Source organism: Stegodyphus dumicola, chromosome 2 (genome assembly GCF_044657685.1).
Source record: "Stegodyphus dumicola isolate Sdum_Otavi_A_Nest chromosome 2, ASM4465768v1".
NCBI classification, from domain to species: Eukaryota; Metazoa; Arthropoda; class Arachnida; order Araneae; family Eresidae; genus Stegodyphus; species Stegodyphus dumicola.
The window spans coordinates 276644887-276789065 of NC_140769.1; the positions used below are offsets into that span (position 1 = coordinate 276644887).

General features: G+C 32.0%; 2 protein-coding genes across 5 annotated transcripts in view; both read left to right on the forward strand.

Annotated features, from left to right (window-relative positions):
• The first annotated feature begins 5188 nt into the window (after window positions 1-5188).
• On the forward strand, window positions 5189-101086 carry Dlg5 (MAGUK family member discs large 5). 3 transcript variants are annotated; one of them, XM_035364813.2, is made up of 26 exons: window positions 5189-5565; window positions 13217-13365; window positions 14235-14319; window positions 18977-19128; window positions 22196-22363; window positions 24978-25301; window positions 29336-29578; window positions 31423-31747; window positions 33520-33736; window positions 36549-36684; window positions 38679-38806; window positions 38889-38991; window positions 42915-43091; window positions 45685-45874; window positions 47356-49258; window positions 57408-57570; window positions 58565-58667; window positions 60352-60529; window positions 62876-63077; window positions 64043-64145; window positions 74178-74391; window positions 77083-77327; window positions 80828-81057; window positions 86677-86786; window positions 86881-86990; window positions 91080-101086. In XM_035364813.2, the coding sequence occupies exons 1-26, from the start codon at window positions 5280-5282 to the stop codon at window positions 91181-91183; spliced, it is 6348 nt and encodes a 2115-aa protein (XP_035220704.2). In that variant the 5' UTR covers window positions 5189-5279; the 3' UTR covers window positions 91184-101086. The 3 variants fall into 3 exon arrangements, with proteins under 3 accessions (XP_035220704.2, XP_085668311.1, XP_085668312.1); XM_085812185.1 differs by having other exon boundaries at window positions 38694-38806; XM_085812186.1 differs by having other exon boundaries at window positions 5423-5843.
• A 36108-nt stretch (window positions 101087-137194) lies between these two features.
• Window positions 137195-144179, forward strand: part of LOC118193687 (uncharacterized) — a 22264-nt gene continuing 15279 nt past the window's right edge. Inside the window, exons 1-2 of one of the 2 annotated variants that reach the window (XM_035364815.2) lie at window positions 137195-137887; window positions 143281-143455. In XM_035364815.2, coding sequence (XP_035220706.1) covers window positions 137374-137887; window positions 143281-143455 — 689 coding nt within the window. In that variant the 5' untranslated portion in view covers window positions 137195-137373. The remainder of the gene's footprint in view (window positions 137888-143280; window positions 143456-144179) is intronic. The other variant, XM_035364814.2, reaches the window with a different exon arrangement.

Consider the following 144179-nt stretch of genomic DNA (forward strand, 5'->3'; position numbering starts at 1 on the left):
TACGTTTGTTTAATTTTTCTATTTGTTTAAATAATTTATCCTCAAGAGACTGATCGACTGTGCGAGAAACGGCACAAGTCCCTGGGGTTGGATTTACTTCTAAAATTCTGTCGGCAATTTCTGCAGCTTTATCTACAGTTAAATTGGAAACCGCTGCCAAAATAGACTGAACAGTCGAAGGCAAACGTTGAAGGAATAATTCTAACATTAAGTTATCAGGAACATTTAAAGATTCTGCTCGACGTTTCATATTTCTAAGCAAATCGGAAGGTTTTCGAGAACCTAATTCTTCTCCAGATAATAATTGGCGAATTTCTTGCTGAGAAGATTCTCCTGCACGATTTATTAACTCAGTTTTAAGCTTTGCATATGGATCAATAGGGTCTGGTTTCATAAGTAAATCCCGTACTAGTGATGCGATATCTGGAGGAAGATGAGAAACTACATAATTATATTTAGTAATGGATTCTGTGATAGGTTTGGGGGTGGCAAGAGCAAAAGTACTTTCACACATAATAAACCATAAAGATGGGTCTGATCGGTTATAAACCGGAATTTGGACGGCATGAACATCAGACATTGTGCAAGGTTTTTAAGCCAAAATAAAAGGAAAAATTTAACTAAAGAAAATGAAATTAAATGATAAGTAGAAAACAGAATTATAAAATGATCTATAATTACTACTCATCTGTGATCCGGAGGACGAAAACCGATGTAATCCATTACTTCTGGTTTGGAGATCTTGAGTGATGGCTTGTAGTCAAAACCGAAAGTGCTTGAGAACTGTTCATACGATTTAACACAGTCCAGGTTACCATTATGGAAATTTCCAGTTATGTTTTTACCACCAATCCTCAAATTCCATATCACAGATTATGTTCTTACTGCATTAATATAAATATTAACAAGACGTAGTGCACAATAAAAATTAAACTTTATTTAGGAACATCGCGCATACTACCCGACAGCCTGCCTGTTTCGCTCTGCTCGCTACTCGTAAGAAATTTCTCCTCTAGGGTTGCCACACTTATCGGAGGGCGCAAGGCGCGCTCCTTATCGCCATCACCACAAGACTTTTATAAAGCGAATTGTCCAAGCGTCGACCTGTAACATTCCTTGGACAATGGGATAAAATACCTCTTTTAATACTAAAAAAAAAAAAAGGCTTTATTGTCTTCGAAATTATGGTGTGCAAAGAAAGTGAAGAATAAGGGTTATCAAATGGATCATTTAAAACACAAAACTATTTCTGTAAATACAGTTAAATATTTCTGTAAATACAATGAAAATAGTCTAAAAGAATGTGTGAATAGCCTTTATAGAATAGTATGAAAAGCAGGTATTAATAATGTTGGTGAATTTAGTGATGATATTTGAGTATATTTTTAGTTGCATCCAGTTCTCTTGCTCTCGTAACATTTTGTCTGCTAAAAGGCTGACAATGTTATTAGGAGCAATGAATTTTAGCATTTTATTTTCAGAAAGGAATTTCAATCATATTAAATCAGAATCTATACCAGGGGTAGCCAAACTTCATGGCGAGAGGAGCCGCATGGTAGATTTTATGAAAGCTCGAGAGCCGCAAATCCGTATTTTTATCTTTTCAAAAATAATAAGACAGATTTTTTTAATAGAAATAAACTTTTAAAGTAAATTATTGAGAATTTCGCATTTTTATATGTGATTAACATGGTTACATGATTATTCGAGAATGAATTTGTTTTCTTATGCAAATGTGCCTGTTAGATTATTTTCCCACACAATTAACATGGGGGCTAACATAGATATCATATCTAGCTTAATTAATTCGTTAAATACTGAATAAATTATGAGTAAAATTTTGATTTTTCTGCGGGTATTCGAATTCTTTAATCTCAGGAATATACAGAAAGATTTTAAATTCCAAACATCTAATTTTAAATTTTTTTCATCATTATAATGTTTTGAATCCTAACCTAAGAAATCATTGAAAATTTTAACTTAAAACTTTGGAATGACTAATTTTACTCATATCCAGCATAGAAAAATTCACTAAAAAATGAACGTGATTGCAATGGTATCTGAATCATCATTATATTTTATGATGGACAGTGTAACATCCAGCGAAATCTACCAGAATTTTTAAGTAACCAGTATACTGCGCATTGTTGAAAATTCTCGAAAGTATCTGTCAAATCGTCCTGGTAATTCTAGAAAGAGATAACGTATTGCTGATAAACCTAGCACTTCAGTGGAAAAAGAGATAATGGTACAAAAATAAAACAAGCATGTAACTACTGTAATGAATTCGTTTCACAAATGCAGATATAATATGAAAGTTTAACAAATTTCTGGGGAAGTGAACAGATCTTCGATATCGAGGCATTTATGATACGACAGACGGCTACATAATCGTCTAGTTCCTGAAGCCAAAGAATATGTATTGTTAAGAAGGAAAGCTCCGCAACAGCAGGAGTGGCTCCCTTCGAACGAAACGGGAAACAGCTGCGCATGCGTAAAATATCTGTCGTCAAAAAGCGCCAAAGCTCGAAGCTGATGTCGAAGTACGAACAGGTTCGACGGTCACGTTTATCAAGATCAAGAGTTTAAAGCTGTGGGACTCCATTTTTCCCCTTCATTTTGACGGATATAAAATCAGACATCAAACGTTCTTTGCTGAAGCCTTGCCAAACAGATCTACTACTCAGTCATAGCGGACGTGAAAGTCTGTCGACTTCAGGTCTCGAAGACCCTAGGCTAAGAAGCTTACAACTTACAAAGTCGTTCGAGGGCAGGAGAGACGTTTCTAAAGAAGATGATTGTTGGAGTAGCTAATTCATAATAATAATGCCCCTCTCAAATAATTATTTGCTTCAAGACCACCAGAAGCATTTGAAGCTCACATTCGGCCTGCCTCTCAACTTCAGTTTTCACGAGGCCGACAGGAAATTTTTCCAATTTTTCACTTATCGATGGAATCAAAAAGAACCCCCTACGTATGGCAAATGAGTCGCATATTTGTTTTCACCAGACTTTCCAGACACTTCACTGGTGACTCAGCCGTAATGTGAAGACGCAACCTTCTGAGTGTCTGAAAAGTAGGAATATGCTACACACTTCTCTGACTCCTATAAGATTAACATTTATTTACATTTATTCATATCGAATTTCACAAAAGAGAAAATGAGTCATAGTTTTGATTTCACGGTGACTTAATACCACCACTCTGAGAAAGGAAAAATCACTCGCGAAGAATTTCACATGATGTTGCCACAGTATCCACTATCCTTCCTACCATAGTGGAGGCCACGTAGCCGGAGAATCCATCCAGGATCAGATGGTTTTGTCTGTACGGCTAAAATAAAGACTTCTTATATCGTGTTCCAATGCTCTTTACATAAGTTGATTCTTTTATCTAGGTTATTAAGAATCCAATTCTTGAGGGTGGAAATGAATGTGAAGTGCCTCATGGGAGCTGTAGCTGAGAATAAGGTGCCGACTGGGACTGGGAGTGGTGTTGCGGGTGATTCCGGGTTATATGGTTAAGCTGCTAGCTGTTACTACTTAAGAACCATGCTGTTGTTACTCTATTGCTACGGTTTCAGGAAGCCCAGTGAAGATGTACTGTAGGTCACACGGAGTTGCGGAACTCCCCTTTGTTACGTAACAATAATTTATTGTTCAGTTAATAAACGGTCTGTTTGCTTTTACAGTCTCATTCCATGGATTAATTTCTTTCTAGGTTAAACGATGCGACCAAGTTATGTGATTTTTCGGTATGGGATAAGAATCTGTAATTCTTCTTCAGTTAATATACAGTCAAAAGGCGTTAATTCGGGCACCCATAATCCGGAATGATCTATAATCCGAACATCAAAGCTAAAATCTTTCTGCGCATGCGCCGCGTTTACGCATGCTCATAGGCGTTTTACGAGTGCGCGCAAGACATTTACGACTGCGCATATGCGTCTGCGCAAGCGCAGAATACGTTTTCGCGTGCGCGTTTAATGTATAACGGACGGTATAAGCTAAAATTATCTAATTATCTATTTCAGTCAATGTTGATAATTGCGTTGTTCCTTAATCTTCGAATTGGATCCGGCTTATTATTTTTTGCAGACTGTAAGAGCAATTTTATAAAAGTAAGCTTGAACTTTCGATTATGTCAAATAGAATTTCCGATGCTGGAGCTCCGAAAGGATCTAGAAAACGAAAGTATGTTTCGATGTCCATCAAACAAAAAACGAATTGCTACAAAAAAGGGATAAAGGTATATCCTTTGTTTATCTAACCGTTCCGAAATCTGTTTATCAATTTCACGCTGCTCTGCGCGGGGGGGGGGCGCAATGAACTGGAAGTTGATCTGTCAGCAATATCGTTATCTTCAGGGCAAATGTTTTTATTTTATTCGGCTTATAATTCCTTACTAAATGTAGTATTTAATTTCGATGTACTCCGTCTTTGATATGATTTAAATCAAATTCCTCGTCATTATAAATATCACGAATACCCATCAAATAGTTTTCTGGTTGCAATTTTCTAATTTCGGCTATGCGTAAGATACGCATGCGCGCGTTGAAAGAAATGTTTAATAAAGTAAACAAATAAATATTAAGCTTCTTTTTTTGTAAATTTTGATACCTTTTAGATCATAATTGCTCATTATTTTATAAATTACGGTTTCCTATTTTTAATTTTATAATTTCTGCATGCCATCTTACCAGATTTAAAGTGATGATCTATAATCCGGAAAAATATATAATCCGGAATCTCCGAAGTCCCGACGAGTCCGGATTAAAGACTTATGACTGTACTTCCTTTACCATTCTTGATCGAATACTTTACACATTAACGTTACTCTTAATATTTCTCTTCTGCACAAAAACTGAGTAAAACCTGAAGACTGAAGTTTTTAAAAACGTCTCATTTTAAAATAAAAATTCTTCAAAAATCCTCCGTTAATTTTTGAAGTAATGCTTTTTATGACCTTGCTCTTTTAAAGGCTATTGAAGTTGTTGCCAAACTCTGAATTTTTTTTTAAAAATTAATAAATTCTTTTCCTAGAATTATGTTCTTGTTATGCCTGTTTATCAATTGATATCAATTATTATTCATATTTTTAAAGAAATATTAATTTTTCATTTCACATCAGAAGTAGCTCACTTTTTGAGTTTTGATTGTACGTCATTGAACTCTGCTGTGACTAATACAAGATGGCGGCTGTCAGCGGAGGCATCGAGGCAAAAGTAGTGTGTGAAATTGCATTGTTTTCCAAATTGTTACCGTAGTACTTAAATGGAATGGACGAGGAACACAAAGAACTCTTGAAATTTCACAGAACTCGATTTCTCCAATGTGTAGACATTGATCGTTTGATTCCACTTTTACAATCCAATGGTGTATTGAGCAATGATGACGTGACCGACCTCAGGAAATACAGTAGTTCTGGAGCGAAGGCTGAAAAACTCTTGGATTTATTACCTTCTAAGGGATCCCAGGCTTTTCAGGCCTTCTGTTTAGCCCTCGAAACAACATACCCTCATTTATTAACCGTAATGTTTTTGAGTGGCAATAAAAAAATGAGTGGTAAGTGCATGGGTAGCTAGTCGTGTGTATATTATGATTGATGCTGTCATGTTTATTTTGACCTGAAATTACGAATTACATGCACAGGAACCTTGAAATTTTGAATGATACGTTAAAATTAATATGTGCCTTCAAGTGTGAATAGCTTACTTGAAGAAATTGACTGAAGGTTATCACTATTAGAGCTTAATCCCATTTTCAGTTTTCGTAAGAGCAGCATTTGTTTACCTCTGGTAGTGTTATGAGCGAATGTCGCTCCTATTCTCAAGTTTTAAACTGTAAGTCGGTAACGATGATATTTTCCTTTAATAGTTGAACTTTATTGTACTTTTTCGTGATTACTGTATATCCGCAAAACTGAGATATGCAATTTTTCAGGTTTATATTTCTTTATGCAGATTACTGCCAGATTTAAAATTACAAGAAACTGCATAACTTTTTTGCATGAAATAGTGCAATAATAGTATTAATAAATTTTAGGCTTAAACTCCAAAATTGCCAAAAACATAATAATCACACATATTTAATATTGTTTCATTGTGTCAAAATGGTGAGTCTTTTTATTAAGTAATACATATTATAGTACAAAACAAGTTTCACTTTAAATTAAAATTGCTAATAATCAGGAGTAGATAATATAGAAAATTTCCATTTTTGCTGTGGAAAACTGCAAATTGTGCAGTACTAATATCTTAATATTTTGGAAAGGATACTGCTTTGGATTATAGATTCTGCAGAGTCTTTCTGTTTACTTGGAATTAATACAAAATATTTGGAAAAGAGTGACATTTTCATTTGGATTATAGATTCTGCAGAGTCTTTCTGTTTACTTGGAATGAATATAAAATATTTGGAAAAGAGTGACATGTTCATTTGGATTATTGATGACGCTTCACAGAGTTCTTTTATGATTTAGTTTTAAAACATCTGAAATTCAGTTTTGGTAACTTTACAAATCATTAAATCAACTAATTATGAATCTGTATCTGAATAAAAGAAAAATCTGCATATCTTTCTAGAATAAAATATAACTCTTTTGAATTCATCCCTGATCAGTGTTTATGATACACAAATTATTGCATTTTAATACATACAGTAATAAAATTAGAACTATTGAATTTACACAACAGATTTTTTCTTTAAAATTGTATGGGCATATTGAGTTTCTCATTCATATATATTCTGTGCACTAATGTGAAAGTCAGTCTGTCTTACAATATTATGTTTTTTAGTTACATTATCTCAAATTCTTTAGTGATCAGTATTCACACATGAGAATCTTAATGTTGGTGTTATGCACACGAAAGCCACAAATTTACTGTTAGTTTTCCATTTGCACACTATTTGACTTAACATGTTTGAAACAATCTACTTAAATTGCAAATATAGTCAACTCTCGATTTGATGGGCATGACCCTACACTTAATCCATGGGCAGCTAATATAAGGTATCTCTCTTGCTTTCGTGCTGCCAGCACACTCGTCACATATTCGAGAGATCCGAGTCCCGGTAAAGGCATTGCTCATTTTTCATGTCTCTTACTTCGAAATAAACTGATGTCTCTGCAGTAGTACCTGAATTAAAAAAGATGGTGGATATAAATTAGATGATTCTTCACCACCAGAATTTGGTGATTGGGTCCACTAATCCCCAGTTGCCCTTTAAAAGGGATTCCTGCCTTAGCATGCCTTCGTGGTGTAATGGTCAGCACACTCGGTGGCATTTGAGAGTCCCGGCGAGGGCACTGCTCATGTTTCATGTCTCCTGCTTCGAAATAAACTAATGTCTCCAAAAATTAAATTAGTATTTAAGATAAAAAGGCAGTGTTGATAACAGAAGATTAAACATATTGTAAATTAAGATACAAAGTTATAACTGTGGCATCACTTGTCACCTCTGATTTTATCCTCTATATTTTTTCCTCCATTATATATTTGTCCCACCCATGGCTGAGTGTTTAAAATCACCGAGTGCTGGAAATTTGACCTGGGTTTGATGTCGGATGAATGGGCTGATTGCATGGTTAGTTCTCATTGTTTTTGCCATGTGTAACACGAATATGAAAATTTCTCCTCCGGGAAGGCATTCTATTTCCTAAGTTTTATGTGCTTTTGTTTGTGCCATATTCAAATAACTTAACTTATTTGTATTTCCCATACACAGTTTTATAATTTGTGATTGTATTTTTTGCATTGTTCCTCAACAAGCAAGTTTAATTTTTTTGCAGACAGTCCATTTAATCCACCTCTGATTAATCAAGAGTTGACTATACTTCATTTCCATTTTGCTGTTTAAACAGCATCATTCTTGTAAACTTTAGTTTAGTTATATATTTTCGGTAGTTAAATATTAGATGATGGTTACAAAAAATATAATAATTAAGGTATATACATAATAAAAAGTATGTAAAGAATGACATAAATAAGACCATCATAAATCTGACATTCAATTAAAATAACATATTTGTAATCCTGCGTATTTATTACACAGAATCTTTGGTATCAGGTATTGAAATTTAATTCTTATGGTCTACAGGATTTCTACTGAAGAATTTTAAAAATGAAATTTTTTATGAGATTTTGAATTGTGGATTCCTTAATTTTTAAGAAGTGGAAAACTTATTCATCATTTTAAAAAGTTAGAATATACATTTCTTCCCCTCCCCATTCAAAAAATAACAAACAATATTGCTGTAAATTTATTGAAGTTCTCCCTTAACAACTGAATTATCCTTCTGTTCATAGTTCTTTTTTTTAGAAAATTATATATAAAAGCAGACCCAGCTCCATTATTTCTGGCTCTTAAGTTGATCAATACAATTGGCATCTCATATAAATTAAACATATTAATAATACAAAATATGCTTTTGTTTAGTTGTCACTTGTGAAAACAGCTTGGTTGTTGATTCCCTTCAAAAACTGCTGCGCTATACCGGGTGAATCTGAACAAGTGGGTAAAACTTTAGGGGTAATAGAAGGCACCTATACAAACAATATTCATAATTAGAATGTAAACAGTGAGCCGCTAGGTGATATTATAAAGAAATGGTATAAAAATCGGTCTACGCAACCAACGACATTTTCTAAGGTTGATTGCCGAGAGTTATACGAACCACGAAATTTCCACAGAGACGGATTAGTAAAGGTGGTCCAATAACTTGGCCAGCAATATCATCAGATCTCTCGTGTTTGGACTTTTTCTTGAAGGGTCATATGAAAAGCCTAATCTACGATTGCTCCATTGAAGCCAATATGGATCTAGTCACCAGGATCGCCGTTGTTGCCGCCGATGTTCGGGAAATGACTGGTGTGTTCGCAAATGCACGTCAATCCCTACCACGCAAGTGGGAAGCCTGCATTACTGCTGGCGAGGTTTTTTTCAGCATGTTCTGTTAATAAAATGTTTTCTGAAGTATCTCCTCTCAGTCTTGCGTTAATTCTTTAAATGTGACCGTAGAAAACTACCCTTTAACTTCTCTACGTTCTATGACTAATATTATTCGTATAGCCGCCTTCTATCACCCCCTAAAGTTTTCCCCCACTTGTTCAGATTCATCCTGTATAACTGCCTATGTCACTTATACATGGAGCTAGCCGTGAATAAGAGCTGTAAGCTATTACATTGATTTGCTCTAGTAGCTTGACCATTTTACATCTGAGCATGCCAGACAACGGTCAGTAATTTTTTCAGAATGTTCTCATATTAGCATGTCCCTGTGAATCTCTAAGAATCTATTTATTTATGTTTACTCCATTATCTATATGTTGTTAAGGCTGAGATAATTATCGTCGTACAAATCAAAAATGTATTTCAAATGCCTTTTACATGCACACATCATGAGTTGAATCATGAGTTTAAAATGTCATATTCGAGTATTCTTAATGTCACGTTATTGGACTATTGAGTAGTTACACTAGTTTGCCTCAGAACTATCTGTTAAGCAGTAAGCCAAATAAGAATGGAAAAAAAATTGCCTGTGAAGAAATTACTTAACTTATCAGATTAGACCTAATCAGACTATAATAAAACAAAGTTTTTCCAATTAAAAAGCTTCTTAAATATTAAGTGATAAACATCTTGAGGTGTTTCATGCAAAAATATAATGTTTAGAAAAAAGATAATTTTTAGAAAATTATCTGTAAGATGTAGGATTTTTTAAACTTAATTAAGAATTGTAAAGACTTGATTTTACTGCTAAATGGAATTATATTACTAGTATCCATATAGTTCTAACTAAAAATTTAAAAAAAAAAAAAATATTCCTCTATGTGTCCCATCTTTATTGACACAGTAAGTTATTTTCCCATGTGTAACATTTTATATGAGCCAGTTCCCTTTAGAAAACCTTTCATGAAGGCATCCTTTCCCTTAGGCAGTTAACCTTCACATGCTTTGTTGCAATCATCCAGATCAAACTGTTATTGGCAAAACCAGAAGTTAACAGTTGGTTTAAAGCTAATTTAACCGAATAATTAAGAGTTTTTTCCCCCAATGGCAGATTGTGAACAATTACAAATGTAACCCAGTCCATTAATCTATACAAGGCCGAATGTGGTGGTTTCTTTATTATGAAGGCACCTAATAGGTGGGCCACCATCGCCTTACCTATGATGTGACGGAAGTTACAACCATGCCTTCTCCGGGATTCGAACCCAGGCCCTTCGGCATCACAGTGAACTTCCCTGACCACTGTACCGACTGGACGACAATTAAGAGTTTGTTATTATCAGAAGAATGGAAATTGATATAATGAAAAAAACTTAGGGAAAATATGCAGTCACTTTCATGAGTATATTACATAAAGTATGATACAAAAATATTTTTTATACATGAGCACAAATTCCCCAAAACATGAGATATTTAACAAAAAATGTGTAAGATGGAAATAAATATGTTTTAGATCTTAAAAATTAAGCAAATCAACTTTATGATTCTAAAAATGAATCTATCATCAATTATTATTTTTAAGAAGGGGTTGAAGTCAGTTATTTAATTAGCAATGTAAAGTAATTGGAATTTTAGTTAAAAATTATGGCCAGTTCTGTTTAATGTGTCATTTGTTACACAATAGCCCACTTAATGACATCACTACCAATGATGTGTGAAAAATTTAAAGCTTGATTGGAGATTGGGGTCACAGTACCTACCCAGAGTGACATGATGTCTTGGAGCTTTGTCTTTGAGAAATTGCTCTAGTCTAATGGTTATAGTATGTTATTCTAAAATCCAGTTTTGAGATGCTGATTATTTTTAATACTTAATATGTCAGATATATAATAATTTTTAATTTAATTATCCTTTATGTATGCATTTCTGCGCATTAAATTCAAAATGTCATTTTCTCTAAATTTTGAAATATATATCGTTATATAGAATATATTATATATTTGTATTTTATCATTGTACTACTATTTAATGCATTCCTTCATTCTATTAAATATGTAATTTCCTGTATTCTAAATAATTAATTTTGCAGTTGTGTTATTTTAGCTTTTATCTGTTTTCTTATTACACACGTTTCTGTATTTATACATAATAGTGATTAATAATTTAGTAGATGCGAAAAAGATGTGGAATATATATCAATAAAATATGAAATAACAATATATAATTATAATGTTTAATATGTATTTGTTTAGACAAACTTTATGATATTCAGTATCAGGCTTGTTAAAAATAGAATAAAGTGTTAAGAAGTGGTGATAATTTTAAAATGTTTTTCAGATACATATTAGCATGTGAAATAATTACATTTTGTGGTGTGGTTAAGTGGTGATAATTTTAAAATGTTTTTCAGATATATTAAATGTGAAATAATTACTTTTTCTCATAATTAATTTTTTGTGATTATATCAGATAACATCATATTTTTTGGAGCAATAATTAGTTTATTAACCTGAGTGGCAGTACTGCCTTCATCTTATGTGATTTTTTTGTTGTTTAGTGTATATTATCTTTTTAATTAAGAGGTTTAGTTTCTTATTTTCTTTAATGGTCATAATATAATCCTAATAAATGAAAACAGAGACCAAAATAAATAATTACTTAAATTTAAAAACAAATCTTCTTCATAGTCTTTCATAAGCAGATCCAAATAGCCATGCCACACAGAGGGTTAGTAATAATTTACAAATACAAACTGTTAATACTTTAAAAGAAAATATTCTTCTTGTGTTTAAGGATGAAAAACAAATCATTGTATAGTATAAAAAATGTTTTCTTATATCTTTACATTCTAGAACTCTAGTATACATTTACCTAATTCTTTGAACACAGCTGCATGCCACACAAATTTTAAATTGAAACTAAATCTAAAGTGGGAAAAAATGTGTTTCAGTCTGTAATGAAGCTGCAAACTGGAAAATTAAAATTTGATACTTCATGTAGTATCCCTTTGACCATGAAACTGTCACCAAATTGCACAATTTAGTATCAGTTATGGAAGTGGGAAATAACAACACACTTAAAACATCTGTGCTTTCATTTGATGTAACTGCGGTTGATTCTTAATAAGTCATGTATCGTTCGTATGAATAGCAATAAAACTGTTATTGCTGTATATCAGGATTTCTCAACCAGAGGGGAAGGTCAAGCTTTTATTTAACCATTAAGTATTTAGTTTTAGTTCGTGAATATAAAAACCTATTTTTATTCAAGTTTTGCTACTTATTAGCATTTTCTTGTGTAATTTATAAAACACTTAAAAAATTATCTAAATAAATGTATATGTATTTTGCAAGTTCGGGAAAGGGAAAGAGAGAAATAATTAACTAGCAATGATGAAAGGAGCACATGGGACAAAAAAGTTTGAAAAAGTGCATAGATGTAAATAAATTCATTAAAATCTGAGACCTGCCTTCTACAGAATAGTAAGCTAATGAATTATTTTTAAGTTATAAGATCCTGCCATTAAAAAAAAATATGTTAGTGGACACAATATGGTCATTTGCATATGGCTGACAAAACAATGATAGACTGAAACAGTTACCTGCAGGAAGTTTGTACTCGTGATGTTCTGAACAGAGCTTCCGATAAAATCAGAGAGTGAGAGCATAATAAAATATTAGAAACTGAAGAAAGCCTTTTTCTGAAAAGCAAAAACAAAGGCTTTTGAATAATGTTTGTTTGTTAATGTTGATAACACAGAGGCATCACTTAGATCAGAATTCCATAGGAATGATTAGCGCAACTTTGCTTTGATCTTCACCAACTTTCATGGTCAATGGGATAATATGAAAGTACTTATTTTGGGTAAAGTGCAGAATCACCCACTTCTTTGTTTGGCACTTTTTACAAGAGTAAGAAGAATTGGATTTTTGTCAATTTTCTTTGACTTTTTAAATAAAAATAGGTCTATGTGTACATGGATAAAGTCAAGGGGGTGCGCAATGCCATTTTTGTGCATTTCTGGAATGTTTTTTTAAGTGAAAATAGGTCGATGGGCACATGGATACAGAGTTTGTACAATTCTTAAAAATGTGCCAAGCAGTGGGCGATTCTGCACTTTCCCCCTTATTTTTTGCATTTACAATAACTAATGAAAGTTAGTGTTGTATTGAAAAAAAAAAAAAAAAAAAAGTATTTAATTAGTATTTAATCTACAAATATTATCAGGAAAATGAATTTTAATTCTTTAAAAAATTTTTTTAAGGAATGAATGATGACATTTTACGCAGCAGTCCCTCCTCAGCACCTCAGTCACTGTGTTCTCATCCAGAAGTTGATCTCTCTCAAAGCATATTAAAATCTGATCTCCATGTTAATAGTGATAGGGACGGCTGGCGCAGAAATCACCAAAAGGTTCGTATGTAATGTTAAATTTATGCAATAAACACTACTATTTAAAAGATGGAAAAAATATATTTTTGGGTGCCCCTTGACAAAAACTGGCAATTTTTGGCAGTACATGGATACCGAGTTTGTGCAGTTCTTTGACTTGTTATTTTCGATTTGTGTAGCGGTGATTTTTGCGTCAAAAATTGCAGCTGCACTAATCCAAAATAACAAGTCAAAGAATTGCACAGACTCATCCATGTACACATCAACCTATTTTCACTTTAAAAAAAAAAAAACCTCAGAATTGCACAAACTTGGCATTGCGCACTCTCTTGACTTTGTCCATGTACACATCGATCTAATTTTACTTAAAAAGTCAAAGGAGCAGCTAACGAAAAATATATAATCTCAATGAACTACATTTTAAATCAAACAACTAAATAATATAAAAAAGAAAATTCATCTTAGCACTACACAAAGAAAATAACCATGTACCTTATTTAGAAATTTCCCTGTCTTAAGTCAAACAAAATTTCTTAACAGCATCCAAAATCTTCCTAAAATTGTCTGAACTAGAATCGGTTAGATTAGACTGAATTAGTCTCATTTAGAGTTAAAATACATATATTAGAACAGTGCTGTGTATAAATCTAATAAATATCCTAAGTTGCGCTTTCAAGATATGAAAAACACAAGTTGAATTTCGTCAATCAGCCCAGTAGAACAGGAGATATAGAAATGTCCCTCCTCTTTTTTTTGTGCAGTGTACATATGTAAATACATATTTTATTCATCTTCAGAAAAGCCGATTCCTCTCTTATCAGTATTGAAGTCTAGTAAAGCACTGGAATGTTATGTTTATGGTTACTAATTTTAAGCATTTCTTTCTTTAGTCAGATAGAGATACATCGTACCGTAGATTAACAACCAGTGGTGACAGTATGATTTCTTCCCTAAGTACCTTAAGCAAAAATCATGGTAAGTGGAAGTTTTGTTCGTTTGTAATGTAAAATGCTTTCTTAAAAATGAAAGCAAGAGTGTTATTTAAAACAAACATTCCTCATAAAATTATTCCAGTGAATGCTTGTAATGTTACAGATATTTTATTATTTCTCATGCCACTTGATTGATGTTATTTCTTCTAACCAACAATAGACACAATTTAATGTGGACAAAAAAGAAATTTTTGATCCATGTAACCAATTTCCAGCATGGGTGTTCTGACATTATTTAATTGTGCATTGCTGTGTAAGGTCACTGTAAAGTTTCATTTCATAATTGTTTTCATGAAGCCTGATGCATGGTAGAATTCCCTTTTTGTGTGATGCCAGTTGAAATGCCAACCATTTGAAAAGGGCATTTGAGTAATACAGTCAAAAGACTTTAATCCAGACTCGTCAGGACTTCGGTGATTCCATATTATATATCATCAGTTTAAATCTGGTAAGATGGCTTGCAGAAATTATAAAATTAAAAATATTAAACCGCAATTTATGAAATAAAGAGGAATTATGATCTAAAGGGTATCAAAATTTACAAAAAAGCTTAATATTTATTTGTTTACTTTATTAAACATTTCTTTCAACGCGAGCAAGCGTAAAGCATACATTACACATAGTTGAAATTAGAAAATTGCAACCAGAAAACTATTTGATGTGTATTCGTGATATTTATAATGACGAGGAATTTGATTTAAATCATATCAAAGACAGAGTATATCGAGATGAAATGCTACATTTAGTAAGGAATTATAAGCCGAATAATATAAAACCATCTGCCCTTAAGATAAGGATAGTGCTGACAGATCAACTTCCAGTTCATTGCGCGCTGCGATGTTTCTCCTCTCCGCAGAGCAGCGTGAAATTGATAGCCAGATTTCGGAATGGTTAGAGAAACAACGATTATGCCTTTATCCATTTTTTGCAGCAATTCCACTTTTTGTTTGAGGGACATCGAAACATGCTTTCGCTTTGTAGATCCCTTGGCAGCTCTAGAATCGGAAATTCTTTTTGACATAATCGAAGGTTCAAGCTTACTTTTATAAAATTGCTTTAACAGTCTGCAAAAAATAATAAGCTGGATCCAGTTAGAAGATTAAGGAACAATGCAATCTGCAACATTAACTGAAATAGATAATTAGATAGTTTTAGCTTACCTCCGTTCGTTATACGTTAAACGTGCATGCAAAAATGATATGCATTTAGGCATGCTCAGAAAGTTTGTATCTTTGAGGTCTGGATTTTGGGGGGGCAAGGAAGTTTTTCAATAGCATGAACTGGATATTACTTATAATTTTGCACAAGAAACAAAGGATTGAAAAAAAATAAAAGTACTCTCACGTTATCTGCCCATGGTGGCTTTTTTTGGCCAACTTAACATGTGAAAAACAATAGCCATTTCAGCAGCATACTGAAAATTGCATAAAACAGCAACGGATTAACTAGATTAAAAATGCAAGAAATGTCTATAAAGAAATGGCAAACTTTGCAGAAGACAAATATCTGTTACAAAACAGTCAAAATTTCATAAAAACAGCAACAGATTAATTAAAATGAATATGCGGCAAACATCCATAATAAAGCATTTAACTTTCTGTCTTTTTCAGTCATCTGTCCATGTGCATAGCACCTTGTTTTAACTTTAAAAAATAAAAAAAGAGAGAGAGAGAGAGCTGCAGAATTCTTTGCAGAGCAAACAGACACTGTTCTCCATGTACACATTGACCTCTTTCAACTTGGGGGGGGGGGGGAGAATTGCACAAATTAACTTCATGGAGTGCACATTAGTGCAGGTCTACTAATAGGCAAAACACCATATTTTTGAAAAGAATGTAAAACGTTTTCATTCAATAGTAGGCAAACAGTGGCATTACGTTTTATTACAAAGTAAAAACCCAGTAATCACAACATACAGACATCACGAACAGGAGCCTTGAATTAAAAAAATGCACTGATTATTACTACCGCTACTGAGATAGATGGCGGCATTATGCACTAACATTGTGCATTAGACTGTTCAGTCTGTCTTTTCACATGCAGTGATCTTCAGAGCCCTCAAGATCATTAGATATCTCTACTGTGGTACTTTTGATTAAGTTTGATCAAGTAATTTTTGATTAAGAAACTCAACGATTTTAAAGTGAGCAATGGCAACACCATATGGGGGGAAATATTTTTATTCCCAGCGCGTGAGACTGATTCTAAAGATATGCTCTTTTAAATATTTTGTGATATTGCTGTTGAATTGAATTTTATGGTTTAAGTGCAAAGAACATGATATTTAATAAGCAAAGATAGCACACAAAATGTTAGAAAAAATGCCGTGAATCTTCGGATTATGGTAACTTGACGGAACTTTGCCGACCAACCCTGCTACAGCAACCTGCTAGTTTTTCTTATGGACTATGGACGCCATTTTGTTTTCACGAAGTAAAGGTGTTTTTGTTTTGTTTTTTTTTTTTTTTTTTTACTCAGCATTTTTTCCTACAATCTGCTAGCCAAATTACGCTTATGCTAAAACTTTTATGGAACAAAAGTGCTTAATCATGATGAAGATTAGGTGCGAAATTGAGAGAAAGTGTAGAATCGCCCTCTGCTTGCCGCGTTTTTAAGCATTGCATATACATGGTATCCATGTACACGTTCGACCTATTTTCACTTAAAAAACATCCTAGAATTGCACAAAAATGGCATTGCGCACACTCTTGACTTTATCCATGTACACATCAATCTATTTTCACTTAAAAAGTCAAAGAAAATTGACAAAAATCCAATTCTTCTTACTCTTGTAAAAAGTGCCAAACAAATAAGTGGGCGATTCTGCACTTTAGCAGCGAAATTGTTTCTAAGTGCTTATTAGCTAAATGGAATTTTCCGAAAAATGTCACATTACATGTCTCATGATCGCTCATTTCTCTGAGACAAAATAATCTGTGATTCGAACTCTGTTCTTCTCAGATTATTGCTAAAGTCCTAGCTAGTAACCTTTATCGCCTTACCAAAATGTCGCCAAACTATCTGTTACCGTATTCCAAAGATTAGCCGAAAATGCTCCTTTGTGCATATCATAAAATCTGAAAGCTTTCAGATTTTTTAAATTTTATTTATTTATTTTATATAGTCCCTGATATTTTGAATCATGCAAAGTAAAGATATAATACGAGGGTAAGGTGAAAAGTTCTCATCCTGACCCAGAGATGGCACTCCAATCAACAAAAATTCATACTTTCCGCCTGGGTGCACGTGTCATTTGTTTGTATGACCATTTTCAACTTGTTCTCTCAAGTAGTATCTTTACATGAATTTTCGCAGTAGACATCTTGCATGTTATTCATTAAAATGGATAAACTTGAATATCAGGTGATCATAAAATTCATTTTGGATGGATTAATCTCTTAGAAAAATTCATCCAAAGTTGACCAAAATTTACAGAGACTTTCCTCCTTCCATGTCAAACGTTAAAAAGTGGGGAGCTGAATTTAAACCTGGTCGCTCATTCCTCGAAGATGACTCGCATGAAAGATGGTCAAAATCCGCAACCACACCGGAGACCGTCGAAAAAGTGCATGATCTAGTGTTGGACAATAAGCGAGAGAAGGTGAATGAGATAGCTGAAGTTATGGGGATATCGGAAGAAGGTCGCCAAACATCTTGCATAAAGAATTAGGGATGCGAAAGTTCTGTACAAGATGAGTGCCACATTTGCTGATGCCAATCAAAAGCAAATGCTCAAATGATTTTTGCAGTAATTTTTGGACGGATTCAGCAGAGATTCAGTCGATTTTGTGCAGCAATTTGTCGCCATGGATGAGACATGGGTCCACCACTACATGCCAGAAATGGAACAACGGTCCAAGCAGTGGGTGAAAGCTGGTGGTTCAGCGCCAAAGAAAGCACAGTCGATCGCATCGCCAGAAGGGTCATAGCCAGTGTGGTTTGGGATGCGAAAGCGATCCTGTTAATTGAATTCCTTGCAAAGGGCAGAACAATTGCAGGTGAATATTAGTTCAACTTTCTTTATCAGCTAGATTGTCAAAGAGAAGTGGCCTGGCATGAAGAAGAAAAAAATCATCTTTCACCAGGACAACACAGCTGTGCACAAGGGTGCACTAACAAAAGGAAAACTGCGGCTTTTGGGGTATGGATTGCTCGGCCATCCTCCCTATTCTCATAATTTGGCAGCCTTCCATCTCTTTCCAAAGAAATTTGTTTCTGGGAAGAGCTTCGCATCCAATGAAGGAGTTGAAAGGGTTGTTGTAGATGAATATTTTCATAACCTTTCAGGCTGTCACATAATGGTGTTGGAGTTATGCTGGACCAAGTGTGTTCAAGTCAAGGGAGTTTATGTAGAAAAATAATATAATTTTTTAACTGAAAGTTGCAATCGTTTGTTGTCAGGTGGAGAACTTTTCACCTTACCCTTGTAGCTGTTCTGAATTGTGGTCTTAGTATTAATTTGTTCCTTTTCTTCTTAATGTAATGAGAAAGTTTTTGTATTTACAGATATTGACTTCCATATAAAGTAAGAGCAGTGTTTCTTTAAAATTTTTGTTAAAAGAATTTTCTCTTTCTATGCGAGCTTGCTTTAATCATACTTTTGTTTTCAGAAAATTTATTTTGTTCTCCTTATCTTATAGGTGTGAGTACTAGTGATCATTCTTTAAATTCTAACCGTGACTATGACACAGTTCATCAGATGAATGATTCACATCATAGATATACTACGAATGATTTTTTACATAAGCAGGATTCATCATTGAGAGATTCTGACTTCTACCATACAAAAAAGGTAAAAAAATTTTGTTTTCCAATTATTATTATATACTGGCAATGTATTACTGTTGCTTGGTTTTTGTGACCGGAATCAATATATGTGCTTTTGAGCTGATATGTAATATATTGTGAAATAATGAGCCATTGTATTTAGAACATTTTATTCACGAAATGAAAATTAGTAACATCTGTAAAATTAATTTTTTAAATTGCTATTTTAACAGAAATGGTTTTTACTTATGTTTCCTGTTATAGAACAATTTGATGGGAAAAATTTTCTAAACCTTAGAAATATCTAAGTTATTTTAGTGAATAAAGAACTAAAAAATTGGCACACTTTAAACACTTGGCAGTTCTTTGAAAACAGTAACACTTTTAACCCTTTTCTTGCCCCTTGATATTTTTGGCAACTTTTATCACGTCAAGAATGGCACCAAAAAGCAATGTTTCCGAGATGGTTACCATTCAGAGCAATGCTGAAAATGCATGTTATGAAAGCAACAAAGGCACTCACCTGGTGTGTTCTTGGCTTATGGTTTATTGTCAGCATTGAGTGACTGCTGCATTTACATAATGTAAATCCTATAGTCCCACAACTGATCCTCCTCCTGATCCCAATACTGGCAATGCTGCATAAACTCCTCAAAATAGAAATGCAAAATGTTATCCGACCATTGTCGAATTCTCTGCGTGCAAAACTACTCTAAATCAGAGTTTCTTAAACTGTGGGTCGTGACCTCAATTTGGATCACAGGACCTGCAGTAGGGATCGCCAAAAATTTTAATAAACTAAATTACAAACAATTCAGAAAATAATAACAACAGAAATTCATTGTAAAAAAACAATGAACATAACATTCTACAAAATAAAAACAGTAAAATAAAATGCACTTACCGTAATACATTCCTGAATAAAATTTTGCCAGTCACACAACGTCTGAACAAAAGTGCCACGATTTTGCTCTTTCTGAGATTCAAAATTTCGGAAATAACGATAAAAACTTTCTCCAAAGTTAACAAACTACACGAAAACCACAATCCAAATATTAAAATCCGCTGACAGCCACATACTTTACCAGCAAACATTTGACTGCAAATCCACACAAGAACTATCAGAAACCCCCTTCTTCGTCGAGTTCTCATAGCAGCTCCGCATTTTAGACTCCATTTTAAAAGTCCCACAGAAATTCCAAAAATATACTTTGATCCTCATAAACACATCCGTGAACAAAAGACTCGTGAACAACTCCAACATCATACCTCTTAATACTAAATTTACTTTCCATACAATCTAAAATACGTGACTGAAATCTTGCCACCACGTCTATCATTACAACATAGGCCATTTCAAAACACACAGGGCATGAACCAACGAGCAATTAAACCACTCCAGCAAAAGATTTTTCAACGTCAACAGGGTTGCCATGCAACACGCAATCACACCAAAAACCAGTGCAGAACACATATTACCACATTTGGTGATATTAGGGCGCATATAAGAGTAGAGCTATAGTTTTATACAAGTATACACTTGTATGTAGTGTTTTTTGTGTTATTTTTATATGCAAAACTCTGAAATGAACTTTTATTATAGCTTTAATTAATCATTTCAATATGAGCAAGATATTTCAAGATTTCTTTTGAGTACTTATATTATTCTGTAATTATATTTATCTGTTTCTCTTTTTTTAGCAAATTATATTGAGGTCACCTAAACTAGAATTTTGATTTCACTATAACTGCTGACTCTTTAAATTTGGATAGATTAAATTTCTTCTATGCTTTTTTATTTAGTAATGGAGGTCACTGTTGTCAAACTGGATAAGGCCACAAAATGTTGGTAGTCATGCATTTTTACAATTCTTTGTTTTGTCATTAATTTATCTCGTTTTGGTTGTGCTAACTAAAAAATCATAATTTGAAATTTCTTGTGTTAACCATTCTTCAACCACTTCTTTTATAAACTACAGCTCATTATTATTGTCATAAATAAACCAATGCCAATAATAGAATAAAGTTAGAAAGATGATTTTGCAAGCATTTAGGTGCTTCTTAGAATGGTGTATTTATATTTTAAAGTTTTCAAATAATTGTTAAATTTTTAAACTTTTTATGTCTTTGTGTGCTAAATGATGTTAAAAAGAAAAAAGGGAAAATTTGAAGGGATGGAAAGAAGTCGTGATTATGAGGAAACAATCATAGTATTTGTTTTGCAATTCAATACCATATAATAATAAATTTCTGTGTGTTATATGAGAAAATTAGTAACTGTGTGTTTTTTCTTCTGGTATCGCTATCTTCAGTGTTATCTCTTTCTGATAAAAAAAAGGAAAAATGTTTTTATTACCTTAAAGTATAGAATGAAAGATGGAAAATAGTTTATAAACACAATAATTCTCATAAAATACTTAAATCATTTTCATAAATTTGAAAGTTTGCTTGATTTTAATGTAGAAAAATGATAAGTTCAGCTTTTTTTTATTTAATTTTTAAGTTTAATTTTGCAGATTTGCAATGTATATTTTCAAGATAGAAATCATCAAGTCTTATAGTCCATTCCATACTAACGAATCTAAAAGTTTCCTGTTTCAAAATTTTAAAGTATTTGAAATGGTGTACCTTTGCGTAGATAATAATAATAGATCTATATCAGAACTTGAGAATCTTAATTCATTCTTGTTCTCTGTGCTTTATTTTTCTAACTATAAGCATTGCTTAGGTATTAATATAGAACTCAAACAGTGAAAATCAGCATTATATTTGCAATGCTGATTTTGATTGTTTGTCTTCTAAATTAATATTTGTTTGGTGTGTTAGTTTAACCTAAATTATTGCTTAGGTATTAAAATGCTTTTATATGATTTATCTGCAAAGCTGTCAAATGTAATATTTCTAACATCGTTTTTAAGTTTTCTGTCCATTTTACTTTTGGTATTGCAATATTGCTTAAAGATTAGAAAAATAGAATCACTTATTTTTTTAAATAAAAAATGAGAAATGAAAATATGGAACTTTTTTTCCTTTCATTTTATTATCTTAATATCTTTCTTTTAAAATTGTGCAATGTTATTTCCTTTTGATAGGGTACTCCTTCAAAAATGGAGGATCAGCGCCATGAAACAATTATCTTAAAAAAGCAATATAATGAATTACTAGCAGATAAGCATCGCTTAGAGCAAGAGATTGAAAGGTTAAAAAGGTTTAGGGAAGAAGATAGAAAAGAAATAAATGATCTCCAAAGACAGCAGCAAGTATGTGTTTTCTAACAAATCCTTCTGTTCATTTTTAAAATTGCAGTAATTTGTTTAAATTTTAGCAGTGTATTTCTTTTAAGTACTAATTGCTTGGATAGTTTCTAATTTGTAATGTTGCTTCAAAATATCATTGTTGTAGTCTGTTATTTTTGAATATCATTGTTGCTCAAAATATTGTTGTAGTCTGTTATCAGAGAGTATATCATATTTTTTAATTACAACTTTGTGTACTCATTTTTATACACCTTTTATGCATGAATTTTGTATTTATGTCAGATTTTGTAAAATATGTTCGAGTAATGTTTCATATGATAAGTAGCAAAAGTCGGTACTTTTCTGTTTTGCCGGTGCAGCCGATAAAGTAGCCAATAGTGGTACGACTGGTGCCAAACGGAATATCCTCGCTAGTAACCTTTTACGCCTCATTTTCAAAACAAGTCGTTGCCATTTCTTATCAGATTGATTGTCTCTTCCAATACTGGCATACAATTACATAGAGTTTTTACCAGGTAGTTCAATTTTATGCTCTAAAGCCATTTGAGGTAATTAAGTAAATTAGGATGAAATCACATCACTCACCCGAAGGCAAAAATATAGAAAAGCAAAGTCAAGGGTTAAATTCATAAAGTCTAAAGAGAATGCACTAAAGAAGTAAAGGGTTGCGGTTTTACATAATTTCTGAGTAAGGTAATCATACAAATTGAAATAATTCTTGCATTTAAACTTGTATTCCAAACTAAGATTTAACTTGAAATTAATGTAAATAATTACTGAGAGAATCAGATTTTTGTAGCGCAGTTTACGTGGGATGTGATCACTTGGGGTCACGTGATAGGAACCTGCGACTCAGGATGTTGAACCATGAAAGCATAGTAAATTCTTAAATTAATGTCTTGTTACAGATGTATTGTCTTTATTTATTGGCTTTTTACAAAATTTTAAATGCTACAAAATTTTACAAAATTTTAAATGTTTATGCCTTCAAAATAATAAATTCTTAGAACTAACATTTGTTAACATTTTTTATGTGCATACTGTATGTTGTCACGAATAACAAAATGGAAAAGTACCCAAAACTCTACTATGCTGCGTTAATTTCATTAAAAAAGAGGCAATTTGTGTTCTTCAGCAGCAAAAATTGTTCTGTTCTTGTGTAACTGTATGTATATTATTAAAATGATACAGAATATACTCAATGCCATTTCTTGATGAATTAGTATAGAAAAGTAAAGCTGAGTTTAAGAAATAAAGCAAGTTACTAAATTGCTGATTTTTATAAAATTTAAAACAAAGATAAGTTATCTAGGTTAGACATTTTGTATTCTATCTCCTTGCTAATCTGTTAAGGTATTTAAGGCTGTAATGTAAGTGATTGTTTATTGCTACGAAGAGAAATTTTTCTAAGTATGCCGTGCATGGTGTTAGAATTATTTTTTATTTAATGAATTAATTTCTTCGATTTTAATTACAGTATACTGAGATTATGCTATAGTGAAATCACTTTTTCCCTAAATGCACTGGGAATAAAGAAATGGGATCAAATGGTTGCTGTGAATACTAGATATAAGAATAATTGAATGGAATACCCCATAAGATAAGCACATCTTGTCGGTTTATTTAGGATTGTGTGTACAGATATTTATAACATGTAAACAAGTTGATAATAAAATTGTGAGATTAGGATCATTGTAATGAAATTATTGTCAGAAAGCCTGGTTGATCAGTTATTATTAATCAGTTAAAGTTCAGAGTTGAGATTTAATAATTTCTCTTTTTCAGACATAAATTTAATGTCTACCAGAGCAAACTTTCAAAGTTGCAGTACAAATATGTTGACTATATGATCTCCAATCAGTGAGTGAACCGACTTTGGCATCTATAATGCGATGATGGGAGATGGACCACATACATGGATTCAATTTAATATTCTAATGCATTGTATAAGGCAGTGGTTTCAAACTGATCCACAGGGCTGCATGTGGCCCCCAAAGTGATTTTATGTAACCTGTGGAATACTTTCCACATAAATTAATTAGTATTCTCATAATAATAATTATTATGACAATAATTTGGAGCAAAATGTTTTCAGTTCGACATTTTACTCCAAATTTATTTTCAACATTTTGCTCCTATTTTCATTAACATTGTAAAGGGTTATGAACTGATACTGATGACCTCCATCTTCCAACCTATAAAATTAATATTAAGTACTTAAGATAATGATCCTATCTCCTTATCATATTTAAGTTAGGGATTAAATCAAAAGTTGGAAAGTGGCAGATAAATTTTTTCTTGAAACAACCCTGCTTAATGTTTAAAATAATTGGTATCATTCTGTTATCAGGACCCAATTCAGAGATGTATGTGCGTATGTATGTGCATTTATGTATGTATATACACATAAATGCACATACATACGTATGTGCATTTATGTATGTATATACACATAAATGCACATACATACACACACACATTCGTACGTACAGAAATGGTACAGAGTAAACTGTAAGTGATTTAATAATAAATCTTTCTTTCTTCATTTTCTATCTTGTGCATAACAGCTTGTAGATGGTATTAATTTAATGCATGCTAATTCCAACTATCTTAACAGGAAATGCTGACTGAAAATGGAAGTGAGGCAGCCCACCAGTTGTACTTAAATGTGGTCAGAAAATGTGAGGCTATGAAAGAGGAATACGATAACCTTCACAAACGGTATGCTGACATTGTAGCGTCATACAGTGCTACTGTTTCGAAATTAGAGGTAACTCAGGAAGAGTTGAGTTGTTGGAGGAAGCGTTATGAAGACCTAGCAAATGAACGCAATGCTGCTCTGCATGAGAGAAACGGCCTGCAGCAACAATGCACGGCAGCAATAAGGCAATGGGATAATGCCCTTCGGGAGCGGAATGAAGCCAGAGAGCAGCTTGCCAAGGTATGTTTTTGAAAATATGTGTTTTGTTTAAACATTTTCATCATATATATGCAAATAAACTGTATATATTAAATTAGAACATGTTATAAGGTACAGTAGAACTCCAATTATCCGAATCAATTGCGACTGGACGTCATTCAGATAATTTTTTCCAAAAAAAGGGTCTATGTGCACTTTAATTAAATCCGTTTGGGGCAGCCAAGTCATGCATCCGCTTGACAATGAGAACTTGCATGTGATCACACTCGGACTGATGCTCCATCCACTTCGAGGCATTTTCAAGGTTGACAAATGTTTCACTAGCTGATGGTTCCATGTCTGCTTCAGTTTCGACATTAAGGTCATCTGGTCCTTGACACTTTCATCTTTCACACTTTCAGTAAGTTCATCATCATTTAGAATTTGAAACCCAGGATCTGATGAATCATACACATGTATTCTGCTGTATCCTCAGCACCAGCTTCTGAACATCCAGGAATTTTCAAAAGAATGTTTCTTAATTCCTCAAGTGACACATCATCCTCATCTTCTTCTACCTGAAAGCGATTCAGATAATCAGCAATTCAGATAGTCACAGTTCCGATAATTAGAGTTGTACTGTACTTTCTCCCTCCTTTCTGCATGCCTTCGTGATGTAATGGTAGCATGCTCGGCATGTATTCGGAAGGTCCGGGTTCGGATCCCGGCAAGGGCATTGTGCATTTCTCATGTCTCCTGCATCAAAATAACCTAATGACTCTACAGTGGCACCCAAATTAAAAAGGCGGTGGATGATGATTCGTCACCACCAGCATCTGGCACTTGGGTTCCCTAATACCCAGTCGCCCTGTATTTAAAAAAAAAAAGAAAAAAAAAAAAAAGAAAAGAAAAGAAAAAGAAAAACCAGATAACTCTACAGTGTGAATACGTAGTTTCTAAAATATGTTTTATAAAACATACACTACAATGAGTTCAACATGAGCAGAATTAAAGATATGAACACAGTAAACTGTAAGTGAGGGTTTTAAATATCTGCAGTGTCTACTTCCATGCCTCTTGAATTAACTTACACTTTTTCGTTGCCATATATTCGCAACACGCATTGAGATTTTCTCTTTGATGGAATTTGGTCGCTGGACTGTAGCTGACCTGTAACTGTTCTTACTTAACTTCTAATACTTATTTTAAAACTTAACTGTGTTATTGAATTATTACTAGATGTTTACGTTATGGATATTTTATTATTAAATGTTTACAATTTGGTTTGAATAAACGTAGAGTAGTTGAATTTATTAAAGATATTTAAAATCGAAACTACTTCTTCCATTTCGGTGCCATTTGAACATTGGAACATAAACATGCGGTGAAATCTTTCTTAATCGGCAGCAACGGGACCTTGCTGATTCTGGGCAAGTTATTTTTCTGGGTAGTTGAATATGTTTTGTGATGTTGTCTGTGAAAATATTAGTATGTGAAATCCATTGGTCATATTTTTTTCTCCATTGGCCATTATCAAATAAATATTATCAAAAATTGTGCAAATTGTTTAAAATAAAACACTTACATATATTTTATATTTCTGAAAAATAAGATTAGGCATTTTTAAATTAACATATATTATCACATGAAAGTTATGAATCTCTTCGTATCATGACATATAACTTAAAACCTGTCTGCCTGCTTATGAGATTGTTGCTGCAGTTTTCAAAATTCATTTGTACTTAACAAAGCTTCATAACATCATGCCTTGACATATATGAACATTATTCAATAAATTGTTTGAAAGTCTGCAATCTTTTGCCAGCTTTTTTTTTTTTTTTTTTTTTTGTGTGTGTGAACTCTTATTCTGTGAGTGTCTTCATCTTCACCCTCCCGCTTGCTTCTCAGATTCATTTTTCTCGTTTCCTAGTATATTTCTGACTATTTCTTTTTCATATTCAAAGAATTTTTTGGAACGTATTTGTCTACATCCACCCAAGCTGGTATCTATTCTTCACCAGCACTATTCTTCTCCAGACATGCAACTGAATCTGAGATGTGGGGCATGAGCACTTATTTGGTTTTAAAAACCTAGAAACTATTCGACTGAATTCATAGATAACAATTTAAGCCAGCGGCTACTAAATTTACACCTTTCCAGGCAGGAACCAAAGTGAATATGGCATCTTTCAATGAGAATTGTTTCTGAAATTCATGGACACTATCTTCAGAATTCACCCATTGATGTGTAGAAAGGGACCACTAACTCATCTCTATATTCTGATTTGTTTATTGGTTATTTAGGCTAGTTACATTGGGCAACATAAGAAATGTTTTCTACATTTTAAGGCTTTAGATTGTAAGCTTATTACATATTTTTTCATAGACCTAAATTCAGGATTACAATTTAGACTTTCAACTTTTTAATATTGCCAATTAATTGCATCCAGGTTACAAGGGAGTTTACTGTACAGGATGTCCATAATTTAATCACTGGATAACAAAATTAAATCAAACTGTAATTTCACAAAGTTAATGGAAATAATTTATATTGATGTAATCTATAATAACTTTTGTTTATTCTACTTTTTTGGAAATGGCTACAGTGAATTTGTTTGCTTATAAAGCAAAATGGAATCATGCATTGAAAAACCAATGTGCATTTTCTGATTATGTGGGAAATGAAATCTTCTAAAAGCAGTTTAGTGGTGATTCTAACATGAATTTAATAAACCATCAATTAAATAACCAGTTAAAAGATGATTAAAACAGCTTCGAGAGACCAGACATGTTTTGCATAAAGTAAGTGCAGTCAGGCCAAGCGTCAGCGATGAAAATGTTTCTGCCATTCAAGATGTGTTTTTGTGTAGTCCCTGTGAATCCATTCACTAGCATGCAAACAGGAATTCCGAGGTCGACTGTTCATAAAGTTGTTCATGAACATTTGAAACTGACTGTGTATACTTGCAAATTTGTCGAAAAATTAAACCTGTTGATCAAGTTGTTTGTAAGGAATTTTCTGTAAATATTCTTGACTGTATCATTAATAATGATCAGATTCTTCAGAAAATCATATTGAATGATGAAGCAACATAGTGATTGTCCCCTTCTTTTCTCATAACCATCAATTAATTTCAATGATTTCTTCAATATGCTGAGATTGTTTTCAGTATTGTAATTAGAAGAAATTCATCAAAACTTCCCCAATAGGTTGGGGCCTCCTGTCATTAGGCTAAACATATATACGTGTTTCTTGATGAAACACTTCCAGGTCATAGTATCGGTAGAGGTGGACCAATTTCATGACCACCCCATTCTTTGAACATCACATCATTCAACTTATTTTGGTGGAGATACCTGAAGAACTGAGTTTATTCTGCAGAGATTAACAACATTGAAGAATAAAGAAATTGGATCATAACAGAAAGAGCTACTGTGACTCTGCAAATGTTTAATAACAAGTGAAGAGAAATCAAGAATATATTTGATATTCTCCAAGCAACTAGTGGTGCTCGTGTTGAAGTGTATTAATATAAAATTCTCTGAAATAATGTTCTGAATAAATTTCTCTAAATAAAATTCAATCAGTCTTTTTTTTTTCCTATCTCTAATTATTTAAAACATATCTTTAAAACCAATGAATAAATTATGGACACCATGTATATTAATTTATTAAAACTTAAATCCATTTTTCCTCTTTATGAACAGTTATGTTTCAGACAAGTTTTGCTAAAAAAGTGAAATTATAATATTTTTGCTTAAATTTATGTAGAAACTAAAAAAAAAAAAAAAAAATGCTTAGTTTATATTTTGTACATTGGGAAAATTATAATCAAAGATATTTTACACATAGCTAAAAATGAGTAACAGATATTTATCTCAATTTCTTACGTATGTTTGAATGACTATATTTATAGATGTTAAATCTAATTTTTTAGATTATTTTTAAATATTTGTTTGCAAATATTAGTTAGATATATAAAGTACATAACTGATTTAATCAACATTAAATTTTCTGTAAAAAAATTCTGAGTGTGTTAGTTAAAATGTTAAAGGAATGTATTTTATCTTTTTAGGTTCAGCAACAGCGGGATGAAGCAATGAAAGAAATAAATCAGGCTATGGCTGTGAGAATCAAAGCAACTAAAGATCTGGCTAGATTAACTGAGGAGAGAAATGCTGCTGTTCAAGAGTATTCTCTGATAATGTCTGAGCGAGACACTGTGCATAAGGAAATGGAGCGACTGCAAGAAGAATTAACTGAAGCACAAAAAATTATCAAAAATTCCGAGGGTACCAAAAAAGCTACTGCTGAAGAGGTGAATTTTTATACTTCATAATCCCCTTTTTCTTTCATCTGTTTGAAAGAATTATATATAGGGGTATATATAAATTAAATTTATGTTTTTAAGTATTTTACTTTAAGGGTATTTTGGTGTCACAGTGCAGATATCTGCATGCGCATATTTAATAGTTTAATGCAGTATTTAATATATTGTTGCATTCTTATGGGTCTGTGGATTTGGTGTGATTGACAACAACATTTGATGGAGAAAGAAACACAATTTATTAGCCAATGTTACTCAGGACAGCTCCAAAAACACGTTTACAGTCGTCGAAAACTAAGACAAACACACTGAAATGATCAGCAACATGGCCAACGGTGAAGACAGCTTCAGGGCAAGACACTAAATATAGCTCCCGACTCGGTTGATAGCTCTCAAAGCTCAACACACTCTTCATGATAAGACTCGCTATTCACAATGCTGCTACAATATATTAAGTACACTTGATAGCGTCAATGATGCACACTCTTGATGCTCTAACTTGCGATACACTAGACTATAAGACACTCTCACGATACACTGACAGTACTCGCTACTCCACGTACAGGCTGGGTTTATATAGCTTTTGGCGTTCCTTTGAGAACATTCTGGGCCAAACCGGTAAGAATTCATTCCAGAATGTTCTCCATCCGTGTATGGCATATCGCCAATTTTGTCGCCAAATGGGTGATTCCGTGCCATGTCTGGCAACATTGCCTTACCTTACTATTTTATGGCAACCCTAAACCCGCCTTGCGGAGAAGCTATATTACCACAGCTGGACATTTCGTAAGAATATGTTTAATGCAGTACACGTGCAGATATCTGTACACACATGTTTAATATATGTTTCTTTGGGAGAGGATGTATAAAAGTTGATGTGTACTGTATTATGAGAATTCGAATTTCAGAAAATTTTTCACACAGTGTTTTATAATGTTCTCGCTTGTATCCCCCCCGGAAGTGGATTTCCAATTTTTTTTCCCCTTTGATGCAATATTTTCTATCTCAGGCTTCCTGACAATGATAGAATTGTAGATAAAATATCACTAAATATTCATGCATCGCTAATGCAGTTTGAGTTGATATTCATAAGAGGGAAAATATTCCAAAGAATCATTTGGTTTATTTCTGCTGCTGATGATGATGATGTAGCGATTTAGTTATTATTTTGTCAAGAACTCAGTATTTTATCATTGTAATGCAATATGATGTAACTTGCACATAGTGTTATTATTACCTAAAAATAGAAATCTTTACTAAAATGTAATTATATGTTGAATGATTATTGAACGTAAGTTGTATAATTTTTTTTTTTATCTCTAATAAAGCAAGAGAAAATAAAATGGTCATGAATTAAGCAGTGTTCTCTATTTATAAAAAATGTTTAGTTAATATCTACTAGAAAAAATTGATAAACATGATTAGCAGATTTTTTGCAGGTAATACAAAAACTCATTGATGAGGTTCATTGGTTAAATTGATTATTATTCTGGTTATCTGCACTCCTAATTTCAACATATGACATAATTGCCTTGTTTTTTGGATTTTAGAATTTATATGCAAGAGCTAATCCATGCATGCGCATACCACATGTTTCTGAGTACACATAGATTTTTTATTTTGTCATGAAACCTCTTGTTAATGTTTCTTTGTATAAAACCTCTTATAAAATGTTCCTTTGTATTATTATTTATCGATGAGACATAAAGATCAAGTGAATCTTTTGAATGACTAATTTTATCTAAATATATGTATGATGATGGACTATATCTCATAGAAGTGTTTCTATTATTATATAATGTAAATATTTAATGCTTCATTTTAAATTTTATTAGGTGGAAACTCTGAGAAGAGAAATTTCATCAGCTTTGCAAGATCGAGACAGGGCACTGAAAGAATGCAATGATCTGCGTGAAAAATATGGTGATTATGTGACTGGTCGAGAGGAAGGGCAACGTGAGAAAGACTGGAGGAAATGTGAAACTCATTGGGATTCTGTTGGCAGAGATAATTCCAGAAAAGAACGTGATAGCCAGTGGGAGAATTCTTGTGATGGAATCATAAAAACTCATGGTCAGTGGCTCGATGATTTAGATCAGGCGAACAGAGAAATAGAAAGTTTGCGGCGACAAGTAGAAAGGTTACAAGCAGAGTTAGTAGGCAAGTATATATGAAACTTGAAATAATAATAATGCAAAGCCTCGGATTTTTTTAGGGGGGAATTATTAAATTTTTAAGTATGTAGCACTACATTTAGAAACAGGATTTTTGCAGTAATATTATTTTCATAAATTTAAAATATTTATTAGAATTGGTGAGAATCTTAACATCCTTTTGTTGAGCAGGGTGAGCTCCCATCTAAAATTAACAATGTAATATTTAATGGGAAAACACAAAGAAAGCTTATTTGTGTTTCACATAAAGATATATGCAATATATATGCAATATATCTATGTAAATAGGGTACAGTATGCTAATGTCGTAACGTTTCCGGCTTTTATTTTATATCTCTCTTTTCTGTGTAATAATTTATAAATGAATTGTAAATTGCTAATAATGTGTACTTTACCGGTGAAAACAATTTCATTGTTTTTTACTTCTTTGTACGAAGTGTAAAGGAAATATTGTAATCGTGAAAATTTTAAGGTATATTTCGATGGTAATATCCATTTTGATTGCTATCAAATGTAATTTAATGAGGTTTTTGCATGACATCTGTACATAAAAACGCTATAAAGAACTTTCCCAAAACGGTTTGCAAAAAGGATTTAAAATGGATTCAGAAGAGACTTTTTTTGTGGCACCTATATGTACGTATCTCGCATAACTCAAAAACGAGTAGCCTTGGAACTTTGTGTATATGGGACTGCTATAACATGTAGTTATGCACCTTCCTTTTTGGTTGCAATTGGTCGCACCAAAATTATATATATATATATTTATATACTGCTCCATGAGCTTAGCTTTTTTTTTTTTTTTTTTTTTTTTTTAAATGTGTTGGTAAGTGGTGCATTTTTTTACTTTAAAAATGATTAAATTATGTTTTTCTTATCTTCTTGTTAGGGTTTTTATGCCTTTAGTTAATCTGCATGCAATAGTTGTAGAATTATCAACAATTTAAATCTTGTTTAAATGCAATTGAGCCTAATGTTTTACCACAGCATTACATTTGAAAGCAGAATAGTGATTTAAGTCAGTTTCTGCACCTTCAGTGTCTTTTTGTGTTTTTGCTGAGTGGGACCAAAAGTAAACTTTCAGTTTTGTGCACCGAAAAGTCTGCCTTCTTGCCCATTGGCCGAATAAATTGCTTTTTTTGTGTGTAGAAATTCTAATTTTAATAGTAAAAATTTAATTTTTTTAATTGTTTTTAATTGTATTTGGTGTTTTATATTTTTCTATCTTTTTCAATTTTTAATAAAGATATTTTGAGGTTTTATGTATTTTTGCCTTGCTGCGAAGTGAGAACAGAATTAATTGAATAAGAAATATATCTCTAATGGAAATTGAGGAAATAAGTTTAAATGAAATGCAGGAAATAATTCCTATAATTTAATATTCCTTACAAGGAAGTCGTAGTGTAGACATCAGATTTTTTAATGTAGTGGAAGTATTAGTCATGTTTTTTCTCTCATTTAATGTTATAAAATAATAACATTTATATTAGTATTAAATATTTATGCAGCAGTAGTTAAAATGCATCCCTTTATAATGAATTCTGATCTATATCTGTTTTTTTAAATACCTGTGTTATAATTTTTGTTTTTCATATGTTGGAATTTTTATTTCATCTTTGAAGGTACAATGAATTTCAGAATTTAATTCAAATGAAAGGCTAAAACAATATTAATTTTTATCATTTCTTTTAAATTTGAATATTTATATATTTTAAATTAGTATTTTAATATTATTATTATTATTATTTTAAATAATAGAAGCCCAGCAAGAAGCTGAAGTTTGCAAGAGGAGACGTGATTGGGCTTTCAGTGAAAGGGATAAAATAGTTTTAGAAAGGGAAAGCATTCGATCATTGTGTGATAAGCTGAGGAAAGAAAGGGACCGGGCAGTCAGTGATTTAGCAGAAGCTTTGAGAGATTCAGATGATGTGAAAAGGCAGAAGAATGAGGCATCCAAGGAGCTGAAAGAATTAAGGTAAATTAATTTGATAACTGGAGTTAAATGTTTATGTGCTTACCACAGCTTAAACAATTATCAAAGATGAGTTATGTACTTTATCATAGATTATATGATGTGAAATCATTGAATTTCTGGTGATTTTAGATTCATGACGTTGCATTTTCATTTTTTAATAGAAAAATAAATACATTTTTTGAAAAATTTCTGTGTAAATGTAATTACAAAATTACATTTACACAGAAAGTAATTTATTCCTTGTGAAACGAGTAATTTATTTTTGTCATTATGACTTAAAATATTTTTAAAAGCTCTCAGTGATTTTTGCTGAATTTAGCTGTAAGAGTATATTATTATTTGTAGTTTTCTGGGTTGTTATGTCGTGTTTGTTGTAGGATATCTTCTGAGCAATTTATACTGCACTTTCTCAGTATGATTTCTGTACATAATCACCCATATTATATCAACAGACTTACGCTTTTTGTCATTCATTTTGTTTACATTCATTTCATAGAATAATTTGTTTTTCATTTCACACTTCTAAACAACTTCCTCAGTGACCATTTGACATTTACAGAAAACAGTCTTTGTTTTTTGACTTCTGTACCATATTCTGGTGAGATTCTATTGGTATGAGCCTTTTCTGACAGCGATATCTAATCATGATGTTGTCAGCCACTTTTCTGACTTTCCATTCATTTTCCACTTGGGGCGAAGGTTGTCCAGTATTATGTCATATTGATGAAATAGTATTTTGTAGAATGATGGCAAAACAACCTTGGGTGACAGCACATATTTCATAGAGAAAAGAAATATGAGATCAGAGTAGTAGCTGATTAGAAGATCTCCTCAAACCTTGTGGCAGACAACTCTGTGAAGTAATAATTTGGTTGAAGCAAATCTGCTGAGACATTCAATATGGTTTGGTTTATTTAATTATGGCAAAGCACACTAGGGCTATCTGCCTCAAGGAAAGGATGCCTTTGTGGAGGACTTTCTAAGGGAAACTGACTCGTATACACATTACACATGGGGAAAACCACGAAAACGCCCATGCGGCCAGCCCGTTCGCGGGATTCGAACCTCGGACCAAACTACCAGTGTTCAGCGACTTTACCGCTCGGCCGCTTTTGGGCCTACCTTCAATATGAATAACTTGATTTCTGATCTTGCCAGAAGACATTTCACTTGCATAAATATGTGGAGTTCTACAATTAATAAAGCTATTGGTAGAAGGTTGCAAAACTTCCTTAAATTGTAAGAAAAGCATTTGGGCCTCTAGTGGCTATTAAATTACATCTAGTTAACGTTAGAAAGTCAAGACACAATAACACGCCGAATAAATACTAATTCAGAAGTCAAACAACCTATTTTTCCTATCTTGTTCATTTGCGGTTTTGCAGCTGAGGATGGTGGTTCGGTAAAACAATCAAAACTAGTCCTGTGAAAATTTTGTAAATGCTGATTTTTGTTGTTTGACTTCTGAATTAGTTAGAAAGTCAGTTGGCATTAAAAAGAGGATGGAACACCAGGATTAGATCGAACCCATTCAAAGGTGGGATGCAATAACAAAGAAACAGCATTTAGCGTAACAGAAATTGCTGATTTAAAAGTAATAGCAGAAAAAATGCAAAATCCAATGCATTTCTATTTTGAAACAAAATGCTAGAACCTATATAAAATAAAGTTCAGCAAGGAAATAAATGTCACCAAATGTAGTAGAATTTTTGGTTTAAAAAATTACCATTTACTTTTTCTTAAGCTTCAAGAATGCCAACAATAAATACCTTTTCTCCTTATTATTACCTTTCCAGAATTAGGCAGAGAAAAATTGTTTTATGGCCCAATTTAAGTAAAACTGAGATTGTTTTCCAATTTGGAGAGTATGCTGTGAGAGATCAGCCAAAGATAGACCTTGACATTTTTTTCCCTAATTAATCTAATTTTAAAATTTTTAGTATGTAATGGAGCTTATGGTTTTCAGAAATTTGGAGTAGATAACTTAATAATTACTAAACTATCACAATTGCATTGAAAATATGAGCTGCAGCAGAGTTCTTTTTGTACGTAGACACTTTCAAAAATAAATTAATTAAAGTTTCTAAGGTAATGGAATGTAAGCAAGATTGTAAGTAAATGTAAAAGGTTGTCATAAATTCAAAATAAACAAATGTTTAAAATTATATTTTACTGCATGATTAAACAAATTAAGTTCACATGGAGTTAAGTTAACGTGCTTAATACTTATGTATTTATAATCACTGTTCTTAATTCTTTCTCTCTTTTCTGAATGTTTGAATAAATTAAGTTTGCACATATTCAGCATACTTAATTAGTAGTTTGGATTAATTAAGAATTTAACCTTCGGCTATCATTATTAATTTTTTGTATTTGCTAAAAAAATAGAAAGTTATTTAACAAATTGACTGAAAGATTGATTAGCCAATCCTAACAAGTGTACATTTAGAATGGTTTTATAATAGTATATTTATAATAGTATTAGTACTTTTTTGGCCACCCAGATTGTATAGTGGTTAGGGGAGCTGACTACTGTACCGAAGGGTCCGGGTTCGAATCCTGGAAAAGGCATTGTTGCTATTGTCCATCCCTTCATGGGAATTAAAGATGGCTGCATATAAGGTTTGCAATAAAATGGACACCTTTTTGGCCTTAGGAGTAAGGCAAATGTCGAAAAAAGACAAAAATAGTGCCCAGCCGTTCAAAATAATAATAATAATAGTATATTTTGAAATATTTTAAATCTGCCTGAAAGATTGTGTGTGAATATTAATTAATGTCTTATATTATTAATGTCTTTATTATTTTATAGAGAGAAAATAGAAGCTCAGTTAGAGAAAGAGTCCAGAATGAAGCAGCTAAACTCTGTGGGAAATACACACAGTAGAGATTCAGCAATTGATGCTGACATGCAGGAGTGGGATACGGAAAATGTTGAAGTTTCTGTTGTAAGTTTCATCTTCATAAAAGGATTACTTTAGTTTTTAAAATTACCTTTAATCTCGGCATATATTCGTTAATATTTAATACCATATTCATTCAAATTGTATATATATTGTCACTTTTCAAAGAAATTAATGACCTTCTGATAAAGCTAAAGGTCTGTAACTTTTAATATCGGCGGAAAAGTGATCCTTATATGCAAAAAATTTGAATATGTAATTGATGTAAAAGACTTAAAAATATGCTGAATTTTTGTAGTATATGTTATTACTTGTTTTTATGTGATCAAAATAATAACAGCAAGTAAAAATATAATCATTGAAGATAATTTGTATTGGAACTTCCAAGGCCACTGAGAGCAGTATTACGTAATTAATCAACTGCTGTTGATCAGAGTTGTCAGCATCCATTGATGTATCCATAGATGTATGGTTCTACTTATTAATCTGATATAAAAACAAGGGAAAAAATTTCATTTACCTTTTCTGATGCATTGGAACTTAAATCGTGATGTCTCAGTTGGCAAGAAGAATCTTCTTTACAGAAAACACAATTTGTTTTCTTCACACCATGATTTTATTTATATAAAACATTCAAAAGGAAAAAAAAATTAATATTTAATTGCTATTTCTTGTACAGCCTTTCTTTTTCACTCATGGCTGTACGAATCAGTTATTCGTCCATCCAGGCACAAACTCAAAACTGAACTGTCCATATTTTACAAAAAAAAAAAAAAAAAAAGAAAAGAAAAAAGAAAGAAAAGCAACAAGGTTTAAATTTTCTTGCATTAGTGGAACCTGTGGCACCATCGAGGAAGGAAAAGAAACACTTCAACATAAATACTTAACAAGCAGTAAGAAGAGAAAGCAGTATAAGAGGTGAACTAGTGATGTGATGTACCTGCAGTATGAGAGGTAAATTACATGCAATATCGATTTGTGTACTCATATAACGAACTACCGTACATTTATCATGATCTTTCATTACTCATAAAAGGTTGATAATTTGAAAATTATGTAAACTGAGATGTATGTTAGGAATTCCTGAATGTAATTTAATACTGAAATCCTAAAAATAACTGGCTAATTTGTCATCACTAAGAAAGTTGTGGCAATAAAAAGCTTCAAGAAATATGAAGCTTGGAATTAGTTTGTTAAAACACATATAGCAAGTATGATACGAGGCTTTATATATATAAAATAGGAGTATAAATCATAGGTATCATCAGTACACAAACTTTAAATGTGAGTATATTTGTTGAAGTTACAAATATGATGAAATATTACATTAGCAATGATTATCCTAAAAGGTAAACAAAATTTATGTGTAGTCATCTTTATTGTACAAATAAAGATAGAAACAAACACAAGAAGTATGAAACTACAGTCTGTCTATCATTAGAAAAGCTCTTGCCAGTTAGTCTTCAGCTGTCTGTTGCTGTAGAAACAAGCCTTGACCCATTTTCCGTAGCGGTGTCTTGAAGACGAATGATAAACTGTTTTTCCCCTCAGCCAACAGTTGCCAAAAACAAAGTAACAATAAAGCAACCCTTGGTTCGACTCTATTTGAAATATACTAGTCCTGTTGCTATAACAACCGCCACCTGCCACACACATTTGCGGGAACTGTTCTTCTCGTAGACAGACAGTTCTCCATCATGGAATTTCTCTTGTCATATACCATGACACTGTAGAAAAATTTTCTAATACAAAATAGCATCCGGTAGTCAGTCATAGAGTCATGTAGCAGAAAAGATAAGGAAAACATTACTATGTCATTTTGCTGTACTTCCAAAAATTATTTTGTATAACTAATTGAGGAAATTATAAAATTTCTATTTTTGAAATAATCTGATATAATTTTGTGCATGATTGTAATATGTAATTTTAAATCAAAAATATATCCTGTAAACATTTTTTTTAAATAATCTTTTGGTGATATTTTATTTTCTTGTTTGATTGTATTGGTGTGTTTCAAATATAAAAATAATTGATTTTAGAAAATTTCTTCGGAGGATGACCTGGGTCTGGAACTCGGAGGTGGGAAAGGAGATAGTTCAAACAACTGTGAAAATCCTGTTTTCATTAGAAGTATAGCCAAAGGCAGTAGAGCTGAAGGGAAGCTAAAGTATGTTTCTAAGAATTATGTATCTTAAATGTTGGGTTTTCTGTGTATACTGTTATGTAAAAGGAGAATTTCATATTTTTAGAGTCAATGACTGCATCGTGAAGATCAATAATATTGACATGTGTAATGTTGACCGGAAAACTGCCATGGAAACTTTAAGAAATTGTAATGGCAATGTTACATTGGTAAGCACATGATGATTTCTTATTCTTTAGATATAGTTTAGTTTAGAAATTTCTTCTTATCAGTTTAAATTCTTTTCAAAGCTACATGTTTAATTTTAAATACTGAGCCAAACTAAACTTTGAACTTATGTGTAATAATAATGCAACAAAAATCTTGTAAAAATAAAAACTACAAAATATAATTGAAAGTTCACTTGATACACTTCCATTAACAAAGCAGTAATTAAAATATATGCAAATATGAAAATGAGAGCGGTATCGTGTTGCAAATTGCACCAAATCTCATCATTTTTCAATCCAGACATGTTTTTCACATGAGATTTTAACTCATTGCTGTGATTTTTTTGACAAAGGAATCAAAATGGAAGAACCTTGCCTTTAAATTCTATAACTAAAAAGGGATTATCCATTGTGAGTGATATTATTTAAATAACTACAAGTATGAATTATGTTTTAATGTGTAATAAGCACCAAAATGCAACACCAATGATCATGCCAAGCAAAGAAAGAATTGTGAACCAAAAATTCTTCTGATAGCTTGTTATAGATATAATATTAGAATAATAATTCATTTCATGAATCCTTGAACTATTTTTCTTAATTATTTATGTGCAGTGATGTTTTCAAACAATGATGCATCATGAATGTGCTATCAGTTTTTTTTTTTTTTTCCATTACTGTTTTATGTTATATTCTATGCCGAAATTTATGTTTAGTCATAACATCTGCCCCATTAATATAAAAGTTTTTCCTTTAAAATATTAATGGCTAAATTCATTAGTGTAATTTCCAGAAATAAGGTTGTGTCAGTATAAACACTGCACTTAGGGAAAATGGGGGGGGGACTAAAAGAAGCACTCCATCAGCTTAAATGCAGCACTGATAGTGTTAAATTGCACGAGACATCTCCGTGAACATCATAGTTGAAAAATCTTGCCCTACATTATGATATAGGGCATATGAGTTAAGAAAAATGGATAAAATGAAACCATAATTCAAAAATAAGTTTATGTAAGAAATATTAAAAATATACTTACATTCACTAATATACTTATTACATTTACCACTAAAGAACTCCATAACATAATACTCATACTATATTTTAAAAAATACCGTAAAAGTAAGATATTAAATTGAATGAGAAAAGAAAATTTTAAATTTTACTTTTGCTAACAAAGCCAATTATAGCAAATTGTATATTATATGAAGATGTCAAAATCTGATTTTTCACTATCTGAATAAAATGATTTAGCAAATGCTGATGTAAATTAGGATCTAAATATTTCAAAATCTGCCAGACCGTCACATTCATCCTCTTGGCTTTATTGAATCCTTTTATTATTGATGATATTTTCACCAGTTTGCCCTTTTTGACATTTACCCTTTTTGCAAATTCTTCATAAGATGCTGTATGCATTTTACCACTTTTTTGATTATTGACACTTTTGATAATTGGATCTTTCACTCATCCAACACTCCCACTGCTTTCAGACTTCAGCTTTCAAGGATTTATCAACTGAGAAATCTAATGGTTGTAATATCTTTTGAAAGCCACCAGAAATTATTGCTAAGGTCATAGACAAATTTTTAACATGTGGTTTTCACTGAATTAAGTAATTGAGAATGCATGGGATTCATTATCAACAGTCCTTTTGGTTAGAAAAAAAGATCCCTTATACCACTGCCGAACTTTTTGTAGCCACTCATGCATGATTGTTTGGCACATCCATCCATTCTCGCTTGCACAAATAACTATGCCATTAGGAAAATCTTCCTTCGGAATAGTTTGCCTTTTAAAAATGACACTGGCTTTAGCTTGTCACTGTTCATGACACAAGCTAACATAACACATTTCACAAACATATTTTTATATATGTTAGCTTTTGTCATGAACAGTTCGCTTATTCCATGCTGCTTCACAAACACAGATACAGTTTTTGCACCAGTTTGATCAACAATTCTATTTGTAAGAAAGTCAAAAGCTAATGGTGTTTAATCCATATTTATTACCTGAGGTAGAAGAATTTTTATCTCGTCAATAATATCTGTAACATATTTTAGAAAAGGATCACCTGGTCACAAAGTGGCTAGTGCGTTGCGCAGCTGCACCACAGGTCCTGGGTTCGATCCCCGGGCTGGGCATGGTTGACTCAGCCTTTCATTCCTTGAATGGGTTGATAAAATGAGTATCAAGTTCACTTGGGAACTAAATACCGAGGGGGCTGCGACAAGCTGACCATTTGCCTAGGGCATTTGCTGATGCATGCTGGGGGCCCAAGGTAAAGAAAGCTTTCAGGGCACTGCAGGCCCTGGCCCACTAGGGCTGTTGTGCCACTAAGTTTAGTTTAGTTTAGGTTTTATTTTAGAAAAGAGGCTTTTTTATCTTACCAAGTCCATTGTTAATTACTGTCTGACTGCTGTTCTAGTATGCAAAGAAATATTTCTTTTTTTTCATAATTCGTTGAAACTGCCAATCTCTTTCCTCGTCACTCCTTTAACTACTTTGCAAGGTCATCCTCTAGATTTGGCCATCTTGTAATACCACTTCTTTTGGCTCGTTTCTGTTGTGGGATATTTTCAAATTATTCATTTTCAGTTTCCAAACATCAAATGCATCGCTCATTCACTTCAAAATCTCAATCTGCTGCACTCTTTCCAATTTGTTCAGCATGGGAAATTACATTGAGCTTAAAACTAGCAGCATAACTTCTATGCCGTTTAGGTGCCATTTTAATAATTTTTTCGCTCCCTTCTTAATTAAAAACTATTCAAAAAGTACTTATGCCAAAGCTGATGGGATCTGTAGCTGGCAGAAAGCCAAGGAGAATCGATTCAAACTGATGTGAGTACTGATTTAAAAGAGGGAAGCATGTAACTGCTAACTGCTCCGAGATCTCATTTAGGATGAAAAGGCAGTTAGGAGTGTTTAAGGGAAAGACTGCTAATATCATAAAGTTTTCAGAAAGCAACTGGGTGGTCTTCTGTGTGGGAGCAGCTCTGAGGTAGTCCAAGCTATTTGCAGTGGCAATCTTAAGAAATATTGTTTTAAGTGCACATGAGTGCCAGATCAATAGAAAGGCCATACCTGTTTAATATTTAGGTTTCAAGCACATGAACTTTCACTGGTTCTTCCAAAAATTACAATACTTGTTATTTCTCAGGTTACAAAAAGGTTAATTTGCATTATTTTAAGTATATTATACCATTATTAGTCCAAAGGGACTTTGTCCACAAAGGACTATTGTTTTCGTTTTGTGATTTTGTGTTAAATCGTATAAATGTCCGTTTCATTTTTCAAACTGTCACCACTAAATGTTAAGAGTCCTGCATTATATTTGAAGAAATTAAATAATGAAAAATCTGCATTAATAGATGTTTTTTTCTCTCATTGTGATAAAACAACGGAACATGGAGCCATCGAATTTTGAAGACGTAATCCTCCTATGAATATGGGTATGTAGAAGACAAATTTGAAATTTGGAATTTGTTTTATTATCGATTTCATATGAGGGGGGGGACCTTTTTATCTCAAGCGCGCGGAACTGTATTTCGGAAATTTTAAAGATAGGCTCATTTTAAAGTTATTTTGCGACATTGCTCTTGAACTGAATTTTATGGTTTCATACAGGTTTTTATGCACAGAACATGATATTTAATAAATAAATGTAACACACAAAACGTTTAAAAAAATGCCTCTTTGGACGTAATTTAAAATCTGAAACTTTTCAGATTTTTTTTAAATTTTGATTTTATTGAACTTGATTTTGATTGATTTAGATTAGATTAGATTATTTGTTACAACAAAGACATCGAAGGCAGTTTGTGTTTAAAAAAAAAAAGTTTTTTCTACGTGTCAACTCTTTCTGTACAATGATTTAAGGATAGCTGCAAGTATAGTTATGTATTAAATATTTTAATTTTAGGTTGTAAAAAGAAGAAGAATGACTAATAGCCGGGGAGTAAATAATGTCATCCTGAGTGTTCATGGTGGTAAACACCATGGCTTGGCTGTTGAAAATGGTGTTTACATTAGTAGAATTACTCCTGGCTCTGTTGCAGCTCGAGAAGGATCAATAGCAGTTGGTGATAGATTGTTATCAGTAAGTTTTGTGTATCTGTTCTTTTAGTTATTTGCTAGTGCAGGCATCTCAAACAAAGATTGCATGCAGGCTACATGCACAATCGGAAAGCAGCTGACAGGCTAGAACATTTTCTTTCAACAGAATTTAAAATATTGTTAATAATAATTAAATAAAATTTTAAATTTTACTCAGTGAATATTTATTAAAACATACATAAACAAGAATAATAATAAAAAGGAAAAAATTCAAATTTATATTTATTTTCTATCTAAGTGAAGTTCCTATAAAAAATTTCTGCTTTTTATGCTCTGTAATTCAAATGCATTGACAGCTAAATGTCAAATTTTAGACAGACTTTTATTTCAGGTTATTCCTATATGTTGAATCACCCCTTAACTGCCACAGAAAACATACAAGATTCACTCTCCAGTGCCACCGTTTTTTTACATAGGCGCGCGTAGTTATGCAATGTATTAGGAGGAAAATAAGCGCAAGTTTTGCTGTCTAAAAACTGTCTACTTTCACAAAATAAAGAATAAAAGAAAAAATGAAAATACAAAATTTGATGTTTAGAGTAAAAGTGTACTGAAAAAGATGTAAGTATAATAAAAAATATTCCAAAAAATGGAGTTTTCGATCAATTTATTTGTATACCAGTAAAGTGTAATATCAGGTTTCAGTGTTATACCTTTTAAAATCAGTATACATAGAAAAGCGTATATTTCTTCTGAATGGGTTGGATGCCATGATTTTGTTCTTGACTTTTCTTTTGCTGGATGATGGTTCATATACTGGTCTGCTAAACGGTTAGTTTCAGGAAGAATATGAAGCATGAGCAGTTCATCAAAAAATAATTCAAAAAAGAATTGTCACTGTCAGACATATTTGTAAAAAAAGGCAGCTACTACAAGCAGTAAATTAAAATGGAAGACACAATAGAAAAAAATGTTTTACTGAAACAGAAACATGAGCAATAACCATGCAGTTATAACTTTCACTGTTTCAGAAACTTACCCCTCTCCAATCCCCTCTTCTCTGAAATAGTGTTCCTTCGCATACTCTTTCAGGTCATTGTGGTGTTGCATTCCAAAGCGTTGACTGGAATAATTTTACTGGTAGCAGCAATAAGCAAATGATAGTATTTTGGAAGAGCATATATATATATACACACACGTCTGGGGCAGTTAACGTATCGGCTAAGCAAGCTGTATATATATATATATGCTCACGGCAGTTAAGGGGTTAAAGAACTTACTTTTAACCTTAATTTGAAATTTCAGAATACTGAAGCATAACCAGCTGTTAGCTGGAAAATTAAATTAACTGACTATACCAATGCGGAAAATTCTTCTATATTCCCTTAGTCACATGACTTGGCGTACAAACTACCAGTGACAGAATCCTTACCTATACATTTATCTATTATTTCACTTTCTCCTTCAGTACCAATCGGGAACATTAGTTCAATACATATTTTTATATCTCTAAAACTATAACCATAACCTACGTAATTTCAACAAATATATAATTAAAATGCATTTGTGGGCTGCAAAAAATTGCTTTGCTTTGGGGGTAACAATCTTGAGACAATTGTGCAAGTGAAATGTAAGTGCTGGAAGCATATTGTGCTTTAAAGCCATGTCAATATCGTAGAATAAATTACATAAATGCCTAATTCAGATTATTTGAAGGGGAGATGTTGAAATTGTTTTCAGCGTCACTCTGGCATTTGTGTTAAACAGTGTGTCATTTAGACTCAAGTACATGAGAACCGAGAAGTAGAGAAAATTAAAATGATTATATTTTTAATTTTGTGTAAATAGACTAAATGTAATAATAAATTAGAATATCAAGCAGATTTATTGCAGATAATTATAAATGATAAAGCATTCAAATTTTTATGTATATCTTCCCAGTATTCATAGTTGTTTTGGTTAGGTGTAGTTATTTTTGCAGGTAGTTACAGAAGGTTATTATGTGTAGTTTTTTAATGAATTTATTCTTATACCGTTTCTTATATTTGTCTTTTTTGTATCTGTTGTTTTGTTTTTGTAAATACTGTAATGCACATTTTTAAAAAATTAGTCTTATGAAATTTTGTTACATTTGAATCAATAGCTGGCTTTAGGTTTAGACAATATGTGAAAATGTTTTTTCTCTGTAGTATAAGTATTCATTTCAGAATACTGAGTACTTTCTTTTCATAATATACTTTTTTGATTTTTTAAATTCATAGTAGTGGGGTATAAAAAGTGCTACTGACCTGGATTAATATGTTTTAACTAAACTTATTCTATATTGTTATACTTATTATTCTATTAAAAAATTAAATTCTTGAAATAATTCTTTAATAAAACTACAGAATTTCTTTAAAAAAAATTCGTTAATTTGTAGAAGTTTTACAGTTAAGAAAATGATTCCATTTCAAAGTTTTCTTGACATAAAATCTCAACAGCCTCAGGCGGTTAATATGTTGAATAATGAGTAATATGCTTAATATGTTGCTTAATAATTGCTTAATATGTTGAAGAATGAAACACATTTAAATAATGATTATTTATTACAGCTGGTATAATTTAGGAATAAATGTTTTTCGCTTTTCAATTAACAGATTAATGGCAAATCAATTGAAAATGTGAAAAATGCTGGAGACTTACTTGATCTCGCCAATTCAACTCTTACTCTACAAGTTTCAAAGTGCATCCCTTGCCCAAGTTCTCCTCCTAGTTCTGTGTCTAATTACCAAAACTCAGATCTGCGAAATGAGAAGAAAAAAGGTTCTAGTCCCACGGGAAGCCATGGTTTGTAAAATTATTATTAATGATAACGTTGATTTATTTAGGAAAAAAAATTGATTTATTTGAGCTTTTCTCAACTAACTTTCTTTACATTTATGTCTCACTTCATATTTTCCTCTTTGACTGCTTAAATCTAATAAAAATCATTTGTATATAAATGTGTCCTTTACTTTTTTAAATTACTATGTTAGATATATGCATTTCCATTTTAAATGCAAGTAGATTCAATCAGTTTCCTTTAGAAATTGTGATTTTAAAAAACTTTTTTTACAAAGATACATTAATGAGTCAAATATTAGTCAAATATTTCAAGTAATACTCTCGAGTAATATGTTCTGTATAAGCACAAGTTTTAAAAACATTTAAATGTTAAATTTTTATGTGTTTAAATGTTAAACTTGTGTTTTGTACATTTAACATAAGTTTGTACAAAGATACATAATGAGTAAAATATTTCAAGTAATATGTCTCGAGTAATATGTTTTGTATAAGCTCAAGTTTTAAAAAGTACAGAACATAAGTTTTTTATCTTTATTTTGAGTTCTTAAATGATCAGGTGGTATATTTCATTCATCAAACAAATTTTCTCTTGGCATCAATAATTTGAGAATGAATGGTATTTTCTGAGTGTGGTATAAGCTTCTGTAGATATTCTTTTCAAAATCTTAAAATAATCTCATTTATTTTTGTGTGATTGTGTTTTTAAATGAAAGTTTTTATCAGAAAAATTTGCTGTCGCCATCTGCTCTCTAATTTGCTTGTTCATAATACACTGCCTGATTCATTTCAATTAACTCATTTTTTACAGAGCATCATACTTAAATAAGAAAAACAGGCTATGCTTATAATAGTTTACTTCTTAAAAAATGTGACAGAATTCCAGTTTGATGAATGCTCGAATTTCATTTTGCACAAAATTTTTATTTTGCCTTTCATAATATAACTATAAATTATTTTCATATTAATGTTATTAAAATTGATAGAATTAATACAATTAGTCAAGGCATTCTGACACCGTACACTGTGCATCTCCATTAAAGAATTTTTATATAGATCTGTTAGCATTTATCCAATATATGTGGAAGTGTAAATTTATGCATGCATGGAAAACTCATTCTTTTGTGCAGTTAATGGTAACATGCTAATCACTGCTTTATATTGCAAGCGGACACCATAATACAGTCATTATTATTTTGTTAAATTTCTGTCTTAAATGAAAATATTATTTTTTTGATTTTAAAATGATTTCTTACAAAATTGATTATCAGACATTGTATTTTGTATTATGATGGTGCCTTTTCTGTCATCACAACTTCCAAAAAAGTTTGTAATTTTTTATAAACTGCTGTAAATGTGTGTTTTATGGTGATTAAATGAATAAAATGCATTTGTATTTTGATATTGATATTGTTGATATATATATTTTGGCATTTTTATGCAGATGTGTTTTATTTGAATCTGAAAATAATTTTTTTGTATTTCAGGTAGAGATAGTGTTCAATCGTCACCCGATAAAGATATATTATCAATATCACCAAAAAAGCCAACTTTGTATGAACAAGACAGTGAAAAGTCTTTAAAATCCCTCAGTTCAGAAAATTCTAAAAAATCACCAGAATCTTCACCTTTGTCTCCTGTTTCCAGAAGACGGAAAGCAGCTTCTGACGATCGAACTCGTTACCCCTCGTCTCAGCCGACTCTCTTAGACCGAGCTTACAATAAGATATTTGGTGAAAAACGCACATCAAAAGACAAAAAGAATTCACAAAATGCACATTCACCATTGTTGGGTCATGATGAAGAAGATCCTATTGCAGAACTGGATTCAGTTCTTGAAGTTCATAGCAAAATGCTTAATAAGACTAGCAAAGAAAGTTCAAAGAAACCAGAAAAAAATGGTGGTACTTGGCCAAAGTACAAAGGTCCCCTCATTCAATACAATGAAGTTGGGACAGTGGCCCGTTATCCCAGTCGAAGAAAATCTGAAAGGAAATCTTTGGCCACAGTCAGCAAGCAGTTTAGCCTCTATGATCCAAATGTACAACATACACCCAAACAGACCTCAGAATCTCGTGTAAATCATATATTAGACGGCTGCAGTGATAATGAAAATAATAGTCGTCTGTCTGTAACTATGAACAGTGACAGGATATCTGTGTTTGTTGATTGTCAGCATGGACATCAATCTTCAAATTGTTCAAAAAAGTCTAATATTCCTATTATTTCACCAAGTGCTAGCAATACACAAACTTCTAGCTCAGGGTCTTCATATGCTTCTCCAGACATTGATAGTCCTCACAAAAATTTATCTGGTCAAAGCAATGAACAGTTAAATGATATTAGGGCACCATCTTATAATGGGAACTCTAGCCCTAGTTCATTGTTAGATTATTCTGTAGTATCTGCATATCCAAACAAGGATGTATTAGAGTATTATAAAAATAGAAACCGTTCTCGTCCACGGTCTGCTTTGTTTGGTATTTCAGATTCTGACTGTTTGAGTTCTTTGGAGTCAAATTCTTCAAGTCAATGTGGTAAAAATCTAATGAGCTTGGGTATGGATCGGACATCTTTCAGTCATTCAGATGGGATACCTCTTTCATTTTCTCCTCCCGACAGGCCATTAAGTGCTCGTTCTGGACACATGTATCCTGTTACAGTTCCTACAAGTCTGACTGCTTCTGTTATTAGTCCTCCTAATCTGCTTCGGAGCAGTACACCATTTTATACTTTGAGCACTGGTCAGAGAGGCATAACTCATTCTCATCATCCACATAATCATACTACGAGTAACCATGGCAACGCACTTGTTGTTTCACCTTTGCCCTCAGCATCTAGGTATTCATCCCCACCTGGTCTCTCTGTATATACTTCAAGGAGCGGGGACTCACTGTTAAGTGTGTCAGTTACAGAATCTATGCTCGTGGATTCTCGTTCTTTTCATACGCATGCAGACAGTGGGAGGTACTCTCTCAAAGACAGTGGACGACACAGCTTTACGCCTAGCCCTTCACCATGTCCTTCTCAGTACAGTTATTCTAACCCATCACCCACCCAAAGTATAGATTTACATTACCACCACAGCTCATCCTGTCAGACGCCGAAACGAGTGGTACCTGCTCACACTCATGTTCATACTGTCTATAGAGAAGATTCATATAGTCCATCAGTAACTGATGGTTTATTAACATATCCAAAAAGAAATCAAAGAATCCGCATCCCATCCAACCCAAGTGTGACATCTAAGTCTTCAGCTGGTAAAGTTTCTAGTAGCTCAATTGAGAAAGCATCATCCGTGTCGGAGAGAAGCAGCCCATTGCCACCTTTTACTGTAGAATGGCAAAACCCTGATGGATCTCAGGCCTTGTCTGATTTTAGAGACAGAATGTGAGTATTAATTTTTATTTAATTCAGTTTTTCTGTTTGTATGTATTTAATGCAATGAATCGAAGAAAAATTATTTTCTTTGATAATATAAAACTAGCAATATTTAATTTCAGTATTGGCAACAATATTGGTCTGTGAATCTATAATAATCAAATAAATAAAATGCTAGAATTTAACAAATATATTAATGATCAATTGAATTTGATTTATTACTAGTGTGTGAGAGTTGTATAGAAAGGAATGCTAAATTTGGCTGCCTTCTCCCCTAATGATACAGACCTCTATGTTCTACATATTGTCAAAGTTACACTTCCTTTGTGTGAAGGTGCTATTCGGTGTGGTCTCCGTTACAAGTGATACATTTGTGCCATCATTAAATGTAACTCTCAAACTTTGTTTGTGAGGATTCAGATATGTTATAATTTCACTTATTTACACTCACTTTTGCCTTATTTATAATAACAAGTCATTTTCCCTATAAATTGTTCTTCACTATGCTGAAGGTGTAGAATTCTGGTGGCTTGATCTCTACTATGGATGAGGGGCAACTGCTTAATTGAGTTTGCTGTGCCTTATCATAGTGATTATGGATTGCATTCAGGTTTCATTTCTTCATAATGGCTTTTCAAAGTTTTCAGAATGTCTGAATGTACCATTTGCTGTTCACAGAGTGGTAGTGTTCAAACAGTTGAGAAGAATGTAGCTGTTATTATCTCAAAAAAGCTTGTTACTATGCTATGCTGATTGCTGGTTTGTAAACTTTTTAGTCCTTGCAGAAAAGAGATGGCATCATGCTGTGATTTTTAATCTCTGGATCATAATGGTATGCTATTGTCATGTGTTGCAGAATTGAAAATGTATGTTCCAATGCTTCCAGTAGATAAAAAGAAATTCTATAGTTGCCTATACCCACAAGGATCTGGTCCAGAGCCCTTGATTCCAGGGACTACTAGGTCATCCTGTTGCTCTTCATAATCATATTGTTCTTTGCATGATGACAAGGAAAGTGAGCATTATGGATTCCTGAAAGAATACTTATCCTACAGTCTGAAATTTTCTTAATTGGGTCTTGAGCAAGTGATCAATTTCCTCCCCTTCATATTGGATGTCAGCTGTTGAAGTACCCATTTTTCTTGTTGATAACTTTTAGTCTTCCATCTTTTGTATTACATTGTGACCAAAATCCACTTCTGCATAAAGCTTATGGACTGTCCACCTGAATTAATCTGATGATCTGTTTAAGGTTGATGCCCAAGATTGCCATTGATTGTCTCCCACTATGGGGTTTGTCTTCAGGCTTTGTTTCTCTTTCTTTAAACTTCTTTACCTGTCTGTGCACATTGCTCTTGTTAGTCATATAACTTACGTAAATATCCTGTAGTTTTCTATGGATGTTGGAACAGATTTTCATCTCTTTTTATCAGGAGCTCATTGGTGACATACTGTGTATACTTTGTTACCATCATACACATGCAATGATGTAAATGATTATTATGTGCTCATTTAGAGGAATAATAATTTCATCAATATATATGTAATTTGAATGAATATAAAGAAATATTAGGCCAACCATTACAATATTTTCGCTATGACCTTTGTGCAGACATATATTGACTACTGGATTAGGCAAAGCAATCCTTGACTTTGCATTACTCAGAGCTGTGCTAACTTTGAAAACTAAATTTTGTATAAATTTGTAATGTCTAGTTTTGATATCCTTTTCTAATGTTTTTGCTTTTATTATGCATACTGTGGAAAATTAAAAGAAAAAACAATTAGTGCTTTAATTTGGAATGTAATTTTTTTTGCATGAAGCAATATTTCTTCCATTAGTTTGTAAGGTATATTTTAACTTAGATAACCTTTCCTATCAGTTCTTGTTTCCCATTTACATCTCCCTACCAGAATGAGTTTTTAGAATCACTTTGAATGCAAATGAGTAAGTAGTAGTAGTTAAGGGAGGTTCCACTTACTTCGAGAGAGAGAGCTAGGAATCCTGAGTAGCAATATTTCGTTATCTTCGGGTTAAGTCTGTCTAGAAGCGGTTACACTCGGCTGTATGTTACGTGTATTTGTCGACTAGTTTAAATTAAGGGTCAACTACATTAGATTTGTTTTAGCTTCGGCTGAATCTCTTTTAGTTAGTTCTAAGGTAGCTCTTATTTCTTATTTTTGAGTTTAAGCCCAAATGGAGGCTTTGTCGTAAGTCCGAAGAAAGGAGCCAACTGTTCATCTTATTTTGAGTGAAATAAAGGAACTCGACAAGTAAAATGCAAATTTTTAAGTTACAGAAAGAGTTAGGCAGCCTTTAGTTCAAAATTAAGAGACTTTGCACATTATGTGGAATTTCTGAAGAATTAATGGACAGATTTTGATGAAATTTGGTATGAGTATACATTTATAATAGAGAAAGAGATTTATAATTCAAAAGTCACTTTATGTATACATGATTATCAGTAAAGCTCATAGTGCAAGAATATCCAAAATCCTTGTTGTGGTAACAAACAGGAAACAAGTCTTTCCAAGTCAAGTTTGGGTATGGTCCCCCTCTCATTGCGAGATAGACTGAACTGATCGACTGAGGAATCCTTGTGACAGTCGATCCCATTTCCTGCAGCAAGGCAGTTTTCAACTCTGAGATGTTTCTCGGAGGGGGATAGCGAGATAAGTTTGCACTCCCCAAAGTGTTTCAGACATGCTTTATAGGGTTTAGGTCAGATTTGGCTGGTGAATCCATGCGGCGAATATCCTCATTTTCCAGGTAATCATTGACCAGCTGAGCCCTATGTGAACAAGCTTTGTTTTCCATCAACAGGAACCCAGGACCAATTTTGATCCTGAAAAGTCAAAAATAGGGATCTAAGATCCTCTCTCTGTACCAACTCTCTCAGATGCTGAGAATCGGAGTCCAGGATGAATCTCGACTCATCTGTAAAAAGCACAGTGCTGCATTGAAATCTTGTCCAAGGGACATGTTATCGGCACCATCCTAAATGTGCTGTCTTGTTTGCTGCAGTCAGCATGACACAAATAGTGAGTCTTCTGGCATATAGCTCTCATGAAGCCTTCAGACAACTGTAGATCGTGAAGGTCAAGTTCCAGTGGCAGCATGCAGGTCACGTGAGAACTGTAGCAGTCCTGAAGGTCAAATTCCAGTGGTAGCATGCAGCTCACATGAGAACTGTAAAACTGCAGCAGTCCTGTGTTGCCAATGCTGAAAGTGCCAAATGACGATCATCATTTGTCATTTAGATCTCGGTCAACCTTCTTCTTCCATCTTCTTGATGGGGATCCAGTGTTTTGAAACTGCTTCTACAAATTGCAGACAGCATTGGGCATTACATTGAGTTCTGTAACCACCTGTGCTTGTGAGTGGCTTGCCTCCCAGTGTACCAGTGTTTCCGTCTCATCCCATCATCCATACATTTATGGCTACTAATTTTATCTGATATCTTTTAAAATTTATCCAACTTTTGCATGTCATGAAGGATCTCAGAAAAATCTCATGCGCTTATGTCCCATTCACAATCACAGCTCCACAGACACACAAATCTACGCTTACGTATTCTACATTTTTCAAAATTATTTCAAAATGTATTTTCAAAATTTATTTATAATTTGCAAATTATGGTTATTTTTAAGAGAAGTATTGAACCAAAAAATACCAATTATGCTTCTGAAATATTTTCAAAATTTTTCAGAAGCATAATTAGATTCAATACCTCTCTTAAAAATAACCATAATTTGCAAATTATCTCAGTTGAATTTATATAAATAATAATCATTATCATATTAATAATGATTATTATAATCATACACGTATAATGATTATTATTATATACTCATGTCTAAAACTGAGATAATTTGCAAATTATGTGACGATAATTAAGAAACTTTACCGTATTTGATGGCATATAAGACGCACCCTTATTTAGACGGCCACATACAAGGAAAAAAAGTTTCAATAGCGTAGTTTCTTTTAGTTCTCACATTTTGTAAAAGCCAAATAAACAATTATTGAATGCAATTACCTTCACGTATAAGACTGTGTCCTTCACGTATAAGATGCAGGTAACTTTTTTAGACCAAATTTAGGAAAAAAGTGCATCTTATATGCCGTCAAATATGGTACTTCCATATGGTATACTCAGAGTGGAATTAATGTTTCTTTTGCTGCTCTTTTGGATTGATGGTAGTTTAGTGGCTTTTTGTTATTACTTTTCATTCTGATGCATTAGATGATTTCCGAGGTTTTTATAATAATATTGAATAAATTTATATTATTAATATCTGTATTGACTCCTTCTTCCTTCCAGAATTAGTTGTAATTGGCTTGTCATTTTGAATTCCAACATTTATGGATAAAATGTTTTATCTCTGGAGCATTGCTAAAATTCTTTGGTCTGAGTTATATATTATGATTAATTTTTGTGATGAAGATTGTCAAAGAAAATATTTTAGTGAGATGGAAATAAATTTTTCATGTTTACCATTTGTTTTTAAATAGTTTCATTTTGTTTTTAGTAAAATATTTATCATGATGTATTGAAGTGAAAGATTATTTTATGCTAAAATATGATGTATCTTTTAAAAAGTGGTAAAAATCACTTTTGGGATTTAAAGGTGGTAAAAATCACTTTTGGGATAGTTTCAGAATAGTTGGTTAATGCCTCAGATTTTAATAGTTTATGCTTAAGCATTCATTTGTTGGCAAAGAGGAGATATTGTAATACATGAAACTCTTATAAGGGAGTTACCATAGTGAGAAATATTGTACATGGTTTTGTATTTTTCTTTCTCCTCAATAACTAAATTTCCTTTTTGTATAAATGTAAGTATAAAATTTAGCATCTTGACAATTAGATTTTATGTCTTGTTATTTTCTACTGGGGAAAAACTATCCAAGGCATAGTAGATAGTTACTGAACATTCTGTTACTTCACAAGAAGCTAATTTGCAACTAAATTTTTATCATCCCTTTACTTTGCTCTTCTGTAAGAGTATCCTAACTATGAGCAGGGCTCTTCAGTAATCTACACTACACTATGATTTGAAATTTAATGTTTTTTAAGATCTTATTTACAAAATTTTGTTTTATACCCAAACAGAACTTAAGCAGCATAATTTTTTTTTTTTTTTAATTTAAATGTAAAAAAAAAATAAAGTTTACAAAATTTTTTTTTTACGAGGGTAAGTTGAAAAATAAGTTTCCCCTGTCGACTGTGGTCAGAGTTGTGTATGAAAGTCAAAAAATAGAACGAGACATTAAAGATATGACACACCTTTATTTTTCCACAAGGTACCAAGTACATTGAGACATTTGTCATATCGCTTGATAAGCTTCAAAAAGTCCTCCAGGAAAAAATCAGGGCTTTGCATATGGAAGAAGCGTTGAACGGCTTGTTTCACTTCAGTATTGCTTCCAAAGCGCCTTCCCCCGAGATTTTTCTTCAAAGCCGGAAACAGATGGAAGTCGCTTGGTGCGAGATCAAGACTGTATGGCGGATGGTGTAGGCGCTCCCAACCAAGAGTTGTAATATGGTTTTGCGTTGCCGTCGCCGAATGTGGTCTGGCATTGTCATCCAACAGCAGAACGCCAGATGTGAGAAGGCCAGGCCGCTTTTTCCGAATCGCCTCTTTCAATTTCGACAGGGTGTCACAGTAGCGCGTAGCATTGATGGTTCCAACTTCCAAAAAGTCCAGCAACAAATATCCTTGGGCGTCCCAGAAAACTGTGAGGAGCACTTTACCTGCAGAGGGAGTTGTCTTGAACTTCTTTCGGACAGGTGATGACGGATGTTTCCACTCCATAGATGCGGCCTTTGATTCTGGCGTGAAATGGTGGACCCACGTTTCATCCTCCGTCACGATCCGAAACAGAAAGTCATTGCCATCTTCATGGTAACGCACGAGATGTTCCAGGCTGACCCCCATGCGTTGTTCCTTGTGTGTCGAGGTCAATTGTTGGGGGCACCCATCGTGCTGACACTTTTCTGTATCGAAGAATGTCATGGATGATGTTTTGAGCTCGCTCATGTGAGATTCCAAGTTCTTCCGCTACTTCATCGATGGTGATATGCCGGTTCGCTCTAATCATGTCATCCACCTTCCTGACATTTGCATCTGTAGTGGCCGTGCACGTCCATCCAGCTCTCGGTATGTCCTCCACTTGCTGACGTCCATCACTGAATGTGCGACACCATCTCTGCATCATTTGCTTCGACATCACACCTGGCCCATAGACTTCCACGAGGCGGTTATGAATTTCTGTTCCTGATACTCCACATGCCCATTCATAGTGGATAACCGCTCTCACTTCCTCCTTTGACCACGAATTCAAAACGCACCTTCTCTCCATACCTACCGGGGCTCAAATGAGAGGCTGGTCTCCACTTTGCGCAGGCACTGCAACAGCGCCATCTGCTTGATTTGCAGCGACCTCTACCCAATGGTGTAACAGTGACTTGCGCGCTTTCCTGTTGTGTCGCCTTTCACCCATAGCCGTTCAACGCTTCTTCCATATGCAAAGCGTGAATTTTTCTTGGAGGACTTTTTGAAGCTTATCAAGCGATATGACAAATGTCTCAACGCACTCGTACAAGAATAATAAAATAAAGGTATGTCATATCTTTAATGTCTCATTCTATTTTTTGACTTTCATACACAACTCTGACCACAGTCGACAGGGGAAACTTATTTTTCAACTTACCCTCGTAATTAGAGAAATATTTTCTGTTGTAAAAATTATTATAATTAGAAATAAGAAAAGACATTATATAGCCTATCAACAAGTTATTGGATATTTAGGGATTGCTGTCTTTTTTAATTTCTCCTATATCTAAATTTCTCATTTATTGTATTATTAAGCCATACTTTTTTATTTATATTTTTAAGATGCAGAATAAGGATGTAGCTTAAGTTCAAAGCAAATATTTTAAAATTTTATTTACCAATAAAAGCTTTCTTTAAATCTAGAAAATCTATATTCATGTTTTTCTTCAGTCACTAAAAAGCGCTTTAGAGAACCTTCAATTTTCTCAAAATTCTAAGGTCTCGGACTCACTGAAGACTTGTTCTTACAGCTGGCCAATGATTACTCTGGGTGTCTGTAATCTGGTAACACACTGTAGTAGAATTTGTTGAAGGTGCCTTTGTATAGCATATGGGTTACTATTACTTTTGAATGTTTGCATACTATAACCAATATTTCATTACAAAGAGAAAGTAAGTCTCAGTTTCTTTAAACCAGTATCACATCTGCGTCCTACCCTCAACAGCATGTCAAAAGAAACATTTCTGGGAATTTTCACTTTTCAAGATAGCTGATTGGTTGACTACGTGAAAATGAATTCTTTGGGAAATCCTACAAAGGACACAGTTTTAAGCAAATCATTTTCATTTTAACTACAAAATGTTTTGTGTAGCTATCAATTCAAACAAAACATGTTTCAGGTAGGAGCCTCCAATGGTAGTAGAAGGAGAAGCTAGTTTCTCAGAAAAGTTTTCTCCTAACCTCTCACATTGTTAGATATGAAACCCCATTAGAAGCGATCCTAATGTTTTGATGTACAGGAAATTTAAGCCAAAATACAGTGTAAGGTGGATTACTGCTGCTCACATTTCTAGGAGGGGTGCAATTATGATCTTCTAATCAGAAATATTCTTTTAAACATATATATCCAGCTTTAATGTCTATTCTTTTGTAATACATTACTTTTTTAAAAAAAATATTAGCAATTCTTAAATCTAACAAAACCATTTTATATGTGGGATTTTAAACAAACAAACAAAAAAAAAAATATTAGCTGCTTTTCGTATATTGCAAATTTATGCTGGTCAAATTTTTATCATTTTTTATCCTGTATGAAATAACTAATAGTATCCTATAGAACGTTTTTCATGAAAAGCACCCGTCCTCATAACAGATAGTTCTCAAGAACTTTTCTGTTTAAAAAAAAAAGCCTATTTTTTTTAATTACGTTCATTTTAATAAGTTTATAAAAAAAATTGTGCTAGGTTTTTTTATAATAAAGAAAAATAATTATTATTCAGAAAATGTGGAAACCATCTTATTTTTCTTTGCAAGTGTAAAAATTTTATAACATTTCAATGGAGTAAAATTATATTAAAATATGGTTTTATATTACAGTCCCAAATCTGGTGATTTACGAAGTATCTGCATCGAAAAAAGTACAGAACCTTTGGGTATTCAAATAAGTTGTGGTGCTGGAGGTGGTATATTTGTATCATCTGTTACAAAGAATAGTCTTGCTGATCAGGCTGGCCTTCAGGTTGGAGATCATCTCCTTGAGGTATGTATTTATTGCACATTGTTCTAATACAAAATTAAAAATATGTGAATCAAAATTGTAATATAAATTAGCAATAGCCACTTAAATTCTCATTTTAATTTTAATTTGGGTACTTCTTTTTTCTGTCTTAAAAATAGTCGTAACTTTTCTGGACTGTGTCATTTGTAGAATAATCCATCTCATATGACTCATATATAATGATGATGATGATGTGGCTAATTTTGAACTTAAATCAAAATCTTTCTCTTGATAAGTCTCCATTTTGGATAGTTGTGCACTTACTTTCTGCACATAAGCATAGAAACTTCCTGCTTCTCTTTTTACTGCAAAGCTATCAAAAATGTAAAATGTTTGAAATAGGCATAATTAGAGTGCCAAGTGGCTACAAACGTCAATTGCAATAAAAAGAAATATTTCATTTGCTCCAGCTACCGAGTTGTTCTTCATTATGAATCGACATCTATGCTACCAATATTTCTAAATCATCATTATATACATATTTGTGTGTGTATGTGTAGGATGTCTCCCATCCCCAATGATGAATGGCATTGTCATCGCCCATCTTGCTGGGACCCACACCCATTGGGAAAACAGTCTCCGCCAAGGAGAGCAAAGTACCATAGTGAAAGGATGCTCATGAAGGATCAAGATGGCAGGCTGTGCATAGATAGCCTCTGATAAATCAGTGTCACTCACAATTTAATTAATTAGTGACCCTATTTGTACCATGAGAAGATGTTAATATATAGACTCAATATGGATGCCTTTTCAGGCATCACTTGTATTTGCATCTCCTTTTTCCTTTACCCAGTAACGTCTCAAACACCGATTGCACATAAACTTTAATACATGTGTGTGCATCTGTAAGCTGAATTTCTTCTTTAAGAAGAACCTTAGAAGACATATCTAGGCTGATTCTTGTTACAATATATTTTAACAAAGAGACAGTTTTATGAAACATTTTAAAATTCTGTACTTTTTAATGTATTTTTAGGTATGTGGAATAAATATGAGAAGTGCTACATACGGATTGGCAGCTAATGTGTTGAGACAGTGCATTGATAGCATTACCATGCTGGTGCAGTATAATCCAGAAAGTAATATTTTATTTTTTATTTCATGCATCTTATGATATATTTATAATATTTTTGGAATATTGTTTCCTGGTAACTAATAAATACGTATGTGGTGCACAAATTTGAAATTTGCAAAGTTTGATGTGTATAAAATGCAGTTATATGGAATAGTAGACACTAAAATGGCGAAGGGTAAGAATTTAATCTTATGCAAAAAGGAAAAAAAAAAGTCTTTCAAATTTTGATTAATATTCTTTATAAATTAAAAACGTATTTCATGTATTATTAATAAATATTTGTTAGGTATTATTAACAAAATGAGAATAAAGAAATTCCATGTGAATAATCCTCAGTAAAAGTTTATTTGGAAATTTAATGTTCAAAATAACTAGCAATTCACTGAAGATTGTAATAAAGTGCATAAACCACATTTAATGCTGTTATCGTTTATAATAAATATGCCAAATTTTAAAATGAGTCAGTATATAAATTCACATACATCTTCAGGACTTTTTAATAAAAACTCCGCTTTTTTTGCAGGTATGCCTAGAAATACATGTAATTTAAGATCATGTTAAAAATTTTATAGGTTATAATTCAAATTTTTTTTTGAAGAAGAAATATATGAGTTTTTTTTAATTTAAGCCTAAATTTTGAATTTTAAAAGAAGTTAAGTAAATTTTATTTTTAATGTTGATATGTGTATGAAATTCAATTAGCATTGGGAATTAAAATTTTGATTGTTAATTTTTAAAAAACTGTTTCAGTGATTTTTTACAAAATTTGGTTCTTTGCCATAATTTGAGGCATAGAATGGAAAAATAGGAAGGAAAAAAAATTTGCCAAGTTGTATTAGAAAAGGTCTGATTTTGTTTAATTTAAGCCTAAATTTTGAATTATAAAAGAAGTTAAGTAAATTTATTTTAAATGTTGATATGTGTATGAAATTCAATTAGCATTGGGAATTAAAATTTTGATTGTTAATTTTTTAAAAAACTGTTTCAATGATTTTTACAAAATTTGGCTCTTTGCCATAATTTGAGGCGTAGAATGGAAAAATAGGAAGAAAAAAAAAATTTGCCAAGTTGTATTAGAAAAAGATCTGATTTTGTGTCAAAATATGCACATTAGAACATCATTCTATATAAATCTTAATATAAATCATAAGTTAGGCTTTTGAGACATGAAAAATGCAGACGGAATTTTACAATCAGATTTACTTATAGAATTTAGAATTGACCCCTGTCCACTTTTTTTTCGAGTTGGTGCATATTTAAACTAACAGCTTCCAGAAAGGTGAATTGGTCATGCTGATCTGAATAAAATAGTATTAGTGTTCTGGTCTTCAGATCAACTGACCTGACTTACAATTTTTTCCTTTAGGAATTTGTGAAAGATAAGGTGTTCCGATCATTACTTCCATGCGATTCACATCACTTATAGAGGATAAGCCATTTAATCAGCTAGTTGATCAGGTTATGCTGACACTGGTGCAGCTAGAATTGTTAGATTGACATTTACTGTATAATAAAGAAATATGGAAAGTGCTATATTCGTGTATTTTTTTATTTGTGAAACAAGTGCCGTAAGTTGCAGTTTTTTAACACTTTTTTTATTTACCATGTAGTTTTAATTTGATTAATGAACAAGAAAATAAATTTAGCACTACACATTTTATTTATTAATTTGCCTTTTTTATGTTTAGAATTTCGGGAAGTTGTACCTGACAATGAGGATTCTAGTGATGCAATGTCTCCTTGTGAAACTCCTGTGATGTCTCATAAAAAAAGTCTTTCAAAATCTGTTGATGCTTCCAATGAAGATGTGCCAAGTTCACCCAGCTCAGCAGCATCTACTTTAACTAAGAAAAAGTCTGGTTTGAGGTAATAAAAGAGAAAAGTTTTAGTGCCCCCCTCCAAAAGTATGCATTAAAATTTCTATATATGTATTTAGTAGAAAAAAGGAAGGTGTTGGTTTTATTTAAATATAAATCTGTGGAAGAATAATTAAAATTTTGATTTTGATTATTACTATTTCAAGTTATAATCATTATAATTCCTAAAATATAGCTGCTAACTCTCCTGTTTTTACCAGAAGACTTCCAGTTTTTCATCACATCTCCTGGTTATTATATTTTAGCCTTGACTAAAGAAAATGTTTCAAAGTAACAAATGAAATTGATTGAATTAATGAAACTTAAATTAGGCAAATTCAATTCCGCGATTTTCAGAATAATGTTTCTTATCAAACTTCATTTCATCCAAACTGTATTTTTTATTATGTTTTGTCAATCTTTCTCTTAGTAAATTTCATTTGATCTGAGTTATATTAATCTAATATGTAAATTTTTATATGAAGATTCAAGCAATGTTTAATCAGTTAATATTTGTATTTAATTTTGTTCACTTCTCTGTATATAGTACATTACTATATTTATCCATGCAGATACAATGTGCATTAGTTATTAGTTTTATTTTCATTATATTTAAAATCATTTGGATAAACAAAAACTTTTCTTCTATGCTTGGAATTTTCTCAGTATAAAAGTGTAAGAAAATTAAAAAGTAAATTAGTCAAAGAACATAAAATCTAGAATATCCAGTTAAATGCTAATATATTTTACATCAGAATTGAATTACAAATACTTTAATAACCTGAGCCGTGTATTGTTGCCACATAGAATGAAAACCTTTGAGAAAACTCTCCTAGTTTTCTCACAGAAAGCTTCTGGCTTTTAAGATTTTAAGTTTGGCAGCTATGCTAAAAATATTTTAAAACTTTTTTTTTTTTTTTTAAAGAGGTGGAATGAAATGCTTATTTTTAATATAAATTAGAGCTCAGTTAAACTGAATAAATTAACTGAATAATTGTGGAATCATGCATGAACTTGAACTGTGGGTTACCATTTAAAAGATTATCATTTATATTGCTATTAACTACATTATCATCAATCAACTTCATGGTAGATTGTGCAATGACTAACATAGCATAAATATGTATTTCCCTTCTCTCAGATCTTATTTTTAAGTGTATGTATTGATTGATTTAAAAGTTTAGCTCTTAATATTTGTTTTGATTCCTTAATTCTATATTTATTTAATAATTAATTAAAAATTAAAGCAAAACATGTTGAATTACTTTTCTAGTTATGAGACTTAAGTGCAGAAATAAATCTAATTTTATTTCTATCAATATATTTTGGTCCTAGTAGAAGTTAAAAGTCTTTGAAAAAAATAACCTTCATATAAATATCTTTTTTAACACATAATTAATTCACAGTATGAAAGATAAAGTTGATAAGCATTAATTGCATTAATTTTATGCTAAAAATATAGTAATTTCTGCCACTGAAATTTTACTGGATCATTGAAAGAATAAGAATTTTTTTATTAACTTAAATGTTGCTTGAAAGATTAGCAGTGATAGCACTTATTTCTTATATTTTCATTGAGTTTCTCAATTTGTTATTTGTCCTTCCTTTAGTATATGAGTTAGTAGTGTTTAGAATATGGAGAAATCTTCATTCCTGCAGTTTAAAAAATGCAATATAATTTAATTCAGGAAAATTAAGAATGATCCCTATTTCCCCTCTTTTAGTATATTCTTAGTCTGTTTAACAAATAGATATAGAATTAATGAGAAAATAAATTTTAATATTTTAGTCATGCTGAATATGACTAACCATTTCAATTCCGAATTTCTATTTAACCTAGGATTTTTATTTAGTGTTGACCTTTGATTTAATATTATTAAGTGTTGACCTTAACAAAGCTAAAATCACATTATTTTTTATTATAAACTAAACTCAGTGGCATAACGGCCCTAATGGGCCAAGGCCTGCAGTGCCCAAAATCTATTTTCTTGACCATGGGCTCTGGGTGTGTAAACATATGCCCTGAATAAGTGGTCATCTTGTCATAAGACCCCCAGTGTTTAGTCTCCAAGCAAACTTGGTACTCATTTTATCAACCCAAGTGATGGAAATCAAGGGATGAAAGTCTGAGTCGACCTCGCCCAGCCCGGGAATCGAACCCGGACCTGTGGTGCTACTGCCCGATGCACTAACCACTGCACCACTGGGCCTCATTTTTTATTATATTATGTGTATTTATTTACGAGGGGGAAAATATTAATAAGATTTTGCTGTGCCTGAAATTTGAACTTTTTATTAAATTTGAAATTTTTGCTTCGTATTATTTTAATAAATTAATGCTCTTTTCTTTTTCTAGTTTGATACCTGGGGAGAAAAGGAATAAAAATTCAAAAAACTCCAGTTCTGAGGCAAGGCTAGTAATTTTAAAGAAAGCCACTTCCAATCTTGGTATTAGTCTTTTAGGGGGCAATGCTGTTGGTATTTTTGTCCATGCTTTGCAAGACGATTCTCCTGCACAAGGTGCAAATGGTCTACGAACCGGTGATCAAATTTTAGAGGTAGAGTTTTGCCTCTGTTTACTTATACAAAGTCTATCCCAAAAGTAATGCTCCCCACTTTCTTTCTGTTGCAACTATCCGTGGTGCAGTATTGCCGCTTACCCCTGGAGGGTGGGTAGAGTCTTGGAAACACAGCACGACTAGCGCCAGTTGGCTCTGAGCTCCTGGAGAGTCACAGTGCCTGTTTCAGTGAACTCTTGTGTGAGTGCTCGGTTGAAATCAAGATGGGAAAAGCTCTCAAGCAGCGATACAAGAAAAGTTTTGTTTCACACTGGAGAAAACATTGTGGGAGATTTTTGATTGGAGATTAAAAAAAAAAAGAGAGATTTGATCATTGAAGATTAAAAAATCCCTCAAAGGACAGTATTTGGGGACCCTGGAGAACATCAAGGCAGCTACGATGATGTTACTAAAGGACATCTCTGTGACAGACTTCCAGGATGCATATAAAGCATGGAAATCGCATTGGAACAAGTGTGTTAAAGCAGGGGGGATGTTTTTCGAAGAATATTGAGGAATTGTACAAAGCAGTTCAATAAATGTCTTTTTAAGAAAAATGGGTGCATAACTTTCGGGACAGACCTTGTATACAGATTTCATTTCAGAATTGTAGTAGATTTTATTGATTCATGTCAGAGCTCTTAATAATACAAGCAGACCATAAATGATCATGAGTATCATGATCATTAAGGCTGCTAGCCATTTAGCGATGTTGTGAAGAGCTCGAAGTAAATGTTTGCTGCTTTGATGCAATCCAATTAACAAGACATTTAAATTATGGGAGTTTATAATAATGAAGTATCAAATTATTTAATTATTTGTGTAGTTTCTTATTAAAAGAATTTGTATTTTCTTACTCATTTGTAGATTGCTTTTTGTATGCTTATAAGAATATTTTGTTTTCTGTAGTACAGTGTTTTAAAAAGGTTTGTTTTGTTTGCAAAGTTTTTATTCTTTATGTTTAGTACAATGGAATAGATCTGCGGCATGCAACTGCAGAGGAAGCTGCATATGAACTAGCAAAACCAGCTGATACTGTGAAAATTCTTGCTCTTCATAATTATGAAAGTATGTGGATCTTTTATCTTAAACCCATGCTTCATTTCTTAAGTAAGAGCATTTACTATTTTTATATTAACTACTTTGCATTAAAAAGAAATTTTAAACTTTATATTTACATATTCTTTTTTGGGAGGACAATATTTAATATTTTCAATCATGTGGCTCCTTTGTAAATGAAGTTGAGTTTTTTAGAGACTAAATAAATAAATGAATCATTATATTTTTAATATTATCTTAGAATTTTCTGATATTATGTATGATTTGTTAAGATATCAGATTTTTAATGGAAATTTAAGTGCTTAAATAAAGTTATATATAATTCTTTATTATGTTGTATATGAATAAAATCATTCTGATATAATTTTTTTTAAATTTTTATTCTATTTTGAAAATGCTGAGCTTATCTCAATTACTTTCAATTTATGATAGCTATTATAGAGTTTTCATTCAAAAAATATTATTTTCTTGAATATTGCTTATTAATACGTTATGGAAATACAATAAAGCCTCGCAAACTCAACTTCTAATCGCTCAACATTCTGTATAATGTGATGATCACTTTTTTTTTAAATCACTAAATGATTACTGCTGGTCAGAGCATTATCTTTTGAATATTGTCTCAATTTAGTAACAGCTAGTCTGTAATTTCAAATTTTTTAACCTCTTTAAGACATTATTTTTTTAAACCTATGTAATGAACTTGGTGACAAGTGTTGTTCTTTTCATGGAAGTTCCAGTCTACCCCATTCCTCCTTTCAATAATAAAGTAACCGAAAGAAGTCTGGTAACCACCATTTATTATCATTCACATTCCTTTATGTTACTAGCTTTTAACAGGATTTTTTTTTTTTTTTTTTTTTTTTAAGATTAATGGCTGTATGCTATTGTAAGCTAATTACTTCCAAATTATTCAAGTTTTATGTTATGTTGTTCATGCAATTGGAGAAGAAAATAAAACAAATTAGAATTATTGTAGAAATGAAAGTAGATGCCTTAAGAGACTGGATAAAGAAAAAAATATTAATAAATTTGCTATAGATTTAGGTGTTGAATGAAGTATTATTAGTTGCAAAGAACCTATCCTATCTTCCATAAAACTGGACATTTCTGAAAATTTATTACCCGCTCAATGCATATTAAGTTTAGTTTGCAGGGCTCTAGTGTAAGGTGTATGTATAAAAATAATTAATTTTAATAAAGAACTTTTATTATTTAAATTAGCTTTTTGTTTTTCAGCTCAGTTAAACTCTAGCCTATCAGTTAATATAGCAAACTGTAGTTATACTAATTAACATGTTATTAAATCTGGGTGGGAAACAAGCTTAATTAACATTAAGTACTCGGCCTTTCCTTATGATTGAAAAATAACTGTAATGAAATGCAAATACAAAAAATCAACTGACTCAACATTCCTTAAGATTCCAAAGATCCTTATAAAGATAAGGATAGGATATTATACATATTTGCAGCATTTAATTATGATGTTTAACTTATATTTCATATGTAAATAATAGGTACTTCTATTTAGTGACTTAAATAAAAGAAGCTGGATAACATTTTGCATGTTGTAAAAATACTCTTTCAGTGCTAGCAAATATTGTTTGAGGCTTGAACAGTATTTCGATAACAGTTAGCTGTTTTATGCACAATACAATAGAATATCTGTGTTTTATTCTGTACGTATCCAAATGATCAGAAGGTTGTTGATGCTTGTTCCTTGATCTATTGCACCAAGATATTTTACTGTACATTTATTTACAATTTATTTACAAGTCGTATGCCACCTGGCATATTTACAAGCGTTATGCCTCCTGGCATGTACATGATAGACATATTCTGCCACCTGGCATGTGAATTGATACATCATACTAGTTTTCTGCCACCTGACAGATACGATGCAATTACCTCAATTAGCGGTAATACGCCCGACATTTTGGCGTGTCTGCTTCCCTTACGTTCTGTAACGCAACTAACTTTTTGTGCGGTGCGCCCTCTGGGCACAAATCACCGCAATCACCAAGGAGGCCAAAACATCCTCCCCCCCGATGAATCACATTCATCTTAATACAATCTTCAATATATGCAAACAAGTAAATGAAAAATATAGAAAATGAAAACATACAAAAACCTTCAAAAAGTATAAAATTACATATTACACTTACCAATCTTCTAGCAAAACATCTTATATCTTACTATATTGAAACGTTAACTATGAGGGTTAAACTAGAACAAACAAATAAAATTATTAGTACAATAAGAAATGAAAATAATAATAAAACATATTCAATATAAACCAAATGCTTAAGTTAATGTTCTTCAACTGGTAAAAGACACAGTTTGGTAATAGGACGTTTAATGTCCCCGTGCACAGTTTTTAGTCTAACCACTCGGACATTATTGTCTCTTCCAGGAAACACTTCTATTACTCGCCCGAGTTTCCAACGTAATGAAGGCATATTATCTTCTTTAATGAGAACCAAGTCATTTAGATGAATATTTCTGCTAGGCTGTCTCCATTTGCTACGCTGCTGTAGTTGGCACAGGTACTCTTTAGACCACCGCTTCCAAAGCCCTTGGAACATCTGCTGTGTTAGTTGCCATCTTTGCAATGGAGACACTCGTACTTCGGTTAAATCTTGTTCCGGAATAACAGTTAAAGAAGTCCCTATAATAAAGTGTCCAGGAGTCAAAGCTGTCAAATCATTGGGATCACTGGAGACCGGTGTTATTGGCCTCGAATTTAAGCATGCTTCAATTTGTGCAATTAGAGTTAGAAACTCTTCATAAGTCAAAATTTGAGTTCCAACACATTTCTTTAGATGCAGCTTCATAGATCTAACAGCTGCCTCCCATATACCACCATGATGTGGAGCAGCTGGCGGGTTGAATATCCACCTTATGTTTTCATTTGCTAACCACCTTTGAAATTCTGAAGCCTTCCGTAACTCATAGATGGTAAGCATACCAGATTGCTTTTCACGAATGGATTTACAGTTGTTCACGAAGCGCAGAACATAAGCCATTATTCCCAGTACTTTGGTTAAATTTCCGTACAGTTCAAGATTTAGTAACAGTTCTGTGGATTCCACAAGTGTTTTCAAAGTAACACATTTACGTTCTTCACTAACGTTTTGCAAGTCAGCTTCGGTATTCATTTCGTTTATGTGATGTCGAATATCTACTTCTGAAAGCCAGGGTAGCCCAGAAAACCAATCACTATCATTAATTAGAGCTTCAGCATCCATGCCCCTCGTAAGTTTATCAGCAGGGTTTGTCTTCCCACTGCAAAAGTACCAGTTGTTTAAAATTGTTTTCTCCTTGATTTCTACCACACGATTTCTAACAAATTGTTTCCACTCGTTGGCAGATCCCTTGATCCAGTGAATGCAAATTTGGGAATCAGTCCAGTAAAATATATTTACCTTATCCAACTGCGGAAATATCGATTGCAAATACGAACCTAATCTTGCAGAAATTAATGTTCCCAAAAGTTCAAGCCTAGGGAGTGTTACCCTTTTTAATGGAGCCAAACGGGATTTCGACATTATGAAACTTGTTTTACATTTATTTTTCTTCTTAAATCTAAAATATGCTACAGCACCATAACACTTGGGACTGGCATCAGAAAATATGTGAACTTCTATTAACTTCCAACACATATCACTGAAGTACTGTCTGGGAATTTCGAAAAACTTTATTTTTTCAACTTCTTCTAACCATTCCTGAAATATGAATTCTGTATCAAGGGGAACATTTTCGTCCCATTGAATACCCTTTTCCCACATAGTTTGCATTAAGAGTTTAATTCGAACAGTAAATGGATTCATAATTCCTAAGGGATCAAAGAGCATACCACATGCTGCTAAAATGATGCGTTTAGTTACTTTGAGATTTTGTAACTTCTCAAACTGAGATACATCTATTTTCAAATTATCATTGACATTGTCCCAGATAAGACCTAAAACTTTCAACGGTACCAAAGAGTCTTCAGATGTTTCACGAGAGTCAATTCCATTACGTTTCCATAGTTCATTCAGCTCAGGTGAGTTTGAAACCCATCTACGTAAATTCATACTGGCCTTGCTAAGAATGAAAATCATGTCCTTGCTTAAATGTAAGGCCTTTGCTACATTAACTGTCCCAGAAATTAAATTATCTACGTAAAGCTCTTTTAACATACTGCATGCCTCTTCGTAGGCATCTTCATACTTTTTTAAATGCAGTCTTACTGTAGCTGTTAATAAATAAGGTGAGCACTTGATCCCGAAAGGAACTCGATTGTGTTGAAGAACTTGTAAGTTGGGATTACTGTGATCGAGATTTGACCCTTCTTCATTTATCCACAAAAACTTTAAAAAATCCCTATCTTCTTTAGCTAAGCCTACCTCTAAAAATGCACGCTGAATGTCGGCACAAAACGCAATTGAATGTACCCTGAGTTTAATGATAATCTTTAGCAAATCAGGATTTAAATTAGGTCCGCTTTCCAAACAATCATTAAGTGATAAATTTCCCTTACTTTTAGAAGAAGCATCAAAAACTATTAGAACCTTTGTAGAATCCTTCTGCTCGCGCACTACCGCTTGATGAGGCATGTAATACCCCGTTTTCAAACTACTATTTAAATACGTATCTACCCGTTCCACTATACCATCTCTCAAGTGTTCATTAATTATCTCATTATATTTTAAATATAGCTCGCTATTTTTCTGAAACTTATTATTTAAAAATTGTAAGCGCTGTTTCGCGATTTCATAATTGTTATTTAAACCTTCAACACCCTCTTTCCACAATAATCGAGTTTCATACCTTTTATTCTTGTAAGTTGTATTTCGTTCAAATGACTCTAAAATTTCTTTATCTGATAGAGATATTTCTTTATCCGAACTTATCCCAATTGCTTCTAATTCCCATAATTTTTTAACTCTTTCATAATCCAAGTCCTCATTTACAACGGTTATATGATTAACTCTTGCGTCCTTACACTTTGATCCTTCGTCCTTGCCTTGAATCACAAAACCGAAAGTGCTTTCTGTTGCGACTAATTTTTTACAAATCTTCACGTTTCGTTCTCCTAAAATTTCCCAAATATAATCCGAACCTATTAATACTTGAATTTCGTCATTTGTACCAGCATCTGCTAATTCTATTCCCTTCTCAAACGCTATCTGTCGTATCCACCGAGAAGGAACTTTTACTTGTCCTAGTGTTATAGAATCAATGACTATTGCGTTAATTTTTATCTTTTTACTGGGATGGCTTACATTTTGCAATACGATTTCTACGATATCATACAAGCGCTCTTTTGCATCTTTGCATCCAAATGTGAAAATAATAAGCGCTTCTTTATTAATAATTTTCAACCCCAGTGAATCAACCACTTCTCGTAAGATGAATGACTTTGTTGACCCTGAATCTAGCATACAACGTAATACCTTTTCGTTCCCCCCTTTACACCTAACTGCTGCCGAAAACGTCTGTAAAAGAACGGAAGTTGGTGGTTTAATTTTGTTATTATTTTCATTACATAAGAGCGAAAGAGAAGGTTCAGGGATTGGCGTTTGTTTTGTCTGATTGGAAGTATCCGTCTCTAAATCTTTCGATGCGGCGTCACATATTAACGAATTATGTAAACCTTGGACATTGCACAGTCTGCATTTTTCATCTTTATGAGCACAGAAACGCCTTGGATGCCCTTTCGAAAAGCAAATAAAACATAAACCTCGATCCATTAATGCCTTTCGGCGAGCCTTTAAATCAAGTGCGCAATCATGATTCATATGACAAGCAGATAAACAAAATATGCAGACATTTTGATTCTCTTTCTTAGGCGGGGTAGAGAACTTTCGATTTGGATTAAAATGTGATTTTTGAAAGTATTTAGAGGGAGTTTCGCTTTGACTAGTTAATACAGAAGCACCTTGCTTATTCGTACTGTAATCATTTCTTTTAGAATGCATGTAAGATTTATTTTGATAACCTTGATGGGAACTTTTGTTTCGTATTGATGTTTCATTTACATCAAAATTCTTAGAACGCGCTAACATCATTGATGTTTCCCTACATTCCACTTCCGTTTTCAAGAACGTTAGTAGTTCATTAACATTGAAATTTTGTTTATCACTTCTTTTCCTAGTGAATTCTAGAGTTAAATTCTCGGGTATTAACTTTAACAAAATAGGGGATAATAAATGTCCATAAGAACCACTAGTAACATTTAAAGAATTTAAATTCCTTATTTGTATTTCTATATCGTCATAAAGCTTCCTCAAAGAAGCCGTATTTCCGGAATATTTTACAGGTTCTAAACTCAACAATTTATTCATATGCGCATTAATTAGCAGGTCATCTCTGCCGAAACGGTTTTTTAGTATATCAACAACCACCGTATAGTTTTCACTAGTAAATGTTAATCCACTAATAGCATTTAAAGCTAAACCTCCCAAAAGCGATTTTAAATAACAAAACTTGTCAACCAAACTGAGACTTTCGTTTTGGTGAATGGAATTACTAAACTGATTCCAGAATTCAAGCCAAGAACAAGGATCACCATAATATTTTGTAATCGTTAATTTTGGCAATTTTAAAGTATTAACTTCACAAGTTTTCAACTTCGGAGATATAGTTTCCTCACTAGAATTTCTAGATTCAACTTTACACGCGTTTTTTCTTAATTTTTCCTGAATTTAAAACTTATAATTCTTTCCTGATAATCCTGCGCGGAAATTACTTCTGTTTCCAACTCCTGTTCCGTAATTATAAGTTTTTCAATCTCAGAATCGTATTGTTTCAACAACTGCGATTTTTCAAGTAACATTTCGAGTAATTCTTTTAATTTCTCATCCGCGGTTTCACCCTCTTCTAACAATGCAGAATCTATTTTACTCATCAACTTGGTAGTTAAGTTACGCATCACCGTACGCAACTTCTTTGCCTTATTCATAGCCTCCATTTTACCATTAGATTCTATCAACTATAATAATCACCTAGATTTTATTCAACAATTCTATTCAAAACTGGAAAAATGAAAAAGGGCCTACCTCGAATTTCTTCGCGTTAAATCCTGGCTTTTCAGTCATGAACTCACTAATTTTCTTCGTCCATTCTTCATCTCCACAAATCACGTCCGGGTCACCAGAAAAAATGTACGTATCCAAATGATCAGAAGGTTGTTGATGCTTGTTCCTTGATCTATTGCACCAAGATATTTTACTGTACATTTATTTACAATTTATTTACAAGTCATATGCCACCTGGCATATTTACAAGCGTTATGCCTCCTGGCATGTACATGATAGACATATTCTGCCACCTGGCATGTGAATTGATACATCATACTAGTTTTCTGCCACCTGACAGATACGATGCAATTACCTCAATTAGCGGTAATACGCCCGACATTTTGGCGTGTCCGCTTCCCTTACGTTCTGTAACGCAACTAACTTTTTGTGCGGTGCGCCCTCTGGGCACAAATCACCACAATCACCGAGGAGGCCAAAACATATTCACTACATACCACTAAAATGAGGTTGAGTATTTTCAAATGAATAAAGTTGAATATATTGAAAAATATTGAGGTTTGTATAATATTTCGATAACAGTTATCTGTTTTATGCACTATATAATGGAGTCTCTGTGTTTTATGCAGTATGTACCACACTTTCAGTTACATAGTGGAGTCATTACTTGAAAGAGAAAATTATTGTGTAGATGAGTCTGTGTAGCATAACATTCGAGACATAAATTTAAGCAACACACTAACATAATTTTTTCATACTTTATTTGTAAAATTTTTGTAGTCTTTTTTCCTTTCTTTAATAAAAAATTTTTGAAATATCCAATTTTTGAACATAAGGAAAGTTTTGTTCGTTCATAATTATTAAATTATTTTTTTTATTATAATCATTGCTGTGGTGTCTGTAGTTTATTACTGAAAGATTTAAATTACATTTGTATGCTAAACATGCTCCAAAATAACAGACTAATTAGTTGAAATATGTTTTGGTGGAATAAAAACGAGCCTCCAATTTATTTATTTTATCAAAAATTAATTTGAAAAGCCTAATATTATTAAATGCTTCTTTTATGTATTTATTTTGTGAAATTATAAATGGCACAGAATATCAATTTTACGGTATTGTCGCAACTAGCGATCTACCGAATTCCATTAGTTAGTTTATCAGTTGTATTCTAGGTGCCGCCACTTGTTTTTCAGACTATTTTCTTTGTAAAAGCAATGTTTATGCTTATCGTTTCTTTCATGTACAATTTTTCCATTCAATTTGTGAAGAGTTTTTAAAATGCTGTCTTCAAAGCTTTGTTATCAATTTGTTATCACCCTTTTATGTGCACACTGGAATTATATTTTTATACACAGCATAAACGACAGCAAAAGAAATAAATATTTTGCAAAACATAAAAAATATTGATATTAAATAATAATAAATCTGACCGTGCAAATATGAATGAAATTGCGCAAGGAAAAAAAAAATTTGTAAAAACAACAATTTTAGTGATGCCACCAGTCAATCCATAAAGCAGCTACACAGTTAACTAAGGTAAATTGCCTATTGGGAGAATGCCAATTTTACTGCTAATAAATATTTAAAATTATTATTTATAAATATTTATCAAAAAAACCTGTTTTTATTTGAATTATAATTTGGCACAAAGTAAAAAGGAAGTTATAATATAAAAGCAATTAAGTGCTTATATATTTATTAACTTTTATTTTTGTAATCATAGGCAGCTTCTTGGATATGTTCTTATATATTTCACAAATAATTGTTTAAATGAGAAAGGTCTTAAAATACTACATTCTCCAAAGCTGAAATAATTTAAAAATATTACTTGAAGTGATGAACACTCAAGACTGGAATAATAAAAAAAGCATTTATTTTATGAAATTAATAACAGTCAGAAATTCATGCTTAATTGTCTCACTTCACAATAGAAGCTAGATAATGTTTAATGGAACGACTTGTCATTAGTCGCCAAGCTCATGATGCATAGCCAAGTATGTATAGTGAAGGATAGCTAAATTTGACGATGATAGCCACTAATGTAAACGTTTTCGGATATCGCAAAACAAGGGTGAAATCTTCCAATTAACGGATTTTGTAAAAAAATTTGGAGAAGCGGTATTTGGAGAATGAAGATGATATAAAAGAAGTTTTTCAATGTGATGAAAATGTTTCTCAATCATCAATCAATTAATGAATGGTGAAATCTGCAGTATGGTTCTAAATCCAGAAATACCGCTACCGATAGTGAAGAAAGTGACAGAAAAGTTACTAAAAACGAGAAAATTGCGATTGACATGTTAGTGTGAATTCTCGAAACAGCACTTACAGGACTTCAGCAATGTAACTGAACAAGAAATTATGTCTGTCTACAGACATAATTTCTTTGATATGATTTAAAACAAGTTCCTTGTCATTATAATTCGCTTCCGATACCGAAGAAAAGTGACAGAGGTTATTGAAAACGAAAAAATTTCGATTGACAAATTAGTCGGTGTTCTCGACACAGCAATTATAGGACTTGAACAGCGGAACTTTGTAACTGAACAGGAAATTATGTCTGTTCAATAGAATTAAAGAGAAAGTATTATCACATGAAACGAAGCAAAACTTAAACAACTTACATTGAAAGAAATGTTTAATAAGGTAAACATATAAATATTAAGCATTTTTTGTCAATTTTGATACCCTTTAGATCATAAATACTTTATTTTTTCATAAATCTGGATTTCATATTTTTAATTTTATAATTTCTACATGCCAACTTACTGGATTTAAACTGATGATCTAATATCCAGAAGAATCTGGAATCGCCGAAGTCCCGACGAGTCCTGATTTTGGACTGTATCTATAATATATAATTCATGTGGATTTGTTTATGAGTTAATGTGCTTTTAGATAAAATATTTAATCTGAATTATTGAAGTTTGAAAACCCTCTTTTATTCAGTTGTTTAAGCTAATAGTTATATAATAGGTACCATAAAAGAAATTTAAAATTATGTTTAACTTTCTAGGGTATCAAGAAATCCAGGATCAACCTGGTGATTCATTCTACATCCGTGCCATGTTTGACCGAATAAGTATAAATGGGTCTTTAGCATTCCAAAAAGATGACATTTTATATGTAGACAATACCATGTATAATGGTGTTCCTGGATTGTGGCAGGCATGGCTTGTAGATGAAGAAGGAGAAAAAATTAAGTGTGGTTTTATTCCAAGCAAGTACAAGTAAGTTAAATTTTTATTATGTTTTTATTAAATTTTGTCTTTTGATGTGCTTAGGATTAATATTTTTCCACTTTAATTATTTTAATGCCGCGGCACGCAATGAATTGGAAGTTGATCTGTCAGCACTATCCTTATCTTCAGGGCAGATGATTTTATTTTATTTGGCTTATAATTCCCTACTAAATGTAGTATTTCATCTCGATGTACTCTGTCTTTGATATGATTTAAATCAAATTCCTTGTCATTATAATTCGCTTCCGATGGCGAAGAAAGTGACACAGAGGTTATTGAAAACGAAAAAATTTCGATTGACAAATTAGTCGGTATTCTCGACACAGCAATTATAGGACTTGAACAGCAGAACTTTGTAACTGAACAAGAAATTATGTCTGTTTATAGAATTAAGAGAAAGTGTTATCACATAAAAAACGAAGCAACCTAAACAACTTACATTGAAAGAAATGTTTAATAAAGTAAACAAATAAATATTAAGCTTTTTTTTTTAAAAAAAAAAAATTTTGATACCCTTTAGATCATAATTATTCTTTATTTCATAAATTACGGTTTCATATTTTTAATTTTATAATTTCTGCATGCCATCTTACCAGATTTAAACTGATGATCTATAATCCGGAATCCTAGAAGTCCCGACGAGTCCGGATTAACGACTTTTGACTGTATTCAAAAATGACAATGTTGCTTGTTAAAAATTGAAGAATTGTTACAAGAGATTGGTGCATTCTAAAAGTTTGGCAACTTCTATTAAGGTGGTTGTATTGATATGGAAATATCCCTCTGAGCGGCACGGGTTTTTGGATGCATCATGAAGACCTGTATTTGTACAGCATTTATTAGCTAAATTTATATAATTACTTATTTTAGCCACTATTTTCATAAACTTACATTCATTAAGATTACATTTACATTATTAAAGAAAGTAAGAAAGCAAACTATCTCAAGTTATATGCTAATATATATCAAGTGACAAAAGCCGATCATACCGCTCAGAGAGATATACACCAACTCTATTATGCTGTTTAAGTAGTTGCCAAATTAGTTGAATTTTATAGTTAAAAAATATTTTACTGAAAGGTATATCTCAGTAAAGATAATGTTTGTCACTAGATGCACTTGATGTGGAATAATATTCATATAAGCTGTTAATATTCAGTGTTCGTTCTATCAGATTTGTGTGAACAGCTTATTGCATGAACATTTGTAGCATATCCCTGGCTGGCATTGTGCCAAATCAGTTAAATTCATTTTGCAAGAGTATCATTAAGAAAATCATGCATCTGAGAAGTAATATCTTTTAACATGAGTATGTAGGAATGATTTTTTTCAGCCTTCCCATCTTATGCTTCAGATAAACTTTCATATCCAATTTCTTGAAAGTTCTTACTGAAAAATAAAATGTTGTAGTCTTTCCCTTGCTTACTAATCAGACCTCCTTATTTCTTAAATGAGTAGGTCTGATTTATAAATATGTGTGCTGATACATACACTCTCTGCAGTTAAACTATAATGTTACTGAAATATCCTGAACACTCTGACCAAATTTTTATCAGTATGTAATGTTAATATTCCATACTATGTGACCAAGTAGAATTTTTAATTTAAAAACAAATATTATTAATAATATCATTGCATAAAACATATGATTCAAACGAATTTAGATTTTAGAATGTCATATAAAACTATAGAAAAGGAGGTATTTTTCCTCTTTGCTAAAATGAAACTAAATTTAAGGTCATAATGTTATGAATTAAATATTAATTTTTTTAAACCTATTTTAAATGTATAGCTTGTAATTTTTCTTCTCTTAATACAAATAATAATTCTTTTTAGAGAAATTAATTTATTTGAAATTATAAAAATGGTTTTATTAGTATTGGGTCATTCCTTAAATAATGTTGTTTTATATGCTTTTTTATGTTTAAAAATTAAAATTCTTTTTTATTTTAAAATATGTTCTCTTTCATACTCTGCTGGTTCCTCAGCAGTTATGAAAAGATTTTGTTCCACCCGGGTTCGCAGGATGTTTTCATCAAGCTCGATACGTTTTCCAGGAAAAGGTTCATCTTCTAGGCTGTAGTTTCTGGCTGAGAATTTTCAGAACCATGATTGATATTGGTTTATGCTTATTGCCTGATCCTCATACATTGCATTAATGTTCCATATGCATTTGCTTTTATTGAACTCATTAAGCAAAATATCCCAGATGTGCTCTATTGTCTCTTCTACTGTAGCTTTGAAAAAATTCTGTGAAAATTTAACTGCACTTTTGAGAACTTGTGCTGAGAAGAACAAGTGAAATTTTTCCTGCTTTTATAATAAGTTGATGCAGGTAGTATGGCCCATCCCCCTCTGATATTTAGTTCATGCATTTGAAGAAGAAAAAAAATATTTATGAGATGACCCAATATGTTAATAAAGGTACTAGAATAGTGTGCAGCAGAACAAAATCTCTTTAATTTCCAAAATTAGATTTTAGAATGTCTTTGCAAAACAGGCTGTGCAATTTAATTTTACTAAGTATCTTTTGATATTGTTATTAAATTAAGCTATATTACTTGTTACCTGAAAAGTCTTTTTATCATTGATTTAAAGCGATCGTTTCTTTGCTGCAAGGTGCATAATACTGCTAAAACACATGTATTTATCTTTGAATCTTTTATTTAATATATATAGGGTAGAAGAAGAACTGATGATGAAAAAGAGTATCGGTGATCTCGAAGGAGCAGATGGTGGTCGAAGGGGATCGACAGCTGCGAGGCGTAGTTTTTTTCGACGGAAACGCCACCATCGGAGTAATTCGAGAGATAGCAAAGAATTAGCTTCTTTTTCTGATGTTTCTATCAATAGTTGCAGTGATTCCGGTATTTTGGGTGAAGAGCTAATGCCTCTAACGTATCAGAGAGTTGAGAAGCAGCACTGTAAGAATTATTTTGTGTGATACTCTCATTACGTGATGGCTTCGTAAAAGTTATTTTTGTATTCTTAAAAAATAAGAATTGTATTTTCCTACTAGTAAAACTTCATCATATTCAATTTCATTTAACTGTATTTATTATTAATTCTTCAATTACTAAATGCTTGCTTATTAACCAAAAAAAAAAGGGCATCTGTTTTGATTGAACCTCTAACTTTGTAAGCAATAAGAAGGAAAAATATCCAGTATTAAAATAATGTTATACAGTTCAAAGTCTGTAATCCGGACATACATTATCCGGACCTCAAAGCCACAAACTTTTTTTTTGGTATGCTTTATGCATGCACGCGTTGAAAGAAATGTTTAATAAAGTAAACAAATAAATATTAAGCTTTTTTTTTTTTTTTTTTTTTTTTTTTTTTTTTTTTTTTTTTTGTAAAATTTGATACCCTTTAGATCATAATTCTTCTTTATTTCATAAATTATGGTTTCATATTTTTAATTGTATAATTTCTGCATTCCCTCTTACCAGATTTAAATTGATGATCTATAATCCAGAAAAACTCCTAATCCGGAATCGCCGAACTCCCGACGAGTCCGGATTACGGACTTTGTACTGTAGTAAATTATTAACACTTACATCACTAGCAAACTTATGTGAGTGGCTCAAAAATTTCAGTTATGTCTTATTACTTGTGTTATGTTTATACTTAACTAATCTAATTTTTAATGTTTAAGCTTAAGTAATAACATAAGAAAAATTCAAGTTCTGGAGGGAAAACAATTGTGGTAATAAGCACTTCTACCAGCCATTCAGTATGGTGACTCAATACAGAATGATTTAGCCCTTTTGAACGGAAATATTCAGCTAACAGAATGTTGTAACATGAAACAAGACATTTGTGGAACTGAACATTGAGTATAGTTTTTTAGTAAAAGAAAGAATTGCATCCTATTTTATGGACATCTGTATGCTATATGCATGTAAAACATTAATTAAGAAAACATTGCTGTTGTCCTTTTGTGTCTAAAAGTAAATTTCAAAAATATAAAATAAAGTAAAATATGGATACAGTATAAAACAAAACCTCTTTTACGTATAAAATGCAACAAATGGTTGTACATTTTTAATTGAACTATGAGCTATTAACAAAGCAGCAGGATGAAGAATGCAAGCAATCAAGACAAAATTTGCATCAGAACATAAGGATATGGAAATGGTTATCGTTGATGTGCTTATGAAAGTAATAGGGTCCAGTAATAACACCTAGAATAATTATAAATAAGAAGAAGAGAGGAGGGATTTCTAAATGAATCTATGAATTTCATACATTTTTCCTTGTTTAATTAAGAGTATGCCTTAAGTAAGAAGACAGAATATATAGCAACAACAAGTGTCAAAACTTTTTCATAGGAAAATAATAGCATTTTGCGACTACAGATTAACATATCACAAATTGCTGCTGATATTACTCAAAATTTTACAACTATAATGCAAATATGGAACTAGAAGGACACATAGTGACATGCAGACATTGTCCGAAGAAGACAAACATGTGCAAATGGACTTTAGTCGTATCATACGCCCTAACACAGGAAGTATGCTGTGTGGCATAGCAAGAAATGTCTACATGTGCAGTGAGACATCTTGAAGGTCTTGACCTGTTTATATGGCTGACATTGTGTTGCCTGCCTGCATTTCATGGTGCAACACAGGTATCTGCTGCTACAACAGTGTGTTAAATTCTGGAGATGGATTGTGGATGTATAAATGGTTCGTGACCTCATTTTTTTAGATGAATTCTGCTTTTGTTTATAACATAATGATGGGTATGTGTGTGTGTGCGCGTGTAGCGCTACTATGAGAGATACTCATTTGAATTTGCTTTATGCATTGCCATACAAGCCCAACTGTTGGAGTTATAGCATTAGATATTGGGTCATATAAAAAGTCTGCACTTTTTGGTACGTTTTTAAACAAATATTTTCTTTATTGAAAATCAATTTTAATCAACTACATATTGACTATTATTATCTCTGACCTTTGGCCATTTCTTGGGTAGCTTAATAATTCCATCAATGTAGAACTTCTGTGGTTTATCGTCAAAAACTTGGCCAAGTGATTTTCAGCAGCGCTTCGGTCGGCCAATTTTTTACCATCAAGAGAGTTTTGCAGAGACCGAAACAAATGGTAGACAGATGGTGCAAAGTTTGGGCTATACGGTGGGTGCATCAAAACTTCCCAACCAAATTAGTTTGTTCTGGTGATTGCTGCCAGAGTCATCAAAAATGTGTGTAGCCGCGCATTGTCATGATGGAACACAACTCCCTTTCTGTTGGCGAAGTCTGGTTGCCCTTTCTGGACTGCTTTGTTCAAACAGTTGTGTACAGTAGAGAGCCAAATTGATGGTTTTGCAAGGTTGCAGCAGCTCATAATGGACAATTCCCTTCCAATCTCGACATCGAAATTTCACGCTTGGAATCAAGCAAACCACTGCTGGGTCCTTCATTCACTCAGAGCATTCTCACCGTACACTTCACAAACTTTTCGGCATGTTTTCAAAGCATTTTTTACCTTTTTTTATAGTTAAAAAAGCATCACATATCATACTTCTTCAGATATTTCACTCATTTTCAAATTAATATAACTTTTGACATGAGCAACAAATTAGAAAACTATCTTCACAAACAATGGAAACTGAATGTTACCTTTCAAGCACATGTTCATTTGAGACAATCAGGTGAGTGCTGCCAGATATATAGGCATCAATACCATCTAGTGGCAAAATAATGCAGAGATTTTTTATATGATCCAATATAATCAGATATTGGTCTTTTACATATCTGATACTATGATTAGTCAGCATTATATTACAAGCATCTTAAAGCCTGTTGTTCTCCTCAATGTTCAGAAGTACCCTATAGCCACTTTCCAACAAGGCAGTGTGTAGTCACACATTGAGTGTGAGTGTTTAACACATCTTGACACACAGCAGTTTATGATTCTGCCGTAGTTGGCACTTCATGAGATTTTTATCGATTCAACAGATCTGGTTTGTAGTGACACAGTTATATACTAATATGAGAAGGACCACCATATCATTGCAGTTTCAGCAGAATATCATTGAGGCTACAGCAGATGAAGTCTGACAACAAATTATACTTGTCTTTATTGCAGTATTCTGAAATGGCATTCAAAGTCTCTTGAATTATATATCTTGCAATACAGTCATAGTATTTCTTGTTCATAGTGGCAATAATGATTAAAAAATAGTTTTGGATTTCAGATAGTGTATGTCATGACACATTCTTCTTGTCCAATATACCTAAAATTTTAGTGATTTTGCCTTTGTATTGTTAGAAATTTTTAAATAATTTTAGTAGTGTTATCTTTTGTGCTTGTTGGTACTGCAACTTTAATGGGCAGTGGTAAAATTTATTTACTCATTGAATTGTTATTTTTATCATAACTTGCATGTTTATTTCATAAACATCTATTTTTAGATGAATCTTGTCGCCCAGTCATTATTGTGGGGCCATTAATGGAAGCTGTGGTAGACCAGTTGGAGCAAGATTTTCCCCATGTTTTCCAACGGTGCATTCCAGAAAAAATGAAAGGATCTCTTTCAATGATGGAACGTGGGCTGCAAGAACTGAAGTTTGTAGATTTCCGAAGGCGTGGAAATCATTTCGAGTGTACTACCGTTGTAGCTATAAAACAACTCTGTGATAAAGTGAGTATTTATGAAGTTTTATTCATCATTAAAAAGTAATCTTGGCTTTTAGGCAGTATATTTCCTGTTATGTGTCATTTTTTCTCTTGATGGTTGATGGCTAAACAGAGCTAATTTATTTCTGCATTAGTAATTATGGTGGTAGACTGGTTATACTTCTCCAGTGTTTTGATGGTTTCTTGATACATGATAAGCATGGGTCAGTTTCATTTGGAAAGTCGGAAAGAAATTACAATTAATTGATTTCCCTTGACACTTTATTAACTCTGTATGCTATCATTAAAATTGCTTATTTAAATATACTTATTTTGAAAGTGTATTTTTTTCCGACAAAGAATGAAATGCTGGTATTCTATAGAATGCATGGTTTCTCATTTAGCATTGTATAAAATGTCTAGGAAATGGGTGAAATATCAATCGTTTCATTGATTGCTGGCTAGCTTTAGGCATAATACCCAATGCATTCCATAGAATCACGGAATTCAATGCCAGTAACATATTGATTTAAAAAAATTATCTTGTCCAAAAGGTTCGGTTACTAAAATGTTCTTTTATTGTTATAGGTACTCCTTATCTCTGTTTTGTATTTTTGCTTGTATGCAGCACAATTGTATTTAATTACAGTAAACCCCGCTTAATGTGGGGGATACGTTCCATCAAAGTAGAGCGTAATGCGAAACAGCGCTAAACGAGGCTATCTTTACATGTAAATATTGAGGTTAGGGGAAGATGGCTAGGAAATTGGTTAGGTATTAAATTTAAAAAGTATGTTTTTTTAATAAAAATAAAACCAAACATTTATTTCTTAAAGCCCAAATTAATACCACATTATTATTTCTTGCAAAAATAAAAACAAAATATAAATAACAAAACGAATATTCTTAAAAAAAACAAATAAAATTCTCAGTCAGTCATATTTAGTTAGCCTTCCACGCTTTCAGTGTTCTGCCTTTTTGTGACAAAAGCATCTAATGTTGTTTGCCTTTTTCTTTTGCGTTGTTCTCTTAAAAGTTCTTCATAAACGGATAGAGCATCTCTAACACCACGCCTTACTTTTGAGCTCCTGTCAAAATTCGGATCATTTTCAATGAATTGATCCATTATTTCAGTTATGGTAGACAAACTCCTTTTTACAAACGCCATCGAAAGTTCTTTTTGCTCTTCTTCTGAATCACTGCTGTCAACATTTTTGTTTTCTTCTTGTTCAGTTAATTCCTTGAGCTCATCATTAGAAAGACTAGCCGCTGCTTCTTGAATTATTTCTTCGACATCTTCCACATTTACCCCTTCAAAATATGTCTGTACAATACCGCACCAAACAAGAAATACAAGTACACTCTTTCGGATATGTATTTGAAACCTATCGCTGCATAATATTTCGTGGAATCCCCGTATGCTGCGAACGATTTCGTGGAATCCCCGGGTTGAAATAAAAGAGCGCTAAACCGAAACAGCGTTAAGCGGGGTCTTACTGTACTGTGTGAAAGTATCAGTTTGCTGTGCAAAAATATAAATCTCCAAGAAAATTGTTTTTCTTTTAATAAGTATTAAATTAATTAATAATTTAATAAGTATTAGTTTTGCCTTAATAAGTCAAAATTAATTTTTGTTTTAATAAGTATTTCATTTCTTTGTATTAGTGAAGACTTAGACGTTTATTTTTTTTTTTTTAAGTTTGAACGCGATTTTTTCCATTGCTATGAGTGTCGCATTATTTTGAGATATTCTAAGGTCTGAAGTATGTTACCAAATTTTCCTGTAAAGGTAGTAATGCTTAGTGATACTCCTACTAATGTACACATTCCTTGAAGTATTGTAAAGGTGTTTGCAAGTGAGAAAAGCTTTTGTTTTGAATAATAATCAAGTATCTGTTGCCAAATACTCCAAACTAAGAGATACAGAGATAGTAAATGATTAGACATTATAAAATGTGAGATACATAAGGTGATGAACTCGCTTGATGAAATTTTGAGAGTACATTAGCGTTAATTTTAAGCATACATTTATTATTATTATTATTATTATTATTAGAACAGCAGGTATAAGTGTTCACCTATTTGTGTGTTTACAAGTTGTCAAATTTTAGTTTTTCTTAACAGTTTTTTTTCTCTATTAGTTTCAAAATTTGATTTTGCATTTTTCACTTTAAACTTTTCATTTTTTTATGTCAATTTTTATTCAAGCCTGCTGCTATTCAGAAAAATATAAGATATTATTCTTTCATATTTAATTTGCATGTCATTAATTAGCAAACTAAACTGTTTAAAAGCAGTAGATGCAATTCTTAAGAAAATTATTTTTTCCGTTTTAATCTAATTGATCTAAATAAAAATGCATTTACTTCATGATATATCTCATTAAAAGCATTAAATATTTTTATAGAATTGCATTACATATTTTCCACTTTTTAAATATGCAGAAGATATTGTTGATATTAGTCTAAACACATATTCATCTAACATTCTAAAAAAAGGTTTCACTTGGGCGATCTCTGTCGATAATCTCTACTCAGAAACCCATATTAAACTTTTGGTCGATCATTAAAATATGAACACTTTCAATCTTTGGAGAGGATTTAATTTTCTTATTATTATTACAATTACTGCTTGGTAAGTTACTTATTTTGTCTACTACTTTTTACTTCCTTGTACGAAGTAAAAAGGAAGTATTGTAGTTGCGAAAAGTTTCAGGCAGCATATTTCAACGAAAATATCCATTTTGACCGCTATCGAATTAAATTTAACGATGTTTTTGTGCGATATCTGTACGTAAGAACAGAATAAAAGACTCTTTTCCTCCAAAAAAATTATAAAACTGCTTTAAAATGAATTCTGAAGAGAATTTTTCGTGGCATCTGTATGAAAGTATGTACATATCTCACATAACTAAAAAACGAGTAGCCTCAGAACGCTGAAATTTTGTATGACTGCTAATACATGTAGATGTGCACCTCGTATTTTGGTTGCAATCGGCCACGCCAAACGTATATAAATATATTTATATATATATCCACTCTGTTACCCGGCTCAGTGATCTCAGTATCTTTACTCTTATATGTTTGTAAATTTCACTTGGCGATTTTTTTTCTTTAAAAATGATTGAATTATGTTGTTCTTATCTTCCAGTTAAGGTTTTTATGCCTTTAGTAAATCTGTATGCAATATTTTAAGAATTATCAACAATTTGAATGTGGTTTAAGTGCCGCTAAGCCTAATAATGTTTTTGATGATGGCCATTGCATGTTTACATTTGAAACAGCAAAATAGTGGATTTGTTGCCAATCTAGAGAAACTTAGCTGCTCAACAACAAAGATAAGCCTTCATTTATTATTGTGAATTAAATCATGCTTAATCCTTTCTGGAATTTTTTCGAGGAAATAAGTGTTTAAGATTTACTTCGTAATTTTTAATACAGATATTTTGACTTTTTACGTATTTTTGCCTTGTAGAGAATTGAGAACTGAATTAATTGAATGAGAAGTACTCAATCGTCTGTGAAAAACTGTTTCTTTTTTGTTTTGTTTGCTTAATTTCTTTTTTACATCATTCTAGCTTTATTATAGTATTTGAATAGAACGTGGCAATGATTAGATAATTCTTTAAATGATATAAATTCTGTGCATTCTGAGTTATAATATGAACGAACTATAATACTGTTAAGTGAACCTAGGGCCAGAGTGTCGCTATGGTAAACAAATAGACTTAAACAAATAAATGGTAAACAAATAAATTAAAAGAATGCATTTATTCTGTTGTGGTTTATGTGCTGTTGACGAAGTAGATTTAATTCAATCCAATAAGTTTAAATGAAATGCAAGAAAAAATGCGAATAATTTAATATTCCGTACAAGGAAGTCGTGGTGTACACATCAGATTTTTCTAAATTGCTGAAATCTCTCAGAAAGCATTCTGTAATTAAATAAAACTAAAATGTGTATAACATCAACTGAGTTTAAAAACTTTACTCTTCAAAAATCGGCTGTAGTTAAATAATGAGCAAACTTGCATATTTTTATGTTCTTATGAAACCTTATGCATTTACTGTTTGCAATGTAACTGTTTATTCATCTTAATTCTTTATTTCTCATGTGCAAAATATTGAATTATGTGTAAACTAGTTTAGCTAAAGTAAGATATCGATTATTTCTAAATTTTTTTTTTTTTCATTCAGCATGTAAAATATGATCAATGTTACACTGATTGTATTTTACAAATAGATTAAAAAATCAAATTCATGTAAAAAATGTTATTAACACTCAGGCTATAGCCAATCATGGTTATTAAATTACATTAAATTACAGAGATAAAGTGAATTACTTCTTATTCTATAGTCCTCCCCCTTCTCTTCATTACAAAAGTACTGCATTGCTGTGAAACTTTTATATATTTTATATTTTTTAGCTTTTCTATCTCTGAAGAAATAGGAAAAATATCTTATCAAAAAACACAAATTGATATGATAAATACACAGCCCAATTAAATAGGAAAAAAAAAAATCTGAAAGCTTTCAGATTTTATATTATGCCTAAAAGGGTATTTTTTTAACGTTTTGCGTATTGCCTTTATTTATTAAATATCATGTTCTTTTCACTTAAACCACATAAAATTCAATTCAACAGCAATTTCACAAAACGTATAAAAACAGCCAAACTGCATATCTTTTGAATTTCTGATACACAGTCTCGCTTGCTGGAGATAAAAATGTTTTTTTCCATACAACGTTGCCATTGCTCACTTTATTGATTACATATCATATTCTTCGCATTTAAACCATAAAATTCAATTCAACAGCATTATCGCAAAGTAATTTTAAAATGAGCATATCTTTAGAATTGCCAATACACAGTCTCGTGCGCTGAAGATAAAAAAAAAATTCCCTTACAGTGTTGCCATTGCTGGCTTTGAAATCGTTGAGTTTCTTAATACGAAATTCTTTAGTGTCTGACAAAATATGAAATCAATAAGAAAACAAATTCAAAATTAGGGCTTCCAGATTCCTTTATTATTCGTTGGAGGATTACGTTATCCAAAATTAGATGGCTCCATGTACCCATGTTTTATCACAATGCAAGAAACATAAATACACTGATGCAGATTCTTCATTATTTAATTTCTTTTATTGTAATTCAGGACTGCAATATTTGATGGCAGCAATCTAGAAAGTGAATCATCACAAAATGCCAAAACTAAATTAATAGCCCTTCTGGGCTAACGCCCTTTGAACTAAAAAACAAGTAAGATGCATAGCAAAAAAATTAATCCTTTCCTTTTGGAGCACTGAGTTAGCCTTAATGTGTGCTTTGATATAAATGGGTTTTGAACTTCTTTCTTTTTTACATTGTATTGATTCAATATGTATTAATGTATATACTATATGTATTAATATTTAGCTATTGTAGTACTATAAGAAGTCATGAACATTTGATATATCCATTCCATTTTGCTTTGTATTAGTATTAAGGTATTTTACTATAAACCCTTTTTTTTGGGGGGGGGTTAATGAAGCTTTAAAATATTATGATAAGTTTAAAGAGTGTTTTCCTAATACATGATAACAGTGCACATTTATATTAACCTAAAATGAATTTTTTTTAAATTTTATATTCTTGTCTTTTATAGAACTGTCATGCTCTTTTGGATTGTAGTCTTTCAGCAGTGGAACGTTTAAACCAATGCATGATCTACCCAATAGTCATATTTTTAAAATATAAATCTACAAAACAAATAAGGTAAATTGTCATATTTTTTGCTCATGAATTGTTAATTTCATCACTGAAATCTCTTTCTGTTGCGCTGTTTTATTCATATTAATACTTTTTTTAGGGAAGTTAAGGATTCTCGTTATTTAACAGAAAAAGTCACTACTAAAGCTGCTAAAGAAATGTTTGAACATGCCTTGAAAATAGAGAGTGAATATAAGCAGCTCATTAATGGTACAGCTTTAATATTGATATTTTTATTCTTTTTTAATTTTATGTAGTTTAAGTTTTGTGAAATGTTTATCTTGTGAATTCACTTTAAATAGCATTGCTTTGATTGATCTGTTAGAAAATGTCATGATTAAATTGGCATTATTTTTATTTATAAAGTTTTTTTTTATCCTTTCATTAGAAATTTATTATTGAAGGTTTTTTAAGACATGCAATATTAAAAAATGAGGACCTGTGTGCAATGCTATAGAGTAATACAGTCAAAAGTCGTTAATCCGGACTCATCGGGACTTCGGCGATTCTGGATTGTCGATTTTTCCGGATTATAGATCATCAGTTTAAATCTGGTAAGATGGCATGCAGAAATTACAAAATTAAAAATATGAAACCGTAATTTATGAAATAAAGAACAATTATGATCTAAAGGGTATCAAAATTTACAAAAAGAAAAAGCTTAATATTTATTTGTTTACTTTATTAAACATTTCCTTCAATGCAAGTTGCTTCGTTTCATGTGATAATACTTTCTCTTTAATTCTATTAAACAGACATAATTTCTTGTTTAGTTACAAAGTTCCGCTGTTCAAGTCCTATAATTGCTGTGTTGAGAATTCCGACTAATTTGTCAATCGAAATGTTTTCGTTTTCAATAACCTCTGGGTCACTTTCTTCACTATGGGAAGCGAATAACAACGAGGAACTTGATTTAAATCATATCAACGGAGTATATCGAGATGAAATACTACACTTAGTACAGAATTATAAACCAAATAAAATAAAAACATCTGCTCTGAAGATAAGGATAGTGCTGACAGATCAACTTCCAATCCGCAGCGTGGCAGAGCAGCGTGAAATTGATAAACAGATTTCGGATTTCAAAACATACTTTCGCTTTGTAGTAAATATATATCGGAAATTCTATTTGACATAATCGAAAGTTCAAGCTTACTTTTATAAAATTGCTCTAACAGTCTGCAAAAAATAAGCCGGATCCAATTCGAAGATTAAGGAACAACGCAATCTGCAACATTAACTGAATTAGATAACTTTAGCTTAGCGTATAACTCCGTTACACATTAAACGCGCATGCGCACAAACATATTCGCAGCTGTAAGGGTCTTATGCACTCTCGTAAACGCCTGTGCGCATGCGTGAACGCGACGCATGCGCAGAAAGTTTGTAGCTTTGAGGTCCGGATTATAGATCATTCCGGATTATGGGTGTCCGAATTAACGACTTTTGACTGTAATGCTGTATTTGTAACAGTTTTCAAAAAATGCTGTTTCTGAGCAATGAAGAAGGTAATCTGAGTAGATTAAAACTAATTTTTTTTAGTTATTTATTATTTCCAAAAGCTTATTTCTTATACACGTATTACACAAATTTTTAGCTAGATATTTATACAATGAACAATAAAGATACTTCATTAATTGAATATCCATTGCTCTAATAGCACAGTGATAGTTTGCATGTGCACATTAAAGTATTGACTGCATCAAATGCTGAGAATTTCTGGAGTAAATGCAAGCCATATGTATTGCAGTTTGGCTTGCAACTCTGTCGTATGTCTTTGTCACAACTGTGTCCTAGATACTGACTTGATCTTGGACATTAATATTAGATGTACTGTTAGTCTGTTTTCAGCTGGATTTAAATCATGGGACATCAAAAGTAAAATGTAATATAAACTAAGTAGTTTAGTTTACTACCTTTAAATAGTTTAGTTTGTTAATTAATAACAGACAGATTGAATATGAAAGAATACTATGTTACATTTTTCTGAATGGCAACACACTTGAAAAAAGGTAAAGCAATGCAAAAACATGCTTGGATTTCATACAAATATTTCTTAACTATTCCTGAATTTAATGGTATGGTTGAGTGATAGATCGTATTGCCGAATCCTTCAGGATGCATGAAGGGCATGACAGAATGCAGGAGCACATTCGTGATAGTGCATAAAGAACTGTCCAGATGTGTTGAGATATCCCATAAGAAGGCTTCTTTTGCCATTATAGAGCCACTGTGGTTTTAGCAAAGTGGCCCTGTGTTGATAATATCACACTCGTATCCTCTTATTCTACTAGTGCAGCTGAACAATAAGTCACCTCTTAAGGTACCCTATCATCACTGTTCAGATATTTTGGTGTTCCTAGAATCAGCAAGTTATAATATGTGATTTTATACAGTCAGTTTCAGAATTTCTGAAAAGGTTTAGATTTTAGCAATTGCCCTAAATTTGTTTATCAGTCAAGATTTATCGATAGAGATGGCTCAGGGGTCGCAGCGGATCATTTTATAGGATACTAAATGAATATGTATTTAGACTAACATGGGGACATTGTGTAGTTTCTGTATATGTAAAAAATGAAAAAAAGATATATAACATAATTCTGTAAAAACATGTATTGTTTTTAATTAGATATATCATGAATTAAATGCATATATATTTAAATCAATCCTATTAAGAAGTAAAAAAAAAAAAAAAATCGTATTTTTGAAGACTGTGTCTATTGCTTTTAAATAGTTCAGTTTGTTAATTAATAGCAATCAGACTGAATGTGAAAGAATAATATGTTACATTTTTCTGAATGGCAACAGACTTGGATGAAAGATGAAAAAATGCAAAATCATGTTTTATGACTAACATGTCTTTTGGGTGTAAAAAAAAAAAGTTTGTATTCTGTAATTTTACTGTATCAATATAGACTTGTTTAACATTTTATTCTAATAATTCTTCATAATATTATAGTTAGTGGCATCATATGTAGAATCCATTCTGTTTTGTAGTATGCATCAGAAGTCTTATGAATTTCATTTTCAGTTATTTAAATATGCAAATATTGAACAATTTTGTCTCCTAGATTATAGCCACACCTCTTATCGAATCAACAGTAGATCACAGAATCTCCTTTTTTTTTTTTTTTTTTTTTTTTTTTTCCATTTTTAGTCTTAACTAAGGAAAATGTTTCCTAGTAATAAATGAATTTTACTGATTAGTGACTTAAATTGTACAAATACCATTTCCCAGTGATATTTAGCATAATTTTTCTGATTAAATTTTATTTATCTGATTTATCTTGGTCTAATTATAAGCATATGTAGAATTTTTCGTAAAGAGTCAATCATTGTATATTCTGTTAATATTTGTATTTATTTTTGTTTTGCTTCAGTATATAACACAATACTAAGTTTATATTATAATAATAAATAAATAAAATTCATAATATGTACATTGAGTATTACTTTTATTTTTGTATTTGAAGGTACTTTTATATATAAAATCTTTATTGTTTCCTTAGTGAGGATTTTCTCAGTATAAAAGTGTAAGAAAATTATACAGTAAAATTAGTCAAAAGAATATAAAATTTAAAATATCTAATTGATAAATTTTATATTGGGATCATTATGAATAGTTTGGTAACCTGATTAAATTAGTATAAAGTGAATTTAAGTCAATTTGGATGTTCTTGAAATGGGTCTGACATACACCATGAAAACCTTCCAAAAATCCCATATTTTGCACAAGAATCTTCCATTTTTTATATTTCAAGTTTTGGCATCTGTGACAGAAGAAAACAGGAAAAAAGAAATGATCTGGAAGCTGTCCTTAAATTCAAATTTACAAGTTTTAAATGAAGTATAAAATATATTTTTAATGAATACTTAAGGATTTTTACAAGAATGTTCTTGTAAAAATCCTTAAGTAATGAAATGTGTATGGCGTAGGTGAAAGCATATATCATGTATATATTTTGTACTTGATCTAATTTTTCTTCTCTCCTTAAATCTCTCCTTAAATTTAAATTTACAAGTTATATAGGAATTTCCATTCTTGTAAAAATCCTCAATTACTGAAATGTGTATGGCATTGGCGAGAGCATATATTACATATATAATTTTGTACTTTGTTCTTGATCTAATTCTTCCTTTTTTTTCAACGTTTTTAATGATAATATTGTAATGGAACACTGGTGGTGTTTTAAAAAAATAAAAAATGCTTTTTAACTGCTGTATTTTACACAAAAAATTTTTTATATTAAAATGCATATTTTGCAATTGTTTGCTTAGTATTCCTTTTTCATTTTCTAGCTGTAATTCCAGGCTCAAATTTGGCCTACATGTGCACTCAGGTGAAATCTTGTGTAGAGGAAGAGCAGAGTAAAGCATTATGGGTGCCTAGTGGTTCACTATAACATAGTTTGTAATTATAAATATCCTTGCAAATTAAAATTTCGTTTTTTGTAAATTTGTAGTGGTGTTGAACTTGAAACCACGTCTAATTGCTCATTTGTCCATCTGCTGCGAATTCGAAGAACTGAACACTTGCATGAAGCTGTATAAATAAATATATGATGCATGTACAGAGATAGACTGTGCTATACGCGCGCATTTGTGTGTCGGGGTACTTTTTAAAGTGATTTTTTTAAAAATGTACTATAAAACATTTCTCATTCTTTGTTAAATTATGCAAGTGATTGATTCCATCTGTCTAAATGTCTTTGAAATTACATTATGTTAAATTTTTGACATTTTAAAATTAACAGATTTTATATATAAATCTAATTTTTTCTAACAAATGCTACCGAATTGTTGCGAGCAGCTTGTTTGTTATATAGAAGTAAGATTTGTTTAGTAATTGATGGTTCAGAATCATTTACTGTTATTAATATATTGATATGAGAATGAGGAAGAATTATCAGTATTTATTATGTGATGCTTTAAATTATAATTTTTAATTTTTTTTAAATTTTATTTTTATAGCTGTGTAAAACCCTTTATGTCAGCATGCACAATTTGAGCTTGCATTTCTAAAATTAAAAGCATAAATTTTGAAAAAATTTCTATAAATTAAAAATTAATGACTGTAAAAATTAATTTATATAAACATACTTTGACAGATGAGGAAGTAATTTTTATATATCTCCTAGAAGCATGTTACAATATAATCATGTAAGCTTTACACAATACTTCAATGGTATATATAAATTATTAACTGTATAATAAATGAAAAAGTACTTTTTATGATAAATTGCAATATATCTGTGGTTATTTTGTTTAGAATTTTCCATAGTTTATTATATTAAAAATTAATTGTAAGTTACATTTCGTGAGAATTTAATTTTTGTGTAGTAAAAAAATAAAACACTAATAAAATTCTGAAGACAGTTCAGTTTGCAACCAGTACTCTATATTGTAAAATCTTGCATATTATAGCAGTGGTTCTCCACCTTTTTTGGGCCGTGCGGTAAAGTCGCTGGTCTGAGGCTCGAATCCCGGCAAATCGGCTGACTGAATGGTGTTTTCATGGGTTTCCCCATGTGTTAGCCTTCGAAAGTCCTCCATTTAGGCAGATAGCTTTCTAAGTGCTTTGCCATAATTAAACAAAATAACCTTTTTTGTCCCATGCTACACTTTCGCCATTGCTAGAGAATCATCCTTTCCAAAATTTGAAAAATACATATATAGTTATTTACATTTAGATTATTATTTAATGTGTTTCATAAATTAAGCTTGAAAAATTTTGATAAATACCAAAACCTTAATAAAATATTTATGTTTATTCATAAACCAAAACTAAATCCTAGACAAGTAAATAAAAGGCTGATCACATTTCCCCCACCCAGTTCAGAACCCCCTGGTATACAGTCATGTTTGTTTAATTCAAACCTAAAATTAAAATTTCACCTAAATTTGATTTGCATGTAACTGTGAACGAGTTTCATATGTGCAGTGTAGTTCTGTTAACAATCTGAGAGCAGTATATATGTCTAAATTTTTATGTTAAGTGTTAGAATTTTGTTTGAATTTTGTGCAGCCTAATAATTAGCAGAGAAAGCTGTGAACAGCTGACTCTGAATAAGCTGTTATTGAAACTTATTTTTCATTACTTTGATGTTTTATATTCTTAAGCTTTTAGGGTAATTAATATGCACCTGTATCAGTATCGTGGAGTTGTTTTTGTTTATTTTTAAATGCATTAATTGTATATATGTTGCATATTTCTTTTAAGTTTAAAATAAATATTCATTGAATAAGTATATGCAAGATTTTACAAAAACTGTTCTTATTCCTTGTGTTCTATGTAGTATTTTACATATATTCTAAATTCCAGGACTAACTGCTTTAAGTTTTCAGTAAGAATTTAAATGGTCAGTTTTATTGCCTTTCTTTGAATTCATCACTTCTTATCCCCAGGTCTTAAATAAATTTTAATTTTGTATTTCTAATTTGATAAAAATTTTGATTTGATTTTCAAGCTTGTGGTGTTTATTGAAGTAATATTATTCATTTAGATCAGGTTCCCAACTGTATACCCTCCAATCATTTAAAGTGTGCCTACCACTGTGCGATCACAATGAAAATGTTTTAGTTTTCAATAAAATTCTATGTGAAAGTTTTCTCATTTTTAATGAAATAGAAATAGCATCCAACACAGACACCAGCACAAAGTGAAATGTGACCGATTTCTTTTTTTATGTACATGTATTATTAACTCTATCCAACTATAAATTTACCTTGAAAAAGTAAATGTTGTTTGCCATCCAACAGATATTCTAAAATGGCTCTTAAGGACAAAAAGCTTGGGGATCCCCCTCCCCCTGATTTAGACATATCTAATTGTGTACTCATTTGTGCATGCAATCAGCCTTTATTCAATTTTAGGAGTAATGACGAGCTATAAAAATAAAGTACATAAGTTATTTGAAGAATTTGTTTTTATCATCCAATCTTAAGAGTATACTTTTGTAGCTTTTATTAAGTAATGGTATATTAATTAATTGGGAAAAATAAGTAAATAGCAATATTTTGTCTTGTGATTTCATTTGTATATGTGCATTTCGAATAACAAAGTTTGTTCTTTGACCTTGTGTTAGAATTGTGTCACTTTTAGTACACCCCTATTACATGTAAACCCTGTATGAAATTTAATACATAAAGGTGACAGCAGTATTAATGTAGTGCATTTTGATATTTGTATTAATCTAAGACAAGCTGTAAAAAGTTTGATTTGCAAAGCATATTTCATTTTTAATTCTTTGGTTCTGTTTATTATGTTGATAATAGGAATTGTAATGGCAGATTTCTCTTGTGATATATGTGTTGTTTTCAATACTATTGTATTGTATTAAATTATTTATGAACAGATGTTAGTCAGTGATTTAAAGAATATTATGAAATTATGTTGTATATTTTCTTTTTTGAAAGGAAGGGGAAAGTTTAATAAAATTTCAGTCGTGCTATAAAAATATGCAAAATCATAATAATAAGGTAATCCTGAGATTAATGGTGAATTTCCTTTATGCTAATCAGATCAAAGCACTATCTGCAGTTGATTTAAATTGTAAAAGTTTTGTTGCTTCTAATTTAAAGAAAAGGACAGTTTTTATGTAGATTCTTTAAATTTCTGTTAAACATTGTGGCATGTTTACGCATTAGTATTTACTGTAGTTTCTTTATGTGTCTTTTGAAGATGTTCCTATTCACTAAATAATTAAATTATAAAAAAATTAACTAAATTTTATTTGAATTAAATAATTAACTTGTGTTTGAATTTAATTAAAAATTAGAGTAATCTTTAAGTCTCTGAAACTATATGCATATTTATATGTATGCACACATACTGAAGTATTAAAAAACTGGCGTATCAGTTTAATGCTCTACAGAACCATCTTTTAACTGTAGAAAAATAAACTATGCATGTAAGGGACAATAAATGACATACATCCTGCAAAGCAATTTCGTATTTTAAAAGTGTAAGATATCTGTGTTCCACAGCCTGTTGTGTGGCATCTCAAATGTGTTTGATAATGGCGAGATGTGATGGCTTGGATGGTATAGCATTATCTGCAGAGATAAGTGTTTCTGTAACTGTAATCATCTGTAGATTTGTGTGGCTACTCTTAGAGGCAAATAAAACTATTAGAATGAATACAAGCTTGAAAAAGTTTGACTCAAAAAGGAACATACATGACAGTCAGCATTCACTTGTTAGATGTGTTTGCAGACATACTAAGATTGGCACAGATTGCCAGCTAAACAGATCCCATCCCATTACAGAGCCATCAAATTCTGTGTGGTCTCTTGTTGACATTTAGGATCCATGGCATCATGAGGTTCATTACTTTTCCTTACATATGCACAAATTTTATTGTTTGCCTGAAATAGAAAAATAACTGCTGAAACCAGGCTTTTTCCAGTTGTCAGGTGACCACCCAATCCAATCTCTAAATTACCAAGCAAAGCAAATTGCATGGTGCTATATTGTGCATTCATCATGGATAATGAAGTTGGGTTTCAGAATTTAAAACTCACGAGGAAGCGAACATTTTATGCTCATTTAACTCCATTGTTACTTGAGGCAGTGCTATACCCCTCTCACATGAAATAATTTTTGCCAGCAGATGTTGGTTATATTTATCTAGAGTCTTTTCACTGCATCACTTTTGTAAATCCAAAATTTTGCAATAATTTTTAGTCATGATGCACTCTTTAAATGGTCATAAGTGAAAATTCCAACTTTGCATGCTTATTCAAAATGTTACAACTTACCAAGCAAATTAATAAATTAAATTTTAAAAACCTTTTCATTCTTTGGATAAAAAGAACTTTCACAAACATTCTGGGAAGCAAAAGAACTATAAACTTTCATATTTTATGTATATATTGGTAGATATGATCAGTGATGTTCATATGCAGTGTTACTAAATGTCCTGTTTAAGTTGTTCTGTGCCAGTTTTTTACACTTTCATTCATATACATATAAATATATATATATATATAGAGAGAGAGAGAGAGAATTAATAGGCTATTTTATAGAATAAGTTTTTAATTTGCATATATAATTTATCAGTTCTTGGCTAATGTCTTTTGTTTAAATTTAACTTTGAATGCCTGTGTTGTAAATATGCTAATATAATATAAACATATTATGATAGATATTTAATAATGTAAAGAAACAAATAACATTATTAAATATCTATCATAAATGAGGTACATCTTTTTCTTGATAATGTTTAAATTATTTAAATAGTCATAATTCTATTTTTCTAAAGTTTCCTGTTATCTAGCTACCAGAGGGTAAATTGAAAAGCACTTTTATCCTGTTCGTGCGAGGCTGAAATTTTTTTTACCGAATGCTTTGCGTGCATTAGCTTTTATTGAGGGGGGGGTCAGTTTTGGTCATTAGTAAACTGAAAAATTTAATGTTTTCCTTCTTCCTTTCTGTTTTCTTTTTTCTGAATTTATCAGTTTTTACCTGTTTTTTAACCTTAATTAAGTGAATTTTTGTGTGTATCTGTTTTTAAAAATTTAAATGTTATTAAGTATTTGTAGTTTATTAATTGTACATTGCTATAATTTTTTGTGCATGCAAAATTTGCATCTTTTTTTGTACGTAATTTTTAATATGTCAAAATTATCACAGGGTATTTAAATATTTCAAACTGATATATTCTGCATTTTTTAGTAGTAAATAGAATTTGTTATGTATTAGGTCGTATGTAGAACTGACATTCAGGCCTTTCTTAAAATTTTAAAATTCGCATATCTTAAATGCCAAAAATGAAAAGAATCCTTTTAAATTATTTGTAAATGATATTTATAGTACAATGTTATTCCTTCCATTCTTGTAAAAATACTTCCATAATTATTTTGTATTTTTAAAATGCATCTGCAGAATTTGCTTGAATTTTTTAATCCTTTTAAGTAAGTTATTTTGTAGTTAATTCATTTGAATAAATGTCAGGCTGAAAGTTTAAATATTTAACTGTCAATGCGTTTAAATTATAAAGTGTAACTAATAGAAATTTCTTGCAAACACCAACATTTAGATTTCAGATAGAAAATAAGTATAAATTTGGTATTTGATTTTATTATTTTTGGGGAGGCATCATTTTTATTACTGTTTATGTATCTTTTAATAAGTAGTTATTAAAAACTTTCAGCTGGTGTGCAATTAGAGACCACTGCCATGACTAATATGTTCCCCCCCCAAGGGTAATTTTTAATACAATGAAAAAAAAGTATCTTTATTCTAAGATATATTTTCTGCTATTATTTGCAGCTTAGTTCCTTTATAAGTTTCAATTTTTAGTACCTAGTCCTGAGCTTTGTTATTAAAATATGTTACATGTGTAATTTTAGCATTTTTGCCAGCTTTTAAATAATTTATTTGATTATAAGATAGCTCATGTCAACCTGTGCTCTCATATTTTCTATATCCTCTTACTTATTTCCAAGAAGTTGTTTCTTGCTTTCATTCAAAGAATTAAAAAATATTAAATTTGTGAGTATAGACCATTTGACTACAATGAGATTACTTTAGTTTGGTATGCAAATCACTGCAATTATTTCAATTCTGTGCTATCATAAATTGAATTTTTAGAACTCATTATGTGTTTTAATGAGCATAACGCTTTTATATAACTAATGAATATCATTTTCTAAGCAATAATTTCCTTTAAAAATGAATTTCATTTTACATATCTGAAAACTTGCAAGAAATTAAATTTAAAGTATTTGATGAAACTGTGTACTGTGTGTGTCAAACAATAAGTTGCATTTTATTCCTTTTTACTTTAATGGAAGCTGCTTGTGATAAAAGCAATGAAATCCTTTGCCATTCATTTTTTTATCGGAAATTTTGAGGCCAGTGAACAAATGGTATTGTTGGCGATGCCAAAGCTTCAACCTGCCACCTACCTTAATTGCTCATTAGACCAAGAAGCTAGATTAGATCCATCCGTCCTAAAGCTTTTTGAATTGCTACAGATTAATATTAATGTATTTTATATGGAATTATTATGAGAAGAAAATTATCTGTAAAATAAAAAACCTCAATTTGATGGACTAAGACTTTCTGAGACTTTTAATGTCTCAGGCTTTCGAAAAAGGTGTTGTGGTCAAATGTAATTATTGTCTGAAAAAAATGCTGTCCATTCACAAAAAGTGCTTTTATATATATTCCATGCACATTTTGGCAACATAGCTTAGTTTATCATATCTAATTTTGATCAGACCTAAATAATTACCGTTATCCATTTTTTGCAATTTTAATTAAACTTATATGCCTATATTATTTAAAATGTAAGAGCATGATGATTGTTGAAGTCATCATTTATTCCACTTTCCGTATATTTTAAATTACAAAAATTTTAATAGTTATCAGTTTTTTAAAAAAATTCCTTAAAGTTCAGTACTGCCTTCTATCACTGCAAAAATCCAAGTTTTTCTCTGTTCCTCCATACAAGTAGTATTTGATAGGTTTTGAAGAGTATCTGAGAATAAAAAATAATGCTACGAATATATGTTATTGCTATATTAAGCTATAAGGTTGTTATGTGTTCTCATTTTAAGCTATAATAATCATTTTAGTATTCAGCATCTTATTGTTAAATATTTTGTATAAATTAATTTTTTAGAGGTAAAATATCTGGCAAATAATTGATCATAAAACGATTTTGATGCAGATGATATGTTAATGAATTTAGAAAATAGCATGTGTCGTATATTTCCTGTATAAATAGTGTCTATAAACTCATTGTAACTAATACATAAGTACTTTTCCCTTGAAGATTAATAATTTCTCTTTGTTATAGAAATCAACTTAAAAAATTGTTAGCATCTCTCTTTTATTTTTGGTTATCTTAAAAATGTAGTGGAACTTGTTAATTTATTATTAACTAATTAGGTAAGATTAGTTATTGTATGTCCATTAAATTGAGGTTTTATAATGGTTCAGTCCTAGAACGTGTGATTATTTTTGTTTCCTTAAATTATCAGCAAATCCTGTAATGACAGAACAGAGCAATAATATTTATTAAATGTAATTTTCGTATGTGCTTTATGTATATATGAGTGTTATACATATGTCTGATAGTAAACGAAATTCACTAGTATGAAACATAGGATGGGAAATATTTAAAATTTTTCTCTTTATTGTTATTTCAAAGGACGAAAAGAATGTTATAAATGTTTATTATGAAAGCTAATTATTTTTTTCTTATTACATTATATTTCATCCGTACTGCAGGAGGTTGGTTGAGCAAACACACATGAAAAGTAACTTTTTTTAAAAAAAAGATGCTTAATATGTTATTAATTACTTGGGTTTAAGTTATTAATTTTCAATAATTTATATGTGGATAATGATTTATATTTGCCAGTTCTTGTATTTTCTATGGTAACAACAATTATTATTCTTTCAGCTGAAAGTGTATAAGCACTTAATAACAGAAATATGCAAATAATTATGATGTTTAAGAACTATTTTGTTAAGCATTCGACTTCCTGTCTGCCTCCTCTCCCCTTTAAATATTACTTCAGAATCTAAAAGTCTCTTTTAGATTTTAAATCAAGTATGTTAGTTCTGATAATCTAATCGATATTATTTTTGTTATTTCATTTTAAAATTTATTTATGGTATTATAAAGAATATTTCTTGGAGAAAGAAAACTTATATATGCTAAAAGCAAGATTGCTTTCAATGAGAAAGCAAATTTGTGAATTTAACTGAACTCCATATTTATGATGACCGGAGAAAATAGATTTGTTCATTTTAATAGTAATTGTTATTTAAAGGACTTTTTACGCCAGTTCATTTATATTTATTTCTCTGACTGCTGTGTATAGGGCCCAGAGCAAAAACTTTTTTGCCCCTCCCTCTCTGCTTCACTACTCCAGTAATGAACAAGCAAACTTTTTGGAGATATTTAAATTTTTATAATAATAAACTTTCTATTCGATTTGAGGGCTCGGGGCAAGTGCTCCGTATGCCTCTGCCTTAGTCAGGCTCTGGCTGTGTATACATATGTGAATATCTGGAAGAGTCAAGGGTGTGTGTAAAAACTAGTTAAGGTTAAAATTAGCTAACAGTTATTACACCAAATTTAAATAGCTGGAAAGATATTACCCCTAAAATTATATGAAATGCTTTATCTAAATAAATAAACAAATAAAAATAGGAACTTTATGTTTAGAATTTTAAAAAACAAGATTTTACTCACATATTTAATTAGTCATTACTATAAATCTTTCAGTACAGTTCTAGCCTTTTTAAAAATTAAAATATATCTATATTTTCCTTCTCTCTGTCTGTCTTTCTTTCTCTTTTTATTTATTTATTTTTTAAGCTAATACATGTCTACAACATTGCTTGTGAATAGTGGTTTCTGGCTTTTTTCATTTGTAAAATGGCTAGGAGTTTTAAGTAGGTATTTAAAAATTGTCTTATATAATGAACAAACACTTGTTAGTGTACTTAGTCAGTCTTATTATAGATGATGTATAAATATTTGAATTTCTAAAAGCACAGTGTTGTTTTCATAACTGATATTTTAACAGAAGCTCTTTTGTAATGTAAAAAAATGTTGAGAAAGTATGATTTTGCTACTATATAAATTGTTGGATTTGAGAAGGATGTATATAGTTGGCGAAAAGTTTTTGAATTATTTTTTGTAACCTTTTAATTTCCCAATCAACATGACAACCTTTTTGATTTCCTTAATATGTGCTGATGAAGATGTTTTCCCAATGTATGTTTTTTCCATTAGTGAGTGATAATATTTATATGTGCTGCAGCTATTTTGACTTTAGAAAGCATGCATTTTTGTGATAATTTTTACTTTGCAATGCAAGAAAACAAATATTACTTTTCCACAATTTGAATTGTATAACATTATATATTACAGTATTGATTTATATTGTATTTTTTAAAGTTGGTTATGGGAAATCGGTTTTAATCATTTTAAAAACAAGTCATGTAAAATTCAGCTTTATGTTTCTGAAAAATGTGTGGATATTAGTTTATGATGTATAATTATGTGAAATAGAGAGTAAATGATTACATTGTTAAATCTGTTATTTCAGTTGTAATTATTTGTTTTTACTTATTCATTTATTTTACAATCAATATTTAATAAAAATCGAAGAGTAGATGCATATTTTAAATTTCAAATAAGCCAAAGTTATTACTGGAAATAGAAATTTATGTATATATATATATAGAGAGAGAGAGAAAGAAAGAAATTTGGAACCAATTTTTCACAAAGACCAAAACTGAAATTCATCTCTACGTATAATAAAAGAAAGAGTCTGTCTGTGTGTGTGTCTTTCGTTCGCGCTGCGCGTAAGCGAATAGACCCACGGCTACGAAATTTAGTACATAGGTGCATCCAGACAAGAGCCAGTGCACCTCGAAGCGATTTTTTCAAAATTCGAATTCGAATTTTTTTATTTTATGTTTTGTGACAAAATTGCATCATTTTGAGACATAATGGGCTATAGGAAAGCGAGATTTCACTCTACACACTAAATTTTCACATTGTCATGAAATGTAGGCACTTAGCTATTTTACGAACTTAAAATAAGTTTCATGTTTGAATAAATTGATTAAATACGGATTTATTTAACAAAGTGAGCTTAACACCTTTTCAACGGGATTTTTTCTAAAATAGTTTATTTTTAAAAATGTACAGTTTATTTATTTATTTATTTTATTTTATTTTATTTTTGAACACGTTAAACTTTTATCCTTTCGACTGCTTTTACAAAAAGAATTTTGGAAAAATAATAATATTTTGTATTTTTAAAGAATTTTTTAAATGAAGCTTCCGAGTACACTTTTCACATCTCACATCTTTAAAAATGTAATTTTTGGCAATAATTTCCTTTCTTATTGTTGTTGATAGATTTTTGATGAAACCGCATCATTTTGAATAGTTTCATTCTTTTAGAAATATGGGTTTTGCAACAATATTTCATCGTATTTCTTATGTCATTGTTTTTAAGAGATTGGCATATTTCATTGTCATTTTTTTATATATATAATACATTTTTATTGAATTTTTTTGGGGGGGATAAAGTTGCTCTGCAGAGTAATATTCCGTGCAGTTTTTAAATTTAATGTTTGGTGTTTCTTTCAGGCATTTTTCCGGTACATTTAAAAGCCAGACGACGGCTGGCCGCGTAACGGCTAGTCATTGATAAACAGATGTAATGTTAGTGTATTATTTTTGTTGGGTGCTCCAACTTACAATTTGTTTGGATATATTAGTGTAAAATTAGCAAAAAGGATTAGTTTAGAAATATTTACATATATACATGATTGGAGGCTTGCTGCCTTTACATTTTGTCAGTTGCCAAGACCTGGTTATGCTTCTCTTAGAATAGACATACCCTATGATAGTTCTGACACCCTGCTGTCTGTAGTAATCCTGTAGGTCTTTGGGGCTATGTGAACCCTGGAGTTGAAGAAAGAAGGCTTTGATGTGAGAAGTGAGTGGACAGTCGTGGATGTAATGTTAGACGTCTGAAGAAGCTGAAGCACCGCAGATGCCTTTGACGTTTTGATGGCAGAACATGCTGAGGTACACGGGAAATCTTCTGTGATTTGTGAAAGCTTGTTTTAGGTAGAAATCTGGTTTGAGCCTCTTGGTGGAAACGACGGGAAAGATGGAGTAGGTGTGTCAACTGGTGCGAAGTACGTCCTCTCGTTTTCCATGTACCATCCCCACTTACTGTAAGAGAATTTGATCTAGTTTCTACATGCCTCTTCTTCCGCAGCAATTTTAATGCTTTCGATGGCAACAGTTTTTTAAGCTGCATTATATGCTTGCAGATTTTGTCATAAGCATTCTGTGTCACAGGTTTACCTAGATCCACTACACCACAAAATGTTTCCAGAGGTTCCACACCTTGACGAATGCATCGCACAGCATATACAATTCGTCTGTTCGATTCAGGAAAAATTTTGTGTTCCCCAATCACCTTTGAATTATTGAGTTTTAGAACTGAATAATTCAAAAATGAACTTTTCACATTCAAGAGAAATTGCTGTGACTCAGAAATATTGTCAGAATTACAACACAATTTGCACATAACATTCTCTTTGAGAAATGTAAACAATATATCTTTATCCATAATAATGTATCCATGAAAACGGTTGACACCAATATCACATTCATTAAACAATGCATAGTGAATTTTTTTTCCTCTGATGTACTTTCCGCATGCTGAGTGTGGGTATTATGGTCATCACGAGATGAAAAGAGGCTTTTAACAGAAAGTTCAAATCTGTTTATTCGTGTAACTGTTGCCGTGGAAGCATTTTTTTTTCCTCGCTTCCCAGAAGCCCCCCTATCGTTTACTATCAGAAATGTAATAAATGTCACTCTTTGTCAATATGTCACTGTTTTTAAGAGATTGGCATATTTCATTGTCATTTTTTTATATATATATAATACATTTTTTATTGATATTTTTTTGATAAAGTTGCCCTGCAGAGTAAAATTCTGCGCAGAATTTTTTTTTTTTTTTAGCTTCTTGCAAGTTAGTTTTTGCTTATTTCACTGTTTGTAAGATATTGAAAAGTTTTGCATGATTTTTTTTCTTCAACAGAAAGTTGGTTAATTTTTTTTATTAGGATAATTAATATTTGTATTAATGGATATAGCGTATTTCATTGTAATTTTTTCCTTTTAAAATATAAGATAAAATATCATTAATTATACTTTGATTTTCAGAATTTTTTGTTTTTTGTTATCTTTTATGTTATTTATTGCTCATTTCACTGTTTTTAAGATATTGAAAAGTTTTGAGTGATTTTTTTTTAGGAAACAAAGTTCTTAACATCCTTTATAGCATTTGAGTTCTTAAGATTTTGCAAAGGGAAGTTGGTTAATTTATTTGTTAGGATAATTAATATTTGTATTAAGGGATATTGCTTACTTAATTGTAATTTTGTTATACGTAATAACTTTTTTTTTTATGAAGTTGTTCTGCAGAATAAATTTCTACGCAGCTTTCAAATTTAACGTTTGGTTTTCCCTTCAGCCATTTTTTCCAGTACATTTAAAAGCCAGACGAAGGCTGGCAGCGAATCTGCTAGTAAGCAATAAATTTCAAAACTCCTATAAATGTTTAACAAATGTTAAAACTAAAACTCTTCAAACAAGTAAAACCCAAATTTAAAAAATAATGAACAAAACAGAAAATGCAAAAAAAGGAATTCAATTAATTTAATGCCACTTTGTCAGGAGGAGGAACATTGAAATCAATTAAAATCTCTCTTCTATGAAAAATCCTAGAGGCATTTTGTCCAGAAAGGCTATTAATTTCGTTTTCACATTTTGCGTTAGTACACTATAAACGGCGAATCATTTTTTAACTTGTCACCGAATATTAGAGCCCTGTATTGTATTTAAAGAAGTTAAATAATGAAGAATCTGCATAAATGTGTGCATGTGTTCTCGCATTCTGATAAAACAATGGTACCTAGAGCCATCCAGTTTTGAATAACGAACGTGTCCACTCGAATTTAGGCATCTCGGATCAAATTCGCAATTTGTTTTATTATCCATTTCATATTTTGTTAAGCATTTATTAGTTTTTGGTTAAAAACTTCAACGATTTCAAAACGAGCAATGGCAACACCGTACGGGGGAGGGAAATTTTTATCTCCAGTGTGCTAAACTGTGTATTAGAAATTCTAAAGATATGCTCATTTTAAAATTATTTCGCGATATTGCTATTGAACTGAGTTTTATAGTTAAAGTGCGAAGATTATGATATTTAATAAATAAAGGCAACCCACAAAACGTTAAAAAAAAAAAAAAAAAAACGCCCCTTTGAGCGTAATGTAAAATCTGAAAGATTTCAGTTCAAAGGGGCTTTGTCCCTGAAGGACTATTGTTTTTGTTTTGCGTTGATTCACTACAAACGGGGAATCACTTTTCAATCTGTTGCCACAAAGTATTATCGCCCCTGTGTTATATTTAAAGAAATTAAATAATGAAAAATCTGCATAATTGTATGTATATTTCTTGCATTGTGATAAAACAACGGTACATAGAGCCAACGAATTTTGAATGACATAATCCTCCTACGAATATGGGCGTACGGAAGACCAAATTTGAAATTTGGAATTTGTTTTATGATCGATTTCCTATTTTGTAAAACTTTAACGAATTTTTGATTAACAAACTCAAGGATTTCAAAGCGAGCAATGGCAACGTTGTACAGAAAAAAACATTTTTATCCCCAGCATGTGAGTCTGTATATCGGAAATTCTAAAGATATGCTCACTTTAAAACTATTTTGCGATATTGCTCTTGATTTGAATTTTATGATTTACGTGCGAAGAACGTGATATTTAATAAATAAATGTAACACACAAAATGTTAAAAGAAAACGCCCCTTTGTACGTAATTTAAAATTTGAAACATCTCAGATTTTCTTTTTTTCTTATTTATTTTTTAGTGGCAACTAACAGGTTATTTTGCCTTGAATTATTAATATGTTTAGCTAGTAATATTGAAAGCCAACTATTGTCATTGCTTAGGGTGCCTAAATTGTTAATGTTGGGCTTGGCTTCAAACAAAATAAACAGCTTTAAACTTTATTATTTAAATTTCCTCGTGTCAGAAAATTCCATTTCTTTTATCAAACGACCATGAAATAAAGAATTTTATTCCTGCTTTTATAATAAAATTTAACAACTCGGGCACTTCTAAGTGCCTGTAAAATATCTTGACGCCATCTTTTCCTTTGCTTTGAAACGATTGAATTACTATGTTCGGCTGAGCTCACGTGGTAAACACGCGTTTTTTTCAGCTAGTGCAGGATCAAGGCTCTTGTTAAGATAATTGATTTACGCGAAGATGCAGGTTTTTAATGACTGAGTAATATGGCGTGGGACTGGAAATGGCATTGACATTGAGTTGGTTCACCATCTCAAAGGAAGATCACACCCGATGGGAGGACAGGCAAAATGAAGTTCAAGGTGGAAGACTTGGGTCTTTGTCCCTAAGAAAGCAGCAGTGAAACAAACGGTTACTACATTTTTGCTTTGTTTTTCATTGCTGTGGAATTTAATAAAGGTCTCGGTATATACAGTGTCTCACAAAAGTGATGGGACACTTGTGCTTTACAAAAGGAAACTGTAATAAAATAAATTAAAAAATCATGTAAGCATTTTTTGTGGGTGTGTTTCATACTTAAATTTAGTAACATTTATTACATAGCATACATTTTCTCAAAATATTAAAATATTAATTTAATAAAAATACACTTGTTTAGAACGGAGCAAAAAATGGCTCACATAAGTGATGGAACACAATTAGATACTACTACATACTACAGTAAAAATATTTTCGGGGTTTTTTATTTTTACTCAAAAGCAATTGGCAATAATTATAAAATCGTCTGCAGTATTTCTCTCCAGTTTGTTTTGAAATTTTAGTGTTTTTTAGCTCTGTGCAGCCTTGAATGCTAAACGAAAAGAAACTTTGCCTGAAATTCGAAAATTAGTTATTAATTTGCATATTGAACGTGAAAAATCTATTAGAGAAACTGCTGAAACAGTTAACATGAGTCATTCAACAGGTTTCAATATCATTAAAGGATATAAAAAAGAATCATATGATTCAGGATAAAAGAAGACCTGGCCGACCATCAAAGCTATCCAACGGAATAAAGCGAATTATTGTTCAAAATATTAAAAAAAATCCAAGAATGAGTGCTCCTAAAGTTGCTGCCTGATTTACAAGCATTATATGGAGTAATTGTTAATCCTGAGACTATTAGAAGAGTAATTCGATCTGCTGGATATCACGGTAGAGCAGCCGGGAAAAAATTCTTCGTAAGTGAAAAGAATAGAAAACTCAGACTGGCTTTCGCAAAATCCAACATAAATAATAACTCTGATTACTGGAATGAAGTTATATTTGCCGATGAGAGTAAATTTAATATATTTGGTTCTGACAGTAGAATCTTGGTGTAGAGAAAACCCAAGGGAGAATTTCGAAAACAGAACTTGGTGCCAACAGTAAAACATGGTGGAGCGAGAGTTATTGTATGTCGTCCGCTGGAGTGGGTACTCTTGTTTTTATTGACAGTATAATGGATCGGTACAAGTATATTGACATTTTAAATCAAAATTTGAAATCTTCAGCGCGAAAATTAAACCTTCATAACGATTTTAAATTTTGCCAGGACAATGACCCCAAGCACACTGCTTTGAACGTTAGACTCTGGCTGCTGTATAACTGTCCTGAAATAATAAAAACACAACCACAATCTCCAGGCTTAAATCCCATAGAGAATATCTGGCAAGAATTGGAATCAAGAATTCTCAAACACACCATTTCTTCAAACCAACAATCAAAATCATTGCTTCAAGAAGAATGGGGTGAAATCACAAAAAAATTAGTCGAATCCATCCCAAAAAGATTAAATCACGTTTTAAAAGTAAAAGGAAATCCAACAAAATATTAAAGCATTTTAAGAAGTAAAATTTTTGGATAAATATTTGATGGAAAAGTAAGTGTCGCATCACTTATGTGAGCCATTTTTTGCTCCCTTCTAAACAATTGTATTTTTATTAAATTACTATTTTAATAGTTTGAGAAAATGTATGTTATGTAATAATTGTTACTAAATTTAAGTATGAAACACACCCACAAAAAATTTTTACATGTTTTTTTAATTTATTTTACTACAGTTTCCTTTCGTAAAGCACAAATGTCCCATCTCTTTTGTGAGACACTGTATTTTTAAAAATCGTCTGTTAATGTTCTTCGCAAAGATTATTGAAATGCTTATTACAGTGCAACGCCAGTTATCCGACTATACGAATCGCTGATTATCCGAATCACTTTTAGAATTTAAGAAAAAAAAAATTAAGACGTAAACATAATGTAGGACAATCAACGATTTCAGACATTAAAAGGAACAAACCTACACTTTTAAACTTGGTGTCACTTTGCTTAAAAACGAAGACGGAAGTTCTCCAAGAAAATCAGTGACGGCAGCAACAAATAAAAATTTAGAAGATTTTTTCAGCAACGTTCTATGGGAAACCCAATTTCGGGTCTGATTCTTTGTGAAAAAGCTAAGATCGGTGAAAGTGAAGAATTGCCCGTGCTTGGCGCGTTTTTAAGAATTGCACATACTCGGTATCCATGTACACAGCGACCTATTTTCAGAATTGCACAAAAATGGCATTGCGAACTCCCTTGACTTTATTCATGTACATATTGATCTATTTTCACTTAAAAAGTCGAAGAAAATTGACAAAAATCCAATTCTTTTTACTCTTGTAAAAAGCGCCAATCAAATAAGTGGGCGATTCTGCACTTCAGCCCGAAGATCTTAGCTTAGAAGCTTAGTTGTTCATCCTTTTAAAGCAAATAACGGCTGGCTAAGAAATTTCAAGTGCGGGCAAACAGCTTACTTTGACCGAGTTGTTCAGCAAGCAATGACTTTCAGCACTTGTAAGTACTGTACAGTATGCTATATACGTAAATGTATTGCCTTTTCATTTTAATTAATTTAAACCTCTCTTTCTTTAAAAACAGTTTTTTCAACATACAGTAATTAATTAAAGTGTACATAAACCCTTTCTTCGGAAAACCCCAATTATCCGAATTTTTGATTATCCGAATGGGGTTCGGTCCAAATTGATTCGGATAATTGGAATTGTACTGTACTTTATGAAGTTTGAATGCCTAGCAGACATCAGACCACACAGTACTTTATAAAGTATTTTCTCCCTGCTTCCGGCATGCCTTCGTGGTGTAACGGTTACCACACTCGCCGCGTATTCGAGAGGTCCAGGTTCGAATTCTGGCGAAGGCATTGCTCATTTTTCACGTCTTCTTCAAAACAACCTAATGACTCTACACTCTACAGTGGCGCCCGAACTAAAAGGTGGCAAATGATGATTCTTCACCACCTGGATTTGGCGATTGGTTTGCTAATCCCCAGTCGTCCATTAAAAGGGGGAGTATATAATGTATTTTCTCCCTTCTTCAAGCATCCCTTCGTATTCCAGGCTCTACAGCTTCTCTGCATAGCAAGTAGAGAACTTGCGAGTTTTTTAAGAAAACTAAAATATGCCTGATAGAAGTGGGCGGGACACTAGAATGTCACCGCTGGTCGTACAGGTATAGCTCTGTGCACTAACTCTGCAGTTCGTTCCCCATTTTGAGAAAGAAACCTCGGGGAGTAGTCCAAGAGTGTCCCACCCCGCATCTCCTACCATCAACCGCCCGAGAGAATATTCGGCTCGCCGTCTAGTTTGAGGGCCCCTTGCCGCACAGACCTAGGCGCATTATCATTATAAGGGCGCAGCCCCGATCCTCTTAGCCGGCCATGTGATCAAAAAATGGGACTGGCCAGAAAAAAAGCATAAAAAGTCCAAAAGCTGAGTCTCAGTGTCGAATTCCAATTTTATCTTTGTTCGTATTTATAAGCTTTATTATTCTTTCTGCAAAATCTTTCAAATTTAAATAGTTCCTTTTTAAAATCTTCCTTAAAAATATTTTCTATGTTTCCCCCTTTCACTCCGGATAAGCGTAAATTCATCCATTCATTGACGAATTGCCTGGCGTCCTCAAACTTATCACGTTGTAGAGACATTAGATATTTTGAAAGCAGGAGCAAAAATGAGCAACGCTCTCGCCGGGAATCGAACCTCGGACTTCTGGAATACGCTCCCAGCGCACTACACTACGAAGGCATGCTAAAAGAAGGTGGGAGAGATACCTTGTAACATATTTATCATTTATTATTAAGCATTTATCGTTATTCTGTAGATGTAACCGATTAAAATAAGCCGGGAAACGCCTGTAATTAGTTAGTACCTGATTTATATTACCATTATTTATAATATTCATCTTCTTGTTTAACTTTATATTTTTCATTAACTCTTTTTCTTATTAGACGACTCTCAAAAAAAATTTCATTCTGTATAAAGATTCAAGACCTATGCGTAGCTGCAAAGAAAACAATCAGGTGCACTGGTAAAGAAAAAGAATTCCTGATTCAAGCGGTTACTAATTTAATATACATACTTCTAACGCGAACCGTCGGTCAACCGAATTTGCAACTGTTAGGGAAAGCCGCCTATCATCAAAAGATTTTAAAAATTTACATCCCACAAACAGGTAAAAATTTTGGCTCTAAATGAAAAGTCAAAATGTCTCATAAATAAACTGCCTTGATGAAGATATACAGAAGCTGTTCGCACATTTTTTAGATTTTCCTTTGTTATAAAAAAATCGTCTGCTTGGAAATTCTTTTTTATTGCAGCTATATTTTTTGAAAGTATAAATTATCGCCTGCTAGTTGACAGTTTTGTTTTCATGCAAAATGTCGCTTTTACAGAAGCAATGGATGGAAGGCTTCGTTTGTGCTCATTACAAAAAAAAGTCATTCGCATCTATTTATTAAAACGCTGTAAAAACATGTTTTTTTTTTTTTTTTATATATATATATATATATATATATATATATATATATATATATATCTAAAGCTACAGTAGGTAATATTGCTAACAAGAAAGAGAAAAAAAGTCAAAGTTTCGCTTCAAGTGGAAAAATTGTTCCAAATACGCATCCAAGGAAAAAACGTCATGTTTCGAATGCTGCAAAGGTAATCTTTAATTTGAAATGAAAATCCGCCAATTCAAAGGGCAGTTGCAAAATCATTAAAATGCTCAGTGTCATTCGTAAACAAAGTGATTAATATTAATATGAATCTTAAGGCGAAAAAACGTAATGTTCATTAATTTTCCTAACGACATATCGCCGAAAAAACTCGCTGCAGAATTCTTTATCAGAATCTTTTATCCAGACAAAATTGGAAAAATGTTATCGCAATAGACGAATTTTGGATGTATTTAAATGACTGCAATAAAAAGCGATTCATTTTTTATCAATTTGAATCAATGTGATCAGCGGTCTTAATATTTCATGGATCAGCAATCAGTATTGGAATAAGCTAGTATAAACGTCTGCTTTTGAATCGTAAACACCGGAATTACCTCTTAAAGAATGTTTCTGATGTCAGTATATGCCCACTCCAGTGAGGACAAGTCCAACAGAGGTAAGAAGTTTCTCAAGTTTTTAGCTCTTATCACCTCACCGTTTAATTTTATTTCAACAATCAGTTTAACATTCTTATACGTGCATCTCTTTAATAGTTTAACATATCTTATTCTCGTACATTAGTGTAAGCATTTCTTTATGTATTTAATATTTAAATTTTATTTTAATGAACAGTAATATTTTGTTAGATGTTATTTGTATGTTGATATAAATAAATGGTGTATGGTGTATTTAATTACGGCAAAGCTCACTAGGGCTATCTGCCAAAGGGGAGGGATGCCTTTCGTGGAGGACTTTCTAAGGGAAACTGGCTCGTATACACGTTACACATGGGGAAAACCACGAAAACACCCATGCAGCCAGCCCGTTCGCGGGATTCGAACCTCGGACCGAACTCCCAGTGTTCAGCGACTTTACCGCTCGGCCGCTGGTGGGCCTAATATAAATAAATGAATTCTGTTTTTATTTTTCCACCAACTTTGAAAAGCATCCATTTCCCGCTACAGTTTCCTAGGTTACGTTTCTTCCAGTTACGGAATAGATTAATAATTGCAGTTATTTTCAATCTTTAGTGCTTCAAATGCAGAAGCGCAAAGCATTTTGAGAACTTTTTTTTTTTTTTTTTTTTTTTTTTTTTGGTACTATTCGGTTTCGAGGGCCGTAAAAAATTGCCAAACTATTGTTGATGCCAATGCTGCCGAAAATAATTGTGGCAAGAAAAGAAGCATAATAGTAAATAACTATTTAAGATTGATGTTTTAATTTAGATGAAAGGTTAATTTCATATAATACTTTTTTATTATTATAATTTCTATGAAAAAGGCTAAACATGACTGAATGGAAGCATAAGAGTAAATAACTATTTCAAATCATTATTATAATTAATATAAAAATTGCTAAACATAACTGAATGGATGCCTGAATCGCTATTTCACTACCGACTTATCGCTAAAGCATAATTTCATCTCGTTGGTTGTTGAAACGTAATTTTCTATAATGAATGAGGCCTTTTCTTTTAAAATATTCTCGGTAAAGTGCAAGAATCGCTCACTTATTTGTTTGCCACTTTTTACAAGGGTAAAAACAATTGGATTTTTGTCAATTTTCTTTTACTTTTGAAGTGAAAATAGGTCGATGTGTACATAGATAAAACCAAGGGTGTGCGCAGTGCCATTTTTGAGCAATTCTGGGATTTTTTTTTTTTTTTTTTTTTTTTTTTTTTTTTTTTTTTACGTGAAAATAGGTCGATGTGTACATGGATACCGAGTATGTGCAATTCTTAAAAACGCGTCAAGCAGTGGGTGATTCTGCACTTTACCCAAAATTCTATTGCCGACTTTTCATCATGGGGAATTCCGAAAATGTTAAATCCGTAGGATATCAAAAAAGAATTTAAAATCAAAAAAGGATTTAAAAATTAATAGTTGTGGAATTAAACTAGTATTTCAATGGTGTCTTAAGAAATATAGAACTATATAAACTTACGCAATCTGAAATCAACGCGTACGCTAGATTTGGCGCGCTGTTAAATGGGCGCGTCTGCTAGATTTGGCTCTTTTGCGCATACATTTTCGCTGCAATTTTTTTACGGCCCTCGAAACCGAATAGTACCCATTTTTTTTAGTCCAAAGGGGCAATTTGCCCCCGAAGGACTAGTAATTTCATTTTGGCATTTTGCGTTCGTTCCTTATAAATGTCGGTTCACTTTTCAAATTGTTACTACCAAATGTTATCGCCATGTGTTATATTTAAAGAAATTAAATAATGAAGAATCTGCATGAATGTATGTATTTTTCTCGCATTGTGATAAAACGACGGTACCTAGAGCCATCCACTTTTGAATAACGTAATCCTCCGTCGAATATGGGTATCTGGAAGCTTTAATTCGGAATTTGGAGTTGTTTTATTTCGATTTCCTATTTTGTAACACTTTAACGAATTTTTGATTAACGAACTTAACGATTTAAAAGCCAGCAATGGCAACACTGTTCGGGGGGAAATTTTTTTTTTTATCTCAAGTGCGTGAGACTGTGTATCGGAAATTCTAAAGCTTTGCTCATTGCTCATTTTAAAATTTTTTGCGGTATTGCTGTTGAATTGAATTTTATGGTTTAAGTGCAAAGAATATGATATTTAATAAATAAAGGTAACACACAAAACGTTAAAGAAACATCCGTTTGGGCGTGATGTAAAATCGGAAAGCTTTCAGTTTTTTTTTTTGGGGGGGGGGGATTATCCATCCTGTTATATATTTAAGTTGCTTGGAGCAGCATGAGTACGTGCAATAATTTGCGCCTGAAGATCAGTTGTTTCATTTTTACTTCCTTGTAAAGAAGTATTGTTATTGCGAAAAATTCCGGTATCATATTTCAACGAAAATATCCAGTTTTATCGCTATCGAATGCAATTTTACGAAAGACAGAATAAAGCATTCTTTTTCCCGAAACGGATTATAAAATTGATTTAAAATGGATTCAGGAGAGATTTTTTTTCATGGAATGGGAGTGTATCTCGCATAACTAAAAAACGAGTAGCCTCAGAACATTGAAATTTTGTATATAGGACTGCTGTAATATGTAGATGTGCACATCCCATTTTGGTTGCAATGGGCCGCATCAAAAGTATATAAATATATGTATATATATATATATAATTTATCAAGCAAAGCAGTAATAACAATTTGTGAAAAATTGGAGCGGACGCGTCGGGAAATTGGAACAGAGAATTGAGACTATTAAAATTTCCAAGACACTTTGTCAAAAAATTTTTTTAGCGAAAAAGTTTCAATTGTCTGTTTCGGCGAAACGCGTAATGGGGTTAGCTTGATTCGACGTTCAAATAAATGAAATTTCCCTTGAAAAGCCTGTTTGGAAGTCGAATTTGGCTAATTTACCAATTTCCGCTTACTTTTTAACTTTTTCAGTTTTTTAATTTTATTTATGTTTTACATGTCTAATTTGCTTTTCATGTGTATTAATTTTTGAAAACGTTTTAAACCTTTTGGAGCAGCAGCTCTTGGTAACTTTTAGGCGAGCTTTCTACAATTTATATATATATATATATATATATATATATATATCCACTCTGTTACTCGGCTCAGTGAGCTGAGTTTCTTTATATGTTGATAAATTGTGCATTTTTTGCTTTAAAAATGATCGAATTATGTTGTTCTTCCGATTAAGGTTTTTATGCCTTTAGTTAATCTGTATGCAATAGTTGTAGAATTATCAAGAATGTAAAAGTTGTTTAAGTGCGGCTATGCCGCCTGTTTTTTTTTTAAAAAAAAAAAAAAACCATAGACACCATATTTGTTTACATTTGAAACTTTACAGAATAGTGAATTAAGTCAGTTTCTGCACCTTCAGTGCCTTTTTACCAAGAAGGGACAAAAGTAAACTTTCGGTTTTGTGCACCGAAAAATCAGCCATCTTACCTGCTGGCCGAATTGCTTGTAGAAATTCTAATTTTAATAGTAAAAAAAAAATAATTGCTGTAACTGTATCTAATGTTTTATATTTTTCAATTTTTAATGAAGATATTTTGAGGTTTTATGTATTTTTGCTTTGCCGCGAAGTGAGAACTGAATCGCTAATGAAATTCGAGGAAATACGTTTAAACAAACAGCAGCAAAAAATACGTATAATTTAATATTCGATACGAGGAAGTCATGTGGTGTCCGCATCAGATTTTTTCATGATGCTGTGAAGCATTTTTAGAATAAAAATCAACATTATATGAAAATTGAATTTTATCACTTGTTATTTGCATTAGAATATTTTATATAGTTATCAAAAATAATTTTCTCTTGTTTTTATTGCAATTTTTCAAATATTTACATGAAATCAACAGCCAAAAGTTGCTCGATTAGTTTATTAGTGATTTTTTCCCTGGTTGAAATAACATGATTATGAAATTTTTATTTTATTTTATTAAACAGTTTGGAAGCTCAGTTTGGTATGCAGTAACTGCTAGTTTAATTTTTCTACTGTTAAATAAATTACAAAATGTGTTCTTGATTTTAGGCTGGCATCAGTGTAATAATAAATTTCGATGGACAATATTATATTATGGATCTGTCTATCTTCTTCAAAAGTGAAAATTAGAAAGGAATTAGTAAAAAAAATCTGAAAGCTTTCAGACTTTGCATTACGCCCACAGGGCCGTTTTTTAAAAGTTTCTTGTGTTACCCTTTATTAAATATCATGTTCTTCGCACATAAAACATAAAATTCAATTCAACAGCAATATCGCAAAATAATTTTAAAATGAGCCTACCTTTAGAATTTCCGATACACAGTCTCGCGCGTTAGATATAAAAAGTGCCCCCCCTTCCGTAGTGTTGTCATTGCTCGCTTAGAAATCGTTGAATTTCTTAACAAAAAATTCGTTAACGTGTTACAAAATATGAAATCGATAATAAAACAAATTCTAAATGTGGGCTTCCAAATGCCCATATTCGGAGGAGGATTACGTTTTTCAAACTATCAAGTCTTTGGGTACCATTGTTTTTTCACAGTGCGAATAACACACATACATTTATGCAGATTCTTCATTATTTAATTTCTTTAAATATAACACAGGGCGATGATATTGGGTGGCAACAGTTTGAAAAGTGATACGGACATTTACAAGGAATCGACGCAAAATGCCAAAACGAAATTAATAGCCCTTCTGAGCTAACGCTCCTTTGGGCTAATAATCAAGTGTCTAAAAATAATAAAAAAGTTGAAAATTCAAAATAAAAAACCAATGGATTTTATCGTTATTATTATAATTTTGCTCAATAACAAAGAATCATATATAAATCAGTTATTCGAAAGCACTTAGGACTGGTCTTAATTTTGAAAATGGGAATCAGTCGAAAGTTATTTGTTTTGCGCAGAAGCATTTGTTAAACAATATCATAACCAACTTAGAAGCGCGCTTTTTAAGTGTATGAATAAAAACGGAGTGAGCGTTAACTAACAGAAATTATTAGATAAAAGAAATTATAAGATAAAAAAAATTAAAGATAAAAAATAAAATTATAAGATAAAAAGATAAATATAAGAAATTATAAGATATTTAATTACAAGATAAAAATTACAAGAAATTATAAGATAAAAAAATAAATAAACAAACAAAAACAAATCGGAAAATTTTCAGATTTTTAATAGTCACTTAAAAGGGTTTATTAATGTTTTTGGAGTTAGCCTAAAAGGGCTGTTAGTCTCGAAACGGCATTTAGCGTGGAACCACTTTAAATGTCCGAAACACTTTTCAAATTGTTGCCACCAAATATTATCGCCCTATATTACATTTAAAGAAACTAAATAATGAAGAATCTGCAACAATGTATGTTTCTTCCTCGCTCTGTAAAAAACAACAATACCTAGAGCTATCCGATTTTGAATAACGTAGTCCTCCAGCCGAACAGAGCCAACAAATTCTGAATAACGCAGTCCTCCACTCGGACATGGGTACCTGGAAGCTCAGATCTTGAATTTCGAATTTGCTTTATTATCTTTTTCATATTTTTTAAACTTTGACGACTTTTTGATTAAGCAACTCAACGATTTCAAAGCGAGCAGTGGAAACACACTCTGCGAAATAAAATATTTTTGTCTGCAGCGCACGAGACTGTCTATCGGAAATTCTAAACACATGCTGTTTAAATATTTTTAGCCCTATGATACGTTAACCCTCAAATACTTTCGAAACATGTATGTATATGAGGTACAAATTATTATTATTATGTCTTTTTAGCTTTATTAAAGCATCATTTTCTTCGCAATTATGTCACACACAATTCAACAGCAAAATTATTCGTCGTATGAATGCTTAGTTTTCTTACTGAGATGGCTTTACCAAACTTTTTCTTCTATCTTTTTATTATTAATGTTTTGTGTGTTTACTTTATTTATTAAATATCACGTTCTTAAGTGCAAAATATTTACAAGCAGTATGTCTTTAGAATTTCCGATATCACGTTTTTAAGTGCAAAATATTTACAAACAGTATGTCTTTAGAATTTCCGATAGTTAATCTCGTACACTGGAAATAAAAATGTTCTATTCCCTACAGTTTTGCCGCTGCTCGCTTCTAAATCGTTGAGTCTGTTAATCAAAAATTTGTTAAATTTTTACGAAAAATGAAATAGATAATTAAACAAATTCGAAATTTAAAATTCGGACTTCCAGGTGCCCATGCTTGGGTGGAGAACTATATTATTCAGAATTGGATGGTAACGTTGTTTTTTTTTTTTTTTTTTTTCACAGTGCGAGAAACATACATGCATTCATATAGATTCTTCTTTATTTAATTTCTTTGAATATAACACAGGGCGATAATATTTGATGGCAACATTTTCAAAAGTGATACAACGCATTTAAGTGTTTCGACGCAAAAAAATGTCGTTTCAAGAGAAATGTCCCATTCGGCATTATCGTCCCTTTGGGGGTGTCTTTACATTAAACAATCTCTCTTCGCAATTACGTGCATATTGTCTAAACAATCTTATAATATGTGGCTTATAATATGTCAATACAATCTTATAATATGTCAGAGCGTAAAAATAAATTAAGGCAAAAATAAAAATATCAGCTAGAGAATTCATAAACGTTAACCCCTCGGCGATTTTGTCTTGCTGTGCAGCATTTCTAGCTTCCTTCCGTTTTTTGTTTTATTTGAGTCAATGTCAAGATGAAAGTTGAATGCCCTGTTTCGTCCTTCTACCAACTATGACGTCATTCTTTACTCTCGTCTGGTTGGTCTCCAGGGTACCGTTACGCATCCCGGTTAGTAGTTATCTTCCGAGAGACCGGTAACTTGTGAAAACGAAATGCTAATTTATCATTCCTTTTTATAACTGGAGTCAGCTAACGAGGAAAAATAACATCTTAAAAGCCGTTCAGTGGAATTTCCGCGTTCCCTACTTTACAAAAGGCCATTTTCGAAATTTGGCTGTAGAAATGCTCTTTGCTTCATTTTCCCATTTGAGCCATTTTTATTTTTACAACGCCGTCAACATACAGTGTCTCACAAAAGTGATGGGACACTTGTGCTTTACGAAAGGAAACTGTAGTAAAATAAATTTAAAAAAACATGTAAAAAATTTTTGTGGGTGTGTTTCATACTTAAATTTAGTAACAATTAATACATAACATACATTTTCTCAAAATATTAAAATAGTAATTTAATCAAAATACAATTGTCTAGAACGGAGCAAAAAATGGCTCACATAAGTGATGGGACACTTACTTTTCCATCAAATATTTATCCAAAAATTTTACTTCTTAAAATGTTTTAATATTTTTTTGGATTTCCTTTTACTTTTAAAATGTGATTTTATCTTCGTGGGATGGATTCGACTAATTTTTTTGTGATTTCTGGAGTGATTTTACCCCTTTCTTCTTGAAGCAATGATTTTAATTGTTGTTTTGAAGAAATGGTGTGTTTGCGAATTCTTGATTCCAATTCTTGCCAAATATTCTCTATGGGATTTAAGTCTGGAGATTGTAGTGGTGTTTTTATTATTTCAGGACAGTTATAAAGCAGCCAGAGTCTAACGTTCAAAGCAGTGTGCTTGGGGTCATTGTCCTGGTAGAATTTAAAATCGTTATGAAGGTTCAATTTTCGTGCTGAAGATTTCAAATTTTGATTTAAAATGTCAATATACTTGTACCGATCCATTATATTGTCAATAAAAACAAGATTACCAACTCCAGCGGACGACATACACCCCCATACCATAACCATGGAGGTAGGAAGTAAGAAGGAGTCGCCCTAAACAAGTTTCTCCGTACCCTGCTCTGAAGCACCGGCGATCCCTACGTGGTGACCAAAACATTGGATCATTTACCATTGAGTTCTATGGGATTTGACGCGTTCGGGTGTAAATATTTTGTAATTACGTCGCAAATATACATATAAATGTATATATTATCTTTTTCTACAACACTTCAGAGTCCTAAGTAAGTGAAAACAACATATTTTTAAACAACAGTTCATTCTGAACGGAATTAAATGCTATACTTTTCACAGGACAGTTTTCTCAGAATGGTTTAATTTGAATGAAATATTTTCACAAGTTTTCGTTAATTACATTAGAAAAAAAAATTAAGGTAATTCAGTTTTATTCGGTTAAGGTACAAAAATTAAGATCAAAGTTTATTGTATTATTAATATTAAAATTATGCATTATTTCTTTTCTATTTATAGAGCTTCTTCCTAAAATACTTTCTTAAATATGACATGATTTTTTGGCTTCTTTTAAATCGAAAAATGTCAATTTATAATTAATGCTCTATTCGGTTCATTTTAAATTAGAGAATTATTAGGAATTAAATAGTATTTGACTTTCTCTGAACATTTCTGAAAGGGAATAAAATAAGTTTTTTTTTTTTTTTTAAGTATTATTTAAAACTTGTAACTGAGTTATTATAAAATGTAAAGGGAATAATTCTTTTAATTATACTTATCAGATTTTTTTTTAACCCTTCATTTCAACAATACATATTCCAAAACTCTTTATTACGTTCTTAAGTGCGCATCTCATAGCATTTGCTTTACAATACCTTTTAACAGATTGCTTTCCAATACGAACAATTCTTGCTTAAATAGTTTTATAACGTATTTGTCAACAGGATTTCAATTTATGTTTACAATTCAATATTAAGGTTATTATATATTTAGATAACATTTATAATCATTATAAATTAGATACATTTAATCATTAGATTTTTTCACAGTACTTTCACAGTTGTTTATAAGTGAATAAATTCTTCATTTCAAATACATTTATAAATAATTTAATGAATATTTAAGTATTTTGTCAAAGGCATATACATGCTTTTTGCAAGCACATGCATAAATACCCATACATATTTCCTATTTATCATTTCCGGCATGTGCAAATCTTTAATTTCTGTGCATTCACTATATTTTTCGTGTAAAGTAATTTACATTAATTTAGCATACACCCGAAAGTTTTACATAAAAAATATATATGAATATAATTTTAATGAAAATTATAAGTATTATTTTTAATACCCACTCAAAGGTCAGTTTTTCTTCAAAATTCCTCCACGATGGCATCTCTCTCTTTAGGCAGATAGCCCTTGCATGCGTTACTCTATTTAATAAAAACTTAATTTGACCTATGTGTCTAATTACAAATATTTTAACATACATAATTTTATATTTACATTTAGCCATCAAGTTTCAAACTTTTCAAATCTTCTAGAAAATAAATTTTGGCAGATCTCTTTTAGCAATTTTCTTAAAATCTATATTTTTGTAGTGCAACAGCTTAGAATTTTATAAAACAAATTCATAATCAAAATCGCTGTTGTTAGTTATCGAAAAATAACCAAGATGTGATTTTTGCGTAAATGTCAGTAAACTATACAAATTGCTATTATCCATTACACTATGAATGTTTCTTTCATGCGAGAGTGTCCCTTTTTCGATTTCTATGGAACTGTCGTGTGTCGAAATACTATCAGAATCTTGTCAAGCTAGCTTCTGAATGTAAACAAACAACACCCCGTCTGGTGACCCAAGCTTCAAAGCAGTGCTTCACTTCCAGCGCGGAATGGCCCCTCCTCCCTTTCTTACCTCCATGACCATAACTCCTCCTCCACCGTGTTTTACTGTTGGCACCAAGTTCTGTTTACGAAATTCTTCCCTCACCAAGATTCTACCGTCAGAACCAAATATATTAAATTTACTCTCATCAGCAAATATAACTTCATTCCAGTAATCAAAATTCTTATTTATGTTGGATTTTGCGAAAGCCAGTCTGAGTTTTCTATTCTTTTCACTTACGAAGAATTTTTTCCCGGCTGCTCTACCGTGATATCCAGCAGATCGAATTACTCTTCTAATAGTCTCAGAATTAACAATTACTCCATATAATGCTTGTAAATCAGCAGCAACTTTAGAAGCGCTCATTCTTGAATTTTTTTTTTAATATTTCGAACGATAATTCGCTTTATTCCATTGGATAGCTTTGATGGTCGGCCAGGTCTTCTTTTATCCTGAATCATATGATTCTTTTTATATCGTTTAATGATATTGAAAACTGTTGAATGACTCATGTTAACTGTTTCAGCAGTTTCTCTAATAGATTTTTCACGTTCAATATGCAAATTAATAACTAATTTTCGAATTTCAGGCAAAGTTTCTTTTCGTTTAGCATTCATGGCTGGACAGAGCTAAAAACCACAAAAATTCCAAAACAGACTGGAGAGAAAGACTGCAGACGATTTTATAAAGTATTGCTAATTGTTTTTGAGTAAAAATAAAAACCCAAAAAAATATTTTTATTGTAGTACGTAGTAGTATCTAATGGTGTCCCATCACTTATGTGAGCCATTTTTTGCTCCGTTCTAAACAATTGTATTTTTATTAAATTATTATTTTAATATTTTGAGAAAATGTATGTTATGTAATAATTGTTACTAAATTTAAGTGTGAAACACTCCCACAAAAAATGTTTACATATTTTTTTAATTTATTTTATTACAGTTTCCTTTTGTAAAGCACAAGTGTCCCATCACTTTTGTGAGACACTGTAGATTCTGAAACTGAAATCGGACATGAATTCTCAGATATTCGATTTATGCATGAACTGTTGACAACCATTCGTCTTTATTTATGGATAATTTAGAACTAGAACATGAAGATAGAAGCAAATACAATAAAGCTATTACATTTTGATAAATAGCAGCTCAGTCTTAGTGCAAACTTGATCCGGCACAGAATCCATACAAAATGTGTCCGAAATATGGCCACAGGTTTGAAATACCGTGCTACTACGCTTTGTAGAAGTAAATGGTGAACGGTTACGAATTTTGCACATTCCAATTACATCCTATTACCATTCTATTCTATTATTGTTTCATTCTATTACCATTTTTGTTTGCCATATGCTGCTGAACATATGTCCATTAATGTACACTGCGAAAAAAAAAAAAAGGCGGAAGTTCTATATCTTCCATTCTACTGGGCCGATTGACGAAATTCAACTTGCGTTTTTCATGTCTCGAAAGCGCGATTTAGGATATGTATTAGATTTATATATAACATCGTTCTAATATAGGTATTTTGACACATCGGACTTTTTCTGAAATGACCTACCAATTTTTTTTTTTTTTTCCATATTTCAATTCTACGACTCAAATTACGCCAAACTGCCAAGTTTCGTAAAAATCGCACGAGTAGTTTTTAAAAAATTAGCCCTCAAAATTTTAGCTCCTCAATGTTAACTGAGTTTGGTATATATTTATAAGTATCTCTTTTTTTATTAAATTTATTTGATTCTTTTCATATTTCGAAACTCAGATTCATTTCAAATAACATTCGCCCATTTTATTTTTAAAATTTGTATTTTTAAATAGTTTTTATAAATTTTTTGAAAAAAAAAAAATTTGGAATTATAACCTATAAAATATTTACTATCATCTTAAAGTAGATCTATTTCAAAGCACACTGCAAGAAAACAGAATTTTTTATTCAAAATTTCCGAAAATATACGTGAATATTGGCGGTTTGAAATTTGGCATATTTGTTGAAAGCGATAATAATATTGTTACGAATTTGGTATTTAAAAAGCTAATGTTAGTTCAATTATAAATTAAATGGTTTTATTTCTCGCGCAGTGCAGCGCGTGACGAATATTAAAAGAAAGCTAAGACGGAAAACTGAAAATACAAGAGCGCGTGCATTAAAGAAATAAATATCTCTTTTTGATTTCGAGAAAGTACTGGAAAATTCTAGCGCGTGATTTTAAAATCTTATAAAAGGAGAAAAACATCTCAGTTTGTAGTTAAATATCATAGCACACAATTATGATTCATGGAAATTAAAAGTAAATCCGTCAAAGAGTCAAATTCTCCTTTTCAGACGTCATCGGAAGTTCACTCCTGTAAATGTAAATATAAAAATTAATGATCAAGCCCTAGCAATTGTTTCAAGTACCAAGTATCTAGGAGTGGTCTTCGACTCACAGCTGTTATTCAAAGAACACACGGAGTATGCCTTGCGCAAAGCCACCGCTGCTAAAATGTCTCTTTACCCTTTAATAAGAAGAAATGCTAAATTAAATATCAGTCTCAAGAAGAAGATCTATACCAGCTTAATAAGACCCACCCTACTTTATGCAGTGCCTATCTGGGCCACTGTGTACAAGACTTATAGACACAAACTACAGGTCTTTCAGAACAAAATACTCAGACAAATTGTTGACTCCCCATGGTTCGTACGTAACCTGCAGATACATAAAGAACTAAAAATAAGACCCATAGATGATCAAATTCTCACCACGAGCCACAATTTCTATGCTAAAATAGAACTTTCTCAATACGAACATATCCGTAATCTGATAAATTATGATCCTACTATAGAAATTGCAGCAAAGCGCCCAAGAGGCATCTTCCATAACAGCAAATGGTGAAATGTGTATATATTGTACACAGTACTATTATCTTTATTTTATCTTCATTGTGTCATTTTACCAGTGTCTTTGAAACTTTATAGACTTATGGACATGATCCGTGTACCTGGATCTTCAAAGCACTGATCTTATATTTGTCATTTTCGTAATCTTCTTATTGTTATATCAGAGACTTTGTAATATTGTGGACTTATGGACATGATCCGTGTACCTGGATCTTCAAAGCTCTGATTATTTATTGCTAGTGTAAAATGTTTTTCACCATTTGCCACTTCGCTCAAATACCGCCGTCCCTATATGTACATAGTGTATAGTTACAGTAACTCATGTGCCTCAGTGTTGTACAAGAACTTTAGTGTTTAATTTCTCAGACCAAGACTTCACTGAATTGTGATATCTACTATTTCAAGATGCACTGGGCTGTGGACAGTTCACGGGAGGGTGACTCCCACGTGACTCCCACTGTCCAATCTGTGTTTTACAGAAAGGATGAATTTGAATATTTTGTTTAGCTAATCTGTTGCACTTAGTTGTGCCATTTGTCTTCATTTAGATCGTGATATTAGTTTAATTATTCCAATCTAGATAACCTGTTTCAAAACTTGATAATTATTAATATTTCCAATATTTCTCATTGTACGCGTAAGCTGGTGACCATCCACGTGACAAGCTCCTGCCAATCATCTCCCTTACTCCACCTACATTTCACAAAATTTGACAAGTTTCGCCTAGTTGGCGCGGCGTAAATCGCCTTAATTAAAAACATAAGTACCAACGCCTTAGGGCAATTTACCAACAGAGACGGTTAAAGTAGCGGTTGGCTACTAATTGCCGCCTAGCCATTGACTCGATTTCGATTTCGATTTCAGTTTGTAGTAGTAGCTTAGTTTGTTGTTGTTTAGAAAACTGCTCTTGTTGATTGTAGCGAATTCACGGATTAGCTTTCTTTAGCTGTTTTGAATTACGCTCTATTGGACATTTGAGTAGTTAGAAGATAACTACTGTGAGATATTGTAATACTGCATGATAATTTGAGGAAATTTAAGCATTTTTGTTGTGATAATAATAAATTTTTGTTCATTTTTATCATCGGACTTGTGCATTCATTTCGTAACGAACCCGTACGCACGGAACAATATCAAATGGGGCTTAGGCGCTATGTTAAAATTGTTTGAAAGTAGGAATTATGTGTCTTTTCCGCTCATCCCTAATGTAAAACAGTAGGAACGAAGTGACTTTTTTCTCGGTCCTTCACAATGGAAGGAAGGGAAAGGAAATTGGGTTGCCATACATTAAGAAGTTCGCCAAGTGAATTATTCTTGGCGCTAACTGAAAAAAAGGCGCCAATATAAATTTTTGAATTTCTTCGTAAATTTCGCACCAAGTTTTGAAAAATTTAATGTTTAGGCATAATTTGGGTCGTGGAATCGAAATACAGAAAAAAATTAGTATGTTATTTTAGAAAAAGTTCCATTTTGTGTCAAAATACCTATGTTAGAGCAATGCTGTATATAAATCTAATATTTATCCTAAGTCGCGCTTTCGAGACATGAAAATGGCAATTTGAATTTCGTCAGTCGGACCAGTAGAACGGGAGATATAGAAGTTCTTTTTTGTTGTTGTTGTTTTTCGCAGTTAACATAGGAGAATTTACTGCAGTTATATGCGAAATTGTATTTTCTATGTAATGTAACGCAAAACAAATTTTTAAGAGAAAGCTATATCAAAAAAGTAAGAATACAGAAGCAAGTGCATTCAACATTGAGTATCTTGGTAATTTGGCGAGAAATCTCCAAAAGTCGCCAAATTTGGCGACCATTTGGTGACATTTTGGTCCGGTTCCTGTATCACCGTAATATGTATTGAAATTGAATAAATATAATTGACCTCTATGATTAGCTGTAACTATTTTTTTGAAGCAAGAGACATGAAAAATGAACAATGCCCTCGCCGGGTCTCGAATCTGGATCTCTCGAATACGCGCCGAGTGTACTACCGTTACACCACGAAGGCATGCAGAAAGAAGGGAGAAAATACCTTATATACTTCATCTTTTAAAGGGCGATTGAGATTAGTGGACCGAATCGCCAGCTCCTGATGGTGAAGAATCATCATACATCACTTTTTGATTCGGACGCCACTGTAAAATCTAGTTGTTATAAGAAGTAACTGTAGGCTTTAAAAAGACTATTGAAAAATTATCTACTAGCCTTGTGAGACAAAACAAAGTCAGCAGAAGGATGTATAAGGCACAAAATTAACAATTATCCAGCTAGGTCCAAGCACAAGCCAAGCACTTCAAGCTTAACAGAAATACGTAACGTTGAACAATTTCAAATGTTGTAGATTAGTCTAACGTTGACAGAATAATTGAACGCGCAGGAATGGCTCTGGTTTGAGAAAACCGGCGAGACAAAGCGAAATGGCTAGAGCCTCTAAACGACACAAAATCAAATCGCTAATAAATCGCGACATAACGGGGCGTAGAATAGGCAGACACGCTCTAAAACTAACTTCCGAAACTCACGCTTAAATAGCACTTCTTTCTACTTTAATCGCAATAAACGCTCGCTGTCTCATTTACATTCTAACATGAAAAGTTTGAGTGAAAAGAGAGTGATAGGAAAGGCTTTTTTAAATTAACATGAAGTATTAGTTAAAAATAAATAGATAAACCTCACGTGTTCTTCACTCTAAAACAATGGCAAAATCTCATTTCATTCAGCTATAATACCATCATCACATGATACACTCAAAAGTCATATTTCTGACTGCAAATAATTTATGAAAGAAAGCTTCTGCGGACGCTTCTGTAAAAACTCTACAAGCATTGAATTCAATTAGTTCTTATAGCAACATACTTGATGACTATCTTTGTTAAGCAAGAGGATACCTTCATCGAAGATTTTCTGATGGATACTAGTTTTTAATTTTAGTCTCATGGGACCAAGACTGCTACAGCTAAAATGCTGTAGCGTTTTTACGGGCTCGTGGATTTTGAGTGATTAACGGCAAAACGTAATGAAGAATGAAAACACAATTTATTAACCAGTATCACTCAGGACAGCTCCAAAAACACGTTTACAGTCGTCGAAGAACTCCGACAAATGCACTGAAACAATCAGCAACGCAGCCTTCAGACTATGAGGCTATAACAGTGAGCTTCACAATCTCTTGGCTGCTCTGTTTCGCGAGACACTAATAGCATGCACTACAGATCCAACTGCCCTTCGGGACGCGTAATGGCAGACCGCACATTGAGTTGAACAGTGTTAAACGAATGTCGCATACTGCGCATGCCCAGAAAACAATTTGGCGTAATTACTACGTTGGCGCGATTTGAAAAGAAGATAAATACGGTATATGGTAGATGTACCGCCATCTGATTGTAAACAAATCTGGCGTTTAAATCTTCGTAGAGTATAATGTAAATGTAAATTAATTACTGTGTTAAAATACTATTTTTTGCTGTACTGCTCAAACAACTAGAAAGCCGAAATTATTGCAAAGTAATGTGAAGCAGTGTTTGCATTCAAAATGTAAAATATAATACCTATGAAATTCTGCACATTCCTTTGGAACTGTACAAATTTTAGTTCAGAAAAAGACTGAAATTTAGGATATATTAATTGAAAATTTATTCATTATACTTTTAAGCAATAAAAACAATTCAGGATTTACCATACGTTTCATTCGTACATACATAAAGAAACACTGAGGGATATAACAAGTGCTTGCAAATAACACTGAAGAAGTTTTACAATTCCTTAATGCTAGTTATTAAATTCTTTGAAATGATAAAATAAAAGCGCGAATATACGCTAACAAACTAAGCGAGATACTCCAGTTTACAATTACTGAATTATAACATGTAAACAAATTACATTTAAATAACGAATTATTACGAACATATGTTAACAAATATTAAAAGCACTGTTATTGACAAATTACAATGAAATATATATTAGAAAAATAAGCAAGTGCAATCGGTATGGACGTTAAAATAACTAATAAGCAAAGTTCCAACATTACAGTTGTAAACATCACTCGAACACACTCGACAGCCATGGTGATCACGAATAAGCTAGCGTAGGGTTGCTTAGTCGCCAATATTTCTCCCCGCGCAAAGGTCAAGCATGCGCACTAAGCGAAATTTGCTTAACATTGTTCAACTCAATGTGCGGTCTGCCATTACGCCTTCGGGACCAGGCGCGGAGGTTCAACCTCCGCGCTGGCCCTTTTTAGGCTGCGTTCAGACAGAGGCGTTAAGGCGTAGTCATAAGGGCATAAATACGGGAATTCCATTCGCACTTGCGAGAACGGGGTGTAAGCCGTGGCCAATGAGAGGAGCTAAATTTGCGCGTGTGTGGATGTGTTTAGAACTTTTCCGCGCTGTTCTCCTGCTTGTTCTCCTTGCTGATAATTTTTGAGTAAGAAGGTACGGATTTCCCCTCTCGTTTTCGGACGATAAATTTAGTAACTAATTTTCCCTTCTCGTGTTTCGGAAGATAAAATTAGTAAATAATATTCCCCTCTCCTTTTTCGAACGATAAAATTAGTAAAAAAATAGTAAATAATTTTCCCCTCTCGTATTTCAGACGATAAAAAAATTTGTAAAAAAAAAAGGGGTGATGGAGAATACATGAGTAAATGCGTTAATTTCCTTTTTAGTTCATTTAACTAAAACTGTGTAGCTTAGAAAGTTAAACTTCTTTCGTTCTATTGTAAATATTAAAATCTGATCATTAGTTCATGTTTTTTACTTTCTCCGGAAGTCTTTTTATGATCTCTTCTGAAAAACATTTTCGTATCTTTGCACGAAAAAGAATATTTTTTGCAATTTGAGAACTTGAGTTTCTCGACTCGTTTAAAACTTATTTGTCATTCCGGCAATTAAAAGTCAGAGCACGCGGTTGACCTCGAAAATAACAGTCTGGAAGGTCTTTCCTTAATTGGAAGCTACTAACAGTGGGGTCACGCTTTCAATTAGGCATCCGGCAAAAGCAGTGAAAACTTGTTTTATCGTTTTTCATAACGAGTTTGAAAAAAAATAATATAAAAGAAGTACCATCTATTTCAGATTTTAACCGCACCTTCTTACTCAAAAATTATCTTAAATTCGAGGTGCATGTTGTGTTTCGAAGATCGGTGATGGTATATCCACTGAGAGAAGGTAGAGGAATAGAACTGTTGTTTAGTCTGTAATTAAAATTTACAGTTAAAAGAAGAAACAACAAAATTTTTTTTGAAACGAACTTAGTAAGCGTTCACTGGCATAAAAAGTAACTCAGATTTTAAAAAACTGCGAGAGCTATAGCTCCTGCACAATAATATGATAAGCCAGCGCTTCTTAAACTTTTTTCATTTGAGATTTCTTTAATCGCTGAGATTTTTTTCTTGACCCCAGACATCAAATGTAGAATAGAATAAATATGCAGAAATTCCAACATGCAGTAAAAAGATACATTAAAAAGTAAAAGGATTAAAAAAAATATGGGAATAAACTAGATTAAAACAGTAAAGACATACAGTAAAAAAGTAGAAGATACAATAACACTAAAAAGATGCAGTTATAAGGTATCTCTTCCGCCTTCGTGGTGTAGTGGTCTGCATGCTGGGCGCGTATTCTAGAGGTCCATGAGGGCGTTGCTCATTTTTTATCTTTCCTGCTTCGAAATAACCTTATCTTTCTACAGTGGCGCGCGAACTAAAACGGCGGTCGATGATGATTCTCCACAGCCAGGATTTGGCAATTGGGTCCCTAAAATCCCCAGCTGCTCTTTAAAAGGGGGAATATATAAGGTATTTCTCCCGCCTTCTTAGCGTGCCTTCGTGGTGTAGTGGTCTGCATGCTGGGCGCGTATTGCAGAGGTCCGTGGTTCGAGTCTCGGCGAGAGCGTTGCTCATTTATCATCTTTCCTGCTTCTAAATAACCTAATGTCTCTACACAGTAAAATGGTAAAAAGAGTAAAGATATTCAGTAAAAAAGTAGAAAGATACAATAACAGTAAAAGGATACAGTAAAATGGTAAAAAGTGTCGAACAATAAAAACAGTGAAACAGTAAAAAGATACCGTAAAAGAGTAAAAACATTATAAAACAGTAAATTGATACAGTATAACATTAAAAAGATACAGTAAAAAAATAGAAAACTACAATAATAGTGAAAAGATACAGTAAAATGCTAAATGGAGTAAAATAGTAAAAAGATGCAATAAAACGGTAAAAAGAAACCGTAAAACAGTATAAAATAGTAAAACGATGGAGGTAAAAAAAAGTGAAAAGATAAAGTAAAACAGTAAAATGATACAGTAAAACGGCGAAAACAGTAAAAAGATACGATAAAACAATAAAAAGAGTAAAATAGTAAAAAGATATAGTAAAAAAGGAAAAACGGTATAAAACAGTAAAAAGATAAACTAAAACTGTAAAAAATATATTAAAACTGTAAAAAGAATGACACAGTAAAAACAGTGAGAAAGTAAAAAGATGCCGTAAAAGAGTATAAGCATTATAAAATAGTAAATTGATACAGTAAAAGCAATAAAAAGATACGGTAAAACCATAAAAGGAGTAAAATAGTAAAAAGGAGGAATAAAACGGTAAGGACAGTGTAAAGATGCCGTAAAACAGCGTAAAATATTAAATAAGACGCACTAAAAAAGTGCATAAGGTAAAACAGTAAAAAGATACAGTAAATGATAAATATATCTCTAAAAAAAAATCGAAGAAGTAAGTTTAAATGAAGGGCAGCAAAAAATGTGTATAATTTAATAGGACATACAAGGAAGTCATGCCGTAGCCACATCATATACTTTTCTAAAATTAGAATTTAACAAACATTCTCTATTCGTAAAAAGCAAATTTAAATGAAATTTAATGCAAACAAATAAATGATTAATTATTGATGCGCACTAATCTACAATATCATTTAAATTCTGAGATCATACGCAGATCAAGTGCAAATAAATCCATGAATAAATATAAAATTCAAATTCCAAAAATGATTTAATCCTAAAAAAAATTATTTATAAAAATGCATAAGTGAATGATTGTTGAGCAAGCTGGAGATAGATTTGTCTAGGGGAAGTTGCCTCCAAACCTAATTTTCAATCATTCAATTCGTGTTTCGTCATCCATGTAGGCAAGGGTATAAATCAAAACCAAAAGTAATACCAAATGTGGTGAATTACTAAAAAGAAATTTTAGAGAATGTTTGTTAAAGTCAAATTTCATTCCTTACAGCAATGACGCAAGAGAATTATTTAAAATTAAATTTAACTTTATTATTTTCTAAAATTAAATTTATTAAATTAGGTGCAGAAGTACAATTCAGTGATAAATCTCACGATTTTTATTATTCAGTTTCTTGTTCTATGGTCACGTTTATATTTATCTAACAGTTTATGATAATTTCTTTTCGACTTGCGAAATCACATCGCCTACATCGAAGAAAGTTAAAAAGAAGAAGAAGAAGAAGACTCGTAATTTGGAAATTAGTACTTTCATTTGTTTCATAAGTTCAAGAGTTTTCTGCTTTTGTATATCAAAAGTGCTACATTGCGTTAAAAAAAAAAAAAAAAAATCTGGAAGCTTTCAGATTTTATATTACGCCCAAAGGGGCGTTTTCTTTAACGTTTCGTGTGTTACCTTTATTTATGAAATACCATGTTCTTCGCACTTGAACCATAAAACTCAATTCAACAGCAATATCACAAATATTTAGAAGAGCATAACTTTGGAATTTCCGATACACAATCTCGCGCGCTGGAGATATTCCCCCCCCGTAGAGTGTTGCCATTGCTCGCTTTTAAATAGTTGAGTTTCTTAATCAAAAACTCATAATTGATATACAAAATATGAAACAGATAATAAAACAAATTCCAAATTTCGGCTTCCAAATTCTTATATTCGGGTGGAGACGTACGTTATTCAAAACTGGATGGCTCTAGTTATGGTTGTTTTATCATAATGCGAGAAACCTACATACATTTATGCAAATTCTTCATTATTTAATTTTTTTAAATATAATACAGGGCTCTAATATTTGGTGGCAACAATTTAAAAAGAAGATTCGCCGTTAATAGTGACTCAACGCAAAATGCCAAAACGAAATTAATAGCTCATCTGGGCAAATTGCCCCTTTGGAGTAAAAGTAAAGAAAACAGAAAAAAGGAAAAAAAAAAAAAGAAAAGAAAAAAAAAAAAAAAAAAGAAAAAGGGGTGAAAGAAAACAAAACATAAGATTGCAAACTAAAATATAGAAAAATCGGTCTCTACAAGGAATGCCTAAGTTTAAAAAATTTCAAATACTTTTAAAAAGTGTTTTCTTTCGAGATAATTCAGTAAAGCTAGTGTATTTGCAGAAGGCGGGATTATATGTCATTAGCTGAGACGAAGCATTCAAAGTTTCTTTTTCCCCCATAACTTGAATGTCTTCTATAATGACAGAGTACCTTCTGAAAATAATTATTTCGAGAATGAAACAGGAGACGAAATTATTGCTATTTAAACTTCTTAACGGTAGTTCTTGTGGGCCCGAAACTGAAGTGAAATGTGAGCTAAAGATGCCACAATGAATAACAAATTCGAATTGGTAAAATAAACAAATTTGGAGCTTACATATTTTTGCGTGCGCACGGGTTCGTAATAGATTGAATTCACAAGTCTCATGAAAAGTTAATAAAATTTATTCTTATCACAAAAAATAAAACAATATGCTAAAATGTTTCCTCACAGATATTCGTACAATATCGCAATATGACACGTTAGTAATAATTTAAACTGGTAAAACGTTAAATAGAACACAATTAAAAGCGTAGAGAAAGCTAATTCGATCCGAAAATTATACCAGCTAAGTAAACAACTGAACTGAGATTTTTTTCTCCGGCTTTTTTAATCTGTTTAATCGTGCACGACAACATTTTGGTAATTTCTATTTTCTCGAGGTTTCTGGAAAGCAAAAGAGTAGAATTACAGTTACGGTTAACACACATTTGCATTTATTCAATTCAAATATAAATTACGAGATATCTATTTATTAAATGCGCGTGCTCTTGTATTTTTACTTTTTCGGCGTAGCTTTCTCTTAAAACTCGTCACGCGCTGCATTGCACGGGGTAATAAAACAATTTTAATTACTATTCTACTAAAAATAGCTAATTAAATACAAAATATGTAACAATCCCGTGAGGAAGAGCAGCGAAAACTATATCTTTTTGGGATAACTTTCGAAGGAAAAAAAGAAAAAAAAAAAAAAAAAAAATCAGATTTTAAATTATGTCCAAAGGAGCGAGCGTTTTTTTAACGTTTTGTGTGTTAATTTTATGGATTAAATATCATGTTCTTTGCACTTAAACCATAAAATTCAGTTCAATAGCAATGTGGCAAAATGATTTTAAAATGAGCCTATCTTTACAATTTCCGATACACGGTTCCGCGCGCTGGAGATAAAAAGGTACCCCCCCGTAGAGTGTTGCCATTGCTCGCTTTGAAATCCTTGAGTTTGTTAATCAAAAATTCGTTAAAGTTTTATAGAATAGGATTGGATTTGGATTATTTAATTACGGCAAAGCACACTAGGCCTAAGGGGAGGGATGTCTTCGTGGAAGACTTTCTAAGAGAAACTGGCTCGTATATACGTTACACATGGGGAAAACCACGAAAACGCCCATGCAGCCAGCCCGTTCGCGGGATTCGAACCTCGGACCGAACTACCAGTGTTCAGCGACTTTACCGCTCGGCCGCTATTCTATAAATTACCTAGTTTATAGAATAGGAAATCGGTCATAAAACAAATTTCAAATTTGGGCTTTCAGATGCCCATATTCGCAGTAGGATTACGTCGTTCAAAGTTCGATGGCTCTATGTACCGTTGTTTTATCACAATGCGAGAAATATACATACATTGATGCATATTTTTCATTATTTCATTTCTTCAAATATAATACTGGACTCTAACATTCGGTGGCAACACTTTGAAAAGTGAAACGGAGATTTATAGTGATTCAACGCAAAATCGCAAAACGAAAGCAATAGTCCTTCAGGGACAAAGCCTCTTTGGACTAATAATAATTTAGAATATTCACACTTTCTTTAAATTATTCTTTAAAAACTGCTTACGCTATGGATTTCCACTCTTATCTGACAGCTAAATGTGTAGGAACCTCGTGAACAGGCAAGCGAATAATCGCTTGAGTGAGTTCGGGAAGAGTCGTAAAACTCAAGAAGTGTTAATTACCCTTTATTATTCAAAATAGAAATGTACAGTCGGCTGCTTTCTCAGAGCGTACAGCAAAGCCTCCACTTAGGCTACAACTGAAAATAATAAGAGATAAAACTTAACAAATGCTTAGCTAAAAAGATATAGCCGAAGCTATCAAAATTTTATGTAGTTGTCCCCTAAATATCAAATAAGCTGGCGAAGCTATCAAGGGCCTGATTTTTGACGATCGAGCGTAGACAGATGTAGCCAAAAGCCGAACGCGCGCTAGTCAGAAACTCTGAGGCTCTCTAACGAAGTCAGTGGAACTTCGACTTAAATACTACTCTTACTCATTTGCATTAAACGCGATTCTAAACACACATCCTGGTAAGAAATTGTAAGCTGAAATTAGGAGGGACAGGAAAGTAGCTTTAACTAAAGATAACTATTAAAAAATAATAAACCTTACAACACATTTATCTAAAACTAAAGATGCATTATCTCCGTTAAGAATAAGGTTTTCGATAAATGTTCGTCCGGTGCAATAACATATTTCTTCGAAATGGCATGACAAGTTTTCCTCTACTTTTCAAACACAATAGTATCTCGAAACGGATCATCAGATGACAGTTTGACATTTCACTATCTGATTTTATGTTAGGCTTATTTTACTTTACTTTTGTTTGAGTTAGGGTGGAACTTCTCCACATTTAAGTGACATAATAGACCTCTTTGTTTCGTGATACTGTTCTTCATATAGAGTAGGACAGTAAATGAATTTTTGGGACTAACACCAGAGCGATTGTAATTTGAGGCCAGCAAACAGCAGTTTTAATTTGGGGCTAGCAAAGAGCGATTGCAGTTTGGCGTCAAATGTAATCGCAGGCTTTAAAATACTAGAAGTTTCTGCATGCGAATTTCTGATTTGAAGACATGGTTCAAGTTATTTAATTTTCATCCGCGTAATCTTTTAGTGTACAATTCAGATCATTCAAAAATTACTGTACTCAGTTGAAAATAAGCCACACTGTGTAGTAGAGAGAGTAAAAGTTTACAATTGGGTGTCCTTTGTTTTTTAATCCAAACGGGCTTAGTCCCTGAAGAACTACTCTTTTCATTTTGAGACTTTGCGTCGAATCATTCTGAATGTCCGTTTCACTTTTCAAACTGTTGCCACCAAATGTTATCGCTATGTATTATATTTGAAGAAATTAAATAATGAAGAATCTGCATAAATGTATGTATGTTTCTCGCACTACTGTGATAATATAGCCGTCAAATTTTGAATGACATAATCCTACTTCGAATTTAATTACAGTATTTTTTTTATAATACAGTTTATACACAGATCGTATTTTATTATCGAGTGTCAAGATGTAGAAACATCTTTTTACTCGACTTCAGTAACAGATAACAGTCTGGAAGGCTTGGTTTGGTTTGGTTTGATTTATTTAATTATGGCAAAGCACACTAAAATTATCTGTCTAAGGGGAGGGATGCCTTAGTGGAGGACTTTCTAAGGGAAATTGGTTCGTATACACGTTACACATGGGGAAAACCATGAAAACACCCATGCAGCCAGCCCGTTCGCGGGATTCGAACCTCGGACCGAATTACCAGAGTTTCAGCGAAGTTACCGCTCGGCCGCTGGTGGGCCCAATCTGGAAGGAAAAGAAAGAAGAGTAGTGTAGTAGGAGGTATTGGACGGGGGGAGTCAGGTCCACGCTAGCGGCGGCGAATAGGGGGGAGGTCAGTGTCGTTCCAAGATGTAGCAGCGGGTGACAGACCACAGCATCAATTTAGCGCGAATGAGTCACTTAAGGTTGTAATTCTTAGGTGGGTAGGATGTCACATGGGTACCGATGTTTTTCCCCGGGATGCGGGGGGGGGTGTCTGAGAGTGCTAATAAGGCTATTACTGTGGGTTTGTACTAAATGAAAGAAGTTGACCGTTAATCGTTTAATATACTCTTAAATAGGTTCGATTTGAAGGTCTCTGTGAATATAGGTGTTTGGAATATACCAAGGAGCATTGATAATTTCTCGTAAAATTTTATTTTGCAGAATTTGTAATTGTTTAATATTAGCATGTTTAATTTAGCTGCATGTTCCCAGATCGCAAGATATAGTTTATAGCTTGATGACTAAATGCAAATGTTTGCAATGTGATGGCAAAGTGTAAATACAAAATCATGCATGTTGAAATATTTGTAATTCGGTACATAGGTCAGGTTAAGTTGTTTAAATAGGGTATAGCATGTAAAGGCTATCTGCCTAAGGAATAAGAGGCCTTCGTGGAGGAATTTCGAAGGAAATCATTTTTGAGTGCGTATTCAGAATAATGAATATTTCTTGCATTCAATTTATATTTGCACACATTTCTTATGTAAACATTCTGATATGTGTTAAAATATTGTAAATTACTTTACTCAGAAAAGTATAGTGAATGCAAAGGAAATAAAGATTTGCACATGCCGAAAACAAAAAATATTAAATGAGTATTTATGCATACCTTTGTAAGAAACGTGCATTTGCCTTTTTAAGAATTATGTTAATTTTATTAACAGTTAAATTTTAAGTTAAAGTTCCTTTCCTGTCAAATTCTTATTCAACTTACTACTTCCGGCCAGAACGTAGTTTTAGAATCACGTCTGAATACATAATGAGGAAGAGCGGTATCTAACAGCGAAGTTCTTTGGTCGTAGCGAGAGAGAATCAGAGTTTCTGATTTATGCGCGTCTAAATGTAAGATTTTCCACTGTGCAAATCTCAATTACTGTGGAAAGTGACGAATCTTAACTAGTTAGCGAATAATCTCATAAGTTCGTGTGGTAAGAAACAACAAGATGGAAGGGTAGCTAACCCTTTATTATTCCAATAAGATTTAGCAAAACTCCGTCTAGGAGTGTACAATCAAAGCCGACACTTGGGCTTGAACTTAAGAGACTAAGAATTAAACTAAAACTAAGATCAACTAAAGAAATATAGCCGAAGCTATCAAGTTTCTAATGCAGTTGGCACCAGATGACTGCGAAGCTATCAAGGGCCTGACTACGGCCGAGCGTAATAACAGCTTTGAGAGAAAGAGTGGCCAAAAGGCAGACGCGCGTAATACGTATAATATACTCTGTGCAAGGCTTGAGTGCGAGGAAAAGAAAGGTCTGCATTCAGAAGTTAGAATTGATTTTTAAGGCATGTTTACTATTAAAACAAAATTTATGCGCTAAAATTGTGGTTCACTTACATAAAAGAAATGCCGAGGGCTTTTATTTAGGGCTCCGGTGCGCTTCGGCTGAAATTTTAATTTATCTCGAAAACTGAGAAGTATCTGAGCCGAACTCCGGTGCAGTTTAAACTCTGGATTAGACACTGAAACTTACTGTAGATTTGCTCATTAGAGTACATTGCTTATTAGTTTATCTCACATTTCTCTTCCATACTCTCTGTCTAATTTTATATCCATAAATATTTCTTTTTATATAGTCTGAGCTTTTATTTTAATCTTTTAAGACCACGTTTTTATCTGACTTTATAAATAAAATCCCGTATCATATGCTAGGAATTTCTTTTTATTTGCATACTTTTTTTCCTATTTTCCTTTCCTTCGTAACTATGCCAAAGAATAGAGACATTCTTTGCTTATGCTTAATTTTTCGTCTTGTGAGCAGAAAGACTCAATAAGTGCAAAACAAGACATATATCTAATTTGTTTGTTTCATTTGTCATTTTCATGTTAACGGTAAAATTGACTTACGTTTGATGCTGTAATGTATTAGTATTTATTCAATTAGCTGTTGAATTAGGCGGTCCTCTTTGTTTCAACGGGCAAATTTTAGGTTTTAAGATTTTTTTAGCGAGAAATGGCGGACGAAAGAGATTTGTTGTCGAATGGAAAAGAATTTTTTGAGGTTTTATTTCAGAACTGCGAATATCATATTGTTTCTTCTGAATTTAAGGGAGAGGATGACTTTAAAGTTACAGTTCGTTGTAATTTGAATAATGAAAAAGAAATGGAAAGCTGGAAATCAAGATTTGAAGTACTTTCTCATGTTCAGTGGGTTGTTCGTGGAGGAGGGAGGTGTTCATCTGATGCTGCTAAATTTATTTATAAAAAAAATTATTTTTGCCATCTTTCAAAATATCGTAAAAAAGATGAAAGTATCAGGAACAAAGGTTGTTTAGCTTCTCTTGTTCTACGAATCAAAAAGAATAGTAAATATACCAGATACCGCGATCCATTGGTGCGGAAGGATCTTCGCGGTATTATTAAAATTCTTTTTCAGCACAGCCATCCGTGTAATGTTCCAGATGTAACAAAGTTATTACGTCCCGACTCTGGTATAAAACCATTATTTCTCCAATATTTCAAAAGAGGTAATATCAAAATATGTAATTTCTTTATTTTCAAATTAATTCATTTGTCCAAATTATATAGTGAATACTGTATTGTACGTGAACTCGAGCATTACAAGATCTGCGTTTCATACTTTAAAATAAAATATTATATCTATGCCATTCTAAAATTATATTTCACAGAAAGAAGGATATTTCATGAGATTGTGTCATGAATAATTTTTTAATTTTTTACTTATTTTTTTTTATTTTTATACTGAAGATCCACATAATAATTCTTTATGTGTTCATTTTAAGTAAAGTGTTATGGTCTGAAATTAAATTATATTCACAATCATTTTCTGAATTCTGCTCTGTTAAGCATGTTTACATTTAGTATTCAGAGTTTTAAAGTTGAATAATTGATCTTGCAGTAACTTTTCGTGAGTTTTGGGCTATAAAATCCCATTACTTGATACTACAGATTTTAACATTTGTATTTTATTAATTCCTACAAGATTTGGTTTAGCTTATGTGATTACAGAAAAGCCTCGAGGGCAATCTGCCTAAGGATGCCTTCGTGGAAGACCTTTTTTAGAGAAACTGGCGGTTACTCTTCGAGTTATGGTAACTTAAAGATTTTTTAGCGACCAACCCTGCTAGTTTTTTTTTTTTTGACGCCATTTTGTTTTCATGAAGTATAAGCATGGTTTTTTTTTTTTTTTTTTACTTAACATTTTTTTTCCAAAAATATGCTAGCCGAATTACGCTTATGCTAGAACTTTTATGGAACAAAAGTGCTTAATCATGACGAAGATTAGGTGCGAAATTGGGAGAAAGTGCAGAATCGCCCACTGCTTGCTGCGTTTTTAAGAATTGTACATACAAGGTATCCATGTACATGTCGACCTATTTTCACTTAAAAAACATCCCAGAATTGCACAAAAATGGCGTTGTGCAAATTCTTGACTTTATCCATGTACACTGCTAAAGTCCTAGCTAGTAACCTTTATCGCCTTACCAAAATGTCGCCAAACTACCTGTCTTGTATACACATTACACATGGGAAAAACCATGAAAATGTCCATGCAGCCAGCCTGTTTCCGGGATTCGAACCTCGGACCGAACTACCAGTGTTCATCGATTTGGCCGCTGGTGGGCGATTCTTTTAAGGACTTTTGTTCTTAACTTCTTATACCTCTTAGCATTTTCTACTTTCTTTCTATTAATCCTTCAGTGGTTGCGAGATTAAGCAATGCTTTCTTCCCAAATGTGTGCAATACCTTAGTTATGTTCAAAGGGGGCTGTAATATTCATTGCTGTGTCAAAGGTTAATATGCAGATAAGTTATAAATAGAGTAGCTGTTATTACTGAATTAAAATTGTACATTTTATCACACTATTTTATAATGATTATAATTCTAGTTACTGGGAAGTAACTCAGAAAGATAAAAGTATATTGGTACTACAGTCAAAAGTCGTTAATCCGGACTCGTCGGGACTTTGGCGATTCCGGATTATAGATCATCAGTTTAAATCTCGTGAGATGGCATGCAGAAATTCTAAAATTAAAAATATGAAACCGTAATTTATGAAATAAAGAACAATTATGATCTAAAGGGTATCAAAATATACAAAAAAAAAAAAAAGCTTAATATTTATTTGTTTACTTTATTAAACATTTCTCTCAATGTAAGTTGTTAAGTTGCTTCATTTTATGTAATAATACTTTCTCTTTAATTCTATAAAAAGACATAATTTCTTGTTCAGTTACAAAGTTCCGCTGTTCAAGTCCCGTAATTGCTGTGCCGAGAATACCGACTAACTTGTCAATCGAAATTTTTTTGTTTTCACTAACCTCTCTGTCACATTCTTCATGTTTTTATCCATTTTTTGCAGCAATTCCACTTTTTGTTTGTTGGACATCGAAACATACTTTCGTTTTGTAGATCCTTTGGAAGTTCCAGCATCGGAAATTCTATTTGACATAATCGAAAGTTCAAGTTTACTTTTATAAAATTGCTCTTACAGTCTGCAAAAAATAATAAACCGGATCCAATTCGAGGATTAAGAAACAACGCAATCATTGACATTAACTGAAATAGATAATTAGATAATTTTAGATTATACCGTCCGTTATACATAAAACACGCACGCGAAAACGTATTCTGCGCTTGCGCACACGCATATGCGCAATAGTCAAGGTCTTACGCACACGCGTAAAATGACTGTGCGCATGTGCCAACGCGGCGCATGCGCAGATAGTTTTTAGCTTTGAGGTCCGGATTATGGGTGTCCGAATTAACGACTTTTGACTGTATTCGGTTTCGAGGGCCGTAAAAAATCGCCAAAGTATTGTTGATGCCAATGCTAAACATAACTAAAACAAAAAATATATTGTCTCCTTAAACTGCATTTTAAATCAAACAAAGAAATAACTTAAGAATGGAAATACATGTTATGTAATCTATGCAGTACAAAAAAAGAAATATCGACTTACCTTAAATTTTTGTTTCTTCAGTATGTGAGATGCATAGAATTCCTTAACAGCACCCAAAAACTATTTGGTTGATCTTTACATTATGGTAACTTGACGTTTTTTTGGCGAAAATTTGGCGACCAACTCTCCTACAGCAACCCTCTATTTTTTTTTCCCGCCGCCATTTTGTCTTCACGAAGTAAAGACATGTTTCTTTTCTTTTTATCTACTGAACACTTCTTCCAACAATCTACTAGCTGAATTACACTTATGCTAGAAATTTTATCTAACAAAACTGCTTAATCGTGACAAATATTCACTGCAAAATTGGGAAAAAGTGCACAATACCATACTCCTTACGCGTTTTTCAAAATAACACATACACATAAACCATGTACACGCCGACTTATTTTTACTTAAAAAAAATCCCAGAATTGCACAAAAATGGCATTGCGCACACTCTTCACTATATCCATGTACACTGCTTTTTTCTCATAAATTAGAAAAATTTCACGAAAATACATGACAATTTTCTCAATCTTTAAACCCGATAAAAAGAACATATATGAAATTACCTGATCGTGAAAAAGTATTTACCCTTTCCAAATATGAACATTTCCACATATAAAATAAATAAAATATCCAAAAACTTTTACCTCTAAATCATCTATTGTATTATAAACGTCACCAACGAATTCATACTGCAACCATTACAAATACTTAGTGTCAGATATTTAAATTATTTCCATGCACGTTTACTTCAACTAAAACGTATACCAAATTCCTACAAACATAAAATTCACAAAATAACTATCATTTAATTAAAATATAATTAAATTCAAAAACACTACTTAAAATATAAATGAGCACATACATTAAATTAATAAAAATTACCTTACAATCCTAATTACTTTAAACTAAATCATTGCTAATAACAATTTTCCCAATAATAACAAATTCCTTTACTTCCACCTTACATTTAGAACAATGCATAAAAATAATATCCTCAAATAATTAAAAATACTAACTTACCTAATTTTCAGAATCTTGATTACGTGTCCGATAAACTTTTCTTCTTTCTGTTTTAGGATCTTTAAAATCATACTTATATTTCACAGCAAGGTACCAGGTAAAATAAATAACTTAATAAAACATCCTTATTTCTATCTCGCACAACCTTAAAGAAACATTTGTTACTACCCTTTTCAATACCACTAAATACCCATTTCGAATTCACTTTAGTTATGGCCATGGGATCCAAAAATTCACAACACAGGATAAAGCCAAATACAAAATTTCCAGATTTTTTCCCGATTTCCCCCCCTTTTCCGATTAAAGAAATGTAATTCGTCCATTAATATCACATGACATATCCCATGATCTCTCATTTCCCTCACACAAAATAATGCGTAATCGGAACTGAGTACTGCTCACATTATTACCAAAGTCCCAGGTAGTAACCTTTATCGCCTCCAAAATGTCGCCAAACTACCAGTTACCATATTGTAAAGATCAACCAACTATTTAAAATGATCTAAACTAGAATCTCTATACTGCCATTGCCACATAAATTCACAAAGGTAAAAATCAAAAATAACCTCTGTTACTGTGAGTGGTATTTCTTTCGAAAATCCCTTTTTATTACACCCCACGGTACTTTTCCGTTTCGCCGGCGCAAATCTCGCCAAGCAGACTTTATTGGTGACAACATGCAGTATACACATAAAAAAAATATTTTAAAAAATTTAGTTCTAAGAATCTTTTATTTTGAAGGCATAAACATTTTAATATCACTTAAAATTTTATAAAAAGCCAATAAATTTGTAAAAAGACATTAATTTAAGAATTTACTATGCTTTCATGGTTCAACATCCTGATTCGCCGGTTCATGTCACGTGACCCCAAGCGATCTAATCTCACGCAAACTATTCTACAAAAATCTAATTCTCTCAGTAATTATCTACATTAATTTCAACTTAAATCTTAATTTGGAACACAATTTTAAATGCAAGAAATATTTCAATTCGTACGAATAGCTTACTCAGAAATTATGTAAAACTGCAGTGCTTTACTTCGCTAATGCATTCTCATTAGAATGGATGAATTTAACCCTTGACTTTACCTTTTCTATATTTTCGGCTTCGGGTAAGCGTTGTGATTGCATCCTAATTGACTTAATTACCGAAAATGGCCTTAGACATAAAACTGTACTATCTGATAAAAATTCTATGGCGAGATTTGCGCCAGTATTGAAAGAAACAATTCATCTGATAAGAAAAAGCTGCAACTTGTTTTGAAAATGAGGCGTAAAAGGTTACCAGCGAGAATATTCCGTTTGGCATCGGTTGTAGCATTATTGGCGACTTTATAGCTTGCGCCGGCAAAACGGAAAAGTACCCACCCCACATACCTTCCATAATGTTGATATGAGCTCTGGTTTCCAAATCCTTAAATCTTGCTATTAATTTACTGTGAGGTGAACCACGCTATTTAAATTTTCTTTACACACCAGTCAATTAATGTTTTCTTTTTCATTTGTTCCAAAGCGTGCAGAAACTTCAGGTTAATCGTACTACCAGGAGGCATTTTATGGTGTAAAGCACAAAATAAGCAACATACTTCCTAAACAAAATCCATGCATAAATAATCCTTGAGAAATATTTTCCCAACAGTCAAAATCCACACTTTATGACCAATCATATCATAATAGGATTTCCATAACATTCAATGTAAAATACTCAGGTTACCATAAATGAAACAACAACTTGGCGATAATCCAAGGGGTACCCTAAAATATAGACTACCCCACACTTTGAAAAGTGAAATTACGAGGTAGAATTTATTAAGATTTTAAAAATTACTAAATCTTCTTTTTACCTTTGTAATATGTTTCACAGGATTAGAGATGATTTGATGGAAATGATAATTTGATGAAGATTAAAATGTTCTTTTCCAGGCATGCGCCCTTGTGAAGCTATATACTACCACAAAGCTTTGGTAATGAAACGTGGATCACAGTATTTATCTGATAGTTCTATTAATCCTCATCCTAAGTGGGTTTATAGTCTCCATAAAACTTGGCAGAAAAATGGGTGTGATAATGGAGAAGAAATCAGTAGCAGTATTTCTAAGTGAGTATATTCTCAGTTCATTAATTTGCAGTTATATGCATGACAAAAATGTTGATTAGTTTTAGAAGCTGAAATATCTCTGTTTAATATAGTTCTAGTTCTTTGATGAAAGGTGTGGGGAAAAATTCCATAGAAGGCATCTTTAAGTCAAGATTGCATACAGGAGGGGTGCAAACACTCTTGATGTCTTTTTACCATACTTCCACAAAATTCATTTACAATTTTTTTTTTCCTGATTCTTAAAATTTCTTGGGATTTTTTAAAAATTTAATATCTTTTAAATATTCTAATTTTAATATTTGGTTTGATACACGACAAAGTCTGAGATCTGGACGTCGAATATTCGGAATGATCTAAAATCCGGACCTTAAAGCCCCCCCAACAAAAAATTTTTTAATGCTTTACATATGCACATTTGAATTTTTTCCCTGTAAGAAAGCATGTGAATAATCCCGAGTCTTAATTTCACTTTGGTATCAAATAAAATACCTTGTTATTGAAGAAACAATTATTTTAGCATAAATTTATGTGATTAATAATTTTGCTCCGTAGCTGCTTTTCCAATTAATGGATTTTGTAAAGAAATGTGGAACTGTGGTAATAAGTGAAGATGATATAACAGACGTTTTTCATTGCGATGGCAGTGTTCCAATCATCAATCAATTAACGGATGGTTAAATCTGTAGTATGTTTCTTGATCCAGAAAATACCATTACCAATAGTG

Coding starts and splice junctions, on each gene's coding strand:
- Dlg5 (XM_035364813.2), top strand. CDS start 5,280: ATGGACGAGGAACACAAAGAACTCTTGAAATTTCACAGAACTCGATTT. Junction 33,737..36,548: donor AAGGAGCTGAAAGAATTAAG/GTAAATTAATTT, acceptor ATTATTTTATAG/AGAGAAAATAGAAGCTCAGT. Junction 77,328..80,827: donor GAGAGTTGAGAAGCAGCACT/GTAAGAATTATT, acceptor ATCTATTTTTAG/ATGAATCTTGTCGCCCAGTC.